Source organism: Cydia fagiglandana, chromosome 22 (assembly GCF_963556715.1).
Source record: "Cydia fagiglandana chromosome 22, ilCydFagi1.1, whole genome shotgun sequence".
Taxonomy (NCBI): Eukaryota; Metazoa; Arthropoda; class Insecta; order Lepidoptera; family Tortricidae; genus Cydia; species Cydia fagiglandana.
Genome location: NC_085953.1, coordinates 10,980,099 through 11,101,994, shown reverse-complemented (window position 1 = coordinate 11,101,994; position 121,896 = coordinate 10,980,099). Strand labels below are relative to the sequence as shown.

Sequence of the window (121,896 nt, the reverse complement as noted above, 5' to 3'; positions counted from 1 at the left end):
AATTATCAACAATCCGCCACAGTAAAAGCTTTTTTCAACGAATTTTCGAGTCATCCCGTACTAGTGGCCCTGTGAGCTGCAGACCTCCCGAATCCCCATGGCATTCATCTGTCATCATGCTCAAAAATATTAAAGATAGATGTAAGTATTAAAAAGCCGCAAAAGTAGAGCCTAATCTCCTTTTTCATAAAACTTTACAAAGCTCAATTAAATTTATGTTTTACTTATCCCTTTCTTACAAATATGTACCTAAGTCAAAAAGACAGATTAAGACGAAACAGGAGGTGAGCGCGAATTCAATTTTGAGATTTCGACCTAATTGAGGCTTATAGCTCCAGATCCAACCCTAATACTGACCACGATACACAGATATGAGGGACCGACCAAAGAGAGAGAGAGGCTTATAGCAGTTATAGCGGGTTTATGAATAAGTGACTCCAAAAGAAGATATGACATGATCACCCCCCTGACCAAGTTATTTATACGACTTGTACATACCTAATTTTAAATGGTTAGGTATGAATTTTTTTTTTTCTTTCTAATAATAATTTGCCCCATTAAACTAATGATGAAATCTACAGTCAGATTTCGTCATCTTTATCCACTAAATATTAAAGTTAGAAAAATCGACTTCACCTATTATTATATACCTACCTCTCTCAAATGTCCCGTATTAAGGTTGACTCACGCTAAACCGGGCCGGAGCTTCCGGCACTTCGTTTTCTATGGAGCACCACGTGATCACCGACCAGCCATTATATATAGAAAATGACATGTCGGACGCCTCGGCCCGGGCACGAGCCGGTCTAGAGTGAATCATCCTTTACATACACTGGCAGTGATACCGCGCTTATAAAGTTTCTATCTGTAGTACTAGGTCCAATCTGGTACAGTACCAGAGTCCCCTTACGCAACAAGGAAAAACTAAAAAAAAAGAATAAGAAAAATTACTTAAATACGTACCTTTTACATCTTGTGGCTGAAGCCTGAGACGAATCTAATAAATCCCCACACATTCAAACCAATCAAACCGTTCAGGCTCCACACCGCAGATCTAACACAAGAGCCCCAAGGTCCCCGCCCACGCCCTCATCAGCCCCTAACCGCGGCCTTGGACCCCCAAACATCCGGGTATATATGCGCGCGCGCCGCTCGGCCGCCACTCGCGCGCCGTCCGCGCCGCACGCTGCGCGCCAACCATCGCGATGCGTGTGTACGTGCTTGTGTGTGTTCTCAGTGCGTTGAACCTGTCAGACGCGTTCTGCGCGAACTGCGCGAGCGACGTCGACCTGACAGATGTGCGGTTGGAGTTTGTGAAGAGACAGATCTTGAAGAAGTTGCGGTTGAGTAAGAAGCCGTCGGTGGCTGTGCCGGTTAACAGTCTGCCGATGCCGGTGGCGCAGGGGCAGACCCTCAGTCAGGGCACGGATAAGCCGCCCGAGTTTGATGATTACTATGGAAGGACGGAGCAGAAGATCATCTTTCCTGTTGAAGGTAAGCTTTATCGAATAATCGCCTTGCACCATCTCACTAACCCGGGGTTAACCGGTTAAACCATTAACCCAGTGTCAAATTGTACTGGTAACTGTGGTAATTCCAGGTTTAACTGGTTAATCCCGGGTTAGTAAATGGTGCAAGTGGCCGTAAAGAGCGGGAAAATTTGGGAATCTTACACAGACCGACCTAGTCCCAAATTTGCAAAGCTTGCGCTATATCTAGACACGCGGCAGCGTGTCAAGCCAAGTTCAAGCAAAGGAACTGGCTAGCCAGCGCCAAGTGTAATATTACACGAACCACTTGGTGCCACTTTTGACCCTTCTATAACTCAAAACATCTTTAACGTAAACACATAAAACTACGTGTGTTTAATTATATCCATAAGGACATCTAGAAGCCCAAATTTCATGAAGCTAGCTCAAACGGTTATAAAGATATGAAGGTCAAAAAGTCGTAAATTTTAAGACTGACTGACATACCTCTATAGTACCTAAACCTAACCTACTTCCAGATGACCTAGAAGGATGAAATTTGGAATCCAGCTCAGTTATTGTGTGAAAGCGTAGGAAAAAATCTAAAAATTAAAAAAAGTTATAAAATAGGGGGGGTCCCCATACAAAAAAACCATTTTTTATTGTGACTGACATATAAGTACCTAAACCTAACCTACTTCCAGATGACCTAGAAGGATGAAATTTGGAATCCAGCTCAGTTATTGTGTGAAAGCGTAGGAAAAAATCTAAAAATTAAAAAAAGTTATAAAATAGGGGGGGTCCCCATACAAAAAAAACCATTTTTTATTGTGACTGACATATAAGTACCTAAACCTAACCTACTTCCAGATGACCTAGAAGGATGAAATTTGGAATCCAGCTCGGTTATTGTGTGTAAGCGTAGGAAAAAATCTAAAAACAAAAAAAAGTTAATAAATAGGGGGGGTTCCCATACAAATTTCTTTTTTATTGTGACTGACATATAGTACCTAAACCTAACCTACTTCCAGATGACCTAGAAGGATGAAATTTGGAATCCAGCTCGGTAATTGTGTGTAAGCGTAGGAAAAAATCTAAAAATAAAAAAAGTTAAAAAATAGGGGGGGTCCCCATACAAAAAACCTGTAATACGCGCTAAACAACCGGCCCACGGTGTGTCGTTGGCGGCGCGTGGCACCACATAATTAATACAAAGAACAGAAGTAAAAAACATGCAGCGGAAACACAAGAAAAAACATTAAATCTCAATACCTGCCTAGTTTTCTTTACAAAAAGTATTGATATCCCATCAAAAACATAAATGTAAAAAAGGAGAGCCAAGTTCAATACAAAAATTATGCTTGGCTGTGGGGTTCGCCACAAAAAGAATGGAGATTTAAATGAGTGCCAAGTTCTATGCAAAATCCAAATATGTATTTATAGGAACAAAATAACATTATAAACAAGTATTAAACTCTATTTCTTTGCTTTATTGGATACCTATAACAATTGCTGTTATTTAAAAAAAATGTGAGATCTTAAAGTAGGTTAGATTTGGCTTGGCCAGTTTTTATCAGAATTACAAAATATATATGTTGAATAACTTTATAAAATGATTGATGTAATGAAAACTGGCCAAGTCAAATCTAACCTACTTTAAGATCTCACATTTTTTTTAAATAACAGCAATTGTTATAGGTATCCAATAAAGCAAAGAAATAGAGATTAATACTTGTTTATAATGTTATTTTGTTCCTATAAATACATATTTGGATTTTGCATAGAACTTGGCACTCATTTAAATCTCCATTCTTTTTGCGGCGAACCCCACAGCCAAGCATAATTTTTGTATTGAACTTGGCTCTCCTTTTTTACATTTATGTTTTTGATGGTCACTATCACTAGGTACACATTATAAAACAAAGTCCCCCGCCGCGGGCCGCGTCTGTCTGTAAGTACGCGATAAACTCAAAAACTACTGGACGGATTTTCTTGCGGTTTTCACCTCATACATTTCAAAAAAATACACGTGAGGTTATGTTATAGGATGTAAGTTTTTCTGGTTAGCTAACAGAAGTATGGATCTCATGGTCTGAAATAAACAAATTGTATTTTATTTTATTTTTATTTATTATATGGGGGAGGGGGTAGCCAAAAACCTCACCAAATTTCGGGGGATAATATAGGGCGAGGGGGGGGGGGGGGTCAAAAAGTAGCCGAAAACACCTTGCGTGATTTGTGCACAACCCCTAATTTAAAAATTAGGTTATTGAAAAAATATGTTATTAAAATGTTATATTTCTATAAACTAAGCTTTATGCTATAAACTGAAATAAATTACATATACCAACTAGAGTAGTAAAATAGAAAAATGAATAGTTACGCTCTTTTGCTGATACTTTTTTCAATATGAGCCAGCTTATGATGTAATTCACCATATTAATAACATCACACGAGGATTTCGGACCGCCCCCCCCTTATTGCCAACCTTGATCACATTTGGCAAACCCCTCCCCCCTAGTGTGACGTCACATTTTTTCAACGAAATCGGCAAATCGAATTAAATAGGTTGTACCTATTATTAATAATTTATCAAAATATTTTTGACAAAAAGAAATACCTAATTAATTAATTTAGTAATTTTATAACCCAAAACTGATTAGGAAAGAAAATTAAACAAACAGCGAATTAAATGATTTAAATAAGTTAAAGTGACGTCACACAATTTGTGACCCGCCCCTCCCCCGTGTGACAACATGTTACATTTTCTTTCCAATATATAAGGTAAACGTACTAGTGCTCGACATGCTAATGCCCAATAGATGACTTGCTGTCACCTCTATTGACAATGACTTAAGTTTTAAGATGACATATACTGGGACCGCGTCGAGCACCAGTACGTTTGCCGCCGACGCTCAAAAGATGCTAGTCTGGGGTGGCCCTATAGCCATCACAGCAATCATATTAATTCGTTAAGGTCATATTGAAAGGTTCATCGTGCGTTACTCTTATACCTGGTCTCTACTTAATACCTAGAAAATAGATAAAGGTGAAAGCAAATAAAATACGGGTTAAAAACCTTTCAAACAAACAGGTACGAAGGTCGCTTTTTCCTTAAGAGTACTTCGTATTTATATTCGTCTCGTTAAGATAATTTCCAATCAAAGCTCAATATGTGGCCATAAGGACGTCTTGATAGGTTATTCGTATGAAGATACAAGCAAATCTCGACCTTATGGCAAGTGACGGCCGTGGCGTTGCGCACATAAATACACACATAGTCTTCTGTATTGTCATGTCATGGTAAATAACAACACTTTATAAGATCAAAGACGCATTTATGTTGAGGTTTAAATTATTGATTTTAGCTTAAGGTGATGGAGTAGGGTCAGAATGCAGTTTTTAAAATTGTCGTAGCGCTTTTTAGATCACAATACGGTTTTACGGATCACAAAATTTAATTAGCTATATTTAGGGACTTCAGCGATTCAAATCCAGAGTTTTTCACTTTCGCTTTATAGAAAAAAATCACGAACATAGGACTAAAACGCACTTTATAAATTTGTAACAATTTATGGATAAAAGCTAACAACACGAAAATAGCTTCTGAAAATGCGAAATTGTATTCTCAAAGGAACTCGGCGATTACTTTTTTTATTATCATCCACAAACAATTAAAATTTTAAAACATAGTATCTGCAGTTCCGTTGCGTTAACATCACCAAGGAGGAGCGGGGTCAAAAATAGACCAAATATGATCACATGATTTATGGATGACAGGAAGGAACCCAAAGGAACTCGGCGATTACTTTTTTATTATCTTTAATTTTTTTATCATCCACAAACAATTAAAATTTAAAAAGGGGGGTCAAAAATAGACCAAATATGATCACATGATTTATGGATGACCTTAGGGGTCATTGCGTTTGTCTTTCAATTTTAATACGAAAAATTTTCACAGACAACAAGCTCAAATTACACCAATTTACAAATCGTTTCAGTTTAATTTTTTTTTTAGCCCTGTACTTTTTAATGCATCATAATTTTAATAAATAACAGAAGCTTTCGTTATTTGAATACTTCATTGCAAAATTTTATTTAATTCCGTACTATTAAGAAAACAAGAAACAAACAATAAAGCATGACTCACGTTAGACCGGGCCGTGTCCGGGCCGGAGCTTCCGGAGCTTACTTTTCTATGACATGACAGGCTATCACGTGATGCTTTCCATAGGAATCGATGCTCCGGAAGCTCCGGCCCGGACACGGCCCGGTCTAACGTGAGTCATCCTTAATACTGTCAACTCTCAATATCAAACCTATAGCTAAAGGGTTGATTAATAATATCAACACTTTAATATAGTGATTTGCAAAAAAAAAATTACATAATTAAGCACCTCTAATTAGTGTAAAGTTAATTGATTCCATTCCATTGTGTTACGACAGTTAAGTAATTTCTATTTAAGTTAGATGCACGTGAAAGTGTGTTAACGTATGCTATAGACTTATATTATATGTGTACGACTTAAGTACAATAAATCAGTGTTGGTCGAACGTTAATTGCAATTGACCAATGACCATTAACCAGTACAAATTGAACCGTAAACGCTAACGAACGGTTACAGTTGCGGTTCAATTTGCACTGGTTAATGGTCAAGAATGGTCAATTGCATTAACGTTTCGGCCAACACTGCAATAAATACAATACAATTTTCGTAACATAAATGAATCAATTAAGTTAAGACTAATCACAGCTTCTTAACTGCGCTTAATTACGAACAACTTTTTTTCAATTCACTCATATAATGTATATGTAGATATGTAGAGTCTGTTCGGAAAGAGCCTAATACATTCCAAACAGACTCGCCTGTAAAATGCGTGGTAAAATGATTCTAGTTTTCTCCAAATATTTAAATTTAAAATAATGTTTAAAATGAATATTGTGATACACATTACACATATGCCGATTTAAGGCCGAGCCACACTGGCTTGCGTGTGCGTGACGTGCGCGTGTGCGTGCGCTAAAATGTTGGAGCCGCACACGCACACGTCACGCAAGCGGTGTGCCATCTCTCATAAGGATCTGTATACTACAACGCCGCACGCGCGCGTGCACGTCACGCACACGCAGCCGGTGTGCACAGGCCATTAAAGTTAACCTTCACTACCAGGTGATTTTTGTGACGTCACTTATTTAAATGTGACGGTGTTGAATATATCCGTTACTTTTGGTACTTTGTACGTTTCATATCATTATCAATAGGTATCCACAGATTACACCTAAGTAGATAATACGTCCCGTCATGTGGTACATGTCATATGCGGATATGTCCAGCCGGACATGTGTATTATTTTACATAATAGGTGTTGTAGGTACCTATAGATAACGGTTCAGTGGATAGTATTATCTGATAAGGGTTACTCATTTTCTTCATGGCTACAATTACATACGTAAAGATGGGTTTAAACTGTAACCCCCCCTGGTAGGGTTACCAGATGACAGGAATTTTCCTGACATGTCAGGAATTTTGACCTTTTGTCAGGAATGGGGACGGAACACGAATGTCAGGAATTTTTTTAATTAATAGATTTTTTTATATAGCACATACCTTTTTATTTACTTAAATTAATCCAAAAACATTGTAAAAAAATAATAAATGAACTAATCCAGCAGTCGGCAACCTTTTAGCAGCCAAGGGCCACATAGTAGTTAACGGAGGTGATGCGGGCCGTACTTTGTTAATATTTATGACATTATGAGACATTGTCGTTTGTCACTATTACATACAAAATAGCCAAGGCTGCACTCGGGCCGCAAGTGACAGTTTCACGAGCCGCATGCGGCCCGCGGGCCGCAGGTTGCCGACCGCTGAACTAATCAATAACTTCGAAATTATTAATTAACAAATGTTTACTCAAGCATACATAGGTACATAGATGTTTTATAAATCGAAAATTGACGCGACCATCGGCGCAATCGGGTAGCTAAATTCTAAATTCTAAATCTGTATCTGGTAACCCTACACCCTACCCCCGGGCAAAAAGAATAGATAGTATAGAGGGGTCCTGTCATTGTCAATTTTGTAGTCACGGTACATTTACTGCCATCTATCGACACACGATTAAAACTTAAAATAAAATTGAAAATAATCAAAATATGTTTACGGATAAATGATTCTTAATTTTTATTGTTCCCTACTGACCCATGTTCTTTCACTGATATGTGTTAAAATTGTCAAATACCAAACGGTGTCGTTAACGCCATCTCGCCGAGAATAGTAAAAAGGTAATGGCGCCATCTATTCGAGAACGACTTTTCCTTGGCCGTCCGAGGCACGTTTTTTTCTTAGACTTTATTTATCTTATACGGAGTTATATATATCTCTGCCCCGGGCCACTTGCACCATCCCATTATCCCGGGTAACCGGTTAAACCGTTAACCCAGTCTCTAATTGTACTGGTAACCATGGTTACTCCAGGTTTAACCGTTTAAAACCGGGTTAGTGGAATGGTGCAAGTGGGTCTTATTCATAAAACTTTACGGACTTGATTTAGTTAAATTATATTTTATCTCTTTCTTACAAATTCATAACTTTCATAAGTCAAAATGACAGATAAAGACAAACGATTCATAGCTAATTCAGGCCAGAACTAGGGTTGCCAAACGTACTATATTATATAGTATTGTACTATATTTTGGCTCTCTGTACTATATACTTTTGGAAAAATATTTAGGGGGCTATTCATAAATTACGTCATTTCAATTTAGGATGACGGTAGCATGAAGTAGGAGGAAATGAGGTCATTTGAAGCATGATTTTTGGATGATTATAGGGGAGGGGGGGTCAAAAATCGTCAAAAATCGATGACGCAATTTATGGACAGCCCCTAGTACGCTAAAATACTATATTTCCGATTAAACGTATTATTACACTCATGTTTAGTATTTTATCTAAAAGTACTATATTTTTTGAATTGTTCATTTCTGATGATGTTCTGGAAAATACTATATTCCACCAAAAAAAGTTGGCAACCCTACCAGAAACGCGAATATATATACTTACGTCATAACGCTCCTTGAGAAACATACCTAGTGTCACTATACAAAATTAAGAACATTCGAATAGTGACGTTGTTCCATTTTTGAAAATTTGAATTTTCAGGCACACATCATTTTGTATAGTGACACTATTTTAGGCCCACTTGCACCATTCCACTAACCTGGGGTTAACCGGATAAACCTGGAGTTGCAATGGTTACCGGTACAATTTGACACTGGGTTGACGGTTTAACCGCTTAACCCCGGGTTAGTGAGATGGTGCAAGTGGGCCTCAAGGAGCGATTAAGTTAGCTTCAATAGTAGCGGATGAGTAGCGTTTTACTCATATGTTACGTATGTACGTACATTCTAGTTTTAATAAAGACAAGTAAACTAACTCAAATACTGAATTTTAATTACATCCCAGTGAACTAAAACTTTGCACCCAAATATATCTCTAATCTTTTTACAGTTGGTATATACTCGTATATACTATAGTGCAATAATTAGAAAATTACGTAACTATGTAGAAAATTTAAAAAGGTTATATGTACCTACTGTAAAACGTTGTACGATACACGTGCGAATAGGTAATTCGCAACTCGTATCTATTTAAAACACTCCCTTCGTCGTGTTTTAATTTATCGCCACTCGTTTCCAATTTCCTATTTTTCGCACTTGTATCGTAATTCCGGCGAAGTCAACAACGACACATATTCTCAATATTAAACTTGGGTCTCATTGCACATTTATGTTTTTGATGAGATAACTATATCTAGACCTTAATTTAAATCATCGTGAGAAAATTAATATTTACTCAGATAAAATTAATTATGTTTACATAATGTGGCGCCTATTCCTTAATCACTTTAGTGACTCAAAACACACAATCACAAACTTTAATTATTATCGCCGAGTAAAAATGATCCCAATTATTATAATAGATCATGTTCTATACTCGTGTTTAATGATCTTTGCACTATACGAGTTCGGGTCATTCAAATATAGTCCATAACAGTTTGAGTGAAGGTCCCATAACTCGCACGTAGTAAGCTTGGCTTTCTCACGGAAGATGGTGGAGGTTACATGATAAAACGATTATGTGAAAGAAAATAAACTCGTTATCAGCTGCAGTGGAGATTATTCAACTCTGCGCATGTGGGAATCTGTTTTATACACGCAGAAACACAATTGCCAGAGTTAGACCATGACATAGGAATGGGAAAAAACTCATTTATTGTAAAATAAGTGTTATAAAATGAATACAAAACTAAAATTAACTACAACTAAAAACTAAAGCTAAAAATTAAAAATACCTATCAAAATTTTGCGCTCTTGGTAAGGTGCTCATCACGCAGGCAGCGTTCCCGCGCTGGATTGCTAATATTGATATGGCCAATCTTTGCGCGAGAAAGCTGCCCGCGCGAGGGTCACCTGTGGCCTGCCTTAGGCGTTTGCTGAGCTCCTTGTGGAGCCCCCGAGCCCAGGGGGGACCCCACGGACCTAGTGTCTTGACGCCGAAGGCTACAAATTCGTAGTGACATGACATATGTCTGGAATGATTTTGGTAGCAGGACGCAGTGCAAGTGTCATTTATACGTCATAATTTCATAGAAGTTTGACGTTTAAAATAACACTAGCACTGCGTGTGCTATCAAAATCGTTACAGACTTGTTTTTGTGTAACTCTAGCAATCTTCAGGCCTTTCTCTAGTAACTTCATCGATTTTAAACCTGATTAAAAAAGTTTCGCTCAGTAGAAAAAAAATCACGAAAAACGTGCAATTAAAAATGAAAAACACTCGCTTAGCTTTAGTTTGGATTTGTCGTTTCATAAGTTATATTACCTCATAGGTAAGTACACATGATGTAATCATTTTCATCTTGTTGTACTTTGTATTTGTCTTTGTCTTTTCATAAGTTAAATTGCCTATACTTATACATATGATGTAATCTTTTTCATCTTGTCGCAAGCCAAGTATTGAACCTTGGACCTTGCAAATCCATTTCTCCAATATTTACATTTATTATTATGCTTCGATGGCGATATTTTCTATTTTTATATTGCTCAAAGAGATTTGAAGTGGACTTTGGATCGGTTTTTTTAACAGTTTTGCAGTTTTGTTAGATCATATATAAATTAGTACCTAGTAACTATTAAACTCAGCTGATTTGTGATTTCACGTTCGTGTCAGTCAGTACCTATTTAATTTAAGGTTACTTTAAACTTAACCGCCTTCTACAAAGGGAGAGATTATGGGATAGAAAGGGAGAGGGTGAGAGGGGGGGGATTTTGTAATACATACATATTTAGAGTCAGACCAAGAAAAGTCTGCAGTGATTTTGATAGCCCACGCAGTGCAAGTGTTATTTATACGTCATAATTTCATAGAAATTTGACATTTAAGATGATACTTGCACTATATCGCTGCAGACTTTTCTTGGTGTGACTCTAACGAAGTCAAAGCTGAAAAATGCAACACAACACACTTCAGTGGTCTATCGTCTTTCAGGATTGACAATTTGGCCATGACATCGCTTGCCATAATATCGTAGCTATGGAGGGTAGAGGTAATCGTAGCCAAGAAGCCAATCTTTGTGTCGCACTAATATTTATGGATGAAGAGTTAGTTCATGAGAAATATTACCTTTTCTTTCACTACGGCGCAAACGATTGGCATCTCGGCTAGGCCTTCTTCTGACACGGCTAGAAAACGCCTTTAAAATAGCATGAAATAATCTTAAATACCTAGTTTGTTTCGACGTAGATCTTAGGCAATACTGTTTATTTTATGACAAACCTAGTACCTATTACTTATATTATTTTATATTTCTGTGTTTATCTGCACATGGTAGCAATTAAGAGTAATTACGTTTGTATAATTATATAATATATCAATAGTATAAGCACTATATTGGTATTTAAACACCTAATAAACTCATTAGAAAACAACGTAATAAAATCATAGGCTCATACAAAAAGAGGGAGGACCAAGAACCGAAAACATAACAAAAACTAAAGAAAAATATAGGTAAATTAAAGAGTAAAAATTATTGAAGGTTAATGTATACCTAGGGTTTGCAATCCGGATCCGAAATGTATGAAATTATCCGGATCTGGATCCGGATCCGCGGATCTTCCCATACATTTCGGATCCGTCGTGCAAACCCTATGTATACCTAATGTAGGTTGGTACCTAAGGTACCTACATAAAATTGTATAAAATATTTTTATAATGTTAATATTCAGAGAGGAAAACAGTCAAGCTCAGGGGCACGATCGTTATCTAGAGTTAGACCAAGAAAAGTCTGCAGTGATTTTGATAGGATAGCCCACACAGAGTAAGTGTTATTTAAAAAGTTAAACTTCTATGAAATTATGACTTATGATCAAAATCGCTGCAGACGTTTCTTGGTCTAACTCTAATTTTCTTAGACTTCACAATTTTACATAATAAATCATACTCTCAATCAATCTTTAATATTAGTAAGTATACAGGGTGTTTGGTACATCGTTTGCCAAATTAAAACGGCAGATAGCTTGAGTCATTTGCTCTTCTCATGCCTAGAAAAACAAAATTGGCCATGGTTTTTTTTACTACTATGCAAGTAAACATTTTAAATTTGCGAAAAACTGTCATAGACGTGAAAAAAAAATTTTGCACAGTTAAAAATTACTAGGCCTGAGAAGATAGCAAATGACCCAACCTATCTGCCGTTTAAATTTGACAAACGATGTACCAAACACCCTGTATATCAACTATGTTGTGAATTTATTGTTTAAATAACATAACGTAAAATAAGATAAGGAACCACGTAAAAAGAGATTTTCACATAATCATATATAGGTCATCTCCGGAGGTGCCAGTCATAATTATGACGGGCTTAATATCAATATTATGTTTCGCGTAGGTAGGTAGTTTACACGTTTGTAAACATTATGTTTCATTTATGTAAACTATCGGCTTCCGTGTCATGCGTAAGATCATGTTATCTTACGATTTGGGAAAAAAAGTGCCCAAATGTAATTTTCCGGGGTACTGGGGGCCTCGGCCCGGACCCGTACCGTTCTAGCATGAGACATCCTTAATATATATGTTACTGTAAAAGCCCGAAGTACGGCAAAACCTAGTTTTTACCGGTAAATCCTAGTTTTTACCCGACTACGGCAACGCAAAAGGAGGGTTATGATTTTGACCGGTATGTATGTATGTGGGTATGTATGTATGTATGTATGTATGTATGTATGTTCATCTGTTCCCTCATAACTTCTAAAGTACTTATTATAATTTAACAAACGATGTGTCATTCGAATCGTATTAATCGTCCGCTGGTTATAGGCTATATGGCATCACAAAAAAATGAACATTGCGCCCTCTAGAGGTCATAAAGTCACGAACCAAAAAACTAAAATTAAGTAATGATGATGTGTTATACATCATTGGAAAGAGCTCAATTAGCACATTTCAAATATATAAATATTGTTAGCTTTTGCACCCGGCTTTGCTTGCATGCGCCAGATAAAACATTAATTTATCGGTTAGGTGATTCGAACTATGAATCTACAAACGCTCTGGATACTATCCGCGTGTTACTCGACTACGGCGATACAAGAAGGTTTTTGCAAAAGAAATTTGTTTGGCCGCTATACATGGTGTTTTTTTTAATGTCCTGCAACGTTTTATAACGTGAACAGGTATAGAAGTCCTGATCAGCCAAAATGTATGAAACAGTCAATTTTTTTACAAGATACGTACGTGTTCCGAAGCCGGGCGCCTTCGGCGCCCTCATACTAATAGTGTCGGGCGTAGCCCGACGTACGCGTTCCAAAGCCGGGCGCCCAAGGCGCCCTCATACTAAAAGCCTCGGGCGTAGCCCGACGTACGCGATCCAAAGCCGGGCGCCTTCGGCGCCCTCATACTAAAAGAGTCGGGCGTAGCCCGACATACGCGTTCCAAAACCGGGCGCCTTGGGCGCCCTCATACTAAATGTGTCGGACGTAGCCCGACGTACGCGTTCCAAAGCCGGGTGCCTTCGGCGCCCTCATACCAAAAGAGTCGGGCGTAGCCCGACATACGCGTTCCAAAGCCGGGCGCCGAAGGCGCCCTCATACTAAAAGACTCGGGCGGAGCCCGACGTACGCGTTCGGACGCCTTCGGCGCCCTCATACTAAAAGTGTCGGGCGTAGCCCAACTTACGCGTTCGAAAGCCGGGCGCCTTCGGCGCCCTCATACTAAAAGAGTCGAGCGGAGCCCGACGTACGCGTTCGAAAGCCGGGCGCCTTCGGCGCCCTCATACTAAAAGAGTCGGGCGTATCCCGACATATGCGTTCCAAAGCCGGGCGCCCAAGGCGCCCTCATACTAAAAGCCTCGGGCGTAGCCCGATGTACGCGTTCCAAAGCCGGGCGCCTTCGGCGCCCTCATACTAAAAGAGTCGGGCGTAGCCCGACATACGCGTTCCAAAACCGGGCGCCTTGGGCGCCCTCATACTAAATGTGTCGGACGTAGCCCGACGTACGCGTTCCAAAGCCGGGCGCCTTTGGCGCCCTCATACTAAAAGAGTCGGGCGTAGCCCGACGTACGCGTTCCAAAGCCGGGCGCCTTCGGCGCCCTCATAGGTACTGAAAGAGTCGAGCGTAACCCGACGTACGCGTTCCAAAGACGGCCGCCATCGGCGCCCTCATAGGCACTAAAGGAGTCGGGCGTAGCCCGATATAGGCGGCGCTCTGCGTACATTTCTGTACTGAGGACGCCCGCGCAAAAGTAATATAAAGTGACTTCAAAAAGTTAGTAACGAAATCATGACCCCAAAATTAATTAAATAAAAAATAAGTTGAAAAACTAAAACCCGACTACTGCAAATCGCGCTCTAAAAAGTATGAAACAAGATAGAATTCTTATCTACAATTATCAAGCAGGAAATATTATAAATGTTACCATTTTTTTTATATAAAAATACAACGTAATATAATTTACTGATTTTTTTTATATATTTACAGCGATTCAGAGGATAGCCGTGGTCGTATGCCACATTACTTTTAAGTTTATAATCGTGGCATACGACCACGGTGATCCTCTGAATCTCTGTAAATATATAAAAAAAATCAGTAAATTATATTACGTTGTATTTTTATATAAAAAAAATGGTAACATTTATAATATTTCCTGCTTGATAATTGTAGATAAGAATTCTATCTTGTTTCATACTTTTTAGAGCGCGATTTGCAGTAGTCGGGTTTTAGTTTTTCAACTTATTTTTTTTAGTTTTACCGATGCCGATCGGTAAAAGCCCGAAATGTTAAATCTTACTAGTTTACTTCGGGCTTTTACCAACACCGATATGTTAAATCCTAGGTCTTACCACGGCGACCGGTAAAGTTTGAATCATGCACTGATGCCTGTAATGTAATAACTGAAATCGGATTGACAATTACATTATGTAAGTTATTGTGTCATACCGTAGGTCTCTTTATCATGGTACTACCGTCGTGTGCCTGTTATCTACACCATGTAAGTTTAAAGCAGAGCAAGCGACCCATGTCGCTGATAAGATCGTTATCACGCAGTAGATATTCCGAAGTCGGTACAGATGCCACGAGTTGGCATGTGACATTTCCGTTAGCGGCGTGAACTCGATCGCATTCCCTCTCTATCGCACCAATAAATCAGTGCGAGTGAGATGGACCGCTTAAATTAACACACCCTTCGTATAGAAGCCCGCGTTCGCGATGGTTTCCAGCAGCGGGTGACACATGCGCACCATAGACGAGCTGAAGTTGACGTATTGCCGTGATCATAGCTGGAACACTTTCCGCTCGTAACGGGTCTTCTTGCGAACATATTCCACCACATCGTTGGCCCTGGCGGAAACATACAAGCGTACAAAAAGCGCCGTAATTGGCGTGGCAGCTTTGAGACCAGAAGCAATATTCGGCTCCGCAGAGCAACACTGGCTCTTGCGAGGCGCCTTTCGCTGCCTGAGGGCCTACCGCGAACCACGTTCTACGTGTTGCCTCCTGTCACACTTACATATGAATTTACAAAGAGGCATCATGTCGTGTTTCGCGGTAGACCCTCTGCTCTCCCGAAACGCCAGTGTGAATCCTTTCTCGGCGCCTGTGGGCTTCTCTTCTGATGTATTATCTACACGTGCCGGCTCCAGACACGCACCGCAGGGCTGCCCGATAAGGTAATTAGCGGGGTCACGATGCCGGTCAGTTTTTTATTACCGCGCCCCAATTCTGTAGATACGCTAGTTCCGCTCCGTATATTATGAGACGCGTTTCTTCATTACACACCCCTACTAATATTATAAATGTGTAACTCTGTATGTCTATCTGTCATCTCTCTCTCTGTGCTCACTCCCTCATGACTGAGGATCGTGGTCACCGGTGGATGTGGATGCTTCACACCTGGTTTTTATAATCTGCCTCCAACGGTGCCTGTTCGTGTTTATCGCGTCTCTGACAACCGAGGAAAAGATGGTTGAGGCTGGGGTTTTAATCGATCACTCTACCTAGTTGGAGACCATCCCCGTTTTCGTTTGCCCTCCGTGTTTCCAACAATTCTGTCGTCTCTACAGAACGCTTAAACGGGCGAACCGATTTGGATGACATTTGGTATGGAGATATTTTTAGTTTGAGGTCCAGTATAGTAGCACTTGCCACTTACAACCCCTTTGGTGTTGCGGTTGTCCATTGGCGACGGCAATTGCTTACTATCAGGCAACTCGTCTGCTTGTTTGCCTCCTACACCTATTAAAGAAATGCGCTCTCCATTTCACCGATGTCCCTTCCACTTTTTCAATCTAGAAAATTATTTTATTTACAACGATATGGCTTTTACGCGGCATAATTATAGTAACAAGAATTAAGGCCCCTAAATATACACCTCCGATAAAGATAGGTATTATCCCTCGTTGATATCGGGGCGTGGCTGGGTGTGTGGCCCCCACATACTGGAGGGTGTGTGATAGATTATACGGAGTATATATAGTACTATACACGCCTATGTACCCCCTCCAAGCTTAATGTCCTCCGGTAGACTAGAGGTAGGTACCTCTACCCAACGAAATAACTATAAATATGATTTATATGTCACTATTAGGGTTCCGTACCTCAAAAAGAAAAAACGGAACCCTTATAGGATCACTCGTGCGTCTGTCTGTATGTCTGTCTGTCCGTCTGTCACAGCCGATTTTCTCCGGAACTACTGGACCAATTAAGTTGAAATTTGGTACACATATGTAAGTTTGTGACCCAAATACGGACATGTAACGTAAACAAATGAATTTTAAACATGGGGGCCACTTTTGGGGGGTAAATGAGAAAATCAAAAAATAAAAAATTTCAAACTATATCATGTTACATATCAAATGAAAGAGCTATAAACTATATCATCTTACATATCAATTGTAAGGATTACAAATATATATTTTTTATTATTTTAGAATGAACAGTTTAGAAGTTATTCAAGAAGATAGGCAAAAAATGACCACCCCCCCCCCCTTTATCTCCGAAACTACTAGGTTTAAAATTAAAAAAGAAATACATAAAATAGGTGACAGACTAAAACACATATAGATATATGTCATATAGACATAGAATAGGTGATAGGTGACCTATAGATGACAGGAAAACCTATTAGAAATGTACAGTCAAGCGTGAGTCGGATTTAATTACAGTTTTTGATCCGACCCCTACGGATTTTTTAAAGAGATTTCACTCACGTTTCACACAAAAAATACATTGTTAAAAATTGTGTAATATACGGAACCCTTGGAACGCGAGTCCGACTCGCACTTGGCCGGGTTTTTTTATAAAACAAATCCTCGCCGCGTAGCTCTTTGTATGTTTGTTCGCGATAAACTCTAAAACTACTGAACGGATTTTCACGCGGTTTTCACCTATCAATAGAGTGATTCTTGAGAAAGCTTTTGGTGTATAATTTGTTAACCCGTGCGCAGCCGGGGCGGGTATCTAGTTATAAATAATGTTTACCTGTATATGAGAAACAGACAGACGGAGACAGTCCCTCAGGTCTAAAACTCTTTGTTTGGATTCATCATGAAATAGAAATAGAAATAGTAATCGTTTATTTGCAAACCATGGTACATAGGTGGTGCAATAAAAATAGAATCACATGGCACCCTATAAAGGGTATAGCAAGTATTCTTATAGCTAGATAGGACTACTTTGTATAGTAACATAATGTTATTATTTTTTGTTTTTACACATACGCACAGCACGTGCATATAGGCGCCGGCGCCAACGAAAAATAGGTACATTTATAATGATATGGCTTACAATGTAGCGTGGCTTGTTTTTAGTCATAAGATAAATTATTTGCAGTATGAATGTGTAAAATAATGACGTTAATTCGGACTTAATACGTTTTGTTTACAAGTAGGCACATAATTATAATTTTATGCAGTTATCTATAGGTCCAATCGAACAAACTGCTTTGTGACCCACCTTAGAACGTTTTCATAATTTTACTTTCGATATCAATGTAATGCCGTAGTCAATTTGAAAAGGTTTCACAGTGGGTCAGGAATCAAGTTTTTTCATAGTACATTCAACCATAAGTACAGTCGACGTTAAAGATATGTTTACACTTTTGCACCTTACTCCTTTGTAATAAGGCGAAAAATGTAAATATATTTGAATTCGACTTTACAACGACAAGCATATGAATAAAAAACCGGGCAAGTGCGAGTCGGACTCGCGCACGAAGGGTTCCGTATCATAAAGTAAAAAAAAACGGAAAAAAATGCAAAAAGAAAACGGTCACCCATCCAATTACTGACCACGCCCGACGTTGCTTAACTTTGGTCAAAAATCACGTTTGTTGTATGGGAACCCCATTTAATTCTTTATTTTTTTTTTTTTAGTATTTGTTGTTATAGCGGCAACAGAAATACATCATCTGTGAAAATTTCAACTGTCTAGCTATCACGTTTCGTGAGATACAGCCTGGTGACAGACGGACGGACGGACGGACGGACAGCGAAGTCTTAGTAATAGGGTCCCGTTTTACCCTTTGGGTACGGAACCCTAAAAACCGTAAGGTGTCATTGTAATCAATTAACATACAAATTGGATTACCAGCTTCAAAAATAGAAGCCTAGAATGAGTCAATATTAGCGTAGAGGTCGCTGACCCTACTACGAGGCGTAGAGGCGTAGCAGTGAAGAAAACTAGCGCAATTACCCTATCTATACTACGTGACCCATTTATTATAATAATGAGTGTGTTACCCGTGAGTTGCAAAAGCGCTAGACGCTGCGCGCAATATTCGAATAAAGCTAGAAAAAGCGCGAGAATTTCCTAGACTGGGCAATGAGACTCGACTACGTGACCAAAACATAAAACAACACCCCCCCCCCCCCCAACCCAGTGACCACGCGTGGTACCTATTTTGAATACCCCCCCCCCCCCCCCCCCCCCCAAACCGTAGGTAACTTCCCTAAAGCTCTGGTTACCTAGGATAGCGGAGCCGTCATATAGCGGCCATTTCCATACAAAATACTAGACCGTCCATATTCAGCCGTATTATTTTGTATGGAGATGGCCGCTATATGACGGCACCGCTATCCTAGTAAATCAGAGCATAGTCAATTAGGCCATTTTGGACATTTTTGAAGGGCTCTAGCGCCTTAAAAAACATAAATATCAAAAAAAGCTAAACGGTCCGACACAGATATTGACAATGTTAATATGTGTTGAAAAAATCATTGCTCTAGCTTCAAAACCCACAGAGGAAACAGTCGAGTACGTTTATATGGAGAAATGACCACTCCTGTTGGCTCTTAAGCAGAAATTCGAAGCAAAAATGTTGGTAGCCCCAATACATGAGGTAAAGATAACACTTTACGTGACAGATATACTTACAAACGCCTCCATACAGTGGAGTAACTACGTATTAAATATTATACACCTTATCAAACAATTAATTTTTAACGAGCTTCTGTTACTTATAATTTATAATATATCAACAATGCGTATAATGAACCTTACGGCGTAGAACTTACGGACTAATCAGCTTTTTGTTTTTATAACATGAGAGGTGACAGTGTTTAATATATGTCTTGATAAAGTAAAGGAATGCAGATGAACTTCGGACCAAAATAATATAAAAATGGTTTATTGTGGTCATGAGATGGGTGCGTGATTTCCTAAATAAATATTTAGATTTTACAGTTTTATGTGTGGGAAGTAAGTATGATAACAGGTTTAAATGTTCAGATTATTGCGTGTTAGAGTTAGAGGTAAATATGTAGATAAGTATTATATACAGAGTCTGTGCGGAAAGAGAAGAGTTGTGGAATATATTGGTTCCCATACCATATTACGACATACTCACGACTGTGCAGACTCTAGTTTCTACCGTTTACATGTATTTAAAGCTCAATAGAGTGATCTAAAAGTTTGTAAAGATCTAAGTCTTGGATTATAGTGGTGTACTAGAGTTAGACCAAAAAAAGTCTGCAACAAGTGTTATTTTAATACGTCATAATTTCATAGAAGTTTGACGTTTATAATGACAATTGCACTGCGTGGGCTATCACAACCGCTGCAGACTTTTCTTGGTCCCGCATAAAACTCGGTGCCTTACGTGTTCGATTTTCCTATTTTCTGAAGTTTCAAGTCAAAAGTTAATAAATAAGGGCCACTTGCTCCATTCCCTAGTGGTTACCAGTACAATTTGACACTGGGTTAACGGTTTAACCTATTTACCCCGGCAGACGTAGCTCACTCCGCGATTTCGCCGCTTTGCTACAGGTAGCTAAAAGTACATCCGTTCCACATCAATTTTGGTGGCTAGCCATAAGCCGCGCGTGGCGCTGTCGCCACCTAGCGGCCATATTCTGTCCTGATCGTAACAGACGCGTTTTGTTAGGGAGTGAGTCTTCTGTCTGGACCTAGTACTATAATTTATTCTGTGACCCCGGTTTAGTGGGATGATGCAAGGGGCGCTAATAAGTTTAATAACCAATAGCTTTATTAGACCAGCCCCAATTCATACGATCCCTTTTGACACAGGCAGTGGCGGATTTGCAGTGTTTGCCGCCCTAGGCCCCAGGCCCTGTAGCCGCCCCTTTCAAGGCACCCATAATATTGACTACATTTTGAGTAATTTATTGTTACCATTTTTTGTCACAATTTGCCGCCCCTAAATATCTTGCCGCCCTAGGCCCGGGCCTACTGTGCCTTAGGGCAAATCCGCCACTGGACACAGGAAGCATCACGACCCCAGCCTTCGGAGATAAACATTTGTTTACAGTTACGGCCACGCGTTAGATATAACAATCTATTGAATGTCCCATTCATGTATATAGTTCCTACCTACAGCTCTATCTATCAGCCGTAGAATCTACATTCTACGGCTGTTGTTACGGTAGTACAGTCACCAGCAATAATATGTTACACAACGAAGGCGGCAATTATATCTGACACGATCTTATTGTAGTTGTAGGAACCTCAGAGGTTCCAACCTGCACTGGCAGTTTCTTTGCCATAGAATGATATACCATACTTAATGTCGACACGTCAGTTTTGACGGTTAGAAAAATTCACTTATGTTTTAAGTATGTTCAATACGAATTATTTACGTTTATCTTATTAATTATATCCCAGAAGTTGTAAAGTTGTTAATTTGAATACAGTTTATGAACCATACACAGTGGTTTGATTGTGAACCCACATAGTCATAAGAGTGTGTCACATATTTTTGCGGCCTTCGATGAGTAACATATTATTGCAGGTGACTGTACTATTAGTTATTCTGTGCTGTTGTCATCTGAGGGCCTTCCCGAACCACGTTCAACGTGTTGCCTCTTTGTCGCACTTGTAAATTCGTACGTGTGACATGGCAACACGTCAAACGTGGTTCGCGTCATTGTCAAACTTAGTAAGATGTATTCGGGTAATACCGAATGTCGGATAATTCCGAAATTCAGATGAAAATCGCCCTTAATTCCATCATAATAAAAGTCTCTTTTCGGAATTATCCGACAGTTTTCGACATTCGGAATTACCCGAGTAAACCTTACGGGTCATTAGTGTAGGTCGTCGATAGTGTGGGGTATCGTTGGGTAGGTCTTTCAAAATGAATACGGGTCTTTTTAACCCATTTTTTGATATAGTTAATATTTTCGGAAAGATGCGCTCCTATATAAAAAAAAATGTGTCCCCCCTCCCGCTAACTCGTATGTAAGCCACTGCCATCCATATTAGGTAGGTAATAACAATTCTAGGCAAAAATAATGATTTAAGTAAGTAAGTACAGGCCGAAAGATGTAGGTACCTAATGGGAATATTGGTCACAATCTGAAAAGCCGTGGTGGCTTAGTTGCTAAGTCAGCTAAAACTAATTAGAAATAATTTTAGCAAAAATTTGACTTAGGATTTAATCATTTTATGCCATTTGGGGTTGAGACCTTTGGCCCATGGGGTCTTATAATGCTCTACAACTTTATAAAGACTAATAGCTATCGAAAAAACTAATCGACTTCACTGGTGATGGTGACCGAAAAGCTGGCAGCTTTCTCGCAATACAGCCGGGAAATGCTGCCAGCCTCCTCGGCACCATGCCAAAGGTCCCCATTTCTTAGATATATTTTAATTTTAATTAGTATTAGTTTTTAGTTTTATTTTATAGATAAGTTAAATACTTTTTTGTACCTACCTGTAACAGAAAATATACCACCACCTGGATACTTTTTAAGTGAATTAGGCCCACTTGCACCATCCCACTACCCTGGAGTTAACCGGTTAAACCGTTAACCCAGTGTCAAATTGTACTGGTAACCATGGTAACTTCAGGTTTAACCGGTTAACCCCGGGTTAGTGGAATGGTGCAAGTGGGCCTTATTAAACTGTTCTCAACTCACTGTATTATCAAGACTTAGGTACTTATATATGTGTGTAGAATGGGACTTTGCCCAGCGATACCCGCAATGTCAGATGGCCAGATGCCCGGAATGTTATCAGTTTTGTGTTAATTGGCCTGAAGACTTGCGCACACCTGACGAAAACCTGGCCTAGTGACGACCGGTCTGGCCTAGGCCCACTTGCGCCATCCCACTAACACGGAGTTAAGCGGTTAAACTGTTAAACCAGTGTCAAATTGTAACTCCAGGTAACTCCAGATTTAACCGGATAACCCCGGGTTAGTGGAATGGTGCAAGTGGGTATAGTGGGTAGTGCATGACCCTGCCTGTTAAGCCGATGGTCCTGGGTTCGAATCCCGGTAAGGGCATTTATTTGTGTGATAACACAGATATTTGTTCCTGAGTCATGGTTGTTTTTCTATGTAGTTATATAGTATAGTAGCCTAAAAAAATAAATTCTTTGATTGGTTTGATTGATTGATATACCGGGTGTGGCCTGTAATATGAGCAAAAAATTTATCTGTAAGCTGTACTCCTCATACTGACCAACATTTGTTCAGCAATTTTTAAAAATAACTTGTGGTTTGATTTTTAATACACTTTAAAGTTTATTCTAAGACGCAATGATGTTTAAGGCGTGACAAGCAACGTCAATCACAATGATATGGCGTGGCGAATTGGCGATGGCGTCCATTGAAGGTAATATTTATTTTGTATGAAAAATAGGGACCCTAAATAGGTACTTCATAATTTTTAAAAGTTGTTGAACAAAAGTGTTATCGTTTGAGGAGTTCAATCTATGTTTTAATTATTTGCTTGTGTTACAGGCCATACCCGGTACATATATCGTTATCTGAGTACCCACAACACAAAAGCCTTCTTGAGCTTACCGTAGGGCTTAGTAAATTTGTGTTTTAGGTGCGTGTGTGTGTGTGATTTTATTTTTATGTTTTTGACATGTAAGTACGTTTAGATTATACCGTATTAAACGCTCTGAATCTGAATCTGTAAATATGTCCCATAATATTTATAAAATGTATTTATTTATTTATAAGCCGTGTATAATTGGTAAATGTTTTAATGATGTGCGATAATTTGAGCGATAAGTAGTTTTGAAATGCGCAGAATACCGTAAAAGCAAAAGCAATACCGATCATGTAATGTGTAACGTGTATCATGTATACAACGTATTCGTTATCGGCGGCCTCAGGGGTGATTCCTTGGTCCAATTAACTTAGGGTCAGCTATATCTGTCCATTATATGTCGTTATGTAGCGGCTGACGAGTCATAGAGGTAAAACGCGTAGTAACTATGATTGTAATATCATTTAGAAATTTTTATATTAAGACTAACTGCCCGATTCTTACTAAGATACCTACATCATTTAATAGATCTAGAAACGATATGGTTTAGATATGTCGGTGTCAAAAGTGACGTTATTGAAGAAACACCACGCTGCGCTCCAAAACTCGCCAACGTCATAATACAGTAAAATTATACATATTGCGTTTGTGTCAAATCCGGTAGTTCTGATTTTTTGCAGACTTATTTATGAATTTTATGATGTTGGTCCAATGAATAATCCAAGTTGGTGACCTCATGCGCCGAACGCAACTTTGTCAAAAATCGAAAAACCTGCGAAAATTTTGGTTTATGTTTAGTTTTGGGCGATTCTAACCCTAAAGGACTAGTTTTTGATAGTACCTTCCTAAGACGTTTTTAAAGAAGACTAAATTTGCTACAATACGAGATTAGAACTGTCTCTGTAGATTGAATAGTTTCCGAGATAAAGGCTTTCAAAAATTTTATTTAACATCATAAATAAGTCTGCAAAAAATCAGAACTACCGGATTTGACGCAGAAGAGCCATGTTACAAAATTCTACAATTTCACTGGATTATCAGCAACGTTGGCGAAAAAACCGCTAGCCTCAAATGGGACTGGGCCGGCCACGTTTATCGCATGTATCCGGATAGGTGGGCTAATATAGCCACCAAGTGGATGCCGACGAAGAAGCGTGGGCGGGGCAGGCCCAGGCGGAGTTGGCGGGATGACTTTGACGCCTTCCTTAACTACTGGCCGGAGGAAGCGCTAAATCGGGAGTCATGAGAAGAGGCCTTTGCCCAGCAGTGGGACACACAAATGGGCTAAGAAAAAAAAACCTAGGTAAATCTCTGGCTAAGTTTTAGTTTGAGCTCTAGATAATTTGTAATTTTGAAAAGGTGATTTGAATCACACTGAAGATTAGCATCTGCGAATATATAGCTTATCCTTATTGACTCTTTTTCTACACGATTACCTAATACAATGTCCACTATTTCGCACTTATCACACGTAAATATTATGCTCATTTACTGTTATTCTTAAAATTAGGTAAGACAATTGCGCGTAAAAATATGTTTTTGCCTTGCAATAATCAGGATATACAATTATAAATAAGTGTTATTATAATTATCATGAAAAATAAACAAACCGTATGAAAATATAAACATTTACGATTATTTGATGTTGTAATTGTCCTTGTATTTTGAACTGACCTTAGAGTACACAGGAAAACACTAGTAGTGAGTAGGTAGTAGTATAATAGATTACTTAAATATTATCAAAATTAAAAAAAAACAAGACCGAAGTGATCCCATAAGTGTTCCGTGAACAAAGTTTTGTACAGAAGTCGGAACACTAAAAAAAGACTCATAAGGTGTCGTTGCTTATTAGGTCCCAAAATTGAACGCAAAGCGAATAAAACGTCACAGTCATTATAAAATAGATTGTGACGGATATACTGGACAAATACCTATAATATCGTAATACATCTGTAATATAGGTAGGTAGGTAAAATAAAAAATGAGACTCATACATGACTCCACAGTCAAAAGGCGCAAAATTCAAATTTTCTATGGGACAATCACCCTTCGCGCCTACATTCATAATCATAATACTTTATTGCGACCATGGTAATATAGATGTTACACAATATTATAAACAGTTTCACAAGGGTATATTAAATACATTAAAAACGGGTCACTCACCGTGAACGCAAGCTCCTGATGACACTACTCGGTACGGAGTGAAACATGTCGAGCGTTTTTCGACTTAAAATACGTGAGTGACCCGTTTTTAATATATTTAATATGTGTCTCACGGAAGTTTTGTTATTAAAGTTTCACATAGGCCCTGTTAGAGCAAAGCAAGGATGTATGTACTTACATTTTTTAAAGCCGCTCTTTTTCTACTGACTGAAATGGCTTGACAGAGTATATTTGTGTTTCAGGGGAGTGCCTGACTTCGGGCCGGTACCCGTTCACGTGTCTGCAGTTCGAGCTGCCTCCGGACCTCGAGCCCGAGGAGGTCACAGTCGTCGAGCTCTGGTTTTTTAAGGTAAAGGATTTTTTTTTATAATATAAGATAAAGTCTGTGGCCATGAGTAAGCCATTCATGATAAAAAAAAAGCTAGACCAAGAAAACTACAACGATTTTGATAGCACACGCAGTGCAAGTGTTATTATAAATGTCAAACTTCTATGAAATTATGACGTTTAAATAACACTTGCACTGCGTATGCTATTAAAATCGCTCCAGACTTTTCTTGCTCTAACTTTAACTTCCAAAATGAAGTGAACTTATTCCACTCGTGCAAATCTGACATCCACATCAAATCAACAGTTGATTAGTATCGCATGTTCATTGACAGTTACGATCGCACGTTGCAAAATGCGTACCAAAAGTACGTTTCTATGAAAATACCAGTTTTACGTGTATCACCTCAAATAGGCAATTTACGTGTTTACCGTACTTAAGCGTCTTACAAATAAGGGTTATTTATGCAAATAAAAAATAAGTTCAAAAACTAAAACCCGACTACTGCAAATCGCGCTCTAAAAAGTATGAAACAAGATAGAATTCTTATCTAAAATTATCAAGCAGGAAATATAAATGTTTCCATTACTTTTAAGTTGATAATCGTGGCATACGACCACGGCGATCCTCTGAATCTCTGTAAATATATAAAAATCAGTAAATTATAATACGTTGTATTTTTATATAAAAAAATGGTAACATTTATATTTCCTGCTTGATAATTTTAGATAAGAATTCTATCTTGTTTCATACTTTTTAGAGCGCGATTTGCAGTAGTCGGGTTTTAGTTTTTGAACTTATTTTTTATTTAATTAATTTCGGGGTCATGATTTCGTTACTAACTTTTTGAAGTCACTTTATATTACTTTTGCGAGGGCGTCCTCAGTACAGAAATGCACGGAGAGCGCCGCCTATATCGGGCTACGCCCTTTAGTGCCTATGAGGGCGCCGAAGGCGCCCGGTTTTGGAAAGCGTACGTCGGGCTACGCCCGACTCTTTTAGTATGACGGCGCCGAAGGCGCCCGGATTTGGAACGCGTACGTCGGGCTTCGCCCGACTCTTTTAGTATGAGGGCGCCTTCGGCGCCCGGCTTTGGAACGCGTACGTCGGGTTACGCTCGACACTTTTAGTATGAGGGCGCCGAAGGCGCCCGGCTTTGGAACGCGTACGTCGGGCTACGCCCGACTCTTTTATTATGAGGGCGCCGAAGGCGCCCGGCTTTGGAACGCGTATGTCGGGCTACGCCCGACTCTTTTAGTATGAGGGCGCCGACGGCGCTCGGCTTTGGAACGCGTACGTCGGGCTACGCCCGACACTTTTAGTATGAAGGCGCCGAAGGCGCCCGGCTTTGCAACGCGTACGTCGGGCTCCGCCCGACTCTTTTAGTATGAGGGCGCCGAAGGCGCCCGGCTTTGGAACGCGTACGTCGGGCTACGCCCGACACGTTTAGTATGAGGGCGCCGAAGGAGCCCGGCTTCGGAACGCGTACATATCTTGTAAAAAAATTGACCGTTTCATACTCGTACATTTTGGCTGATCAGGACTTCTATACCTATTCACGTTATAAAATGTTGCAGGACATTAAAAAAACACCATGTATAGTAGCCAAACAAAATTTCTTCTGCAAAAACCTTCTTGTATCGCCGTAGTCGCGTAACACGCGGATAGAATCCAGAGCGCTTGTAGATTCATAGTTCGAATCACCTAACCGATAAATTAATGTTTTATCTGGCGCATGCAAGCAAAGCCGGGTACAAAAGCTAACAATATTTATATATTTGAAATGTGCTAATTGAGCTCTTTCCAATGATGTATAACACATCATCATTACTTAATTTTAGTTTTTTGGTTCGTGACTTTATGACCTCTAGAGGGCGCATTGTTCATTTTTTTGTGACGCCATATAGCCTATAACCAGCGGACGATTAAGACGATTCGAATGACACATCGTTTGTTAAAATATAATAAGTACTTTAGAAGTTATGAGGGAACAGATGAACATACATACATACATACATACATACCCACATACATACCGGTCAAAATCATAACCCTCCTTTTGCGTTGCCGTAGTCGGGTAAAAATCGACTTTTCATTAGTAGGGATCTGACGTAATCGTAACGTTTTGAGTCAAGGCCATTAATCAAATGACATATTAACAATGTAAAAATTATTTCCATTATTTTTTGATCCAACAGACACACAGACGACTGTCAGTTAACAAAAAATATTTTACTTAAAGTAAAGGTAAGAATGGAGGTACGAGGTGTTGGCAACTTCATATATGTTATATTTCGAAAATTAAAGTCCGTGCTTTTAAATACTCGACAAACAAAAAGTCGTCCATTAAGAAAAATCTGTCCCAACATTTTTTTCAGTACAACGCCCCACCTCTAGTGTGGATAGAGTTCACTGACAGGTGGCGATTGTACGCAATTCCACAAGTCGCGATTTATCCACATCAACTGGATATCCACGTGATACGTCAAATGTGTCTTCTCGAATATGCCCCCTGGTTGATGATAGTAGGTACCATACTGAAATTTCGAAAAAATATTAGCTTTATTCGGAGGTGGTAACTAAAAGTTTACTTTGTTTAATGGTGTAAAATAAAGTCATTAGATAACCACTCGAAAAAGTCCCCTCATCTCATCTAATAAGTATGTACCATAGTTCGGTACACGGCGGGAAGAAGTTGATATCTCGAGAAATTTTGTTGAAGAAATTTGAACTTAAAATAAAACTGCATAAGGTTCAAATTTCAACCATTTTTTCCCGAGAGTTATCAACTTCTTCCCGCCGTGTACGGAGTTATTTTTTATAGAGACTATAAGCATTAGCTCTACCGCAATTGTTCCTGTAGGTAAATCCACTCTTTTCTGACTTAGTAATTGTTTCTTTTTACCCGACTACGGCAACGCAAAAGGAGGGTTATGATTTTGACCGGTATGTATGTGGGTATGTATGTATGTATGTATGTATGTATGTATGTTCATCTGTTCCCTCATAACTTCTAAAGTACTTATTACATATATTTTAACAAACGATGTGTCATTCGAATCGTCTTAATCGTCCGCTGGTTATAGGCTATATGGCGTCACAAAAAAATGAACAATGCGCCCTCTAGAGGTCATAAAGTCACGAACCAAAAAACTAAAATTAAGTAATGATGATGTGTTATACATCATTGGAAAGAGCTCAATTAGCACATTTCAAATATATAAATATTGTTAGCTTTTGCACCCGGCTTTGCTTGCATGAGCCAGGTAAAACATTAATTTATCGGTTAGGTGATTCGAACTATGAATCTACATGCGCTCTGGATTCTATCCGCGCGTTACGCGACTAAGGCGATACAAGAAGGTTTTTGCAAAAGAAATTTGTTTGGCCGCTATACATGGTGTTTTTTTAATGTCCTGCAACATTTTATAACGTGAATAGGTATAGAAGTCCTGATCAGCCAAAATGTACGAGTATGAAGCGGTCAATTTTTAGAAGAGTCGGGCGTAGCCCGGTGTACGTGTTCCAAATCCGGGCGCCTTCGGCGCCGTCATACTAAAAGAGTCGGGCGTCGCCCGACGTACGCGTTCCAAAGCCGGGCGCCTTCGGCGCCCTCATACTAAAAGAGTCGGGCGGAGCCCGACGTACGCGTTGCAAAGCCGGGCGCCTTCGGCGCCCTCATACTAAAAGTGTCGGGTGTAGCCCGACGTACGCGTTCCAAAGCCGGGCGCCTTCGGCGCCCTCATACTAAAAGAGTCGGGCGGAGCCCGACGTACGCGTTCCAAAGCCGGGCGCCTTCAGCGCCCTCATACTAAAAGTATCGGGCGTAGCCCGACATACGCGTTCCAAAGCCGGGCGCCTTCGGCGCCCTCATAATAAAAGGACGCAGTAATATAAAGTGACTTCAAAAAGTTAGTAACGAAATCATAACCCCAAAATTAATTAAATAAAAAATAAGTTCAAAAACTAAAACCCGACTACTGCAAATCGCGCTCTAAAAAGTATGAAACAAGATAGAATTCTTATCTAAAATTATCAAGCAGGAAATATTACGTATGCCACGATTATAAACTTAAAAGTAATGTGGCATACGACCACGGCTATCCTCTGAATCTCTGTAAATATATAAAAATCTGTAAATTATATTACGTTGTATTTTTATATAAAAAAATGGTAACATTTATAATATTTCCTGCTTGATAATTTTAGATAAGAATTCTATCTTGTTTCATACTTTTTAGAGCGCGATTTGCAGTAGTCGGGTTTTAGTTTTTGAACTTATATGTATAATTATCATACTCTTAATGTTTTCTTCCATTCCCGTGTGCATAAAAGAGGACAAATTAAGTCCTAAGTACTACTACATACTGCTGTGGCGCAACTACCCGAAGTGGATCTTGGCCTCCGACACCAAAGACCGCCATGCTACTCTGTCCAAAGCCGTTTCAGTCCAGTCGACGGCGCCGAGTTCGCTAAGGTCTTTTTACACTTCGTCTCTCCAGTGGTATCTAGGACGTCCAGACGGCCTTCGGCCACTTGGTACTCCAGAGTACGCCCTCCAGACTGCGCGATATTTCCCCATACGGACTACGTGCCCGAGCCATCGGAGTCTCGCGGCTTTCAATTCGTCAATTCAATGAAGAAATTAAACCATACATATTTAAAGTTATATTTGTTTTTGACATACGTCAAATCATGGGATTAGTTGTCAAGCGGACCCCAGGCTCCCATGAGCCGTGGCAAAATGCCGGGATAACGCCAGGAAGAAGAGGAGAGAGATTTGTTTTTGACATAAATTCTCTTTCTTTTCAGGAGCCCGATCCACTAGACGAATACAACCAAACATTTGTGATCTCCGAAGCGGCCCACTGGGACAGCCAGCAGCAGTTCAAGAAGACCAGACCCATCGCCATTAAAGAGACTGACACAGGGGAGGGGTGGGTGAGAGTGGAGCTGGCGTGGGCGGTCAGGGTGTGGTTGGAAGAACGGGAGAGGCTACACACACTTCATGTGGCTTGCAGGACTTGTCAGGTGAGCAAGTTGACTTAGGCCATACTACTTATGTCATATGTACTTAGCCAAGCTAGCGACGTGTAAGGCCTGAGTGGACGCTCGGAGCGGAGCGTTCGGCGGGGCGTGCAGCGTGGCGTCGGGCTCACGAGTGATGTCAGCAGCGTGCACTAAGGCCGCTCCTATACGTTTGCATTTGTTGAACATGCACGCCGCACGCCCCGCCCCGCTGCACGCCCAACTCGAGCGTCCACTCAGGCCTTACATCTAGAGCGCAGACACTTCAATCATAGAGGAAGGTGTCTTTTAGACCAACTTCGAACAATTATAATTCTCGTTCAAAATTCAAAATCTCGAACACATTTTGCTTGCCTTAGAAAACCTGCCTTGTCGCGTCATCACTTGTTTTTTCTCGAAATCCGCTCATTTCGCAACAGTGCAGCACTAGCACTTACACACTGTGCCTTAAACTGTTTTTTGACAAATTTTCACAGATAATAAAATATGACATTGATACATCTAGGCGGTTTGTTTACAAAGGGCCTACCGGGAAACGCGAAAATCTAAACTCGGCTATCTGCCTCTTTATCGCTCGAATATGCAAGAGTGATAGAGAGGTTAGATAGCAAAATTTCGAGTCTCTCTTAGATTGTGACTGATTGTGGTAGGCGCCCCCTACGCACAGTTTCGCGTAATATTCCCTATTTGGATTACACGGTATAAATCGGTGTACGCTGCCTCAACACTGGACAGAATAGCAACTTCAACTAAAATTCCACGTTGTCCACAGCTGCGCCGCTCGCCCCTCTCTTTCCACGAGAAGCGGCGTCCCTTCCTCGTGCTGTACACGAAATATGCCGGGAAAAGAAGAAGAAACCGCGCGCTGGAGTGTGGCTCTGGCACCACAGACTGCTGCAGAGAACCGCTCTATGTCGACTTTAAAACAATAGGTAAGTTGTGAATGAGAGAGAGAGAGATAAGTTGTAGACCACCACGACTTCGAGCGCCGCCGATACCGTAGATTCTGGCACCAGGAAAAAGTGGAGAGGAGATTTATCCTTACGTTGTCGACATTTTAGGTAGGTACTATTTATTTCCACGATAACTCGTCATTCTTTGGAATGGAAATCGCTCTATTATAGATATATTCCCTGACAAATACGATCCAAGGTATAAGTAGGCTGTTACTAATCGAGTGAATAAAACCATATACTAATTGAAATTTCAAACCAGTGTCTTCTTCTTCTTCCGGCCTTGTCCCATTTCTAACTGGGGTTGGCTCTCCTAATCCTCCTTCTCCAGAGATATCTTTTCTGGGTCGTCGCTGGATCTAAATTGTTATTGGACAGATCCTTAATAACTGAGTTTCATGTAGTAAGGGGTCTGGTCTGATTTGGTCACGATATGAGGCTTAACGCACTTTTTTTCACTTTCTCATCTGGTCTTCTCATGGCATAGCCGTTGAAATTTTAAACCTGTGTGAAACTTCCATTTTCACCTTATATTTAATCAAAACTGAAGCATGACAACTGTCATCATCATTGTTCTTAAGAGCCTAGCTCTTGTCGGTGGAGTATTCGCCATTCCGTTCTCTTCTCTGCTACTGTTTTGAGCTCCTGATACGTCACTATTACGTTAATTTTCTCTTTGGCCTGGTCAATATATGCACGTCTCGGTCTTCCTCTGCCTCTCTGTTCTTCTATTCTGCCTTCAATTATAGACTTTATGTAAGTATCGTGACGTATCAGGTGCCCCAACATGTTTCCCCTTCTGTTTTCAATTGTTTTTAGCAGAGATCTCTTCTCACCTACCAAATTTAATACTTCCGTATTTGTTTTCCTCTCTTTCCAGCTTATTCCTTCCATTCTTCTCCATGTCCACATTTCAAAAGCGCTCAATCTGTCTCTATCACGCTGGGTTAATGTCCACGTCTCGCTTGCATATAACGCTATACTCCAGACGTAGGTCTTGATAAATCGCTTTCTGATGTTTCGGGATATCTTTGCTTTAAGCAGGTGTTTCTTGGCGTTGAAAGCTTTTTTAGCCATGACAACTGTAACTATAAATAAATAGGTTGTAATATTAAATATGTTATTGATTGCAGGTTGGGCGGACTGGATTATCAAGCCAGCTGGCTACCACGCGTATTTCTGCAAGGGCAATTGCGCGCCCATCTCCGCTGTCACACAGACGGGCAGCTACCACAATAATATTATTAGAGTAAGTTACAACTATCCTAAACGCCACTTGCGCCATCTCACTAACCCGGGGTTAACCGGTTAAACCGTTAACCCAGCGTCAAATTGTAATGGTAACCATGTTAACACCAGGTTTAATCGTTTAACCCCGGGTTAGTGGGTGAAAGTGGCCCTAAGTAAGCCACAAGAATCCACAGCTAAACATAGGCATACTCCATCGGTTATACCAACTATTACAATGAACTATTTGATAGAATTCTGATAAATTGGCGTCGTCACAGATACAGTTATACCAAGAAAGGTGCTGAGCGATTTTGATAGCCCACGCAGTGCAAGTGTTAATAAAACGTCATAATTTCATAGAAGTTTGACGTTTAAAATAACACTTGCACTGCGTGGGCTATCAAAAACGGGTCAGACTTTTCAAAAAGGTTTGGGTTTGGTTTTGGTTGTCGATGAAGTGGGAGGAATGCCTACAATATTTACGAAATATTTTACACATAATCTAATTCGAATACCTACTTTAAAAGACAGAGACGGGAAAAACGAGATGTTCAATTTTAGTCTTCCAATTCTCACAATAGATGTTGCTGTTCGTGGTGAAAAGGTTAAAACCTGAAACTAACAATACCTTTATTTCCAGAAATATTTCTACACGGTGGGCAAGCCGGAGTTCAAGCCATGCTGCGCTCCGACCACCTTCAGCTCTCTTCAGCTCCTATACATGGACTCGAATAACACGGTGACGCAGAAAACGCTGCCCAATATGGTGGTCGAAACTTGTGGGTGCATGTGATGTCTTGTTCTGATATCGACTTTCTCAAAGTTAATTGATATAAGTATAAATGAGGAAAGCAAAATTAGACGCATTTGGCTGAATTCTGTCTGATTGAAAGTCCTATCTAAAAAATCACCAACTTTTCTAAAGTGTCATTCTATGTAACTTGCTAACTATGTAAACAAAGTCACTAGTAAATTCATCATTTTTGACAAGCTCAATATGGCGGTTTGTTTACATAGTTAGCAAGTTTCATAGAATGACACTTTAGAGAATAATTCCTTTTAAGTTATCCTACATCTATAACCTATAGAATGTTTTATTTATTAATGTGTGTCCTATGCTTCATTCAGAAAATTTGCCTAGTAGGAACTATTTAACTGAACAGATTTGTTATTAAATAAATAACTGGTAAAAATTACTGTTCGATAGGCCAGTTGAATATGATTGTAATTGTAATGTTATTTGTATTTTTTCTTCGCTCAATTCGTAGTTGTAAGATAAACAGATATATACTTTTGAAGAGTCTCTCTTTTAGAAAATTTTCTCAAATGCAAGCGACAAGTAGGAAATAAAATAGGAAACGTGGCTTGCACTTTAGAAAGAGTTCTGATAATAAATATTAAGTGCGTTAATATATACGAATGAAGATGAACGCTTGAATTATGTGAGGCCTGTGTGAAAACTACTTAAGCGTAATGTGATAAGTATGACATATGACTATGAATGCAGATTATAGTGAATGTGTGATGTATGTGTACTGTGGCAGGATCCACTTGGGTGAATTACCATGTATGTGGTACCAAGACTAAAACAATTGTAGAATTTTATTGCGAGTGTTAGTGTTTAAGTTTTTATAGATATGTTTGTTATGATTATGCATGTGTCAATAAATGGCCATTCTTTGACGAGGCAGTTAAGAAACTTCATACTAAAAATATTTTGGGCATACCCATTAATTAATGGGTACTTATGCCCAAAATATTTTGCCTATTTCTTCTCAAATAACGATAAGCTAAAATCACTTTAATTTAATTTGGATGTATAGTCGGGCCTCGCTAAGTTTTCATGCCAAGTGCTACGTCAAGTATGGAACTTATAAGGATATGTATGCGTACTTACTGCCAAGTTTATGCAAAGTTCGCGCGGTCAGAGTAGTTCGGCATGTTTTCTTTTCTTTGAAACCTACGTAGCATAAATATTAAATATACGTTCTTTTTTGTGATTTTGATAGTTATTTAGGTCCAGTGCATTTATATATTTTAATATATCGTTTTGCACGATTTCATAGCTGCGTGTTTGTGAAAAATTTTAATATGCTTTTTGGAAAATGTAGCAAAGTTAATTAAAAATATAAATATATAGATACGGATATTTTATTTTACACATCAAAAAAGATGTCAGGCTACATTTCCAAAATAACATATTAAAATGTATGACTAAAAATAAAAGTTATATTGTAACTGTAAGTATGATAAATTATCAAATACTGTTACTTAAGTGTTTAAATTTATTGTAAATATTGTTCCTATAGTTTTAGTATATTTTGTTGGTGGTAAAAACCAAGCAAAGTATCGGAAAAAACCGATCGAACAGTTTTCATTTTTAAATATTTTGTAAGTTCTCCATTACTGTTACTTCATGGCATATATTTTTTGTTTTCTTTTAGGTAAAGATAAAATAAATCAAAAATGCTTTAGACAGTCGTACATTTGAAACATTATGTAAATATTGATTTAGTATAAAGACACTGTTCTGATTAATTTCACACACAAAATGTACTTAAGTAGATTTGAACGTTGTAGAATCATGTTTTTGATACGGTGTCTAAGTATTATAGAAATAAGATACATTTCAAAATTAAGAGTAAAAAATAGAAGTATATTTATTGGTTTTATTTATTTAAAATAATCCAGGTCATATTTTTTAATTACACTTTATAGTTTATGTCGTGTCGGTGACTAGGCCTGTTGCGAACTTTGTAGGTACGAGGGCTGCTACTTATGTATCCGGAAACACAAAAAATAACAAATATCTATAGTTATAAATGGTTTCATTGCCTTTGTATTTGTCCACCAAGATGAATGATGCACTTTTGCAAATGTAGAAACGACTTTTCATAGCACTTTTTCCATTCTGATCTTGGTATACAAGACGTGCATTTTGTAGGCAAGAACGGCTCTTTCGCGAGTTTTTCTTTTTTTTTTAACCAAATGTTCATGTAATATCTTACAAATGCTCGTCATACTATTGCCATGAGATGCCTCTATCTTGCGATATATACTATAACCATCTTGCATTATAAGTAGTGTCCGACCGAAGGTTCGGTTTCGGTTTCGGTTTCGGCCAGTTTCGGCCAAAAAATCATGTTTCGGCTGTTGTTTCGGTTTCGGCCAAAAAACGGCCGAACCTTTCGGCCGGGCCGAAACTTACGAAATGGTACTTCGGAATAAGACCAAAAGTTTTGTCGTCACGTCATAATTTCATAGAAGTTTTGACGTTTAAAATAACACTTGCACTGCGTGTGTTATCAAAATTGTTGCAGAATTATCTTGGTCTAACTCTAGTAATTTTCTTAAAAAACTGCTTAAGTAACATCAATTTCAAGGATATTGGGTATTGACAGCCCCATAATATGTGTATAAAAGGGGTTTTATGACATTTTTTCAACGATTTTAACAAGTCTACAAAAGTTTCGGTTTCGGTTTCGGTTTCGGCCGAAACTAGAGCCAAAGCCGAACATTCGGTTTCGGTTTCGGTTTCGGCAAAAAAACGTGTTTCGGTCGGACACTAATTATAAGCTCGTTCACAGCATCTATATTTTGTGGGATAACAGCCGATTTTGAGCGTTTTTTTTTATTCGTCCTACCATAAATACCGTAATATACTACGACCACAATTTATTCACTAAAACATTGACCTTCGATGGAACTTACTCCCCAAAAGTCGAAAAAAGTCGATCCATGCACTATTTTTGAGTTTATCCACTCCGAACATCGTAAAAAAAACATCTGCACGAAAATTTTCACAAGAAAATCCGTTGATGGTGCAACAAAGATTTTTTTTAAATAATGCTACAATGTAAAACCAATTGATAAACATGTGAAACAAACTGTATTTTGCTTCCAAAGAGTTCCATTTTTATATGTTATAAATATATTTTTAATATAGTTCCAGTAAGTGGCCCATTCCGGATACATAAGTAGCAGCCCTCGTATAACACAAAGTTGACGGAATGTCAGAGTACCTATGGAGAAATACCTATATAATGGTTTTTAAAATAAAACAACATTAATAACATCACAAAATATCGTCTATTCAAAAAGCAACAGATCACACTGACGCAGTGCCCCGCGGGCGATATAATTGTATATAAGCAAGCGTATTTAGAAGACAATCACACTTCCAAGAAATATTATTTAAAAAATATAAAAATACGAGGGGCATTTCATAAAATTGTCACGGACGTGACGCGTATGGTAGCTACCTTAATAACCGGCAGAAATCTGTATTATACACAGTTGAATTTAAAGCTAAGTTATCAAACATTATCGTGACAAATATCGGCTTCTTAGCTTTATCAAAAGTGTTGAAAAATTGCGTCACGTATCTGACACTTATCTGAAATACCCCAGGAATTTGCTCCAAATTTCGTTTCGATACGTTCATTTTACATAAAAAATAGACTACTATAAAAAGGGGCGCTATGTGCATATTTATGTCTGATATCGCAATAAATCCACGTGATAAAATAACTGTCACTTTTTAACACTGGGGGATAGAAAGTGACGAACAGTGTTTTATCTAGAGATGCAACGGATAGTTGATTGGCCGGATACCGGCCGAGGCCGAGGTTCAGGCCGAATATTCGGTATCAGGCCGCCGAATATTCGGCCGGAGGAACTATACCTACAATTCGGTTTTTCAGGTGCGCATTGTGCAGGTTTTAACCTGTTTCGTAGTCATCTTTCGCGCGGACTGATTTATAGGTCCGAAATGAGTGCGCGTGCACGTGAGTAGAATTTTTAAATTATAAACGAATACGATTATGACCGCGACTGTTTCTTAAAACGAATTTGTTTACTCCAAAATTAAGCAAAGTTGCTATCCGGTATCCGGCCGGATATTAGGGCACTATCCTGTATCCGGCCGGATAGTAAAATAAGGGCAGAAAGGCCGGATACCGGCTAGTAACCGAATATCCGGTGCATCTCTAGTTTTATCACGCTGTCACGTAGACATGAACGACCATCATATCCGTACAGGTATATCGGCATAGTCATTTTTACGTAAATATCCGTGTTAGCTTGAAATCTTATTTTTCTAAAAATGTTTATTACAAATATATCACATTATTTTCGAATGTCTATTCCATTATTTACCAAACATGACCGTCTTTATAATGGACGGATATATGTCTAATTTTATTAGGTAATCATATTTTGTGCAAAATTATAGTTTAACCTTTTAACCGAAACACGACTTCAGGGAACTTGACTAAAATGATTAAACATTATTTTTTGATGTTCCAACATGCTTTTAGACGCCCTTTTTTCTTTAAATCAAATCACAATCAGGAGCAATTATTTTAATAAAAAAGTATTAAGCGGCCGTTATCAAAAATATATCTGCGTTAAAAAAATAGAGTTGTGACAATTAGCTGCAACCGCGGATATATCAATAGAGTGGGGCCGAGAGATGGCACTAAAAATACGATTTATCTCAGCTTCAATCTAACGTCTAGTTTCACTAAACTTAAACACATTTAAATGCTGCGAATATTTTTTTGGAATGATTTTAAATCACAAGCCTTGTTTTTTGACAATATTACAGTATGCTTCAATTGTCATAAGATTAAAAAAAGTTAAGGTACCTGCACCAAAGAAGGCCCATCGATATTTTTATTTTTTATTTTTCTTATGTTTAATATGAACTTGCAGTTTTGTCTATGGTACTAGCGAACATGGACGCAAAATATATAAGTATAAAATTTTCAAAGTTTAAGAACCGGGCCATCTTTGTCGCAGGGTACCTTATGTATTAGTGCCTAACCTATGAAACTGAGGCACACTATACAAATAGTATATAACGGATAATTTCACAAATACACATAGAATAAATATTTACATCCAACTTAACTTATTGTACGTACCTATAAAGCTGTCTAACAAAATTAAACGTCTTTTATATACCTATCTAAAATTTATAAATAAATATTAATAAATAAATTAAACTGTATACTCGTATACGTCAATTCCAAAAAGCACCATTTAACATTCAACACATTCAAAATATCAAAAAAAAACAACTAAAATTATTCGTCATAAACTAATATAAAAATTAACTGCTGGACGTTATAGGGTGACTACTATAGTAATTGGCCACTCTTTACAATAAGGTTTCTATTGGCTTTTTTTTTCTGATTTGTTAGGAGTGGCCAATTACTATAGCGATCACCCTACTTATTGAAGAAAAAATAAGCGGTGTATATTTTTTTAACCTTTTGACCGCCAAAGACGTCAAAGACGCGCACGGCCACAGCCCAATATCAACCTTCGTGCATTCCAGCAAGGTTCATAATGACGCGGCGCGCACGATACGCGCGGCGGTGAAAAGGTTAAACTTTCGTTTTTTTGTTATTTACTGAACATAGGTTTGTTTGTCTTATAAGAATACATTTTCAAAGTTTTCGTAATGTGTAAATTGACTAGATCATTATTTTACGTGTAACATATTGTACAAATCATTTTTCTGACTATAAGACTTGCTTCTACTAGCGAAACATTACATACTATATATTTAATTACACAAACGAGTATACCGCGATATAATTTCATTGTTTTTGACGTGATAAAGTTTTATATATTGATGAACACCGCACTGAGAGAAAAGTACAACAAAGACACACTTAGAATTACAAAAATAAACTTAATCCGGGGACAAGGAGAGTTAACTAATAGGAACAAATTGACATTTGCAATTTCTATTAGTTTTTGCAATTTCTATTATCTTTATTTTTCTTATGTTTATCTGTTTGTTGAAATTATATTTGGGATTACTGAGCTGTTTGTAGAAATAAATAAACTTTACAGAAATAGTGAAACGTCCATAATTATTACTAAAACTTCATTTTTTTTCCCCCAGTACAGAACTGTTTTTTAATTCCTGGTGATGATTTTTCTCTCAGTGCGGTATGCACGAAAAAGTGTGACGTTGTGGACATATCTCCATGGTACTCGTAACGTCGTGGACGGATCTCCAAAGTAACGTTACGGCCACGTTTTCTTATGACGCAAAATTATCGTCCGTAAACCGACTTTACAGACAACCATAATTTTAACCTTAAATTCCGACGTTTCAGCTGAGTTGCACCAGCTGAGGTCACGGAAAGACTCCCGTTTGAGTAATTAAATATGTGTACAAAACGCGAGACTTTAAAATGTTATATTACACACTATAGTACGATTATGTCGATTATATAACTGTCCATGCAGTAATAAAGCGTTACATTATGCCTAAATCTTATAATACTGAAGGTAGTTCGCAGTTTCAGCCATAGTTTGCACTTACACTGCATTTCAATACAGGGTGAAATTTTAACTACCAACCAAACTCTGCGTACCTAGTGACTTTATAGGTAATACTGAACAACTTTATGTTGGGACCAATACCGAAATGGCGAAAAATTAAATTTAAAATATGGCCGTTTCATATATTCCGAGCCGGAATTATAGAAGCCGGAATTTCCGGCAAGTGCCGCTAATTTCTATGGGACGGTAAATAAAAATCTCGCGATTTCGGCTTTGATCCCATAACAAAAGTTGTTCAATGTGACATGTTGGTTAAAATTTTTGGTACATGGTTAAAATTTTACCCCGTATAATTATAAAAAAATATGTAAAAATATGACAAAAACATTATAATGAATGGTGTCAGAATCAATATTGTTGGTGCCGGGGATTTTTAACATTTTGGCGGCATTAATAAAAATGGCAATAGTTTTATTAAAAAAGTACTGAATATGACAACTAAAACGTTAAACTTTTGGAATAAAAAACGGTGCGTGTGTCCCGACGCACGACTAGAGTTTACTCCTTACGAACAATTATACCGGGTGTGGCCTGTAACATGAGCAAATAATTAAAACAGATTGTACTCCTCAAACGGTGACACTTTTGTTCAATAACTTTTAAAACCTATGAAGTATTTAGACTCCCTATTTTTCATACAAAATAAATATTATCTTCAATGGACGCCATTTCCACGCCATATCATTGTGATTGACGTTGCTGGTCACGCCTGAAACATAACAGAATTCGCAATACATTGCGTCTTAGAATAAACTTTAAAAATCAAACCACAAGTTATTTTTAAAAGTAGCTGAACAAATTGTTAATAGAATCAGGCGTGAACAAATTGTTGATCAGTATGAGGAGTATAGCCTACAGTTTAATTTTTTGCTCATATTACAGGCCACACCCGGTATAATAACATTATAAAATTTAAGATCAAAACTCCTTAAATTGACAGTTGTTATTTGTTGACATTGAATAAATAGTGTTTCCATGAAGCCTTTGCTAAGGGTTGCGCAAAATAAGTTGCGCACGAAACATAACGTACAGCTTGGGAAAAAAGAGTAGAAATTAAAAAGTAGCAACAATGTAGTGACGTCCCTTTCAAACCAATATATATAAGAAAACGGGATGACACTACAGTGTTGTCACTTTTTAATTTCTCTTTATTGCCAAGCTGGAGCGTTTGAATTTTCTCCCCATACATTTTCATACCCCGGACTTGTGTATGAAAAAGTATCGATACCTACTTAAGGAGTAAACTCCAATAAACTCAAAAAACATTTTGCGAGTTTTGTAAATATATATCAAAACTTCGAACAATGCACAATGAAATCAGAATAAGCCACATAATTGTTATAATTATAAATAAATATTACCAGCTATTTACAGACATTTATTAAATTTATTTATCCTACTTAAGTTAAAATATTGAACAACTCAGTTGTCATATCTAACTTAACATTTCATAAAAATTTGATAATCATAGATCATCAATCTTTGTATAACTTTATGAGATGTTTTTTTTCGGCTGGGGCGTTTGTTTTTTTTTTTAATGTAAAGTTTCCCAAAGCAACCATGTCGTTAAAAAGCAACTACATATCGTGATAGTATTAAGGTTCACATTTTTTTAACAGTTTATTCGAAGAACAATCGTCCACGCCGGTAGCAAAAACTGCAGTTAAATTTTCTTGGAGCCGAAAAAATCATCTCATATAATTCATACTATAAACCGTGGAATAACATTAGCAGGATTTCGGACCGGACCGATTTCGGACCACGTACCGTGCCACCAAACTTTAGTCCAAAAGCTCCTATGGTCCAAAATTCATCTAATATAATTCATACTGTGAACTATGGCATGACATTAGCATAATTTCGTACAAATTCCATTTTCGAACGACTCGCTACGGTCGTGGTTCAATTTTGGAATCTTTCTCATGTATTTAACAACTTTTCCACTTGTAAAACAAATATTATGTATTTCATAAATCTTCGTATAACATCAAGATTTAAACCCATACCTCGTTCACTTAGTGTCTTGTGTGAGCTTGGCGGTCTCGCTGTCGCTGGGGGGTGCGGGCTCGGAACCGGCGCGGATCATGGCGGGCGGCGGGGGGGAGGGCGGCGCGGGGCGGGTCGCGAGGGTCAGGACTCCGGAGTTCACGTCTTCGATGGCTTTACGGAGCTGAAGAAATACATTTAATTAAGTACATATTGACACAAAACTAAAACATTTGAGTCATTATCAAGGAACGGCCATAGCGCTCCTCAAAAGATGTCGATGCACTGTTTAAGTAACAATATTGATAACATAAACGTAACTCGAAAGACTCACGCGACGCGCAAGTTCTGATATCATCGGTTTAAACGGTCGGTGAACTATTTTGTACGAAAGTGATTAGAGTTAGACCAAGAAAAGTCTACAACGATTTTGATAGCATAAGCAGTGCAAGTGTTATTTTTACGTCAATAACACTTGTGTGCTATCAAAATCATTGCAGACTTATCTTGATCTAACTCTTGTCATTTTCGTACAAAATAGTTCACAGGACACATTTTGGACTTTATAGGTAATCGCTAAAATGAGGAAAGAAGGGAACAGGAACGAACCATCTAAAGTTTAAAAACTTACCTCTTGTAGCGAGACGACACCTATAAGCCTGCCAATGGCCGTGACGTAAGCTCTGCTCACTCCCAGCGTGGAGAACAGTGAATGAACCTGTTGAAATTTTCAATAAATTAATTTATTAACCCTAATCATATTATAAATCTGAAAGTATCAAACATTTAAATACTCCAAGCATCCAAAAATACAAAGTTATCATTGGATATTTGGAGGTTTACACGTACGAATATTTTCATCTCCTAAAGTTCACTTTTCATTTTAAGTAAATAATTTCAATTGATTTTTCCATAAAATATCATGTATACGAAATAAATCAAGTTTACGAAATTATTAACTTAATACATTCATTTTACTTTGCTCATAGTCGAAATGGAAAGTAGTGTTTTCAACTCGGGCGAAAGGACCCATTTCACCCTGGAATCCAAACCAAACCTACCCCCAAACCCCTATTTACCCCTATTTGGGTCTGGATACCTAACGCCAAAATATCCTGGCTGCAATGGATCACTTTCAACCCAACGCCTGCGTTAATCGTCTGCTCTTGTTACTCAATCACTTAAAAACTGGTCAAGTGCGAGTTCGGACTCGCGTTTCAAGGGTCCCGTACATCACACAATTTTCAACTTTTTTATTTGTAAGTATATGAAACGTGACGTGAGTGAAACGTCTTGAATAACCCGAATGGCTCAATCAAAAAAACCAGATATAACATGAAGTTTTCTGGCGTGGTGGCTTATATCTCTGCTACTATGCAAAGTAAAAAGATAAAGATGAAAAGATAAAAAATAGTTTATTCAAGTAGGCATATTACAATGCGCTTATGAACATCAAATAAACCTTTACCGGCTCCAACCGTAAACCTCTGCCCCGAGAAGATTTAAAGTAGCTTAGACAGGAAGATTAAATGCCGAACAGTAGTACAAAGTACAAGTGTCCAAATGCGAAGACTGAAGACCGAGCTCCGCCTAGGAGCTATAGCTCAGAGCGCCCGACGGGTCGAAGAGAGATAATACCTACAGGATGGCCAAAAAATAAGTACATTCCCGTAGCCGGGGCGGTTTTAGGATTATACTGAGCTTTACAACTTTTACTATGGGACCAACCCCGAAATAGTGAAAAAAAAAGTGTATCCTCCCATAGAAAACAGACCAGCCAAAATGTATGAAACAGCCAAATTTTTCCTCGCGATTTCGGAGTTGCACGTTGGCAACGGGAATACACTTAGTTAATTGTTTGGCCACCGTGTATAGTGCTTTTTTTAAAACACGTAACAATAGTAGCCTAATCAATCAGTACTACAAGTACCAATGCGGCTGTGTGCCAGATACAGCCTATAGTCGCATTTCTTGTCGTCATTCCAACTCACGCTTGAAGCTAAAAGCACGCTTCTTCGGGACGCTTCGGGCTTTCGGTCTTATGCGGATATCGGCCTAGGGCCTTCGCAATAGCTGTCTACATCACGTTTCACTTAAACCATTGCGGCTGTGTCCCTAAAAAACCTAAACCGTATTTTTGTTCTTAAATCCGACTTACGCTTGACTGTAGATTTCTAATAGGTTTTCCTGTCATCTTTAGGTAAAGGACTATTTTGTGTATTTTTTTCCGAATTTTAGACCCTGTAGTTTCGAAGATAGAGGGGGGGGGAATGGTCATTTTTTGTCTATTTTCTTGAATAACTTCTAAACTTTTTATCATAAATTTATTAAAAAAATATATTTGAGATTCTCACAATGAGCTCTTTCGTTTGATATGTAACACGATATAGTTTGCAAAACTAGGTTTTTAAATTTTATCTTTAACCCCCTAAAAGTAGTCTTTATGTTTAAAATTCATTTGTTGACGTTACATATCCGTCTTTGGGTCACAGACTTACATATGTGTACCAAATTTCAACCTAATTGGTCCAGTAGTTTCGGAGCAAATTGGCTGTGACAGACGGACGGACAGACAGACGCACGAGTGATCCTATAAGGGTTCCGTTTTTTCCTTTTGAGGTACGGAACCCTAAAAATGGCTAAACGTACCTAGTTGACTGAAATTAGTATGCCGTGGTATAAAAAAACCGGAGCTGAACTCGCCCACCGAGGGTTCCGTACTTTTTAGTATTTGTTGTTATAGCGGCAACAGAAACACAACATGTGTGAAAATTTCAACTGTCTAGCTATCACGGTTCATGAGATACAGCCTGGTGACAGACAGACAGACAGTGGAGTTTTAGTAATAGGGGCCTGTTTTTACCCTTTGGGTACGGAACCCTAATAACGTACCTTAAGTAATGAGGTCCTCTCGACCAGCTGGAAGGGCGCGGGGTCGATATGGCAGGTGTACAGACTGGTTTCGTCCTCATAGTCCGTTTCGTCCAGTTGCTGTAAGGAGTTTAAGTACTTATATCAATACAGTACAGTCACCTGCAATAATAATTATGTTACTCAAGCTGCGGATGCGGATGTTAAGATTAGGTACTTAAAACACGCCAAATATTACATTTTATGTAGTAATTTTTATTAAAAAAAGAAATGAAAAGTTTAGTATTTGAGCAAGAATATAGGTGCGTTATATTTAATAAATAGTAACTTGGCCGATTTTTCTGGATCTAAAAGATTTCGTTATAGGTAATGACGAAATTACCTAGCGCTTACCTACGCCACGCCGCTGCTATGACGTTCCTGTGCCGACTTATTCGACATCCGCAGCTGCATTAAACTCAGTATCGATTTTATGCGGATGCGGATTTTGAAAATAATGCGGAAGTTCCGATGCGGATGCGAATATTCGCAACATCCCTGATTGAGTTGCCCCAATATTTAAGACCAGCCACTCACCATATCTCTCTTACGGGCGATTTGCAGCATGCGGTCGAAATCGATTTCTTTTCCCATCTCGAGTTGTTCCCACGCCTTCTGATCTTCAGGGGACATGTCGCAAACTCGTTCGCGGGGCTAAAAGACATCATGATTATTCAGACAAATATTTATATAGGAAACGAAATGCATTAAGTAAATTATGTCTCACAACAGTTTAAATTCGAGCATTAAGTAAAAGTGGGTTCTACCACTTTTTCATCCGAGTTATAAGAAGAGATTTTGTGTTTTTGTATCTATATTTTTTTTAATATTATTATTATAGTTTTTTTTATGTAATTCGACATTAAGAGACATATACATCTCTAAGTAATTGTAATAAGTTAGTTTGAATTGGTAGTTGCAGTTAGTTGTATTTTATAAAATTGTTGATTGTATGTAAATTCAATGTTGACGTGTAAAAGTGCCCTTGTGGCCTATTTGCTGATTAAATGTTGAAGTTTTGAAGTTTTTATTGAAATTTCAAAGTCTATTCGAGTTTGAGATGTGATCTAGATGGAAACTGATGATGGTGGAACTGATGATAACGTACCAGCTGCACTTTCTTGTTGATGCTGGGGCTCCTGGCCAGCCCTGGAGACAGCTGGCCACTTTCTAAGCCACCTTCTACGTCTTGCAGCAACGTAGACCGTTTGAAGATAGCTTCGAACGCAGCACGGATTCTATGGGGTACATATTAAATTATAAGCGAGAAGTGTACCGCAATGAAGTAAAATGGGACCAGGATATTACAATAAAACCGGAAAAGTGCGAGTCGGACTCGCCCACCGAGGGTTCCGTACTTTTTAGTATTTGTTGATATAGCGGCAACAGAAATACATCTGTGAAAATTTCAACTGTCTAGCTATCACGGCTCGTGAGATACAGCCTGGTGACAGACGGACGGACAGCGGAGTCTTAGTAATAGGGTCCCGTTTTACCCTTTGGGTACGGAACCCTAAAAAGTAAAACCCTTTTATTGAAAATACAAATAATCCAAATTAAATACAATATCAATCCACATCGCAGGCTTCATCATAGTAGCTACACCCAAAAATAGTTTCGAAACATGCTTACACAAAAAATAACAATAAAAAAAACAAAAAAAATGTTATACGATTTCGATGAAATTTGCTATAATTATGCTGGTTTTCGGGGGCCAAAAATCGATTTAGCTTGGTCTTACTTCTGGGAAAACGCGCATTATTGAGTTTTTATATGTTTTCGGAGCAAAGCTCGGTCTCCCAGATATTGGATCTAATACCAGTCCGGACACTCCTGACTTTGGTCGAACTTGGCTCCGTTCGGCTCAGCATTGCTCCGAGCAATTATTAGGGTTGGCACCACTTGACTTCCTTTTGCGTGCACGACCACATATAAGATAATCACTTGAATTTCGACAACCCTAAATTGCCGAAAGGGATAGTGCCATATATTATAGAAAGGGATATCATGATTCGACCCTGAACCGCTGTCAAACTTCGGGTTTGTAGGAAGTGTCCTTACTGTACGGTAGTACTATTATAGTATGAATAATCTCAAGTGATTTTTTCGGGGTCGGACCCTAATCTGTTAAACAAAAGGTATTGTTTCCTTTATGCAGTGGTTAGAATGCTTACTGCTAATAGCCCCGTCGTAAGTAACGGGAACAAACCCATTTAAAAAACAAATTTACCATTCTAATTATATGGTTCAAATTCTTGAATCAGCCCATTCGGAGATAACACGTTTTTGTTATCTCAAAAAGCAAGACCACCCTAATTGTTCTGTGAACAAGCTGTCATATGAATTTAAACCTTAATTCTATCACGATAGTTGCTTTTTAAACGACATGGTTGCTTTGTCACGAGCTGTAGACCGCTCTTAAAAGAAACAAAGGCTTTTGTTTAACGGATTAGCACCCGAACTCGAAAAAATCATCTGAGATAATTCATACTATAATTCTTCTGTGCTAATACGTACCGGGTTTCGGCGCCAGTGACGGTGGTGTATACGGACGGAGTAGTTGGCGTGAGCGGCTGCGGCGACCCGAGCCCTCGGGTTAATGTGAATGAGTTCGTTTTCTTCAGGATAGACTTCGGTCGGAATAGTTGACCAGGCGCTGAAATGAAATGAAAGTTTAGATACAATTTGAGGCATTTGATCAAATACATTTGAATTAACACTATACTCTATACCTTTAGGTATTTAAATAAAAGTAAACAAAATCTAGAAAACATTACACGATCAAATAATGTAGGTTAAAGTCAAAGGTCGTTCAGTGACTGATCCAGGCGGTTTTGTAATTGGTCGGTTAACCAATAAATGTTATAACTATCCGAAAATGTACAAATCGTTTGTTTACTTTTATTTAAATACCTAAGGATACAGACACAGAGTAAGTTTGCGCTGAGTTTGCACCGACATGACAAGACAATATATGACCAACAATGTTGGCTCAATTGAAGCCGTTTGTGAGTTATTTGTTTTTCAAGAGCGAAACATACATTTTTACCATATACCAATGCAAGCAAAGTAAAACTTTAACATTATTAAATATTTACAATTTTAGATCATCACTCCTGTCAGCTAATATGAGGAAAAGGAAACCACTCAATAATTTCGTAAAATTAGTCGTAGTAATCATTTTATTGTACACAACACAGGTTTTCAAAAATAAATTACAGTAATGGAAGTACAAAGGCGAACTTATCCCTATAAGGGATCTCTTCCAGCTAACCATTCCAGCAGCTAAAATTAATTTCCACTCTAGCATCCTGGCCAAATGTCCTACCTCTAGTACCTCTTCAGTTGGATGAAATTTAAATCCTATTTAATTGGAAGATTGGAACAGAGTAGCTTTTGCTGTTTTTTTTTTTTTAAATTTTCCAACAACGCAAAATCAACTCTATTTCCTACACTATAGGTAAAAGTTTCAATGGCAATTTTTTCATTTTTCATTTGTATGGTTGGGCCTTAGGAAGCTAGAGGATAATAAGCAACTTGCTTTCTACTATTAGAAGTATTTGAAGAAATTAAATTATTTTTCAGAAAATATTTTAATTTGTTTTTCTCAAGTAGAAACACTACTATGTATATACTAAGAAAAAGTGACCAAGGCCTCCGGTGCCCCAGGCTGGAATCGAACCAGCGTCCTCTGCTATCGCGGCAGGTGCCTAAGCCACTCGGCCACCGGTCCACAGCGGCATAGGTCGAATTTGGTCACTTTTTCTTAGTATATGACATTTATTTCAGTTTATAACTTGCTTTCTGTTTTTAAAATAAAAAAAGGAAATCCTCTTTAGTCTATGGTGAATATTTACCAGGTATAAGTCCCTCCTGATCCTTGGTGGTGAGCGAGGAGCCCCGCGTCATGCCGGGCGGCCGGAGCCCCAGCATGTCGGGCGCCGGCGTCACCTGACCAACAAATACAAGGTAAAACAAGGAAAATTAAAAAAAAAACAGGCCAAGTTCGAGTCGGACTCGCGCACGAAGGGTTCCGTACCATTGCGCAAAAAAATCACGTTTGTTGTATGGGAGCCCCAGTGAAATATTTATTTTATTTTGTTTTTAGTATTTGTTGTTATAGCGGCAACAGAAATACATCATCTGTGAACATTTTAACTGTCACGGATCATGAATTATATAGCCTGGTGACAGACAGACGGACGGACAGACGGACAGCGGAGTCTTAGTAATAGGGTCCCGTTTTTACCCTTAAGGTGCGGAACCCTAAAAAATTAGCAAATATGTCTGACATTTTGACACGTGAGCACGTGTAATTTAAATCACAATAGTTTATTATGTTAGTAAATGTATATTTGTCATTAGTTACTATTTATTCTCATTTATTTCTTACACACATGTTATAGTATGAATTTTAGGAAATGATTTTTGGCTCCGACCCTAATCTGTTAAACAAAAAATATTGTTTCTTTTATGCAGTGAGTATTTCTGCTACTGCTAAATCGCCGTCAAAAGTAAACGGGAGCAAGCCGTTTAAAAATCAATCATACCATCTTATTTATATGGTACAAATTCATGGAACAGCCCATTCAGAGATAACAAGTATTGTCATCTCCAAAAAAATAACCACCCGATTTGCCACCCTTGTTCGAATAAGCTGTTACATAAATTTGAACCTTAATACTATCACTATAGATGCTTTTTAACGACATGGTCGCTTTTGCCTTTTGTTTAACAGATAACAGATTAGGGCCCGAACCGAAAAATCATCTCATAAAATTCATTTATTTATGTTAAATATTGTACGCTGGTCTGGACTTACCTCGAATCGAGACGGTCGTCTCGCCCGTCGTTCCGTCTCTCTCCTTCTCAGCTCGGCCTCGCGATGCCACAACGCTGCTACCTGCAGCCGTCTCTCTCTACCGACTTGCTGCTCTATGACCTTGACTAGCTCCCAGCGGTGGATGGAACCGAGCAGAACCATGGACGCTGGGCTGTCCACTAGTGGGAAGCTTTTTATTGCCTGTAAATAAAAAACAGTACAATAGTATATTACATACCAGTACAAAAAAAAATCACATATAACTGACGGCCGAGGCGAGGTCGAGGTCGACAAACATGTGATCTGAGGCTTTCGTATTTACTGGCCTATTCCATTATTGGCGTTTTAGTATGAACTGTAGTCTATATATTATATATAAATGTCTATTTATACTATTGTTTTAGGTTTACCTGTAAAAATATTGTAAGTGTGGAAAATAAATAAATAAAATAAAAATTCCATTATTTATTATTCCTATTTTATTATTTGGTATTTATTTCTGTTCAACGGAGCCGGAAAGCGGCAACTTCGTTTAGCGCAGCGGGCCGAAATATGACGTTTTCCAGCAGGAGAATAGAAAATATCTAATATTATGTATTCTACGCACACTACATATTATTATATATTTATAATTAAAATTGTTCTTCATGAAGCATCTTTTTGTACTTTCAATGATTCTACGAGCAAAAGTCATATACATATTATTAGGTATACCTACCTACATAAGATAATGCATGTATCACAATATTTAGTGACGTCACATACGTTTCTCTTACTGACTGCATAATAGTAACGTAACACTTTAAACTCACGTGTTTTGTACACATGTCTAATTATACAAACGGGTCTACCGCCATATAATTTCATTGATTTTACTTATAATTCCGACGTTTCAGCTGAGTTGCACCAGCTGTGGTCACGGAAAGACTTTCCGTCGGGATTAAAGGTAAAAACAATGAAATTATATCGCGGTAGACCCGTTTGTGTAATTAAATATGTGCATAGTAACGGTTCACAAAGAAAATGATTTAATTTGATAGTGAAATAGTCTTAACGGTCAAAAAACAACAGGGTCAATTTTAATAGCAGAGTTTATTGACCTTGCCAAGGCGATGATAACACAAAATTCATTGACCTCACAATGTTCGTGACCTCAACATTCATTTGTATAACTTAATTCTGTTTTTAAACGATCCGTGTTTTTGGCCCACGGCTACGATTGTGTAAAAAAAGTTCCAATTTTTTTATTTATATCAAAAAACGATGAATAAAAAGTAACTACTACAAAATTTTTGATTTTCAGAAATATGAATAACAAATATTGCCATAAAAACATAAAAAATTGTACCTATTCACATTTTTAACATTTACCTTATTTTCTTTCAATAAATCTTTCAGTTGCTGGAATGTCATCCTATTCCAAATGTACTTGACATCTCGCACCATGAAATCTTCCACGCAAATGTCATACATTCCTGTCAGGAGAAACAAAAAAAAATGTAAAAATAACAAAACAAAAAAAACTTAACAAAACAAATTATTTGACAGAACTAAAATACTTAAAAGTAAACCACAAAATTAAATGTAAAAATAATACAATAACAAATAAAAAAATAAATATAAATAAACAAAAATAAAAATGCAAAAAGTAACCGACGAGGATGGGATTCGAACCCACGCGTGCAGAGCACATTGGATTAGCAGTCCAACGCCTTAACCTCTCGGCCACCTCGTCATGCGGGGCCCGGGCGAAATAACGTGTTACAACCTACAGGCGTTTTTTTTAAAGAAATAAGCAGATGTTCTCATATTACTGTTAAGTTGTGTACTCTTGTTTCGTAATAATAATTTTCTAGTAAAACGTGACTAATTTTGATGAGTTAATAAATGCTGTTAAAAATGATACGTTTTGTCATTTTAGTAGGCATTAAGTCTGCGAATTGTATATAGTTTTTTTTTGTGGAATAAATAAATAAAAACTTACTACTTACTACAATCTAAAAACAACGCGAAAATATTGAATTAATTATACAGGGATTGTCGTTTTATCCGCGTATTAATTACTTTTGAGTTGTATGGTCGGAATTTCCAACACAAAAGGTAGACAATACTATTGTGAAGGTACAATACAATAGCAGGTAGCTATTATTTGACTGTCACATACACTGCTAGAACGGCCGCCATTATTGGGAGGATGTAGGCCTGTGCATTTATGTAGAGGGACATGTATTTACTGCTAGCTGAAGACAGTAGGTCGGGGAGATAAGGCAGTTTCTTGATCAGGATGATGCTGTCGAAACATGACGGCTGCAATAGCGCAGCGACGGCGTATGCTGCTAGAACGGCCGCCATTATTGGAAGGATGTGGTCCTGCGCATTTATGTACATGTACTTACTGCTAGCTGAAGACAGTAGGTCGGGGAGATAAGGCAGTTTCTTGATCAGGATGATGCTGTCGAAACATGACGGCTGCAAGAGCGCGGCGATGGCATTGGCTGCTAGAACGGCCGCCATTATTGGAAGGATGTAGGCCTGTGCATCTATGGCCCGAGTTACACTTGTAAGTTTTACTTACGTAAGTAGGGACAAAGCTATTTGTTAGAATGAGATAACGATATTCATCTCTCATTCTGTAGTATAGCCGTGTCCCTACTTACGTAAGTAAAACTTACAAGTGTAACTCAGGCCTATGTACATGTACTTACTGCTAGCTGAAGACAGTAGGTCGGGGAGATAAGGCAGTTTTTTGATCAGAATAATGCTGTCGAAGCATGATGGTTGCAGTAGCGCTGCGACGGCGTTTGCTGCTAGTACTGCCGCCATTATTGGGAGGATGTGGGTCACCTGCGCAATTATTTCTATTTAGTTTAATTATTGAAAAGAAAAATAATCAGTAACAATTTTTAGCAATTAAATTGTAGGCGGGCGTGGCTCACTTCGCGATTTCGCGAGGTAGCTAAAAGTACATCCGTTCCACACCAATTTTGGTGGCTAGCCATAAGCCACGCGTGGCGCTGTCTAGCGGCCATATCTGCCCTGATCGTAACAGACGCGCTTTGTTAGAGAGCGAGTCTTCTGTACCTAGTACTATTATTTATTCTGTGTTGTACGTGAGAAGACTCTGGGCTCGATTCGGATTTTAAAATAGATATCTAATAGATATCTTTAGACATCACCAAGATACGATAACGATATGTTTAAGATCTAACTTGTCAAATTTGACATTTGCGCGATTCTGGAGATACTCTTGAACGATTTCCACAGGATATGACTTAGAGATCCAATTCACATCTAATAGATATCTTACACTATCTAACGTAAAAGTGACATTGGTTGCCCGAATTGCGCTGCAAAAGAGAACTAGTTGATATCTAAACTATACCGTATCTAGAATGGATCTAGTACGGGTCGTCTCTTGTGAATATCTTGAAGTTCGAATACAGCAGTCTCATGAAGTAACCTTCAAGTATAAAAGGGCATAATGAATATATCGGTTCCCATCTTTGGCAGCTCTTGGTAGAGTGACCCCACTATACAACCACCCACCTGTCCTGTCATCTCGCTGACGATGACAATGGTCGACACTGTGTGCGTGACGGCGCCTGTGAACGCCGCTGCCCCGACCACCGCGTACCCGCCTGCCAAACAATTTTATTATAAATATTCTGGAAAATAATTGCTTTAGGAAAACTAAATAAACTAAAACACGATTAAGGCCCACTTGCACCATTCTACTAACCCGGGGTTAACCGGTTAAACCTGGAGTTAGGATGGTTACCGGTACAATTTGACACTAGGTTAACTGTACATAACCCGTGAGGCCACGGCAAGAGGACAGAAATAATGCACGAGTTCGCCCGTAAGGCGACCGAATGAGGCCCCCATTTTGAACGTGGCCTAGTGAAAACCCATTTTTGAACCATAATGATATCCGAGTATCAGGTAAGATTCTGCTAGCAGAATTTTCAGTATATGTCCCCCGTAGGCCACCCCAAGGGTACAAGAAGTAACGCATCAGTTCTTTAGTCAGGTGACGTAAGTCACATAAGGCCCTACTTTTGAACCACAATGATACATGGCAGAATCTTCTGTATATGTCCCCCGTAGGCCACGCCAAGGGGACAGAAGTAGTGCATCAGTTCTCCTGTTAGGCGGCCGAGTGAGGCCCCCATTTTGAACCATAACGATACCTGGTAGAATCTTCTGTATATGTCCCCCGTAGGCCACTCCAAGGGGACAGAAGTAGTGCATCATTTCTCCTGTTAGGCGGCCGAGTGAGGCCCCCATTTTGAACCATAACGATACCTGGTAGAATGTTCTGTATATGTCCCCCGTAGGCCACTCCAAGGGGACAGAAGTAGTGTATCAGTTCTCCTGTTAGGCGGCCGAGTGAGGCCCCTATTTTGAACCATAACGATACCTGGTAGAATCTTCTGTATATGTCCCCCGTAGGCCACTCCAAGGGGACAGAAGTAGTGCATCAGCTCTCCCGTTAGGCGACCGAGTGAGGCCCCCATTTTGAACGCCGGCACGAAGATGCCGGCCGGCACGGGCAGCGTACAGGAAACCATGCTTAGGAAGTACTGGAAATAAAATAAAACTTCATCTATTGGACTGCTGTTAATAGATCATAATAAAAAGAGCTGGTTATATCGGTCAATTGTTGACACTACTTCAAGCACAGTAATAAGCATTGTCTAGACTAGAGAAAAACATCGGATTTTTTGGACAGAGATAATTCTGTACACAAGGTGTAACAAAAATAGTGGGAGTACGTTTCAGGACATATTCGGTACCGTGTTCGGATTAGGATCAAGACCGAAGTGCCACATAAGCCTTCAGTAAGAAGTGCATATACTTGGGAAAATTCGACATATGCCGCTGTGGTCCGGTGGCCGAGTGGCTTAGGCACCTGCCGCGATAGCAGAGGACGCTGGTTCGATTCCAGCCTGGGGCACTGGAGGCCTTGCTTTTTCTTAGTATATGACATTTATTTCAGTTTATAATTTATATAGTAGTGTTTCTACTTGATAAAAACAAATTAAAATATTTTCTGAAATATAATTTAATTTGTTCAAATACTTCTAGTAGTATAAGACCGAAGTGATCCCATAAGTGTTCCGCGAACAACGTTTTGTACGGAACACTAAAAATAGAAGAGAAATTTCTGTCGCGTAAATAATAATATATTTTTCAATGGGGCAGATCGTCCAAGTCGGCCAACCCTCCATACAAAGGCCAAAAATTAATATTAGACGTCAATAAATTTTTTCTTCAATTTTTCCTAAACTGAACACGATACTGAATATGCCCTTAAACGGATCTCCAGCGTTTTTATTTATTTTGTGTTAATAGCTCTATTTTCCTCATATTTAGGGCCCCCCACATCTAGCGTCTTTCGAGCGTCGGCGACTACAACTCTATGGCCGCTGCTCGACGCAACGTCGACACAACTGCGCAGCGACGTCATTTTCCATAACGCTGACCAGACGCCGACGCTCGAAAGACGCTAGATGTCGGGGGCTTAGCGTCACACCAACTTACAAATAAAATAAAATGAAAAAGACAAGTGTCACATTGGTAAATTGGTATAAAAAATTTGCTTATTTGTATAATGAATTTTGATTTTAACAGCCAAAAATTCTTCGAGTATCCTTTAGTAAAGATATTCGAAGAATTAACACATTCAGTCTTGAACCCGGTACATATATTTTTCTAATTAACACCCAATACTTTAAACAACTGAGCCATTGAATAATTCACAAGATGGTTTAATAAATTGATTGCATGATGAGGTATTTTCGTTTATTATGTTTACACAACTGAATACATAATTATTTGTTCACTCTCAAGTTTTATTTAAACGAATTATTTATTTTACTCAAATATGAGCGGAAATATAATGGGAGCCTGGGATCTGCTTGGCAATCATAGTTCGTTTTTTGTAGCATTAGAAATAAGGTAAACAATCTTCATGTGTCTTTTAATTGAAAAACACATTTTAAAAATAAGTCACGGCAAATACTTATGTAACAATTATGAATCTGATACGATCAATTATATTTTTCTGCTTTCATAAGAAATAGTTTTTGATTTTTAAAAAGCGTTTTTCAATTAAAAGACATGTCAAGATCGCTTACCTTCTTGCAAGTTCTTTCTAATGCTTAAAAAACGAACTATAGTCCTAATTGTATGTACAGTCGACGTCAAAGATATGTTTACACTTTTGCACCTTATTCCGTTGCAATAAGATGCAAAAGTGTAAACATATCTTTGACGTCGACTGTACATACATAATAGGGAGTATTACTGCAATGTTGTGCCGCCAGAGTACAGCACTAATTTGTTTAGTAAACCATAGAGTAACTTATACATCCTAGGCCTTAAACAGTTTTTTGACAAGTTTTCACTATGGTCTAACGCAGCGGTCGGCATAAAAGGTTGCCGACCGCTGCCAAGGGCCACATAAAAGTTAAGGAAGATGACGCGGGCCGCACTTTGGTAATATGTATTTGTGACTTTAGCAAACATTGTCGTTCTTCAGTATTACATACAAAATAGCCGGGCAGGTTTGCGGGCCGCAAGCGAGAGGTTGGCGGGCCGCTGGTTGCCGACCGCTGGTCTAACGCAAAACGCGAAAATCGAAATTTCCTTATCTGCCTCTCTATAGATCGAATAAGCAAGATGAGATGTGAGAACCATGTGATTGACCTAGTGACGCATGATGTGTCATTGATGTCAATGAGGTTTGTTCACTGTATGTGCTAGTGGTGCCACCTACGCAGAGCTTTGCCTAATATTCCCTATTCCCGAAAAACTCATTAGTACGAGCCGGGAGTTAAACCTACCTTACCGTTTTACTGATCATGAACATGGATTTTTTTTGGATGACGTAATAAAATAAACCTTATGTTTAAAATATATTATTAACTTTTCACACAGCTGTTTTATTGGGTGTACCCTTGTTTTGCCGACAATCTTTTCATCGAATATTATTTCATCGACAACGATTCATCGAAACGTTAGTACTAGTAATATTGTTTGGCGTTATTTTGTTTCATATACTATTTACTTCAATTTTTATTACTGCGTAGAAATACTATTCAACGAATATTACTTAATCGCTAATTCGTTTCAAATTATTTTAATTGGCACAACTACTAAACATTGCAATTCATTTGTTCGACGTATTACTTTAATACATTTTTATATGTCGTACTATACATTTATACATTTTTTTGTTGTATTGTAAGAATTTTAGATTTAGGTTAGGTTAGAACTGCGACCCCACGCAGAAACGAACGGCTTTCAAAGTAGGTTTAGGTTAGGTTAGAACTGCGACCCCACACAGAATCGAACGGTTTTTAAAGTAGGTTTAGGTTAGGTTAGAATTGCGACCCCACACATAAACGAACGGCTTTCAAAGTAGGTTTAGGTTAGGTTAGAACTGCGACCCCACACAGAACCGAACGGTTTTTAAAGTAGGTTTAGGTTAGGTTAGAATTGCGACCCCACACATAAACGAACGGCTTTCAAAGTAGGTTTAGGTTAGGTTAGAACTGCGACCCCACACAGAATCGAACGGTTTTCAAAGTAGGTTTAGGTTAGGTTCGAACTGCGACCCTACACAGAAATGAACGGCTTAAATTATTGTTACCAACCTATTTATAATTTGCCCAAAATGAAAATGGCAGCCTTGTAAAATTATAATTATCTTCAAAATTAGAATGCAAACTTAAAATTACCGCTTTCTCAAAATTATGTCTGTCCAGATAAACAATTTTATATCTTAAACTACCCACATAACATAGCTATAATCGCGCAGAGTGAGCCGACTGACATGACTGCGTTTCGATAACGAAATATTACAAATTGAAGTCATTTTACGCGTAATAAATTGTATTAAATACAATACAAAATGAAATAAGAAAACCCGTAAAGAAATACCACGATATAAACAATATACAAAATAACTCAAGTACCAATTAAAAGTCCCCGATTTAAATTTACTAGTATCGATTCTTCGACGCAATAACTTGTCGATGAAATGAAAATACTTGAAACGTTGTCTTCGAAATAACATTCGATGAAATGTCTGTCGGCAATTCAAGGGTAAACCGTTTTATTGTCTAAAGAAGGCATAATTAGCCGTATGTTGACGTGACGAGGTGGCCGAGTGGTTAAGGCGTTGGACTGCTAATCCAATGTGCTCTGCACGCGTGGGTTCGAATCCCATCCTCGTCGTAACTTTTTAAAGGTTTTGAATTGAAAAACAATATCCAAAACCGAAGTGATCCCATAAATGCTCCGTGAACAATGTTTTGTATGGAACATTTAAACTTTGAGTTGTTTGTCAAATGACCTACGATGAATTTAGTTTTTTTTTATACCACGTCGGTAGCAAACAAGCATACGGCCCAGTGATGGTAATACCGACCGCTGCTATAGTAAGTAAGTAAGTAAGTAATCATTTATTGTCAGATTGTGCAATGTCAGTATGTGTATACTAATCTGCTAAGCCAAAGAGCGCTATCTCAAAAGGAAATTCATTGCTAACTTATACTTTAGTTTCTATTACGGAGAATTCAATTTTTTTTTGTTTTTGAGATAACCATTTGTTTTTGAGATAGCGCTATTCGGTTTAGGAGGGCAGTATAGACTATTGCCCAAACCAAATGTTTGTGTTATAAATGTTATAATGTATAAAATAAATAATACTTACAATAGACAGGAAGTAGATCCAGAGACAGCCGTAGAGGTTGACCTCAGGGGTTTCCCAGTGGGCCACCATCGAGGCCTGCTCCGCTGTCAGGTTGTCCGACCAGGTGAAGTTGGCGAATAAAAATAATACTTACAATAGACAGGAAGTAGATCCAGAGACAGCCGTAGAGGTTGACCTCAGGGGTTTCCCAGTGGGCCACCATTGAGGCCTGCTCCGCTGTCAGGTTGTCCGACCAGGTGAAGTTGGCGAATAATAAATAATACTTACAATAGACAGGAAGTAGATCCAGAGACAGCCGTAGAGGTTGACCTCAGGGGTTTCCCAGTGGGCCACCATCGAGGCCTGCTCCGCTGTCAGGTTGTCCGACCAGGTGAAGTTGGCGAACAGGGATAGCACCTGGAAAATAATTACTTGTTCAAAATATAGAATAGGTGATAGTTATCATTTAAAATCATAGTGGGATTTATACATGTTTTTACACCTATTTGTTCCAAAAGATCTATTGCGTCTTGGACTTGAAATTCTTGAAAACCATAAAAAAAATTTTGGAAGAAATGTGGCATTTTTGGCTGAGATAAGTTATTCTAGGTCTCCTTTCTTCTCTTGGCTTTTCAATCCTGCCTTTATGTTTAGGAAAAAGTTATCATGCCGTATAAGTATAAGGAAATTAAAAAACTGGCACAAGAAGGAAATGATTGGCGATTACTCCATCGACAAGAGCAAAGCTCTTAAGTTATGATGATGATGATGATGATGTGGCATTTTTGATACAAGCATTTTGACACTATTCCGTTTTGTGATCGTCTGTATCTTTAGGTATTTAAATAAAGGTAAACAAACAATTTGTACATTTTCGGGTAGTTTTAACGTTTATTGGTTAACCAACCAAATCATAGAGAAATATAGTAAGACAAGAGTGCCCACTCCATAGATCAGTTTTGGCATCAAAAATATTAGTATTTTCATAGTCGACATCTAGCATCGAGTAGCGGAATTATCAGTACTTTAAGTAGTAGTAGTACTGTCAAGTGACAATAGATGTAGCACCGACCGGAAAGTCTTATGTTGTTGAGATTAGAGTTTCCGGTCGACCGAATACAAAACCACCTGGATCAGTAACAACACATGCATTGCAACTAGATCTTTCTGTTTAGCCCATGGTTGACTGGTAGAGAATGCCTTCTGGTATCAAGTCCGCCATTTGTACTCTTCATTTATTGTGCAATTAAGTTTAAATAAATAAATAAATAATCAGTAAGTAACCTACATTATTTGATCATGTAAGTTTTCATCTACCCTCTGGCTTAAAGAGCCATTTGAGTATTGACTTTGTTTACTTTTATTTAAATATGTAAAATATAGAAATTTTGGTAAATGTGTATAACTAAAGCGAAACAGGGAAATCGGTGTATGAAATCACAGATTAGTCACTTCGGGATTTTAACGGATATTGTTAATATTCTCACCTGTTCCTGGTTTCCCAAATCAGCCGCCATGTACTTGCCGATACCGGGCGGGAATAGAATCGACATCACGGCCAAAGTCATGAAGCCCGGGTAGATAAAGCGGCTGGAAGAAATAGATCATCAGTAAAAACACTTCTTTTATTAGTAAAAGTTTTCACATTACCTTCGAAAAAGGGCTTTTGTTACCAGCTAGGAGGGATCAAAGTGGCTCTTTTCCTCCCTGCTAGGATCCCTCCTAGTCGAAGTGCCAATTTTCTGTTCTAGGATACCTGCTTTTTAGGGTTCCGTACCCAAAGGGTAAAACGGGACCCTATTACTAAGACTTCGCTGTCCGTCCGTCCGTCCGTCCGTCTGTCACCAGGCTGTATCTCACGAACCGTGATAGCTAGACAGTTGAAATTTTCACAGATGATGTATTTTTGTTGCCGCTATAACAACAAATACTAAAAACAGAATAAAATAAAGATTTAAATGGGGCTCCCATACAACAAACGTGATTTTTGACCAAAGTTAAGCAACGTCGGGAGTGGTCAGTACTTGGATGGGTGACCGTTTTTTTTTTGCTTTTTTTGTTTTTTGTTTTTTTTGCATCATGGTACGGAACCCTTCGTGCGCGAGTCCGACTCGCACTTGCCCGGTTTTTTTGACACACAATCTACTATTTTTGGTCTACTATTTTGGGCATTTGCTTTTCTCCGCAGGATGCTTAATTCAATAATAAATCAAATATGAAAAAAAAAACCGGACAAGTGCGAGTCGGACAGTGGAGTCTTAGTAATAAGGTCCCGTTTTTACCCTTTGGGTACGGAATCCTAAAAATAGCCATATATTTTATAATATTTCCGTCTTACTTTCTTCGGAGAGTGTAAAGATTAGCATAAACAATAATTTTATCCTTCTTTCCTCATGAGAATCAATATGTAACCTGGTAGACCGTAAAGACATAAATCCTACCCATCTTTATTATCCATTTCCATGGACATTCCATATTTAAGTTTTTTGTTAAGCCTTTACAAGGCAGAGGGAATATATTTCCCACCTGATTTTGAACTCTATTTCAAGGTGATAGCGTTAAATTTTCCATAAATCCTGACACCCTTATGCTTTTTATCTCTAGCCGCCCAGCCATCAAAACTTGCCAATACAAATGCAATTTTGATTTGTCAAAGTAAAGATTTAAATTATAATGGAACTGGAGACCTTTTTATAGGGAATATATTTCCCACCTGATTTTGAAGTTTATTTAAAAGGGATAGGTTTCAATTTCCAATACAGCCTTATGCCTTATAAAGGGGTTAAGAACTCACTTCTTCTGTAGGAAGCTGCTGATAGGTTTTTTCCTCATGAACAGTACATATTGTCGATGTAGCCACACCCACAGCGCTGCCAACAGTCCACACACGATTCTGCAATAAAACTTTGTATTTTAGACAAATGAGCTAAAGTTGGTTGCCTCATGAGGTAGGCCAAAAATAGATGGTGGGATCACTAAAGCAACGAAATTGCTACGATACGATCTGGTTTGAAAAATATTTATTATTATAAATACAGAATTATGAATCCCTGCCGATTCATTCCGCCATCGCCCTAGGGGCTACTCATAAATTAAGTACGTCATTCAAATTAGGGGGGGGGGGGGGGGGAAGGGGGGTCCGGACATCGGATAATGGTAGCATGACGTAGGAGGAAACGGGGTCATTCGAAGCATTAGCAAGCAGATTTTTGGATGATTTTAGGGATGGGGGGGTCAAAAATCGTCAAAAACGATGACGTAATTTATGGACAGCCCCCTACGCGACAACATAGGCGTATCTTAGAAGCCGGCAGCGTACTTACAACCCCTGGTGTTGCGGGTATCTATGGGCGACGGTAATCGCTTACCATTAGGGTTCCCCTAGATATGTCGACGCGGAATCGGCAAAATACGATAGGAAAAAGCTTTATGTCCGCGCAATAAGAGCGAAAAAGTCGTCGTTTGGCTCGGCTCGCGACGGCCGACGACGCCGGACGCGTACGCGACAAAAAGCTTTTTCCTATCGGCTTTTGCCGAATGCGCGTCGATATATTTGGGGAGACCCTTAGGCGATTCGTCGGCTCGTTTGGCTTCTATATCATTAAATAATCCGATTTTAAGTGTTTTAGCTAGGCAGACCTCACCCCAAAAGGACGAACACGGCGAACTCCTGAGGGTCGAAGGGGAAATCCTGGGGCAAGTTGGTGGGGAACAGGGGCTTGACCGTCGGCAAGGCTCCAGACCACACGATACATGTGGAACACTCACCCCAGTAGGACGAACACGGCGAACTCCTGAGGGTCGAAGGGGAAGTCCTGGGGTAAGTTGGTGGGGAACAGGGGCTTGACCGTCGGCAAGGCTCCAGACCACACGATACACGTGGAACACTCACCCCAGCAGGACGAACACGGCGAACTCCTGAGGGTCGAAGGGGAAGTCCCGGGGCAAGTTGGTGGGGAACAGGGGTTTGACCGTCGGCAAGGCTCCAGACCACACGATACATGTGAAACACTCACCCCAGTAGGACGAACACGGCGAACTCCTGAGGGTCGAAGGGGAAGTCCTGGGGCAAGTTGGTGGGGAACAGCGGTTTGACCGTCGGCAAGGCTCCAGACCAGACGATACATGTGGAACACTCACCCCAGCAGGACGAACACGGCGAACTCCTGAGGGTCGAAGGGGAAGTCCTGGGGTAAGTTGGTGGGGAACAGGGGCTTGACCGTCGGCAAGGCTCCAGACCACACGATACACGTGGAACACTCACCCCAGCAGGACGAACACGGCGAACTCCTGAGGGTCGAAGGGGAAGTCCTGGGGCAAGTTGGTGGGGAACAGGGGTTTGACCGTCGGCAAGGCTCCAGACCACACGATACATGTGGAACACTCACCCCAGCAGGACGAACACGGCGAACTCCTGAGGGTCGAAGGGGAAGTCCTGAGGCAAGTTGGTGGGGAACAGGGGTTTGACCGTCGGCAAGGCTCCAGACCAGACGATACATGTGGAACACTCACCCCAGTAGGACGAACACGGCGAACTCCTGAGGGTCGAAGGGGAAGTCCTGGGGTAAGTTGGTGGGGAACAGGGGCTTGACCGTCGGCAAGGCTCCAGACCACACGATACACGTGGAACACTCACCCCAGCAGGACGAACACGGCGAACTCCTGAGGGTCGAAGGGGAAGTCCTGGGGCAAGTTGGTGGGGAACAGGGGTTTGACCGTCAGCAAGGCTCCAGACCACACGATACATGTGGAACACTCACCCCAGCAGGACGAACACGGCGAACTCCTGAGGGTCGAAGGGGAAGTCCTGAGGCAAGTTGGTGGGGAACAGGGGTTTGACCGTCGGCAAGGCTCCAGACCAGACGATACATGTGGAACACTCACCCCAGTAGGACGAACACGGCGAACTCCTGAGGGTCGAAGGGGAAGTTCTGGGGTAAGTTGGTGGGGAACAGGGGCTTGACCGTCGGCAAGGCTCCAGACCACACGATACACGTGGAACACTCACCCCAGCAGGACGAACACGGCGAACTCCTGAGGGTCGAAGGGGAAGTCCTGGGGCAAGTTGGTGGGGAACAGGGGTTTGACCGTCGGCAAGGCTCCAGACCACACGATACATGTGGAACACTCACCCGAGCAGGACGAACACTGCGAACTCCTGAGGGTCGAAGGGGAAGTCCTGGGGCAAGTTGGTGGGGAACAGGGGCTTGACCGTCGGCAAGGCTCCCGACCACACGATACATGTGGAACACTCACCCTAAGAGGACGAACACGGCGAACTCCTGAGGGTCGAAAGGGAAGTCCTGGGGCAAGTTGGTGGGGAACAGTGGTTTGACCGTCGGCAAGGCTCCAGACCACACGGAGAGGAGACGGAACATCTGGAAAAGTATACTTATTTATTAAAAATAATAATATTTACCAGAAGGAAAAAAAGTGACATTCCATTTCCAACTGCAGCTGCAATACTGTTCATTTTCTATGGAAATTGACAATGACAGCGACGCGTTTCCATAGTAATATGAACAGTATTGCAGCTGCAGTTGGAAATGGAATGTCACTCTAACGGTAAGAGCATGCGACTTTCAATCCGAAGCAGCCAAAATCAAAATTTTGGCTGTTTCATACATTTTGGCTGGCCTACTTTCTATGGGAGGGTAAATTTATTTACGCGATTTCGGGTTTGGTCCATCGTAAAAGTTGCTCCCTGGCAACGGGAATGCACTTATTTTTTGGCCCCCGTGTATAGCGCAAGCTGTAGCGGCATGGGTCTCACGCTTATGTCACAGAAAAGTAAAATATTATTTTATTATCCTTCAATTCAAACTGTGCCGAACCCTCAAAAAAGGGTGAGCAAAGACAGTTTTACCTTAGTCTGCGCTCTACGTTTGACCACCTTATTGCTATAGGTACTACAGCTTTCACTAGGTTTACGTAAGAACGACCGGCCTAGCGGGTTGTGACCCTGCCTGTGAAGCCGATGGTCCTGGGTTCGAAATCTTCGAATCCCGGTAAGGGCATTTATTTGTGTGATGAGCACAGATATATGTTCCTGAGTCATGGACGTGTGTGGATGCCTTCTTAAACTTAGGACCGTGGGAATTAGTCAATTTGTGTAAGAATGTCCCTATTATATTTATTTATTAATTATTTATACTGAAAAGTAAACTTACAATGGCACTGCAGCACGCGGCAAAGAATCCGCGCCAGTAGTTGCGCACAGCAAAATACGTGGTCGTTACTTCGATCGAAAATAGGACGCCTGAAAGAGAAATAAACATATGAGAAATAGCCCGGATTTCCATAGAATAGCTTTCATACAAAGATGTTTACCAAATAACACGCGAGATGGCGCTGTACCGGGAGCGGCAATTTCTACATCGCGCTAACGACATTTTTATTGGGATTGTATACAAGGGTTTGGGATTATTTTTTAACCGACTTCCAAATCTCAATGAAGGACGTTATAATAGGCTTTATTTGTGACTGGTTGTTTATTTTCGTAGTCAATCCTTCATAAGTAAAGAGCGCCCTTTTTGATAAAGCTAGGTGTACATACACTGAGTCTTACTTATCAAACACACACTCAGAGTAATTCCGAGAGGTCACAAAAATATAGAGATAGGAATGAGTAACGACGTTAAAGATGTCAATCAATCAGATACACACGGGCATAAGTGCGAGCAAGATGGCGAATCACGCGATACGATCCCGCCAAGTTTTCCCGACACCCTCCGAATTCTTCCGAACCGCTCCGAAACATATTCGCATCGTCTCACTCGCTCGTCGCGCTCGGCCGGCTCATTCGAATCAAGGAACACTGAGATACATGGGTTACTGAGCAAGTTAAGAGCGCTAGCGCCACTGCAAAATAATCGTTTATTATTTAAATTTAACCAAAGATATTTAAAAAAGGGAGCCGCTACGTACTGTATGTTAGATTTAATTACTTTTTGAATACGTCAGACTAAGTTTTATGTTGCTGGATTCGTCAATCTATGCGTCCAAAGTTAAAACTGCCGTTTTTGTTTTGAGTTCCACGTTGATAGGTAAATCATGAGTGAGTTGAAGAGTTAAATCAAAAGGTTCATTTAAATCATTCACTCGCGCAACGTTCATTTAAATCATTCACCTCCAACGGGAGCAGCGAAGCAGGAAGCCACGCCCACTGCGCAGGCGGCGGCCAACATTTCTGTGGTGCGGGACTCGTTGGTGTAGATCCCTTGGAAGGTCGTCACTAGTTTGGAGAGCAGCTGGGCTACCATTGAGGCGATGTGGACTGATGGACCCTGGAGAAAACCGCTAATTAGCAGTATTTGGGAGGTAGAGACTAATGTCAGGCCCCTTCAACCTTATTTAAAGGCAACAGGGATGACTTTTCTACAAAAAGACTTAGGGGCCAATACATCAAAAGGGAATTTTAAATGCCAATAAGTAGTTCACCTTTTTTTACCGGAGTGCGAATTCATTTACGCACGGTATGTGGGACTCGCCGCTCCTTTCCCTTCTCCTGGCGAGAGTGGGGGGAGAATTTGGCCCTACCCGCCTAATCCCCACGTTTCACCCTCTTTGGCGTTCATGAGGGCGCACGGGGATCGATAATATTCCACCACGGCGCCCTCCTATCCCTGCACCCCCGGCGGTCTAGCATAAGTTGCGTTCTCGCGCGCGAGTCCATACTTGAAGTCGCGCTTGATGTATGGAGTCGCGCGCGAGAACGCAACTCACGCTAGACCGCTTGGTTAGCATTATAAAACTGTTACGGCAGTGAAAGCGAGAGTAAGAACAGAAAAAGAGATTAAATCTACGTGTCCATCATTATAGAAAAACGGGGTGGATGACACTTGGTTCGGATGTGGAAACTTGAAGAATGGCCCAAGATCGGTGCTGGTGGCTTAGCCAAGGAGACAATCGCTTGCGTTTCGCCATCGAATTGCTTTGTCTCTGACGACCGGTCTGGCCTAGTGGGTAGTGACCCTGCCTGCGAAGCCGATGGTCCTGGGTTCGAATGGGTAAGGGCATTTATTTGTGTGATGAACACTAATATTTGTTCCTGAGTCATGGGTGTTTTCTATGTATATAAGTATGTATTTATCTATATAAGTATGTATATCGTCGCCTAGCACCGATAGTACAAGCTTTGCTTAGTTTGGGGCTAGGTTGATCTGTGTAAGATGCGACAATATTTACTTATTTATTTATTTGTGTTTCTTTATCACTCTTCCATATTAGTATGATAGTGACAGTTGCGTTTCGTTCGCTACGTAGCGTTAGCGATTGGCATGTTGTCTACGAGGCCTGCCGGCCTAGCCAAGGTCACAATCGCTATCGCTTCGACAACGAAAACCATTATGTCTCTCTATCACACTTCCACATTAGTGCGACAGTGACAGTTGCGTTTCGTTCGCTACGCAGCGTTAGCGATTGGCATGTTGTCTACGAGGCCTGATCTTCCTGTAGTGCGACGGCGGTGGTGATAATGAACCATTTACTTCTCTGATTAATTAATTACCTCTTTTCCTAGAGGCAATCCGGAGCCAAGCGTGGCAGTGAGACCAATGACTTTGGATATGAGCGCTCGGTACGTTAAGTATTCTTTTAGCTGGACTCCTCGGAGTATCGTTTTCATTTCAGGTATACCAGACCCTGCAATAAATTATTGTATTAAATTAAGTTTAAGGGACTTTAAAAAACAAGTTCATTATTTCTGGTAGATCGTATTCTTTACGGTTTCTATTTTAAAAGGGAAGTACCTATAGCTACTGCATGATCCATTTCGAGAAAACGTTTTCCACTAACTAAATCTTAACATATCACTTTGATTTTGATATATGTCGATCGCTTTAGCATAATACATATATTGTAGGTTTATAGGTTTCGCTTTTCAGAAAAACGAAAAAAAAAATTTTTTTGTGCTGCAAATTTGGAAAAAGGAATACCTATAAACCTAGTTTTCATTGTGTCAATGACATACTAAAAATCATGGAGAATTGAAAATATTTAGAAGCGGAGAAACGTTTTCTCTTTTTGTATGGACGATCACGTGCTATACTTCTCTCTTAAGTAAATAATGTTACATAATGTTACCTATGCTTTGTGCCGCGACTATGTGCACGAATCCAGCCGCGAAGAGGATGAGACAGACAGGCAGAGATACCCAGGCGACGTATTGGCTGAATGTGGACGTCGCCAGGTCGTTGTACATCCACATGCGAGCTAAAAAAATGTATCAATGATTATTAGTATCCCATAATTATCTTATGTGATCTAGAATAGCGGTAAAATATTCATAAAATATCTGTGTAAGTACCTATGACTGTGGCGCCGCCCTGACGGTTGTCATATTGAAACGTAAAGGGGCCCACAGATTACCAGTTCGTCGGGCGATATCAGCCTGTCAGTTGTTCGGAACCGTAAAATCCCAAAAGGTTCCGAACAACTGACAGGCAGATATCGCCCGGCGTATTGGTAATCTGTGGGCCCCTATTGAACCGTAAAGGGGACCATACACGTTCTATTGCCAATTTGCCACGAAATAATGCGTACAATGGCATTGCATATTTCATGCAATTCTATTTTATTGCTTCTAGGCAATTTAGAATCAAGTATCGTGCGGTTAGCAAATAATGTAGTTCGATTTGCAACAAATACATGTATATGTTTAAATATAACTTGGTATATTGTGTTCAGGTTCACAATTACTTATAATTGACTTATACTTATACCTGGTGTCCTATGGACAGCAAAGATAGCATGTAACTAAAGGAAAACGCGATCAACATTAGTATAATGTTTTGTCTTGTTTACTTTTACTTTGAAAATTCCGGAAAACTACTTTTACTTTGAAAAGTCCGGAAAAGTACTTTTACTTTGAAAAGTCCGGAAAAGTACTTTTACTTTGAAAAGTCCGGAAAAGTACTTTTACTTTGAAAAGTCCGGAAAAGTACTTTTACTTTGAAAAGTCCGGAAAAGTACTTTTACTTTGACCAGAGAGCTGGCAGCTTTCTCTCGCAACGCATTAGTATTGCCATTCAGCGAGGGAATGCTGCCAGCATCTTTGGCACAATGCCGCGGGGGCCTTTTTTAGATTTATTTTAATTTAGATTAGCTTAGTTTTTAATTTTTAATTTTTAGGTAGTTTTTAATTTTAGGTAGTTTTTAATTTTAGTTTTTAATCTTTTTGTTGTTGCCCCCCTTTGAAAAGTCCGGAAAAGTAATGTGTTATCTTATAACGCTCTTCTGTGGAGAATTAATTAATTATTAATTATCATACTTAAGGAGATTCACTCGCGGAAATAGCATGCATTGGATTGGCCATAGTCATATCATATTCATAGTCATATCCTGAGGAAACCAATAACGTAATAATAATAATATCGTGCAGCAATAGGCTTGTATAGCCATAGGCGGAAATGCATTGGCCGTCTCAACCGCTCTTGACACAGCGTTGCAACAATCATCCGTCAGGGATGCAGTGGCCATTGATGTTGATGATGAGGAAACCTGACACCACCCTGACACCCACTTACACAAAGTGGCCCTAACCTGAAAAACACCTGGCGCCGTTCCGTGGAGCAAGACTTAGCTGACATTTACAAACGGGTCTATCGCAAATTTATTTAGGTAATCACTTTTTTCTACTCGGGTACTTTTATCTGTCATTTACATAGTCACGAACGAACATATAAGGGCATACATTATTAATACTCCTTAAAAGTCTATAGTCTATTGCCCAAAAAAGCACTTGTGTCGTTTTAGAGACATTACGATACGGTAAGCTAGTGCAGGGTAGCAGGTGCCACATACCGGTACATTGCTACCAACGTGACAAACGATTGAATGAATACGGTTTTTATTAAAAAAGTAACAAATTTGTACTGAGTTCATTGCTACCAACATAATAAAAAATACTTTTATACCCTACAGCACCACGACCCTGGTGCGGTGCGGTAGTGTGTAACGGCTTTAAAAAAAACATAACCATAGACATTATTCGTTTGTTTCTCGTTTCCCGGTAATTTCTTGTTCTTTGAGTACTTTGCGTTACTATTTGTTTTGCGTTCATAAAAAGTGTTGAAAATGGACAAAGAGGACTACATTGTTTCTACACCTGAAGAAATATCCGCTGCAGCACAAGCAGCGACCGAAAATGTGTTGCCTAAGTATTAAATCTCAGCACCTATACGACAAATCTTATGGGAAGTGCATGGCGTGGAGATTGGAGCACAAAACTTCGTCATTCTCTGAAAACGTCTTTGGTGTATGTTCAAAGACTAATTGGAAGCACCGGATCAGATCTATCTTTTAAGCAAGGTTGGTATATGTTATAAAATTTTTTGATACTCACTCATTTTTAGGGTACACAGTACAACGAGCTATATTTATGTACATTTTATATTTTTGCATTGAAACTGAATATTATTTAAATCTCCTTTTTCTTGTTACAGGTTGCAGTATTATTTGGTATTATGGGTGCTTGTCGCAGACAAGAGCTACATACATATAGTAATACCTACTATCCAAAATTTACATTGACATTTTCATAAATAAAATTTTGTTTATAATTTTTTGTATTTTATTTAATATTGCTTAGTCATAGAAAAAGCATTGTATGCAACGTTGTATAAGTAGTCAAAAAATGCTCATGGCGTATTTATTAACAATGTTCGCCTTCGGCTCAAATTGTTACCCACGCCACTCACATTTTTTGACCCCTCTTATAAAACTGTTGCATAAAATACTATTATTTATCGATCTTTCGACACAGGTATCACTGGTCGTGGTCGCGGCTAAATGTTAGTTGATATGCGTTCAAAACGCGAAAGTTTTAAATGATGTAAGAGGCAAGAGTTAGCTGTATTGTGGATAAGGTGAGTAGACGTAACCCCCACTGCCCAGGACCGAAGTCAGAGGAATAATTATAATTCAATCTCTGTAAGGGCTGATTTAGACGATGCAAGAAGTCGCATGCGAGTTTCATACCATTGCGGGTTTTGAACGGTCGGTTAAATTGGACGTAACCAACAGTCCGCAATGTAACTAAAATCGCATGCGAGTTCGCGCGCCGTCTAAATCAGCCCTAATAGGGTAACACGATGATAAGAAAGTGTCTTGGCGTGCTTACCATTATTGCAGATGGCGATTCCTCTGTCCATGGCGAAGTTGAGAACGGCCATAATGATACCTAAGGCTGCTAAGAACACCCAGTCTTCGCCTAACCGGGCGAACGTGTGCCGCCATATGTAACCTGAAATAAAAACACATTTATTTAATTTTATTTATATTCTGACTCAAGCGGTGGTGGCTGAGTGGATATGACGTCCGACTTTCAATTCGGAGGACGCGGGTTCAAATCCTCGTACCAATGAATTTTTCGGAACTTATTTACGAAATATCATTTGATATTTACCACTAGCTTTTCGGTGAAGGAAAACATCGTGAGGAAACCTGCTTACACATCTGCAAAGAAATTCAAAGGTGTCTGTGAAGTCCCAAATCCACATTGGGCTAGCGTGGGGACTATAGCTCAAGCCCTCTCGCGCATGAGAGAAGGCCTGTGACTAGCAGTGAGACGTATATAGGCTGAAATTATTATATATTATATTCTGTATACAAACATTTGGAAAACTTTGCCTCAGGAGGTATCCGTTTTAGTGAGCGAACTCAATAACTCAATGACGAGCTTCCTGCGGCAAGCATGACGGGGTTGCAGCATGGCGTTACCGTCCAAGGGATTTGGGCATGATCTGAGGCCGCTGAGTATACGTTTTCACCGAACTGCAACCCCGCTACATATGCAAGTTTGCATATGTAGATGTCTACTAGATATGTTATCATAAAGCACTTGGGAGTTAGGGGACCATTGAGCAGTCGGGAGGCTCGGGCACCCCCTTGTAAATCAGGACTTATTATAAGCAGAAAGGCTCATTTTGTCGTTGGGACTCTCGTTTGTAATTTTATTGACTACCCTCAACGCCAAAGAAAATTATCGATGTGATCTCACCTAGCACCTTGACGAACTTCCCATTCGGCCGGCCTTTCCCCGTCGCCTCTAACTCCTTCTGCCGCAGTTTGTCGTCTTTCCGCCGGCGCTTGCGCAGGCGTCGCAGCCGGCGGGCCTCTTCGCGCGCCGCTTCGCTTAGGTCGCGTTGGTAGCGGCCATACATCTGGAAAATATACAACTGTGAGCTACTCTTACAATATGCATGATATATATATTTTTTAATTAGCTTATGTGTGTGTACTGCTGGGCAAAGGCCTCCCCTCTCCCCTTCCAATCCTCCCTGTGCTGAGCAAGATGCCGCCAATCCCGCTGGAATGCATCTAAGTTGTCCCGCCATCTCTTGCCTTTGCCACGGCTACCCTGGGGATGCCAACCAGTGGCTATTTTGGCCCATCTGTCATCATGCATCCAACAGACATATCCAGCCCAGTCCCACTTTAGCAATATGCATCATGGATAAACTAGATTGAACCTTATCAGTAAGACAGGAAATATAAAGAGACGAAAAAATAAGTCCAAAAGAAAACATCAAAACAGACGGCTGTGTCTCACTTAGGTACCTAGGTACATAAGTTACCATATTGACATACCTAATTACCTATTGCTTTTGTCACGGTGGCATTTTTGTTAATGGTTCCTGGTTCACGTCCTATCGCTGTTTTAATATACATGTAATACAATGAACCTAACAGTCCTAATATATATTAATGAGGTTTAATAAAGCTGCCCCGAAAATTTATAGTCATTATAAGAGTTTATGATCTCAGCACACACTATAAATAGCCTGATGACAGAAGCTTATTATATTAGCAATCAGTTTAATCAGGTCAAAATACGGACGCTATTTTATGAATCAAATATGAGATTTAGTCAGCAATTCAGCATAAAAGTGCGATTCGTGTTTTAGATACTTGAATTAACTACTTTTGATGCAGCTGCCATTTACCTAAATATACTATAAAATGTATTATTGTTTTGATCACAATCTACATTAAAATAAAACGTTATAATCCACTTTCATGATTTAGTTTCAATATTTTTATTTACCTATTTACATCAAAACTTGATTCCTAAATTAGATGTCGTTATTTTGTCCTTATAAATCAGAAAAAGGGGGTTAAAATGTCAATTATAAACTTTCTTAATATAACGAGCACATACCACAACTCGACTCCCCCTTTCAACTATTTCAGCCTGGTCCATCGTTTTTGCAAGGTCTCAACCCTAAGAAGCAAGACAAATTTGCTTCTTCTAGCTTCTTACGATTAAAGCTAAGGTTCTGGTCTTGAATTCTGTTGAAGCCTATTTCAGTTTTCAAATCGATTGATAGAAAGTTTGCATTCCTTTCGGTTCAGGGTTTTCTTGTTTTATCACTTTCATTATTGTATACTTTCTTGTTGTTCAGTAATTATTTGTCTTCATCTCCTCATTATTATGGATCATTCAACCGTCATAATTACTTTGGTAATTCCAAGCTGCAGATATTTTTGAGCAGAACATTTTTTTTGTTTTAATGTTTTAAAGACATTTTCGTTGCCGTCGCACTATTTTCGTTCTCTAAGAGTGACATTCCATTTCCAACTGCAGCTGCAATACTGTTCATTTTACTATGGAAATTGACAATGACGCCGACGCGTTTCCATAGTAAAATGAACAGTATTGCAGCTGCAGTTGGAAATGGAATGTCACTTTAACTTAGCAAGACGCCGTAGTAAGAACGTACAGTCAAGTTTAAAAATATGTGTGTAGACAACTTACTCAAAAATATGCCCCATAGTTCCAAATTAGCTGACATAAGAGCTATGGGACATATTTTTGAGACGATCAGCACCCATATTTATACATTTGACTGTACATGTTTTTTTTGTACGAAAATCACTTGTAACACCCATGAGAAATTGAGAATAGGTACCTAAAAACTAGGTTTCTGATAATCTAACTGCTACTACGTAAAGAGTAAGAAAGTCTAATTGCTACTGAAGATGAAACTTAATCTTCCCTAGCCTTGAATCTGCTGTTTGCTATAGTTATCGGATTATCTCCGTAAACATAGATAATTGGAAAATGCCTAAGCAATTATTTATAGCAACCAAACATCGCTGTGTCAACAACTTCAAGAAGGCAACGGAGGAACAAGTGACTTAGTCTCATTTTAGGATTTTTAGGCAAGGCCGGATTTCCGCCTTGGCCCACATGGCACGGGCCTAGGTGCCCTGACAGCTTAGCAATGATTTTGAGACGGAGAAGGGCTCCCTAAATTCCAAGTGCCTTAGGGGCCGTAGGTCTCTAAATCAGGGCCTAATTTTAGGATACTTTTTGATTTTTAAAAGCTGTGACTTGATCTGTTAAACGGGCTCCACATACACTGCGCGAGCAATTGGATGCACCTTTAGAAGCCGGTACCCCTGAGGTATGGCCACGCTTTGGGCGGACAAAATAATGTCAGACTCGTCACAGACAAACGCCACATTGCGGGCATGCATTGCACTGGATCTAGGACAGAGCGGCTGGGAGAGCACTGGTGAAGAGTGCCCAAACTCGTCACGTCCCTCAACCATGAGGGTACGACAAGGAAGAAGAGACCCCTGAGGTGTCCTGGTTTTTAAGGCGAGGGCGGCGGCCAAGCCTTTGGGTCTTCCTACTTACTTTGCGCGGGTTAGATTCTTCCATTATTCCAGCTTTAAAAAATAGTTGAGCAAATCCGGTGCGTTTTTTTTTTCAACCGAGGCATTAGGTATAATAATTACAATAGCAACCTTGGACCAAGGTGTAGATTTGTATGTATTTTTATAACTCCTTCACAGTTTCATATAACTTTAGTATGGCGCATGATATGACCTGCTATAGTGCTAGTTTCACTGAAGCACGGATTCAGAAAGCCTACCGCGAACCACGTTTGACGTAATGCCTCCCTGCCACACTTACGTACGAATTTACAAGTGTGACAGAGAGGCAAACACGTCGTGGTTCGCGGTAGGCCCTCAGAAAGCGACTTTCCTTTAGCTATATAGTGCAGTGTTTATAGTGTAGTTTGTAGTGTAGCATGCCTATATAGTGGTGAATTATGTTGAACTACCAAATCAATGTCCACCATCTACAATGTACCATAATTCTAGCAAATAAATACTATGACTATGACTATCATGTGACATCACGCGTGATATAACTGAAGTTCGAACCACATTAATAGTTTTTTTCTGAAATTTATTAGAATATTGTTGATAGAGTTAGACCAAGATATCTATGTAACGATTTTAATAGCATAGACTGTGCAAATGTTATTCATAAGTCATAATTTTGTCGCTTAAAGTAACCCTTGCACAGTCCGGGCTATCAAAATCGCTGCAGACTTATCTTGGTCTTCTAGGTACAAACACTGTCAGCGAATGTTTAAAATGGTAGAAAACGCTAATTGTTTAAAAATACTCACCATAAAACAGGCAATATATTTAAGCGTCATCCTCAAAGTAGTCCTCAAATACCGAAACACAAATTCACTAACACTTCTCTACTAAAAAATATTACACGTACTAAAATCACAACACATGAAATTTCCCTCTTCAGACGCAAAAATCAAAACTGAAGTATCGTATCACCAACATGTTCTAAGAATAGCATTTTAATAACTTCTTTACTGGCGTTAATCTATATATAAATATCCATGGACATATATATTACTTCGTAAGGACGCGGCTAACGAGCACTAAAAAGGGGGCCGCTACATGGGTGTGATATTTGCATTTATCACACCCCGGCGCTCAGTCGTGTGGCGAATTGCGCAGTAGAAAGTTGTCACGCAGCATAACACAAAAATGCCTTATTGCGTTGTAAAAGGGTGCAAAAACCATTATAGGAAGTATAAGAAAAAAAATGGGATCTCATATCATCGGTAAGTAATTTCCGATTAGGTTTATTTATTGCTTAAAACCAATTTTAAACGATAATTTTATTTCATTCTCACGAGCAACTGATGTTCGCTCGTACGTCATAGCGCTAATGCATTAACCTTGTAAGGACGTCATTTCTCTTTGGAAGTTATTATGAAGTAGAAATGCATACTGCGTGATTTGTATAGGTAAATTTACTTAAATATGATTAGTTGATTACCTACCGGATATAATTACCGAAATTAAAGTACCTATTGTCTGTCTTACAGAGTTTGTTCCCGTTTCTTTTACATAATTATTAAAAACATTCAAAATAACAAGATCAAGTATTTGTTATTGTTTTATTCGTTGACTTAGGTACCTAGTATATTAATTCTTGTCAGGTATAAGTTTTTAATTAACTGTAGGTAAAACTCAAAAAAAAATTAACAGGTGAGCGCTAGAAACAAAGCGCGCATTTTCAAACACCGATTAATTCACATCGCTGTATTTAATACTTTCCATTACCTACTTATATTTTTGCATCATATTTGTGGACAGGTGGCACGCTCTCGTTTCGGAGGCCAAGATTCTCTTTGGATCACTGAGCCAAAATAGTTAGTTTGTATTGCTGTTTCCTTCTTTTTTACTCTACCTGTTTTGCAAGCAAGAAACTAACAGAAATAGTTGTTCGCCGCATTTTACTCGCGAAAGCTCGGGAGGTACTTATCGAACTGTATTGCTGTAGCTAGTAGCTCGGCCAACTTGTCGACCTTGACAGAGCCGGCTCACACAGGGCGGCACACCGCACGGCGCGAATGTTTAAAATATTGCATTGCCGCCTGAGACGATAATGACATCACGAAATAACGTAGAAGAACGGAAACTTATAAGGATAAGTTCGCCCATTTTAATACAATAAATATGTTAACTAAAGCATTTATTACGAGAATCATAAGTAATACATAGGCAAAGGGTTAGGTTAAGACATATGTAGGTAGGGTAGAAAAGGGGTTTCAGTCGATGTGTGGAAGGGCGGCACCGTCGTCGAACCCAAGCCACCTGGCGGGGGACTTAAACCGGTGGCGTGTGCCTCGGATGCACATGCTGGTGGCACGTATAACGGCGTTACTGATCCTGCATCTCAGCCAGCCCAGTATGGTACTTAGAGAACGGTTCCAACGTTGAGATATGGTTTCTGCCATAATATGTTTTATAACGGAGGACATTTGGGGTGCATAGACGCTGTCAACAGATGTTACAAGTGGTGTGAAAGTTGCATGTCGCATTTCACAGGCCGTGGAATATTTTCTCTGTTTTTCGTCTTCAGCTGATTTTAGTACAGATGTCACGGGTCGTGAGAGGTAAGAAGGAGCGTCAGTGTCGACGACACGGATATCAAACAACGCCAACAAATACAACAAATAATTTTGATTAACCATAAACTTAATCGACGCTCTTCTGATATAAGCCGCGAATAAACTTAACAAGCCTTGTACGCCCGTACAAAGTTATCGCGAGAGTCGAGCTCACGTAGTTGTACGCAGTGTGTAAGAGATGGCGATTTTTTGCTGACATGAAGATCGCAACGGGCAATTCGTATGCATGCGCTCATCCATAGTTTATATCTATGTAAATATCACACTAAACTAAAGGAAATTCCTGTAAATACATAAATTCCTGTAAAAATACGTTGGGAAGATATCCACACATTCGCAGTACCTTCAGGTCTGAGATACAATATATTCCATGAGAGGAATGTAGCATGTCTGCCAATTAGCGAAACGGCCGATCCAATCAAAATGCTGATGCATAAAAAGTATCCGCTTCAAACTACATGGAACAACAAACAATGAGAAACAATTGGACGTAAATAGGACTTTCTACTTGTTTAGTAAGTCTAGTAGACCCACAACTTTGAAACTTAGCTAATCGACACTCTAATGGCTCTACTGAAAAGTAGACCCATAACTTTGAAACATAGCAACATGGTACTGTAGGGCTATACTGAAAAGTAGACCCACAACTTGGAAACAAAGCAAATCGGCACTGTAGGCCTCTATTGAAAAGTAGAACCACAACTTTGAAACATAGCAACATTGCACTGTAGGGTTCAACTGAAAAGTAGACCCACAACTTGGAAAATAGCACATCGGCACTATAGGGCTCTACTGAAAAGTAGACTCACAACTTTGAAACATAGCAACATGGCACTGTAGGGCTCTACTGAAGAGTAGACGCACAACTTTGAAACATAGCAAATCGGCACTGTATTAGGCCTCTACTGAAAATTCGCGCTATGGTTATAGCAATAAGCTGAATTTGGGCTGGGGGTCTATTTAATCTTATCTCTGCGACATATATTATACTTTTCACAAATTTCATTTACTTAGTAAGTGTAGGTATGTACTTGAATTTCGTTCATTGGTTACTGCATGTGTGTAAGGCGCTGGTGGCCTAGCGGTAAGAGCGTGGGACTTTCAATCCGGAGGGCGCGGGTTCAAACCCCGGCTCGTACCAATGAGTTTTTCGGAACTTATGTACGAAATATCAATTGATATTTAGTTGCTTTTCGGTGAAGCAAAACATCGTGAGGAAACCGGACTAATCCCGTTAAAGCCTAGTTTCCCCTCTGAGTTGGAAGGTCAGATGACAGTCGCTTTCGTAAAAATTAGTGCTTACCTACGTCAATTCCTGGGATTACATGACGAAAGCAGAGCCCAGGCTTCCCATAAGCCATGTCAAAATTGCCGGGATAACGCGAGGAAGAAGATAAGAGGTTAGTGTAGAACATTTTCATATCCGTACGAAAAAACCAGTTAAACCAGAATTAATATTCAGTGCCTTCAATATGTATTCGTGTCTCCTACATTATAACCTCCATTCGATAATTAGCAACTACATAATTGGACAATAACAACGTTCGTTAAACATCTCTGGCTTTGTGTAGTAAAAGTATTGAAATACTAGATCAAAGGGAGCATTGTATGTTGACGTGTATCAATGTCAAGGTGTTCGGTAAGGTGCTAAATAAGTTGGTTAGTGTTATTGAATGTTAGTACTAACAGGCCAATTCGAACGTACACTGACATAGGTTTACAGAACTTTATTTCTCATAAAGAATTACATTATAATGATATTTGAATCATATTATTAAAAAGTATTTATTTTCCAATTATTGGTAATGAAAAACAACATAGCATAAACTTGCAATAAAAAGTAACCTAAACTTAAAACTACCCACAAAACTAAAACTTAAAATCTATGTCTAAAGAGGGTCCCTGGGGCGTATTGCCAAGCATACTGGCAGCATTTCCTTGCTGATTCTCAACGCTTATTCGTTGAGCGAGGAATCTGCCAGCCCTGTTGTTCCCTGTGACCTCAACAAGCCGTTTGGCTAATACCGCAAAAAAAAAAATTAGTTATCGTGCGTCTCCTCCGCGCAAATACTTGTACGGACAAGTACGACCGAAATGCACGATAACATAATGAAATCAGATGTCATTTTGATATCAGTGTAAGGCAGCCATTCTCAAAGTGTGTTCCGCGGAACCCTAGGGTTCCGCAAACCCTCTGTTGGGGCTCCGCAAAAATACTTGTAATAATTAGAAAAAACCAGCACTTGTATTAGTATATCTGGTTCACAGTGACGAACGAAATTTTTTAATTTGGGGTTCCGTCAAATATTTCGCTTTCCAAAAGGGTTCCGTCACCAAAAAAGTTTGAGAACCGCTGGTGTAAGGTAATTGAAGTACCGTTTTGAATGTTTATGATTTTTTTCAGGGCTGTAGAATGAAGTACATTGACATAGAATAGCGGAGCTATAGGCATAGCAGTGGCGGCGCGTCCATATAAGTCGATTCCCACCGGCTTGCCTGTTTTTGGACGTTTGAGCAGAGTTGTAAAGCAAATAAATAAAATAAAAAAGCCTTTAATTCCACACAATATGAACAAATAACTTAAAAAATAACAATATAGCTAACATACCTAATTAAAATTATTGATATTAAAATGAAAAACTTAATTACTATGATTGGTGGACCTCTTCGCGAGTAAAGGCCTCCCCCAGCCTCCGCCATTCTGAGCGGTCCTGCGCTACCTCTTGCCATTTGTGCGGTATGGTGTCGGTGACGTCATCGATCCATCTTGTGGTTGGTCTGCCAGGTTTTCTTTTTCCTTGTGGCCCTTTCCAAAGTGTCACACGTTTGGTCCATTTTTGGTCGCTCATTCTCGCTATATGGCCTGGCCATTGCCATTTCATTTTCAGACAGTGTTCTAATGCGTCGATGACTCTCGTTCTCTCTCTTATTTTTGTGTTCCTCACTCTGTCTAGTCTTTTTAAGTTTAGTATGCTTCTTTCTTGGGCTCTTTGGCAAGTTTGAATCTTGTGTCTTATGTCTTTGGTGTAAGCCCAAGTCTGACAGCCGTAGATCAAGCATGGCAGTAAACTAGTGTCTAGAACTTTTTTCTTTAGACTTATTGGAAGATTGCTTTTTAGGACCTCTTTTAGGCTCCAAAATTTGCTCCATGTTTTTGTTATTTTGTAAAGCAAATATGTAAGCCAAATTACCTCCGGCTTGCCTATGGATATGTTTGACGCGCCGCCACTGAGGCATAGTATACCTACCTAGGTACCTATACCTACTAAAATTCAACCATCCAACCCATATATTTCAATATTTGCATACTATAAAGCGCTGTCTTCGGTCAACCAAGGATTACCGCTATCGCCATGGACAGGTTATCTCAAATAAAGCGATATTTAACCGTTTACACAGATGATCTCCTAATCTCTGAGCCTTGGACGTCACGCGCTCGCGTGCGTCACAAAAACGCGAGGAACTATTGCGAGATACACTCAATAGGTATGAAAATGGGTAGCTTTGTGTAGAAATGACCCATTTGCATGTTTTAATAAGGAGCATGGAACTCCTGCGGCGAAATTCGTTGCTTGTTGAAATCGGTAAGGCATATACGTATTGTTTAGTTTAGAAATGCAACTCTGGCCTCAAACTACTTTTGAAAGATTAAATTTGGTTAACCTACCCTTAACCTACCCAAACAAATGCCAGTGAAGTAAGTTAAAACTTTAACCCTCGTACCAGAAGGTTAGGTTAAGATTGCAACTCTCAACTACACCGAATAACTGACATTAATGTAGGCTAGATTCAAACATTTCAATCTGAGATATTTTTTAGAATTACCTAAACGAACTACGACCAAAAATGACTTTATCCCACAGGTTAACAAAAACTATTTATGCGGGGATTAAATGACTCTTCTCTTTCTGTACAGACCCTATCAGGCTTTAAGGCCCTTTACTTTATACCTATATCAACAATGAGGGGAACCTTAATTGCTGTGTATAACATTTGTGATGTTTCTTATACCTATCTGATTTAAAAGACCTACGTTAAATCAATCAAATCTCTACCATTGTCTACTCTACATTCCAGGCATTACTTTGACACTCGCTATCAGGTATATCGGAGCGGCCAAGGCGCTCACAAATATTTGAACACGCCTTTATTGTCAGGGCGTTACAGTGCGTGTTCAGATACTGTGAAACCTTGGCCGCTCCGATATATCTGATAGCGAGTGTCTACTCCACACAAAACTTCCTCATTCCGGTTAGTTCTCCCACGACCAGTCTAGACCGGAGTCTAGTTCTAATTAGCCTATATTAAGCCCTAGGGAATGCACCGCTAAGAATAGCCCCGCCCACGGTTCAGGCCACCTCATTCACAAGACAGCAGAACAATAATCGACTCGGCTATAACTTGGTACTTCAGAGCCGTTGGTTACGAGTGTAAACCTGCTAAATCCATTTTTGAAACTTTAGTATCTATAAAAGTAGGTTCCAAATTCTATATTTTCAAAAATAGATTTAGCAGCTTTACTCTCTTAACCTAATAGGATAACTTCATTGGTTTATTGAAATGAGACTGGCAATAAGGCCTTTTCCTGACAAAGCAATTCACCATCCAACGTGTGGGACGTGGGTACCAGCATTAACAGGCAGTATCGATACAGCATCTGACAAAATATCAAACGGGAGGCGATGACTAAATTTCTTTTATTTTTTTACGTTTCGGCGGCTGCAATTCAACCCACCAACGCAGCGGCAGCTGATGTCCATGAGGGTTCATCATACATCCGTTAACTACTATACGAGTTATCGCCCGGGAGGCGATTGGTAATGGAAATCTGCTCCTGGCTCGCGGTCTATATGGGGGGTCACATCTATACTAGTTTATTCGAGGTGATATGGTTGATGAATGTTGAATAAGAGCATGTCTTTAGCTCTTTAATGAGTCTGATTGCATCACGCAACTGAGGTTACTACTTGCTTTGGATTTCTTTGCATATTCAGACTTGTTCGAGAAAAATTTGATAAAGAAGAGAAAGGAAAAGCGGTTGTTAAAGAGATAAAGAAAATGGAGGAGGAAAAGTTATTGACGCTTTTATTTATTATTTAAAAATACTGTATACAAAATTATAAGGGGTCATCCATTAATTACATCACAGAAAAAAACGATTTTTAGACCTCTCCCCTCCCCCTTCCATACTTTTTCATATGAAAGAGATCGGTAGTTATTACGTACTGTCACATCTGGCATGAATTTATTTATTTATTTTACAGTGAAAAATGTTATTGAATAAATAACATTTTTCACTGTAAAAATTGCATTGAATATTGTCATGTTTCTAGGGAGTCAGAAAAGATATTTGGTTCACGTCTCCAATTTAATAGTATACAGGGTGAATCGGAAAGTAACAAGCAACTAAACCGATCTGAAAACTATATCAGCGGATAATTCTTAACGACCTTGGCGTAGATCCATGTGGGAAGTATTTACATAATATTTACATATTACATAATGTATGTAATAATGCGTGGTCACGACGACGTTTATATTAAGGCAAGTGCACACTTGATGCGTATACACGTTAAATCTTCTACTCGTATATACAATTATACATAAGGCGCGCTTCGGGATATGAATTAGAAATTAACTAGATACGATATAGTAAAGATATGTGACGTCCCACGGGTAAATATACCTTATGGCGGTTGGCGCTTACGCTGTTATTTACGCCGCTCCAATATTATTGCGGCGCTATGCGACGTAAGCGCCGGCCGCCGGCCGTAAGGTACCTTTTTTCGTGGAACGTCACATCTTCACTATTTCATATCTAGTTAAGTCTCTAATTCATTTCCCGAATCGTGGCGCCAGCCGCCATAAGGTACCTTTTACAGTGGAACGTCACATACGTCACATAAAAAAATCTAGTGAGTCTCTAATTCATTTCCCGAATCGAGCCGCTACTCTCCCCGGTTTCGACCACGGCGACTGTTTCAACTCCGCTGCTGAAGACGTTCGTATGCCCGATTAGTGCGAGCGAGATGTATAGAAAGTAATCTACGTAGACGTTAGCGTATACGAGTATAAACATAAACATAAAACATAATTTATTCAAAAAACACGTATTTCATGGTTACATTCATATAAAACAAAGACTTAAAAATAGTGATAGTTTACATGTGCCTGAACTAGGATTCCCTGTGTTTCAGGCGTGAAGTATGGCAAACATTGTTCAAACTAATTAATTTTCACTTACAAAAAACACATTATAATTTATCAACTTAATACAATAATACATTTATCGTAATAATTATCCTATTTGTACTGTTGTAAATTCAGTCATATTGCTTATGAATCTTATAATGTGACGTTCTACGGGAAAAGGTACCTTATGAGGGTTTCTAGTTTCGGAGATATGAAATGTTTTGTAAAGAGGTGAAAAAATACTCAATTTTTTTTTATTGTGTGATCTGAAACCTTAATGCGTAACGCGTGTTTACCTGTTTTTATTTTTGTTATAAGTTAGTTATAAGCCTAGTAATGTCGTTTCAAAGTTTAGTGAAAAGGTACCTTATGGAAAAAATATTGAAAATTCCCAAAAAAACTAGTCAATACGGGAAAAGAAGTTTGGTAGAGAATTGTATTAGCATTCTGCAAAACTAATTTGATAATTTCAGTTCTGGTTGGGGCGCCTAGCAAATATTATAACCGTACATCGACCGACATCACAAATCCAAGTAGCCTGCTATTATACCAAAGTTACTCTCGTCAAGTCTTTCTTAACTACAATAATCTTCATTTGGTTTGGTCGCATGCAGTAAATCAGCCATTGGTTTGCTGAAAAATGCCAATACCCGACGCATTACCTTATGGAATATCTGAGGTCATTGAACCTCAATGCCGCTTATCTTCAATGGCAACCAAAATATATTATTGATAAGAAATAGACGATTTATACCATCTTTACCCCAAAATATTATTAGTTTATCCTGACTGTTCCATCATCATCATGCCTCATCATGTAACTTAACCACAAGGTACCTTTTCATTACATACAAATTATTGGTCTGTTTTAAGATTATTATGACGAAGAACTAATTAAATTTGTGGCAGTTTAATGTAAATTAATATTTTCTATTCATAAAAGATAAACTGTAATGTGATTGATGTTTTGTAGTGATGTATTATTAGATTTATTTCCATAAGGTACCTTTTCGTAAATGTATGGAGCAAATACTGTTATTGTTATGTAAGTTTAAAGTGGCATAAGGGGTTAAATATTGTATTTAGTTGGGGTTTTAGGATTTATTTCATTTGAATGACAGAATTTCTTTCATATGTGCTCAGAAAAATTGATTGTGTGTCACATTAAAAGTAAAAATATTCAATTTTGCGATTTTATATGAAAAAGTCAGAAAATACATTTTAACCTCTAAATCGGTATTGTTTTTTGCTTAAACTGTCTGTCAGTGTCGTTTTCTAATAGATAAAATTTAAATCTTAAGAGCTCATTGCAATCAATCGTGAAAATGAAATAAAACTTTATTTTCAAGAGATTGGTTAGTATACACATTAATCAGTCGATATCAAAAGTTTCTATTTGCATTACAGAACAAGTCGCAATATTTTTTTAATCTCAGATATATAAGGTATTATTATTTGTAGTCAACTATGTAACTTACTTCAGGAACATAGTTTTTTAGGCGGCTAAACTTAAAACTTCTCTATCGTAAAGTTGCTCATTTCACAACATTATTTTCAAAAAATCATATCTCTGTAACTACGCAACCTAGGAGGTTGATCTTTTGTGTTATCGATAGCTTATTTATTGTAGATTACGGGGGTATGCATAACTCCATACCCGCCATAAGGTACCTTTGACCGTGGGACGTCACATAATTATTTTACAACTATTACTAGATTCTCTGTGTCTTCGTACGTCATATTTTGAAGGGCTTTTCGGAGCATTCCTTACAGTTTTTGTAGCTGAGTGTATAACAAATCTAAATTTGCGTTGAGCCTGTTGTATAGAAACAAAGTATGACAGTGTTAAGACTGTCAGTGACTCATTTTACGGGTACTGTAGATCAGAAGTTATATGCTTTATGATAGTACCAATGCACAACAACGCACCGAACGTAAATAAGCGAAATAACAACTTATGTGCATCCATAAAGACATAATAGTAGCGATTATACTGAGTTATATACTCACTTATAATAGACGACCATCATTCTACATCTCACTAATGTGCGAGCATTCTACTTTGTCAACATCACGATTGAATCTGAACTTTAAACATGTTTACATAGAGTTGACATTACTATGCACTTCCTCGTTTTAAATGATGATTTATTTTGCCTAATGTGCGAATTTTCATTTTGCATATCTATTACTTTGCTCACACTGTATATTGTTAAAATTTGAACCGGAAACTTGTTTGTAATAGAGTAGATATTATTATAAATACTTACTTGCCTTTAGAACCTTATTGACAGAAATTGCTGCCGTTAGCAAACATTCAAAAAGCTAAATATGTCTGATTTCAAAATAAATATGTCGATAGCCGGTACGACTATAAGTCTATAACGTATGCTTGTTTACTAAAATTAGGAATTTCTTTGAAAACATGCATATTTTTAAAGAGTTGCCATTATATGATAATAAAGAGAACACTAAGGCAAAATAATATTTTGGTATTATAAATAATAAGGATCTTAGTTCCGATTACTTTCAAGTTGCAACAATTACATAATAGATGGAGTCTTCGCTCCGCAAATGTCCATCTTCATCAAACATCTCGGTGAAGCCATTGCTGACCGTTGGGACAGATCCCTTAGTGTAGTAATGGGCCGGCTAAGATCCAAAATTATAATTTCAATAATACGAGCCACCAGTATGTGTATCCGTGGGACACGGCACAAATTCAAACCCATCCAACATTTCTTCGGTCTCAATGACGGTGCAGCCCTACCTAACCCGTCTACCTCCACTCTGCACTAGCGCCATGTTTTTGTTGTTGCTTATTCTGTTTAGTTATATAATTTTAATACATTTTGATCATTAAATGCCGTTGAAATCATTACATAATAGCTGCAACGTTCTCAGCTCTTGCGAAAAGCATTTTTTTTTCGTCTTAATGACCGTTCCGTACCCAAAGGAAAACACGGGACCCTATTACTAAGACTCCACTGTCCGTCTGTCTGTTTGTCACCAGGCTGTATCACATGCACCGTGACAGCTAGAGAGTTGGAATTTTCACAGATGATGTATTCCTGTTGCCGCTATAACAACAAATACTAATAAAAAATAAGTTCAAAAACTAAAACCCGACTACTGCAAATCGCGCTCTAAAAAGTATGAAACAAGATAGAATTCTTATCTAAAAATTATCGAACAGGGAATATTATAAAAGTTACCATTTTTTCAATAAAAAAATACAACGTAATATAATTTACTATTTTTTTATATATTCACAGAGATTCAGAGGATCGCCGTGGTCGTATGCCACGATTATAAACTTTAAGGTAAAGTGGCATACGACCACGGCTATCCTCTGAATCTCTGTAAATACATATATAAAAAAAAATAGTAAATTATATTACGTTGTATTTTTTTATTAAAAAAATGGTAACTTTTGTAATATTCCCTGTTCGATAATTTTTAGATAAGAATTCTATCTTGTTTCATACTTTTTAGAGCGCGATTTGCAGTAGTCGGGTTTTAGTTTTTGAACTTATTTTTTATTTAATTAATTTTGGGGTCATGATTTCGTTACTAACTATTTGAAGTCACTTGATATTACTTTTGCGAGGGCGTCCGCAGTACAGAAATGCAAGCAGAGAGCCGCATATATCGGGCTACGCCCGACTCTTTTAGTATGAGGGCGCCGAAGGCGCCCTGCTTTGGAACGAGTACAGTGAGCCTAGTATGTCGAGCTGCGCCCGACATTTTTAGTATGAGGGCGCCTTCGGCGCCCGGCTTTGGAACGCGTACGTCGGGCTACGCCCGACTCTTTTAGTATGAGGGCGCCGAAGGCGCCCGGCTTTGGAACGCGTACAGCGAGCCTCGTACGTCGGGCTGCGCCCGACTCTTTTAGTATGAGGGCGCCTTCGGCGCCCGGCTTTGGAACGCGTACGTCGGGCTACACCAGACTCTTTTAGTGTGAGGGCGCCGAAGGCGCCCGGCTTTGGAACGCGTACAGCGAGCCTCGTACGTCGGGCTGCGCCCGACTCTTTTAGTTTGAGGGCGCCGAAGGCGCCCGACTTTGGAACGCGTACAGCGAGCCTCGTACGTCGGGCTGTGCCCGACTCTTTTAGTATGAGGGCGCCTTCTGCGCCGGGCTTTGGAACGCGTACAGCGAGCCTCGTACCTCTTTTAGTATGAGGGCGCCTTCGGCGCCCGGCTTTGGAACGCGTACGTCGGGCTACGCCGGCTCTTTTAGTGTGAGGGCGCCGAAGGCACCTGGCTTTGGAACGCGTACAGCGAGCCTCGTACGTCGGGCTGTGCCCGACTCTTTTAGTATGAGGGCGCCTTCGGCGCCCGGCTTTGGAACGCGTACGTCGGGCTACGCCCGACTCTTTTAGTATGAGGGCGCCGAAGGCGCCCGGCTTTGGAACGCGTACGTCGGGCTGCGCCCGACTCTTTTAGTATGAGGGCGCCGAAGACGCCCGGCCTTGGAACGCGTACAGCGAGCCTCGTACGTCGGGCTGCGCCCGACTCTTTTAGTATGAGGGCGCCTTCGGCGCCCGGCTTTGGAACGCGTACGTCGGGCTACACCAGACTCTTTTAGTGTGAGGGCGCCGAAGGCGCCCGGCTTTGGAACGCGTAGAGCGAGCCTCGTACGTCGGGATGCGCCCGACTCTTTTAGTTTGAGGGCGCCGAAGGCGCCCGACTTTGGAACGCGTACAGCGAGCCTCGTACCTCTTTTAGTATGAGGGCGCCTTCGGGCGTATGAGGGCGGCTTTGGAACGCGTACGTCGGGCTACGCCGGCTCTTTTAGTGTGAGGGCGCCGAAGGCACCTGGCTTTGGAACGCGTACAGCGAGCCTCGTACGTCGGGCTGCGCCCGACTCTTTTAGTATGAGGGCGCCTTCTGCGCCCGGCTTTGGAACGCGTACAGCGAGCCTCGTACCTCTTTTAGTATGAGGGCGCCTTCGGCGCCCGGCTTTGGAACGCGTACGTCGGGCTGCGCCCGACTCTTTTAGTATGAGGGCGCCTTCGGCGCCCGGCTTTGGAACGCGTACGTCGGGCTACGCCCGACTCTTTTAGTATGAGGGCGCCGAAGGCGCCCGGCTTTGGAACGCGTACGTCGGGCTACGCCCGACTCTTTTAGTATGAGGGCGCCGAAGGCGCCCGGCTTTGGAACGCGTACGTCGGGCTGCGCCCGACTCTTTTAGTATGAGGGCGCCGAAGACGCCCGGCCTTGGAACGCGTACAGCGAGCCTCGTACGTCGGGCTGCGCCCAACTCTTTTAGTATGAGGGCGCCGAAGGCGCCCGGCTTTGGAACGCGTACGTCGGGCTGCGCCCGACTCTTTTAGTATGAGGGCGCCGAAGACGCCCGGCCTTGGAACGTGTACAGCGAGCCTCGTACGTCGGGCTGCGCCCGACTCTTTTAGTATGAGGGCGCCGCTTTGCCGCGTACAGCGAACCTCGTACGTACAGCGTGCCTCATACGTCTCTTATAGGGAATGTAGGGCTGTTTCCTACATTTTGGCTGATCTGGACTTCTATTACTAGGCCAAGCAATAAGAAGTTATAGAGGGAAATGCTAGGAACACAATTTTTGACTACGTAACTTTGTTTGGACTAGTTAGGAGGTGAACATATCAAAAGTCCCCGGCCGTAGCCCCGGTGCTGGGGGGTAGAGGGGGGAAAGAAGGTCTCATTTTTCGGTTTTTCACTTATATCTTGGAAATTTTGCGTCTTAGCGACATGACTACTAAGACAAACCAAAAGCTGATAAAATTTGTTACAAGTTTTATTCGGTCAAGTTTTTCGATATCTTGAATAGTTTTTGAGATATCCGCTCTTGAAAGTTTATTTAGGGCTTTCAATTTTATCTTGATATCTACATTAGTGACGCTGCTAGACCGTGTTTGGTATCATTTTCGTATAAATCGGGGGTGCTGAATTCAGTTTTGGTATCACATTGACACCATTCCTAAGAAAAAACATATAAACTTTGAACAAATACCTTTTTTTTTAAATTCCTCTTCACGCTTAAACCGCTCAACCGATTTAATTGAAATTTGGTATACAGATATTTCGAGTCCCAAGACAGGACATAAGATACTTTTTATCTCAATAATCATCCTTTAAAGTTGTGAAATGGAGTATGGGGGGAATTCAACGTCGTCGACGAAACTGAATTCCTGAGGTTAATACTGCTCAAGGTAAGGTTTGAAGTCATGTTTGGTATCACTTTCATCTAAATCACAGATGTATTCCGTCCTAAATTTCATCTAAACCGGTTCAGCGGTTATTGACTCCCCATACAAACTTCCACCCCACTTTTCACACCCTCAAAAGATGCTTTTGGTTATAAAAACTATCCTATGTCGTGTGTCGAGATTTAAACTATTTCTATACCAAATTTCAACGAAATTGGTTCAGCGGTTTAAGCGTGAAGAGGGATTTAAAAAAATATTTATTTTTAAATTTTGGTTTTACTTCGGAATGGTGTCAATGTGATACCATAACTGAATTCAGCACCCCCGATTTATACGAAAATGATACCAAACATGGCCTAACAGCTTCACTGACGTAGATATCAAGATAAAATTAAAATCCCTAAATAAACTTTCAAGAGCGGGTATCTCAAAAACTATTCATGATATCGAAAAACTTGACAGGATAAAACTTGTAACTAATTTTATCAGCTTTCGGATTGTCTTAGTAGTCATGTCGCTAAGACGCAAAGTTTCCAAGATATCAATGAAAAACCGAAAAATTCGACCTTCTTACCCCCCTCTCCCCCCAGCAGCGGGGCTACAGCCGGGGACTTTTGATATGTTCACCTCCTAACTAGTCCAATCAAAGTTACGGAGTCAAAAATTGTGTTCCTAGCATTTCCCTCTACAACGTTTTTTGAGCATTCATTTCTTGACCTATACCTATTCACTTTATAAAATATTGCAGATCATTAAAAAACACCATGTGTATAGTGGCCAAACAAATTCCTTTTGCAAAAACCTTCTTGTATCGCCTTAATCGGGTAATACGCGGATAGAATTCAGAGCGCTTATAGATTCGTAGTTCGAATTACCTACCCGATAAATTAATGTTTTATCGGGTTCATGTAAGCAAAGCCGGGTGCAAAAGCTAACAATATGTATATATTTGAAATGTGCTAATTGAGCTCTTTCAAATGATATACAACACGCCATCATTACTTATTTTTATTTTTTTGGTTTGTGCCTTTATGACCTATAGAGGGCGCCGTGTTCCTTTTTTTGTGACGTCATATAGCCTATAACCAGCGGACGCTTAAGACGATTCGAATGACATATCGTTTGTCAAATTATAATGCGTACTTTAGGAGTTATGAGGGAACAGATGAACATACATACATACATACATACATACATACCCACATACATACCGGTCAAAATCATAACCCTCCTTTTGCGTTGCCGTAGTCGGGTAATTACCTACCCGATAAATTAATGTTTTATCGGGTTCATGTAAGCAAAGCCGGGTGCAAAAGCTAACAATATGTATATATTTGAAATGTGCTAATTGAGCTCTTTCAAATGATATACAATACGCCATCATTACTTATTTTTATTTTTTTGGTTCGTGCCTTTATGACCTCTAGAGGGCGCCGTGTTCCTTTTTTTGTGACGTCATATAGCCTATAACCAGCGGACGCTTAAGACGATTCGAATGACATATCGTTTGTCAAATTATAATGCGTACTTTAGGAGTTATGAGGGAACAGATGAACATACATACATACATACATACATACATACCCACATACATACCGGTCAAAATCATAACCCTCCTTTTGCGTTGCCGTAGTCGGGTAAAAAGTACGGAACCCTCGGTGGGCGAGTCCGACTCGCACTTGTCCGGTTTTTTTAACGTGTCGTCCTCGTATCGTGGATCGTGGACTCTAACAGCAACAATCTTGTCGCAATGGTGACAGGAAAATATGTCGTTCCCAACAATTTTATTGCACACCGCATATCTAATGGCTGCAATTATCGATGTGAGACGTTCAATCGTTGCATCGATTAATCTATAATCGTTTCCGCGCGTGTATACGATTAGTTCGATGAATTAAATACAATTAGATATAATAATATCTTACCTAGTTAATAATGAATTAATTAGAGTAATATGAAACTAGATATATCTTATAAGAGTAGTAACTCTACCATCATTATTTTGTCCGGCGATTTTGTTAAATATCCTTTCATATGTAATAGACAGCGGGCCAGGAACAAATTTCCATGGGCAATATCATCCTCATGTTCGTAAAGTGGTTAAACGGGATGTGTGATGAACCCTTGTGGACGTCAGCTGCCGCTCCGTTACGTGTTGAGAAACGGCAGCTCTAAAAAATAATTACTCGGATGTAAGTTTTTTCGGCCTACATGATGTAAAGTAACAAGCAAAAATTTTAATTATTGTAAAAGTATGTATGTATGTAATTCCTATTCTAAGCGCTTGAATATGATATTGGCAGCGGCCTTTTCTGCATAGGCCATAATCGAATCCAATGCCACAAGTACAATCACGAGGATCCACGTGTTTTGAATTCATATGCGCCTGAGTGGATCTAGCGCGTGCTCTGTTGCACTTATCCAGGATTAGTGCAATTTAAGCGCACTTATTTGTTTTGAAGATAAATAGGTAATCTGGTACCAAAGTTATTTGTCAAAAATGTCATTTGATTTGATACGAGGTTTTTTGGTGGGCTCTACCTCTACTACCTACGGTTAAAAAAAAAGAAAAATACGCTCGTGTACAAAAATTCCGGCAGACGGAATAACCGTTCATTAAAATAATAGTACTATTGTATGGCAATAACAATCTTCATCAGGATGCAACAAGCATTGTAGTCTAGACCTTACAGGAACTAATTTCATTTTGTCCAGACTGTAACAACCAACATCATTGTCTCGTAACACGATGACACTATTACCTGAAGTCTAGATATCATGTCGTGCAATAAATTACATAATTGCAATTCCGGAAACAGTAGAAAAAAACCGGGCAAGTGCGAGTCGGACTCGCGCACGAAGGGTTCCGTACCATAATGCAAAAAAAAACAAAAAAAAGCAAAATAGAAAACGGTCACCCATCCAAGTACTGACCCCTCCCGACGTTGCTTAACTTTGGTCAAAAATCACGTTTGTTGTATGGGAGCCCCATTTAAATCTTTATTTTATTCTGTTTTTAGTATTTGTTGTTATAGCGGCAACAGAAATACATCATCTGTGAAAATTTCAACTGTCTAGCTATCACGGTTCGTGAGATACAGCCTGGTGACAGACGGACGGACGGACGGACGGACAGCGAAGTCTTAGTAATAGGGTCCCGTTTTACCCTTTGGGTACGGAACCCTAAAAATAGTACATTACATACCTAGTAGGAGGTGAATTCGTGAATGCTCCAGATCGCAGGTGTTTGTGGCCCGAACCGAAGGTGAGTTGCGATCTGGGGCTTTACGAATTACCGCCCGTGGTTTGTCTAAAGTTTTACGTCTTGCATTGGCCAGGAAGTGACATTTTCTCCTCGCGTATAGCAGGTAGAAAATCCCACTTACGGGTGACGTAAACATATAAAACCGATTTATAACACCCAAGTGATCCTATACTTTAAGTGCTCAACAAAGATATCATTATTTGATAATTTCTGCCGCTCACCGTCGGCAGGTTGTTCATCCTCGGAGGGCGCCGTGGTGGAATGTCATCGATCCCAGCGCGCTCTCACGAACGACAAAGAGGGTGAAACGCCGATGTGGGTTTAGGGTACCTAGGGCCAAAGTCTCCCCCTCTCTCGCCAGGAGAGGGGAAAGGAGCGGCGAGTCCCACACGCCGTGCGTAAACGCAATCCCACTCTGTCAAAAAAAAGGGTGAACCCAACCCTAGAACTAGAATCTGTATGGTCGCGCATTGTGCGGTTTAAGAGGAATTTCTTCCTGCGGACGTTCCGGCTGTGAAATAAGCCCTCTGCCGAGGTTTCTTAATTATTTTTTAATTATTTTATACTATTGTGATATTTTGGCGTTTTCAATTTATTTCTATGTGCATTGTTTTGGTTTATTGATTACTAATTTTAATTGTAATTTTAGTTTTTATTCTGATGTTCGGTTCGATTGGTCAGTTGTATATGCAATGTCATCGTCACTTACTCTTGTAAAGTTAACACGTGAGATCATCTCACACGTCTTGTAACGCCACATTCTATTTACAGACAAGTATCCTTATAATTGATCTTCATTAATATATGACGTTATGAATACTATATTGTTAAGAACAGGACTTACATACATATACATATGTATACGGGTTCATTAAAAGTTTAGTAAGTCTTTATTAAGATTACTTAAAATTGTATGAAGTTTCGTAACCAGTTACGATCGAATACTTTTTCGGTCTTATACCTACGAAACCGGTTGTGATTAAAAACTATTTTCTTCTTATTCTTCTTACGTACCCAGTTACGTTGGAACCCTTTTTGTTTTTGTACGAAAACTTTCGAAATTTCATAAAACCAGAGGGCTTTCTTATTTCGTACAAGACCGAAAAAGTTTTAGATTGCAACTGGTTACGAAGCTACGGTTGCGTACGCGGCCGAAGGAAAATTTTCTTGCATCATATTTGCAGTGACTTATTTGTCAAGTGTATTTCAATAAAAAGGCATAATGTAGGTATAATGTCAGTGTATGTACGGTTGACATAGATATCTAGGGACTGGCTTTATTACGGGCAATAATAATGAGGCATGACAGGGGCCAGTACAGCGGTGTGAAACCGCTACAATGCGATTGGTTGATGAGTTCGCATCACCCGCGCGATTGGTTGACGAGTTCGCATTACGCGCGCTATTGGTCGCAACTAGTTGCGTTAGACTGCACGATTGGCTGGATTCGTGAATCACACCGCTGAACTAGTACCATTTTTAGTGCCATTAGCCCGTCCTTAAATATTATACGTCAATGCTAAGACCTTGATTTACCGCTCGCCGCCCCGCCGCTCGCGTGCGTCCAGACCGCGGCCTCACCACTTAATCCGTAACATATCGCATACCTCATTACCCCCGTTCCTTACATTCATACCGTGTCCATTACAGCTAAATGGGAAATTTGTCCAATCACCGGCATCCTCAGCCCACGCCCAACCTGGCCAATTGTGGGCATTAGCAGGTGTCGAGTTGCATGGATTGTTTGGACGGTGTTTGCACACTTAGTGTTTGGTGTTCGATTACAGGTATATGCCGTTAATGGGATGTAAATGATTTTAAAAAGGATATACCATTTAGACTTGTGTGGACGATATTTTAATTTGGTCACTTTGTGAACACTACATACCGTACGGTCAGCCAAGAAAGTGGTCTACCACTTTTCGACTCTATCAATCAGATGATAGAGTCGAAAAGTGGCCACTTTCTTGGCTGACTGTACATGCCTACTTAAAAGGAATTATTCTTGCGTAGTGTCAACGTCAATATGATTAATATATTTCTTACAATTATTTCTTCTTCTTCTTTATATTTAAGAGCTGTGCTCTCTATAGGACATTTTTACACAAATTGACTAAGCTCTACGGTAAGCTCAAGAAAGCTTGTTTTATGACTTTTATGGGACTTATGGGTAGGTACTCAACAATATTAATATATAAATACTTAAATACATGGAAAACAACCATGACTCAGGAACAAATATCTGTATCATCATACAAATAAATGCCCTTACCAGGATTGTCATTCGATTCGTCATTTATTGTAATCCGTCAAACGGTGTTACATAACCCTCCACCTAACATAACTTCGGCAGTCGAGTACCTAATGACAAGAAAATTACAGTGGCAATGAATCAAGTACCTAATCCTTATAAGCAGAAACCTTCAGCAGATCGGGATGAGGTCAAAAAAACTGGTTGAAATTCAAGGTCCGCGTCGCGTGCTTCCTACAGGATAGACCCACGCACCTTCCGACAAAATCAGGTAATCATGCAATGTCATCTAGAGTTTGCACATCATTATTATACTCTGTCAAGCTATTTCCGTCAGTAGAGAAGCGGCAAATTTAAAAAATGTAGGCGCGGAGCGTTATCTTCCCATACAGAATTTGAATTTCGCGCCTTTTTCTACTGACAAACTTGTTTGAACGGCTATAATTTTGCGGTTGGGATATTTTTCGTTACTTGGCAAGGACGCTGGTATTAGCCGAGCAATAAGATTGTGCGACTTTCAATCAAATCTCGGCTCATATCAATGAATTTTTCGGAACTAAAAAGCATTTAAAAGAAAATTAAGAAAAAAAAATTTCTTTACTTCATTGTCGGCTGGCTGTGCTAAAAATAACATTCCTATAGAGATTTTATCTTCATGACTGATGCGATTTTTATCTGAGTGAGTACCGGAAGTTATCTTAAGTCTGTGCGGAAAATATGTCTGTGTACTTCATGTCGTGTGTAAAATCGTAGCGCTTTTTTAGATCACAATACGGATGCCAAAAATATAATTAGCAATCTTAAGGCTTTTCTCTACTAATTTTATCAATTCGAAACCTGATTTATTGACTTCCGATCGATAGAAAATAATTACGAACATAGGCCAATTAAATTTTTTTATTAACAATTTTTGCAAAAAAGTTCAAAGCTTATAATATGAACATTGCTTCTAAAAGTGCGCAATTTTTTAATCGATTTCCTTTTTTTGGTTAAAACTTACGAAAAAAACATTAAAAACATGACGTCCGTGGACACGCGCAGCCATCTCGCTCACGCTTACGCTCAGTGAGAGTGATAGAACCTGAACCCACAGGGGGTTACCTTAATTCCAATGCCGCTCTTATGGAGTACATAATACGTGTGATTTATGTATGTATGTAAGTAATTACGTCCCATGTCGTGTCCTCTGTCCACGACTGGTCATTGTTAAGGTGTGAACTATTGTTCTTTTACATAATTGCTTAAGGATCTAGTTACAGTTATTACATTACCACCTTGAAGGATACAATATCCATCATTACGTAAAAGCAACATGAGACGAAGTTTTTTTTGTAATTACTTCCCTCTAGCTCAGATTTAGTATTATATAGGATGGCTCAAAAATGATCAAAAATGATGCAGTAAGTATCAAAATTTTACAAAAATACCAAAAACTCAAGCGCTGAAAAACTATTTTATTTAGTTCGCGTTCGGCAGACGGAAAGCAGTAAAAGTTTAAATAAATACATAAATAACTAGAGTTAGAACAAGATAAGTATGCAAAGATTTTGATAGTACACGCAATGAAAGTGTTATTTGAAATGTCTAACTTCTATAAAATTATGACGTATAACACTTACACTGCATATGCTATAAAAATCGTTGCATACTTTTCTTGGTCTACTATTAATAAATGAATGAATGAATGAACGTTTATTCACAAGAACATATGGTACAGTACAGTGGATGTTATAAATTTACAATGTTGACCCTTAATATGTTCTGCCATAAGGTATGAGCAAAGCAATCGGTACTATAATAAATGCAGATGTATAAATTGTATAATACTGTTTCATCGAGCAAGCGTAATTCATCGATAAGCAATATCGACTTTAGCCGCATCCTTGTTGACAGCTCTGTTTATTACCCCATCGGAACGTTCGTTTGGCCTCTACAATAATATGAAATGCCGTGAAAAATACACCCCTAGTCACCACTAAAGACCTCGCCCCGCTCGTCCGATAAGCACAAGCATTATTGTGTAAGTGTGACGGGCGTGTGCTAATGCACACTTGAGCTATTGCGAAGACGGAAGGGCAATTGCAATTGTGTCATTACTGACATTGTCATTAGCGAAAACGCATGAACTTGACACGCCATCGGCGCACGCGCCGTCTGCCGAGCGTCTGACGTGACCGCTTTAATCGGATACACTAAAGGTCTCCTAGAAAATAGTTTTAGTTGTTAAAGTCAGCTACTATTCTATTGTAAAATCAACGCACTTCTCAACCGACTGCCTAAGGGCCCTAAGGGGTCATCCATTAATTACGTCACACGAATTTCTAGCTTTTTCGACCCCTCCCCCCCTCCTTGTCACACTTGGTCACATTTGGCAAACCCCTCCCCCCCTAGTGTGACGTCACATTTTTTCTACGAAATCGCCAAATGGAATTATGTAAGTACCTAAGTATTATTAATATTTTATCAAAATATATTTGACGATATAAATATTAGTATTGTAACCCGAAAACTGCTTAGGAAAGAAAATTAAACGAATAAAAACGATTATCGTTTTAAAAACTTGTTATTTAAATGTACAGCGAATAAAATAATTTAAATAAATTTCCGGTTACTGATGAAGTTAAAGTGACGTCACAAAGTTTGTGTCTCCCCCCTCCCCCATGTCACAATATGTCACATTTTCTTGACCCCCTCCCTCCCCCTAAACGTGTGATGTAATTAATGGATGACCCCTAAGGTACTGGCAGAGCAATAAGTAGTGGCCCCATGAACCCCCATATGGCTACACTATCAAACTTTTTATGTTGCTGGTTCGTCCATCTATCAACTCAACAAAAAACCAGGCAAGTGCGAGTCGGACTCGCGCACGAAGGGTTCCGTACCATAATGCAAAAAAAAAAAACAAAAAAAAGCAAAAAAAAAACGGTCACCCATCCAAGTACTGACCCCTCCCGACGTTGCTTAACTTTGGTCAAAAATCACGTAATGTTGTATGGGAGCCCCATTTAAATCTTGATTTTATTCTGTTTTTAGTATTTGTTGTTATAGCGGCAACAGAAATACATCATCTGTGAAAATTTCAACTGTCTAGCTATCACGGTTCGTGAGATACAGCCTGGTGACAGACGGACGGACGGACGGACAGCGAAGTCTTAGTAATAGGGTCCCGTTTTACCCTTTGGGTACGGAACCCTAAAAAGGCCGTTTTAACTTTGGACGCATAGATTGACGAATCCAGCAACACAAAAACTAGTTTTATGTATTCAAAAGGTACCGTACCTACTTAAATACAAAATACAGTACGTAGCGGCCCCCTTTTTAGGGTTCCGTACTCAAAGGGTAAAACGGGACCCTATTACTAAGACTTCGCTGTCCGTCCGTCCGTCCGTCCGTCTGTCACCAGGCTGTATCTCACGAACCGTGATAGCTAGACTGCTGAAATTTTCACAGATGATGTATTTCTGTTGCCGCTATAACAACAAATACTAAAAACAGAATAGAATAAAGATTTAAATGGGGCTCCCATACAACAAACGTGATTTTTGACCAAAGTTAAGCAACGTCGGGAGTGGTCAGTACTTGGATGGGTGACCGTTTTTTTGTTTTGTTTTACATTATGGTACGGAACCCTTCGTGCGCGAGTCCGACTCGCACTTGCCCGGTTTTTTAAATATCTTTCATTAAATTCAAATAATCACGAATATTTAGCAGTGGCGCTAGTCACGCTAGTATGCACGTTGATGGGCTCATAAAGTTTATTAAAATTCTAGTTGCATTCTGCACTTATTAAGTAATAGTAAACATTGTTGCACTGAGATAATTAACTATAATGTCCAATCATAATCATATGACACCAATATAAATGTAAATTAGAATAAAACAAATATTATTATGTAAATAGCTGTTATCAGTCACATGACTGGTCGCGGTTGACGTAGCGATAATTTGTTTGTATGTATGTAAATTTGTATGTAAATAAAGTTTAATGTGAGTCACAAGACTTGCGAGGTTAATCGGGGTTAGATTAGGACCGGTTTACTTTTTATTGATTTATTGACACATTATGTTTATGTTCATTTGCATGGAAATAGGGTTATATTTCTGTAGACAACTTATTTAATTATCCAATTTTTGACGTGATAACGTACGTCTTATAAATCGATGATCACCGGTAGCATGCACGAAAAAGTGTCACGTTGCGCGTTGTGGACAAATCTCCATGGTAACGTTACGGCCACGTTTTCGACGTTATCACGCAAAATTATCGTCCGTAAACCGACTTTATAGACAACCATTTTTTTTTACATTTATTTAGTTGGCAGTCGGTGTGCAGGGGGGCTACCGCGAAAACCGAAATTCGCAAATTGCGGGATCTTTCTCTTTTACTCCAATGAAGGCGTAATAGTTAAGTGTGACACAGAAAAATGCCCGCAATTTGCGAACTTCGACTTTCGCGGTTATAGCCCATGTTCCCATACAAAGTTCAACTATGATTCAACAAGGCGTTTTGTTTACAAAGAGTCTACCGCGAAGCGTGAAAATCGTAATTTCGTTATCTGCCTCTCTATCGCTCGAATATGCAAGTGATAGAGAGGCAGATAACGAAATTACGATCTTTGTGTTTCGCGGTAGGCCATCTATTTGTGCTAGCAGCGCCCTCTACGCAAAGTTTTGAGTAATATTCCCTATTGTAGGCGTGGCTCACTCCGCAATTTCGTCGGTTTGCAACAGGTAGCTACAAGTACATCCGTTCCACACCAATTTTGGTGGCTAGCCATAAGCCGCGCGTGGCGCTGTCGCCACCTAGCGGCCATATCTGTCCTGATCGTAACAGACGCGTTTTGTTAGAGAGTGAGTCTTCTATACCTAGTACTATTATTTATTCTGTGCTATGGCTCTAATATGCAAGTGATAGACAGGCAGATAACGAAATTACGATCTTTGTTTTTCGCGGTAGGCCCTCTACTTGTGCTAGTAGCGCCCTCTACGCAAATTTTTGAGTAATATTCCCTATTGTAGGCGTAACGCGTAAAGCGTAAGACTCACTCCGCAATTTCGTCGGTTTGCAACAGGTACATCCGTTCCACACCAATTTTGGTGGCTAGCCATAAGCCGCGCGTGGCGCTGTCGCCATCTAGCGGCCATATCTGTCCTGATCGTAACAGACGCGTTTTGTTATAGTGAGTCTTCTGTACCTAGTACTACTACTTATTCTGTGCTATTGTTAAAGAGTTTAAAACACCTAACTTCTCACCTATTTGGCCAATTACCTCCGTTCGCGGCTCACGAGGGCCGCTAATCAAATTACAGGGACACATGATCAAGAACACTAATTGTTACAAACTACCCTCTAATTGGCAATGATTCGACGAATTCAGGTAAACGACCACGTCATTCGTATCGAGTTTGGTATGTTTAGCGTGTGTTTGTTACAAGCGGTTTGCGAACTTTCGCCTCAGTTAGACCAAAGACATATGTAACTTCGTATAAGATGAATAAAGTCTAAGAAAAAAACGTCCCTCGGAAATCAAGAAAAAGTCATTCTCGGATAGATGGCACACACACCTTTAGCCTATTCTCGGCTAGATGGCGTGACGACACCGTTTCATATTTAACAATTTTAACACATATCAGTGAATGAACATGGGTCAAAATGATATAAAAATAATAAAATAATTTATCCATACATATTCATTTTTTTTATAATTTTATACGTGTTTATTTTGAGTTATAGTCGTGTGTCGATAGATGGCAGTAAATTTACAGTGACTACAACATTTACTATGACAGGACCCCTTTATACTATCTATTATTTTTGGTTAGACCAAGCTAAGGCCCTCAGCACACAAAGCGTAAGCGTAAGAGACGCGTAACCGTATTGTAAAAAAACTCTACGACCTACGAGACGCGTACAGTTCTTGGCACATCTTAGGGCCACCCCACATCTGGCGTCTTTCGAGCGTCGGCGTCTACAATTCTATGGCCGCTGCTCGACGCAACGTCGACGCAACTGCGCAGCGACGTCATTTTCCATAGCGCTGAGTGGCGCTGACCAGACGCCGACGCTCGAGGGACGCTAGATGTGGGGTGGCCCTTATATCCAAAGATAGGTTATACTTATACACGCTCCAAAATTGAAGCACTCACCTTGTGACAAATTGTACAAGTTGCCTTTAGTTTCGCCCAGGCAAGCGAGAAATATGCACATGCTAACGATCTCCCGGAACCGAAAGAGAAAGAGACAATTAAGCTTATGTTTAACAACGAGTATGAAATAGATGAAAGGAATGCGAAAATTAATCAAACATAACGGATTTCTTCGTAGGTGTGGAATATGGAAGTGTTTTTTGTTATCCTTGTGTATGAGTATAACCTATCTATGGTTATATCATTGTGATCCACCCAGTGACGCTGTTGCAGATAGGTATTTTTGTTTGTTTATTTTGTAATGATACTAAGTTATCTAAATGCTATTTAACTACGTTTGTTGTTGGAAATAACCCTTGGTTTGCTTGTAACCTTTATCGGGACACAAGTAGGTATACTCAGAAGGTCTAACTAAATCTATACTAATGTTATAAATGCGAAAGTAAACTCTGAGGCTTATTCCCTATGTAACTAGTTATAAATTTGAGCTGCATTTGTTTTTGATCTTATCTGTCAGTTGGTAACAGTGACATATTCTGGTTGAAGAAATTTCACTGTTGACAGGTAACAGATCATATACTGCGACATGAAATAGTAGAAATTAAATAAACTGGAACTAAAAAAAATTCATTCTAAATTGTTGCATTTTACGTCAAAAAAGTGACAGTAACGTAGGAAGTGGCGCCCCCAATAATTATCTACAATTTCTTGTCGGACTATATCTAAAATATCCGGTTCTCAAAAGACACCTTTCCAAAATACCAAGCTCTTAGTTTTCGAACTTCGGCTGTGACATACTAACATTACTGACGGACATGACGAAAGTGACGAAACTATCCATATAGTTGTTGTTGTGTGTTAACCCTTGTTCTTTTTCGCAATTTTGGCTACGGAACCCTTGGAATGTACCTAACTTTTAACAGCGTTTCTGTGTTTATTGCTTTATAGTAATATAGTATGATCTCCGTTAATATCATGCGACAAAAATTAATGTATGTAATTGATTAGATTGCAAGTTTGAACAATCAAGTGTAAAAATATGGGTACATACAACTTACTCAAAAATATATTTCTTAATTCGCCAACATAAGAGCTATGGGACATATTTTTGAGTTAAATGTGTGTACCCATATTTTCACACTTGACTGCATACCTATAGGTATCGAATTCTAAAACTTAAGTTAAGGGGTTATCGTAACGCTGTCTCTCGCAGATATTTCAGGCTATCTATTGAGTCCAGGTTGGGACCTAAAGGCTGTGTTACACAGGCGCGTTTTGGGGGCGGCGCGTGAGAGGGGCGCGCTGCTTTTACATATAAAACGCTTACGCCGCGCTCACGCCCCGGAAAACGCGCCTGTGTGATCGGAACCTTAACTAGTTCTATATGTAGGTATATCTGTTAGAAAATAAGTAGTTTGTACGCACCTACTACTTCTACCTAATCGTTATCTGTCTCGTGAGCATTTTGGGATCAACTGTAAGGCCGAAAGAGTTATAAATAGTCACGTATATTCTCACTTGTGTTAAACATATTTGCATAATTTCTGCGGCATTGAGATTGCTGCCATCGAGAAAAAATAATACCTAGTGAATTATTAACATTTTCAAATAGTCCATTCAATTTTTAAGTTTTTAACTTTTAGGTTTTTTTTTAAAGATTGTGCCTTTAATTGTCCAGGGTGGCTTAAAAATATGTAGAGTTAGATCCGGAAAAGTCAGCAGCGATTTTGATAGCCCACGCAGTGCAAGGGTAATTTTAAACGACAAACATCTATGAAATTATAACGTATAAATAACACTTGCAATGCGTGGGCTATCATAATCGCTGCAGAATTTTCTTGGTCTAACTCTAGACACAAAACTTTTAGGAATAATTTTCTTCCTCACATATATTTTATAAAATATGATTAACAATTATCTTGTTTCTCTCTTGTCGGTGGACTATCTTCCAGCTTTTCCTATCTTGCGCCAGCTCCAACGCAAACCTTCAAGCTTAAAATTTTCGACAATATGCACTTAAAACAAAATGTCCACGTATATTTAGGTTAACCTGTATAGTAGTCATTTCCAAAAATATATAAGTCACCTTAATTTACATATTAAAATCGTAATAATACAAAAATTGTTTTTTTGGCATTACCCGTTTATTGTTGTATGTTATTAGCCTCTTGCCCTGCTACCCAAAAGCTGTAAGTGATAGCTTTTATCGATAAGATCGCCTGTTATTACCATTTTTATTTATTATTATTCAGAGCCCACTGTGTCCCACTGCTGGGCAAAGGCCTCCCCCCTCTTTCTCCACTCGTCTCTATTTAGTGCAATATCTGGCCAGCCTCTCAAGAAGGAGTCCAAGTTATCCCGCCATCGCCGACGAGGCCTGCCGGCTTCCCGGTTAGACTCGTGGGGCTCCCACTCTGTGGTTATCTTGGCCCACAAGTCGTCCGTGTTGTTACCAAAATAATAAAAATAATAAATAAAGCGTTTATTCACAAGCTTACTTACATTTAGATACAATACATTCTTCTGCCAAACCACAGAGCGGTTTGTTGGCAGACGAGGCTCCAAGTTGGAACAAGTTTTACGAGTAAGCTTGTATTTCATTTTCTATGTATATTTTGAACTTGACGGCGCACAATAAAGAACATTTTCTTACTTACTCCCTTTTTCATAAACGAGTAGAAGTTTCTTGTATAAAAAAACCGGGCAAGTGCGAGTCGGACTCGCGCACGAAGGGTTCCGTACCATAATGAAAAAAAAAAACAAAAAAAAAGCAAAAAAAAACGGTCACCCATCCAAGTCCAACCACTCCCGACGTTGCTTAACTTTGGTCAAAAATCACGTTTGTTGTATGGGAGCCCCAATTAAATCTTTATTTTATTCTGTTTTTAGTATTTGTTGTTATAGCGGCAACAGAAATACATCATCTGTGAAAATTTCAACTGTCTAGCTATCACGGTTCGTGAGATACAGCCTGGTGACAGACAGACGGACAGACGGACGGACGGACGGACGGACAGCGAAGTCTTAGTAATAGGGTCCCGCTTTACCCTTTGGGTACGGAACCCTAAAAAATCATTTTTGATGCTAGCTTTTATCTCTGACTGTTATTTTCTTTCAACTGGCAACAAAAAATTATCGAAACAATTCTAACAACCCCAAACATAATTAGGTTGCGTTATTTTATCATAGAGTTCCTATTATGGCCACCTCCTGTGTCCATCATCATATCAGATCGATGGTACAGTCACCATCAGATATATCGGAGCGGCCAAGGTGTTCACAATATCTGAACACGCACTCTAACGCCCTGACAATAGAGGCGGGTTCTGATATTTGCGAGCGCTTTAGCCGCTCCGATATATCTGATGGCGACTGTGTGATATTGCATTATCACCTAACTTACAGATGTAAATTTAATGTATAATTTAGCTGACAAGATTTAATCGCAACATTGCAAGTTAAATTGAAAGCTTGTAAAAAGCAGCAATACCCATTAATTTCACAAGAACACGATACATTTCTAAATTTTATTCAATAATACATATTTGTTTTAGAAAACCTCTGGAATTAAATTAAAGTTAGGTTTATATTTAATGACAAAACCAGGTACTTAATAGAATCCTCTTAGATAGATAGATAAATCATTTATTTGAATTCCTAGAAACCAAACGAGATTCTTTAGTTTTTGTTTGTGATGACTGATGACTTAATAATTCCCTAACATTCACTCCACAATGCAAAAAGTTCATATAAAAACCGGGCAAGTGCGAGTCGGACTCGCGCACGAAGGGTTCCGTACCATAATGAAAAAAAAAACGAAAAAAAAAATGCAAAAAAAAACGGTCACCCATCCAAGTACTGACCACGCCCGACGTTGCTTAACTTTGGTCAAAAATCACGTTTGTTGTATGGGAGCCCCATTTAAATCTTTATTTTATTCTGTTTTTAGTATTTGTTGTTATAGCGGCAACAGAAATACATCATCTGTGAAAATTTCAACTGTCTAGCTATCACGGTTCGTGAGATACAGCCTGGTGACAGACGGACGGACGGACGGACGGACAGCGAAGTCTTAATAATAGGGTCCCGTTTTACCTTTTGGGTACGGAACCCTAAAAAACAACCCCTAATAAGATATTATGATATTAAAGACAAAAAGATCCCACTGGGAAATAAGATTTATTTAATATTTTCTGAAATTGTATCTTTTATTGATCTACTTACCAAAGTCCCTAAGTAGCTGTGTCCGATCTCATCTTCTGAAGTGTCTTCCGACACCAGGGTCTGCTTTTTAAACCTCATGGCTACACTACACAACACTCACTTTAAAAAAAAAATGAGAAAAGTATAGCAAATTTTTAATTTAGTCGTTAATTTAAAACTAAAATTTATCACATTTTTACAATCATATTCGTAAGTTTTTATTTTATTGTTGAATATCTAAGTCGGTGGTTAGTACCCGCCGGCCGGACCAGGTAAACTGCACTAATATCTGCTCTTGCGCATGAAGCTGAAACTAAGGCTGCGTACACGCGGTCAAACAGCTTATAAACTCAACTGTGATATGGATATATTACTCGTATACACAATTTTAAAATCTACGCTACTGGATATTAGTGTTATAATCGCGTGTGAAACTAAATTTAGTTAGGACGCCTTAGAGAATAAAGAACCCACTAAGTCTGGTCTTAAAATGTCTTACGTGTGTGTCTTATAAGTTATGTTACTTGTGTTGTTGAAACTTATGATGTTTTTGAAGTAAACTGTAGGCATATTAGCAGTCGTTATCTTGGTTAAATATTTCGTACGCGAGCCAAAAGGATCGTAAGTCTACAAGCAATTTCTATATAATCTTATACAAAGTCTACTAAACAGACTTTGTTTGTTAGACTTTTCTTGCTTGTGCATTTCTATGTTATTAAGGTACCTATAGATATTATGAAATGTAAGGGTACTACATATATTAATTAATTATCTAACATCTAAACAATGTATATACACACACAGACAGATATATCCCAAACTAAACCTAGAACTTAATATTTTTCAAATGTCGTAGAGCTTCACTGATTAAAAGTCCGCCGGACGGTATCGGCCTGTCAGTTAGAACTAAATTTTGACAGTTCCGAACAACTGACAAGCCGATACCGTCCGGCGGACTGTTAATCAGTGGGCCCCTTGAGAAAGGGTTTTTGAAAATTCAACCTCAAAGGGCGCGAAGATGGGGTTATACGTTTAGGCGACTTTTACGCGCAGACCGTGCGAAGACGGGACGGCTCGCTACCATCTACAATTTTTTTTTTGCAATATGCGGTCTGTTGTTGTTTCAAATGAAATGAGCATTTATCATTTATAAAAAAGAAATATTACCTATTATTGTGACAGTGTAGAATATACAGTGTGGAAAGATAAGTCGGGCCCTGGAGGGAAACTACCTTAAAGCCTTAAGCTGGCTCATTTTACTTAAAGGAGACATTCCTTTATTAAAAAAAAAAATAACAAAACTGCATTCAAAGATTTTCTAAAACTCTCTTGCCTCGCCCGAGACTTGAACCGACAAAAAAAATAAACTATTCGCAATTTTATTCTACTAGTCGATACAGTTAATGTTAATGATAACATTTCTCCACGAAACATTAGGTCTTACACTCGTCTGGCGTACAAAATATCCATAAAATCTAATATTTAGTACTCAAGATTTTTTTAGACAAGCCAAATTGAAGAAAAAAAGAAAAGTACTTTGAATGCAGTTTTGTTTCTTCTTAAAAATAAAGGAATGTCTCCTTTAAGTAAAATGAGCCAGCTTAAGGATTTAAGGTAGTTTCCCTCCAGGGCCGACTTATCTTTCCACACTGTATATTATTGAATAGTCTTAATAGCCTTTATCTAACATTTATAGCCGTAAGAACGTATAGTTATATGTTATGTGTTATTGTTTGCTATGTCATAAACATATTTGGTGCGATTTTATTAGCAATTGTCCGCGAAAAATCCCCTGTTACGTACCTATGATGAGAATGAATTTAAACTGTCAATGTAATTCATTCAGTATAATATAAACTAGATACGTAGGTGATTTGTGAGACAAATAAGTCAAATTACTTATTAATTCTAATTGAGAGTTTCTTTTATTTTTTGCCATTTTTATATAAGTATTGTTACCTTTTTTGCCACTTTTGTGTTATTTCTACTCAGAATCACGAGCTCTTTCGATCCTAATAGGATAAAAAAATGTCCCAAGTTTTTTCCTATTGTGTTACCATTTCCCCATATACTTTGTATGGCGGTAACAAATAGGAAAGTTTTAAAAATGTATGGAAAGTTTAGGACACTTTTTTCTCTTATAAGGATGAAAAGGGCTCGCGATCCTGACTAGAAATAACACAAAAGTGGCAAAGAACGTCACAATACATATATAAAAATGGCAGAAAATAAAAGAAACGCTCAATGGGGTTGGCCGGTCAAAGTATTAAGCAGATGGCGCCATCATATCTTGCTCCGTCAATCCCTATAATTGTGTCAAATTTTTGTTTTTTAAGCCAGCTATTTAAGCCAAATCTCATAGAAAAAGGGGCAAGCTATGATGGCGCCATCTATGCAAACCTTTGACAGTTGCCAACCCCATTGACACAATTTTCATCCACACACCAGGGACGTATTTGAGTCTAGGTGCCATGTGGTGGCAGTGTACACGATTCGCATTTCATTAGATAATATTATAAAGTGCGCTCACCCTCAATAACTTCTTAATAAATTCACCGCTAAGCTGCGCTCGTAGCACGACGTCGTAGCCACATGGGTTTCCTGCTACGTAGCGAAAATGCTTCGTAGAGACAAAACGATAACGTGTCGTAGCGTTGAATGGGTTAACACGAATTCCGACAATCCAACGTTTTAAATTTGTCATATTTCAAATTCATCTTACCAATTCATTGGCTTACAGTAGGATATTACATGTTTTAAATGCTTAATTATAACCTGAAAAATATGGCATGTACTAAAGGAGGTATCCAGTGCCTAGGGGGCTGTCCATAAATTACGTCATCGATTTTTGACGAGTTTTCGAACGAAAATCATGCTTCAAATGACCCCATTTCCTCCTACTTCATGCTACCGTCATCCGATGTCCAGACCCCCCCTCCCTAATTTGAAATGACGTAATTTATGAATAGCCCCTAGGCAGTTTAATAGCGTCAGCCGCGAATGCTGAAGACACCGGTTCGAATCCGGCCTCAGACATTATGCCTTGAAATTGCCATTATGGTGAAATTTTCAGAAAGTACATAAGTACATGTATTTTTCACTTTACATTTTAATAACTTCTTTAGTAATGATTCTGTTTAATATACGAAATATTTAAAAAAATACTTGATGTGTCTCATAACTCAATGAATATTATGAAAAACCTATATAAATATGGCTTGGTAACGAATTTTCAGTTGAGTTTCATTAATTATCATCATTACCACCATCATAATGAAATCATGGGCTCTATTTTCTGATGATGGCCGTTGCTGGTAACGAGTAGATGACTAGGGAAGGGGGAACTAACTAATTAGAAATATCGAGTAATCGTGATGAAAGAAATGTCGATATAGGAAAATAAGGGTATATTTGTACTTTTTAACGCTTATCGTTCGGAAAAAAGTATTAGTAAAGTTACTTACACTATGTTTAAAAAGAGCGACACAAGAAAGGCTTTCATTAAGACAGCTCGAATAAATAATGGAATGATTTAATTAAAAGATTTGTTTTTAATGTTCTTCGAAATAAAAGTTTTTGGCAAATATTTAATTTTTGGTGCAAGCTTTTATCGCTGACTGTACTTTTCTTAAGACAGACAACTAATACTCATCGAGACAATTCTAAAAAGCCCTAACACAATTAGGTTGCGTTGTTTCATCACAGAGTTCCTATGGCCACCTCCTGTCTCCATCATCAAATCAGCTCGATGGTACCATAATATTGCATTGTCATCCGATTTATACATGCATGCAAAATTTCAGCTCAATCGGAAACCGGGAAGTGGATCAAATTTAACTTGCAAGATTTGATTACAGACAGACAGACACACAACGGTCAGGTGAAACTAAATAAAAGCTTGTAAAAACAAGTAACTTATATTTTTAATCTCTCTAGTAACTAAATATTAGTATTTTTAAATTATTATAAGTAACAATAATGAAAGAAATTTCAGGCGGACAAAGGTGGTCTTATCGCTTTAAATTTGTTGACACGAGTTTTAGTTGTAGTAGTAGTAGTAATCACTTTATTGTACACAACACAGGACACAGCAACACAGGAGTTTTTATCGCGGACTGTATTTTTCTTTCAACAGGCAACTAATACTGACGGTTCGTACAGTCGCCATCAGATATATCGGAGCGGCCAAGGCGCTCACAAATATCTGAACACGCCTCTATTGTCAAGGCGTCAGGGTGCATGTTCAGATATTGTGAGCACCTTGGCCGCTCCGATATATCTGATGGCGACTGTACATGGTCCGGTTATCGATAAAGTTCCCATCACATTTATCGACATCTCGCACTAATAAGTCGATAATTGCGCGCGCAAATCTCGACTCACGAGTTATCACGGGATTTTTCGCAAACCATTCGCTAAACGACGGTCAATGCCTTATCGTAATGAGTATGATTTATCTTCTTTTTCAGTTTCGCATAGGTTCACAGGGGTGTCAGCGAAACATTATCTTAAGGGGCCCACTGATTAACAGTCCCCCGGACGGTATCGGTCTGTCAGTTGTTCGCAAGTGTCAAGATTTTGTTCTAACTGACAGGCCGGTACCGTACGACGGACTGTTAATCGATGGGCCCCTTTATGAATATTACAAATATCATTTTATTTGACATTTTAAGAAATTCCTGTATCTGGCCGGATAGAAAGTCACTATCCGGTATCCGGCCGGATATTAATATATCGGCCGGATACCGGATAGTCAGCGAATATCCGGTGTATCTCTAGTTTCGACATAAAAATCATGTTTCTGCCGAAGGTTCCGTTACGGCCGGCTGAGACTAGAGCAAAACCGAACCTTGGGTTTCGGTGTCGGCTAAAAACCCCCAAGGTCAGTCACCATAAATAATAGGTACCTAAAACAACAAACGGCTAATTGCACCCCCAACATTAAATTTCGGGTCATGATTAAAAACAAAAAACCTGTTATATAATAATTCAACATGTGTTTACCTTCGTATAATTTGAAGGACTTAAAAACGAGTTATATCAATTTGTTTTCCGAAGTTCATCCCAATGACAGATCCTTGTGAATGTGGCATTTTGAAAGAAAAGGTACCACATTGTCGATAAGGATGATTTCTAATAACGTCCTTAAGGGATTTACGCTTTATGACATCCGACAAAAAAGTGGCCTTTTGTTTGAAAACGTCGCTAAATTATCTTTGAACGACTTAACACGCAGAACTTTTTACTGCAATGCAGATTTTCAAGGGTACACAAAATTGCGGTTTTTTTCTGTTTTTATGGTCATTTTGATCAATTACGGTGCGAATTTGATAATAAACATATTTAAGTACTTTTTGAGTGTTTCGCGAAAAAACTTCATCATAAAAAACTGATACCTAACTATAACTAGGTACCTAAGTGTTTTTATGATTTCGAGTTTTTGTGACAGAAAAATGATACTATTATGCTGCCGTGCCATAACAACCGTAGAAAAAAACTATTTTTGTTTAAAAAAAATAGTTAATACAAGCTTTTCGAAGCGACTGAAATTACTAACTGGGGTCTAGCCAAGGTGACAATCGACTATGTTATACGCTAAATCGGTTTCGTTATTTCGTAATGTCTACTCTTCACTTTCTAACCACATGATGATAAAAATGAAGTAGCCAGACTATCATCAATTTTGACGTAGGCATCATTATCTACTAAGATAAGGTGACGTGTCAAACAGCTGAGAAGAGAACACAGTGGGAGTAGGTATGACAGTATCTTGAGTTCATACAATTAACATTCATTTTATTATCCCTGCCGCTTCTTTCCGCCGCCGTCATTACCATTTTCACCCCTTGGGTGGTTGGCAGTCCTAAACTGTGCGTTTCTCCAGAAACTTCTTGCGTCGTACAGTTATAACTGTGGATTTTGGATGTGAAATGAACTATCGCCAATGCATGAGTCAAGGTACTGAATATAATGCTTGTGTGTCAGTCCATATGGAGCAGGTTACGCGCGGAAGCGTGCGACCGTGAGTCCACTGGGACTGTATCCATTGTTACACGTCGAATGACGTGTTAGGTGCAGGTATACTTAAGTCAAGGTACTGAATATATAATGCTTGTGTCCATATGAAGCAGGTTACGCGCTAAAGCGTGCGGCCGTGAGTCCACTGGGACTGTGTCCATAGTTACACGTCGAATGACGTGTTAGCTGCAGGTATACCTAAGTCAAGGTACTGAATATAATGCTTGTGCCCATATGGAGCAGGTTACGCGCGGAAGCGTGCGACCGTGAGTCCGCGGGGACTGTGTCCATTGTTACACGTCAAATGTCGTGTCAGGTGCAGGTATACCTAAGTCAAGGTACTGAATATAATGCATGTGTATCAGTTCATATGGAGCAGGTTACGCGCGGAAGCGTGCGGCCGTGAGTCCGCGGGGACTGTGTCCATAGTTACACGTCAAATGTCGTGTCAGGTGCAGGTATACCTGTCACCGTAAAATTGTAAAAAGCGTTAGTTTATAATCTAACTAGCGAGATTGTAAACTGTCGAAAGATTGTGTACCGTAACTTAGTGATTACAATTTTACGGATTGTTTTTCGGTAGATTATAATCTATCGACAAGAAACCGTAAAATTGTGAACCGACACACGAGGAAACGCACCTCGCATGCTGATTGGTCCGTCTTACAGTACGCCGTTCTGTGTCCATAGAGTTAAGAATCAAACACGGGTGTCTGTCATATTAATAAAATACGCTTCAAATATTGTGATATCAAGTACCTATGTATTTGTTATTAGTTAAGAAGAGTATCAATCATTCTGATATTATATGAAAACATAGTAACATAATAATAAAATCAGAAACGTCACTTTCTCGTGAAACAAAATAAAATATACAATAATAATAAGAGAATCGGTCAGGGTCTCCGGCGTGTCTTCGTTGGTCGGAGTGGACCTCAAGGGGACCCGCAGGAGTCTCAGCTCTGGCTTGCCTTCATTGGCCGTCCAGAGAGGAGTCGCTAGAGCTATATGCTCCAGGGGTGGAAGTGAAAGATGCATAAGACGCGAGTTGGCACAGTGGCTGGTAACAGCCACTGGGTAGAAAGCTGCGCACACCTCTCGACACCCCTGAGCCGCTCACACCGATGTTGCGCCTGGCCGTCTTTACGATGGCGCATCAGGTGCCCATCTAACGAGTGGCGAGTCACTGCCTGCCTCGATAACTTGTGCAAGCAATGTTATGGCAGGTGTCCGGACTTCTTTGCAATAGCCCAGTCTTTTTTTTCACCCAAACTTAAACCATAGACCAGTACTCTGTCCATATTCTCTACAATAGCTTACAATGCCTGCTGAAACCGGTTCACGGGTATCTATTGATGTGGTGAATGGGTTCCAGAAGGCGTTCTATATGACATCAAATCTCTCCAAACGGCCTCTACGTGTTGGATCTATATCCCCACGTACGCCTTATAAATGACCAGGCTCGAAAGACCCGGGTGTTTTAAAACGGAGTTACAAATAATAATTCACCCGATATACGTCCCACTGCTGGGCACGGGCCTCCTCTTATGCGCGAGAGGGCTTGGGCTATCATCCCCACGCTAGCCCAATGCGGATTGGGGACTTCACATACACCTACAATTTCCTCACGATGTTTTCCTTCACCGAAAAGCTAGTGGTAAATAGTTATCAAATGATAATTCGTACATAAGTTACGAAAAACTCATTGGTATGGGCCATGCAGGATTTAAACCGTCCGTCCGTCCATCCGTCCATCCGTCCGTCCGTCTGTCACCAGGCTGTATCTCACGAACCGTGATAGCTAGACAGTTGAAATTTTCACAGATGATGTATTTCTGTTGCCGCTATAACAACAAATACTAAAAACAGAATAAAATAAAGATTTAAATGGGGCTCCCATACAACAAACGTGATTTTTGACCAAAGTTAAGCAACGTCGTCGGGAGACTGGTCAGTACTTGGATGGGTGACCGTTTTTTTTTTTGCTTTTTTTTGTTTTTTTTTTTTTGCATTATGATACGGAACCCTTCGTGCGCGAATCCGACTCGCACTTGCCCGGTTTTTTATCATTTGAAGTGCATTTCTTTGGTTAATCACAGATGAATTTTACTTCACCATTCAGCAACAATGTCATGTAGGTAACTAATTTTAAAGTTTTTAGTAATTTCTAACACGAAATCAATTTACATCAGTAATCAAAACACTGTTTGTTTGCATTCGACAACAGATCTATGTATTTATCGACATTAAAATATGGCGGCGCGCGGCTCACAACGTTCAACCAATCAGCGCTTGAGGCGCGTTCCTTCGTACGCCAGTTCACAATATGACGGTTTCACTTCGATAGATTATAATCTAACGAAAAATAAAGCGTTAAATTGTAAGCAGTATGTTAAGGTACACAATATTTCGTCAGTTTACAATCTCGCTAGTTAGATTATAAACTAACGGTTTTTACAATTTAACGGTGACATACCTAAGTCAAGGTACTGAATATAATGCTTGTGTATCAGTTAATATGGAGCAGGTTACGCGCGGAAGCGTGCGGCCGTTAGTCCGCGGGGACTGTGTCCATAGTTACACGTCAAATGTCGTGTCAGGTGCAGGTATACCTAAGTCAAGGTACTGAATATAATGCTTGTGTATCAGTTCATATGGAGCAGGTTACGCGCGGAAGCGTGCGGCCGTGAGTCCGCGGGGACTGTGTCCATAGTTACACGTCAAATGTCGTGTCAGGTGCAGGTATACCTAAGTCAAGGTACTGAATATAATGCTTGTGTATCAGTTCATATGGAGCAGTTTACGCGCGGAAGCGTGCGGCCGTGAGTCCGCGGGGACTGTGTCCATAGTTACACGTCAAATGTCGTGTCAGGTGCAGGTATACCTATGTCAAGGTACTGAATATAATGCTTGTGTATCAGTTCATATGGAGCAGGTTACGCGCGGAAGCGTGCGGCCGTGAGTCCGCGGGGACTGTGTCCATAGTTACACGTCAAATGTCGTGTCAGGTGCAGGTATACCTAAGTATAGGTACTGAATATAATGCTTGTGTATCAGTTCATATGGAGCAGTTTACGCGCGGAAGCGAGCGACCGTGAGTCCACTGGGACTGTGTCCATAGTTACACGTCAAATGTCGTGTCAGGTGCAGGTATACCTAAGTATAGGTACTGAATATAATGCTTGTGTATCAGTTCATATGGAGCAGTTTACGCGCGGAAGCGAGCGACCGTGAGTCCACTGGGACTGTGTCCATTGTAACACGACAATAAAATTGTCGTACCTTAGTCTCTGAAGGATTTCAATTTCCTTATGCATTCTTTAAGACGTCGGGTTTAAGTACCTACCTACATGAATTATATTATAGCACTAGTCTACACCCGCGACTCCGTCCGCGTATAAGTCGTAAATTCCTCCAACCCCATTTTCCACCCCCTTAGAGAAGAGTTTCCAAAATATGTTTCTTCTTAAAGCTCTACAATATTTGAAAAATAAATAACACTATTATGTTTCAGATTTCAACGGCACATAAAAAAATTTGTTTAAATTTGAACTTTAATAGCTGTCAATAGAGTTGAATATCATAATATCCGCCATATATCGCATTGTATGCGGTAAAGGGTTGGACTTTAGGCTGTGCAATTGTCTTTCAGGGTCGTCTATAGAGTTTGCGCAACGGATCCGAAATATATGGGAAGATCCACGGATCCGGATCCAGATCCGGATAATTTCATACACTTTGGATCCGGATTGCAAACCCTAGTCGTCTATATATTAATACGAATGAAGATAGCGACTAGAAACTGGAATTAAAGAAGACAATCCAACCAGTTTGAAATTGCCTCTTCTTTTGGTACTATATTGGTACTGCGCTGTCTTCCCCTGGTCACAGATCATTAAACCCCGGTATATAATTACCTTGTTACAGTTGCCGACCCCATTAGGTGGATTCAGAGTAACGTTCATGAGCAAGTGCCAGAAATCGTGCCATATCTTATAATAAATTGGTCACAGCACAGCGCAGTCTTCCCCTAACAGATAATTGTTATTTGCCTATACATACATACATACATCACTGGCCCAGTGACCCAAAGAGGATCTTGGCCTCTGACACAAGAGAGCGCCATTCTGCCCTATTTTGCGCCACTTCACGCCAGTTGGGTATTCCGAATTGCGAGTTGGGAATTTGCCTATAGCTATGTTAATAATTACTATGTACCTATCTTAAAGTTCGATTCGATTGTGACTTGATGTGCATTCGAGAATGTTAAGCTCAAGAGCTGACATACTGCCCAGCTCTTGAGCTTAACATTCTCGAATGCACATCAAGTCACAATTGACTTTATGACCGAGCTTGGGCAAAAATGTTGTCCTCTACAGATCGCAAATCTCAACTGATTCTCATAAAATTTTGTGAGCAGGTTCAATGAACTAGAAATTTTTGTCGATTCACTTTCTGTATTTTTTCAAAATGGAGCAGTCATACATTTATTCAGTTTTAAGGCATCACAGAGCCACTGGTTTTGTTTTACACGTTAGCAAATAACACTCTTAGTAAATGTCTCAGAAATCGTGCCGTACCGTACGGTACAATGAGCACTGTACCGTCCTCCCCTCGACAATTTCCCATTATGCAGGCTCCTTCGCTCGCGATAGTAATGCAGCAAAAGTCACACGTGACTTAAGTAGCACTCTTACTAAATGTCTCAGAAATCGTGCCGTACCGTATGATACAATGAGCACAGTATCGTCTTCCCCTCGACAATTGCCCATTATGCCGGCTTCTTCCCTCGCGATAGTAATGCAGCAAAATTCACACGTGACTTAAGTAACACTCTTAGTAAATGTCTCAGAAATCGTGCCGTACCGTATGATACAATGAGCACAGTATCGTCTTCCCCTCGACAATTGCCCATTATGCCGGCTTCTTCCCTCGCGATAGTAATGCAGCAAAATTCACACGTGACTTAAGTAACACTCTTAGTAAATGTCTCAGAAATCGTGCCGTACCGTATGATACAATGAGCACAGTATAGTCTTCCCCTCGACAATTGCCCATTATGCCGGCTCCTTCGCTCGTGATAGTAATGCAGCAAAAGTCACACGTGACTTAAGTAACACTCTTAGGAAATGTCTCAGAAATCGTGCCGTACCGTATGATACAATGAGCACAGTATAGTCTTCCCCTCGACAATTGCCCATTATGCCGGCTCCTTCGCTCGTGATAGTAATGCAGCAAAAGTCACACGTGACTTAAGTAGCACTCTTACTAAATGTCTCAGAAATCGTGCCGTACCGTACGGTACAATGAGCACAGTATCGTCTTCCCCTCGACAATTGCCCATTATGCCGGCTTCTTCCCTCGCGATAGTAATGCAGCAAAATTCACACGTGACTTAAGTAACACTCTTAGTAAATGTCTCAGAAATCGTGCCGTACCGTATGATACAATGAGCACAGTATAGTCTTCCCCTCGACAATTGCCCATTATGCCGGCTCCTTCGCTCGTGATAGTAATGCAGCAAAAGTCACACGTGACTTAAGTAACACTCTTAGGAAATGTCTCAGAAATCGTGCCGTACCGTACGGTACAATGAGCACTGTACCGTCCTCCCCTCGACAATTTCCCATTATGCAGGCTCCTTCGCTCGCGATAGTAATGCAGCAAAAGTCACACGTGACTTAAGTAGCACTCTTACTAAATGTCTCAGAAATCGTGCCGTACCGTATGATACAATGAGCACAGTATCGTCTTCCCCTCGACAATTGCCCATTATGCCGGCTTCTTCCCTCGCGATAGTAATGCAGCAAAATTCACACGTGACTTAAGTAACACTCTTAGTAAATGTCTCAGAAATCGTGCCGTACCGTATGATACAATGAGCACAGTATAGTCTTCCCCTCGACAATTGCCCATTATGCCGGCTCCTTCGCTCGCGATAGTAATGCAGCAAAAGTCACACGTGACTTAAGTAACACTCTTAGGAAATGTCTCAGAAATCGTGCCGTACCGTACGGTACAATGGGCACTGTATCGTCTTCCCCTCGACAATTGCCCATTATGCCGGCTTCTTCGCTCGCGATAGTAATGCAGCAAAAGTCACACGTGACTTAAGTAGGGTGATTGCTATAGTTATTGGCCACTACGTAGTAATTGGCCACTACATAGTAATTGGCCACTCCTAACAAATCAGAAAGAAACAAGCCAATTGAAGCGTTATTGTTAAGAGTGGCCAAAAAGGCTGAAAAAGATCGGGAACCCTTGCACTACATAACACTTGCACTCAAAATCGCTGCAGACTTTTCTTGATCTAACTCTAAACGTATTTTTGTGTAGTTGTGAGCCAGTGCAAAAATATCTAACTGCTTTCGTCTAAATACTGTATTTTTCAAACTGCGTGGAAGGGTACGTTGATAGATGCAATTCAATAAAATTTTGCGACATTTGTCATTTTTAGATTCAATTAGTCAGCGTACAATTCCAGTTTGAAAAATACTATAGTATATTTTAAGCATTAATTCGTCCCAATCACATAGTCCAACCACGCTCGAATATAATTACAGAATCACTTGATCAGATATGTATATCCTCGAGGAAAACGCAAGTTACCGATGGAGGAAAACCGCACGAGTGCTAGTTTCTAAAACCAGTAACCGTTGCTATCACGACATTTACCTATAAGATAAATGCTTGCTCAATTATAATATAAAGGTAAAGTATATATTTCGAAAGAGAATATTTAACCCTTTTCCAGGCATAGTAAGATTTATCGACCACATTAGACGTGTCAAATTATCAATATAACTTCGTTCTTAGCGCTCCGATTTAAGGTTCAAACTAGATTGGACACACCTATTTCACCCTAGACCTGGACTATTTTAATGTGTATCTACTCGTGTAGGTGTACCTACTATCCCGATATCCCCGTCAAAAAAAACACATAGGGTAATTCGCCAGTAACTATCCACTGTTAATAATTAGTGGCCACCCTAAATTAAAAATTAACTCTATTCACCAGTCACCTATAAACAGAATTCATTTTAGTATATGGTTTCAATAACTGGCCAGCCTTCAATAACTAGCCGCCTTATACTAAAATGAATTCTGTTTATAGGTGAATAGAATTCATTTTTAGTTTAGGGTGGCCAATTACTAACAGTGGCCAGTTACTGGCGAATTACCCTACTACGTCTAAATTAAAATTTGCTATTTCTCTTTACCTACTGTTTTAATTAACACTTATGCACTTTTTTGAAATCAAAAATAAAATAAAAGCGCGAGCGCTCTTCAACACTGATAGATCACTATAGATCACTAATATCAGTTCTTGATCACAATGGTGTAAGGAACTAATTATGCTTGCCACACTTAACAACACATAATTAGTCTCTAGAGATGAGGACAATAAAAAAGTTATAAAATGACGCAAAGCACTAGATCAAGACAAGACAGATGGACTTAGCCAAGTTCGAAGAAAAAACCTAAATACACTTGTCAGAGCTGCACCATCCCACAATTGCCATTGACCCGGGGTTAAGCGGTTAAACCGTTAATTGTGCTGCTACCATGGTAACTCCAGGTTTAACCGTGTGTGCGTGTGTCGATTAGGATTAGGCTGCTCATCAAAATGGTAAAAACAGAAGTTTGACACATTTGTTGGCCCGTCCTTATTTAGGTACTTCGTACGTGTATATTATAGACCAAAAACCGGGCAAGTGCGAGTCGGACTCGCGCACGAAGGGTTCCGTACCGTAAACCAAAAAAAAAGGAAAAAAATGCAAAAAGAAAACGGTTTGCTGTATGGGAGCCCCACTTAAATCTTTATTTTATTCTGTTTTTAGTATTTGTTGTTATAGCGGCAACAGAAATACATCATCTGTGAAAATTTCAACTGTCTAGCTATCACGGTTCGTGAGGTACAGCCTGGTGACAGACAGACGGACGGACGGACGGACGGACAGCGAAGTCTTAGTAATAGGGTCCCGTTTTACCCTTTGGGTACGGAACCCTAAAAACTACAAGATTAAAAACTTGGGATTCATGTGTATAGGTAAACTTCGCTGGTTCGGTCACGTACTCAGAATGGGAGAGGAACGGGCTGTCAAGAGGGCGTTCTTGGGACGACCGACTGGTAGCCGGTGGGTCGGCCCAGGTATCGCTGGGAAGACATTGTGACGGCGGATCTGCTTCAGCTTCGCGTCAGTAACTGGCAGGAAGTTGCGCAGGATCGGAACAGGTGGCACGCTCTCGTTTCGGAGGCCAAGCTTATTTTAATCTTGGGATTCATGAGTTGAGTATAGGAAAATTTCGATGGTACGTACGGTCACCTACTCAGAATGGGAGAGGATCGGGCTGTCAAGGCGTTCTTGGGACGACCGACTGGTAGCCGTCCGGTGGGTCGGCCCAGGTATCGCTGGGAAGACAGTGTGACGGTGGTTCTGCTTCAGCTTCGCGTCAGTACGAGTAACTGGCAGGAAGTTGTGCAGGATCGGAACAGGTGGCACGCTCTCGTTTCGGAGGCCAAGATTTTCTTTGGATCGCTAAGCCAAAATAGTTAGTTTAAGTTAGGTAAACTTGGGATACATGTCACACATGGGATACGTAGGACACAGTCTGATTGTTACCTCTAGCCTATAGAGGAAAGTTATTGGGAGACACATTTACGTTACTACAGGTGCCAAAAATGTGTCATATCCGCAACTCACATGATTCAGCAGTTGAGATGGCAATCCTGCATTATCCAGCCCATTATCTAATCTGGACCAAACTAGTCACAGTAGGTATAGTACATCCCGTTCCTAAATCGAATCGAATCGTTATCTTATTTGGATGCGACTCAAAAAATATACACATTTCGCGTGGAATTTTTTTCACTCGATTTCGTATACGATTTGCAAATAACTAATACTGTAATACATTGGGTCTACCCAAGATGACAATCGTATCTACATCGACTATAGTTCTTTTTTTTTAGCATTAGAAAGAACTTGAAAGAAGGTAAGCGATTTTGACATGTCGTTTAATTGAACTTTTTAAAAATCAATAACTTTACTTATGAAAGCAGAAGACTATAAAAGATCGTATTAGATTCATAATTGTTACATATCTACCGTAACTTATTTTTAAATGTGTTTTTCAAAAAAAAGATTGTTTACCTTATTTTTAATGCTAAAAAAAACGAACTATAAGGCCAAACGAAAAGTAAATAAATACAGAACCCCTAGAGTAAATTTCATTCGATAGCGTGGTGGTGACGGACGTACGCGTTGGCGTTAAATCGCATTTTGTATGGGATTTCGAACAGTGCGCCAAGCGGGATGTTTTGGAAACTCAAGATCCTATACAAAATGACACTTAGGGTCTCCCCTAATATATCGACGCGCATTCGGCAAAAGCCGATAGGAAAAAGCTTTATGTCCGCGCAATAAGAGCGAAAAAGTCGTCGTTTGGCTCGGCTCGCGACGGCCGACGACGCCGGACGCGTCGACCGGTTTTTCGCTCTTATTGCGCGGACATAAAGCTTTTTCCTATCGGCTTTTGCCGAATGCGCGTCGATATATTTGGGGAGACCCTTAAACGCAAACGCGTACGTCACGACACGTCAATGAAATACAGACATACATTTTTTCTATTTTTTTTCTCCGCAACCATTATTGTATTATTATAGTTGGTCAAGCAAATCTTGTCAGTAGAAAAAACGGCAAATTTAAAAAATGTAGGCGCCCATAGAAAATTTGAAATTCACGCCTTTTTCTACTGATAAGATTTGCTTGACCAAGTATATCTCCGATTTAGAACAGTTGTAATAAGTTTGCTATTATCGATTTTTCGTTGTCTGTCTGACTTTAAATACGATTTTGATTCTCAGGACCCATTTGCAAAATACTAAATTAAATCTTGGAATAGAATCCAAAACAAATCTAGACGAAGTGTTTTTTGTGCGAAAGTTGTCTGTGTTATTTAACGGTGAACGCAATTAAGACAGGTTTCTTTTTTACTGAACTACAGTTAGAAAGTAATTTTAACTAAATAAGTACCTACTTCTATTTATAATAAAATTGTTGTCGTGCTGATACAGAGAACGTAAAATCTTGTTAAAATATTATGGCTCCTCTACACGATGGGCCAACGCCGGCCACTCCAAGGGACGCATTTATGCGTTAGAGGGCAAGTGATATTGCTATCTCATTCTACCGCATGGCTGCGTCCCTTGGAGTGGCCGGCGTTTGCCCATCATGTAGAGGAGCTATTACGGTTCATAAAATACAGCCTGATAAATATATTTATATATATATTTTTTTGTTTATTAGACTAGTTTGGTGTCCCACTGCTGGGCAAAGGCCTCCCCCCCTTTCCTCCACTCAATCCTATCGTTTGTACGTTCCCGCCAATCCGGATTAAATGCGTCCAATGGCCTATTTTATAAAGCTACAAGTTACAATTTACAAGCGGAAGTCACGTTCTAACACATAGGGTTAGAAAGAGACTTCCGCTTGTAAATTGTAACTTGTAGCTTTATAAAATGGGCCACAAGTCGTCCCACCATCTCCGTATATATACACACATAGGTATTATTCTGCACGTATACTAGTATTCATCATCATCATCATCATCATCTCAGCCATAAGACGTC

The 121,896-nt window shown here is 39.6% G+C and overlaps 2 protein-coding genes and 2 non-coding genes across 4 annotated transcripts; 2 read left to right on the top strand and 2 right to left on the bottom strand.

Moving 5' to 3' along the window:
• The first annotated feature begins 1,192 nt into the window (after positions 1-1,192).
• On the top strand, positions 1,193-33,784 carry LOC134675437 (inhibin beta B chain). The gene is made up of 6 exons (XM_063533704.1): positions 1,193-1,494; positions 25,674-25,780; positions 30,572-30,790; positions 31,560-31,719; positions 32,874-32,989; positions 33,611-33,784. Exons 1-6 carry the CDS (start codon positions 1,206-1,208, stop codon positions 33,761-33,763), a joined length of 1,044 nt encoding a protein of 347 aa, XP_063389774.1. The 5' UTR covers positions 1,193-1,205; the 3' UTR covers positions 33,764-33,784.
• Positions 33,785-37,040: 3,256 nt separating this feature from the next.
• On the bottom strand, positions 37,041-105,588 carry LOC134675465 (chloride channel protein 2). Its single transcript, XM_063533735.1, has 23 exons — positions 105,267-105,588; positions 71,755-71,917; positions 70,876-70,998; positions 67,839-67,967; positions 67,264-67,397; positions 65,884-66,040; positions 64,925-65,013; positions 64,011-64,132; positions 61,549-61,647; positions 60,242-60,344; positions 59,043-59,171; positions 54,474-54,636; positions 53,600-53,691; positions 52,759-52,897; positions 51,425-51,528; positions 50,054-50,254; positions 49,089-49,182; positions 47,749-47,887; positions 46,340-46,469; positions 45,769-45,885; positions 45,214-45,312; positions 42,953-43,039; positions 37,041-42,505 (listed from the first exon to the last, which is right to left on the bottom strand). The coding sequence occupies exons 1-23, from the start codon at positions 105,342-105,344 to the stop codon at positions 42,347-42,349; spliced, it is 2,850 nt and encodes a 949-aa protein (XP_063389805.1). The 5' UTR covers positions 105,345-105,588; the 3' UTR covers positions 37,041-42,346.
• Trnas-gcu (transfer RNA serine (anticodon GCU)) lies at positions 51,707-51,788 on the bottom strand. The gene has a single exon. It is a non-coding gene; the product is annotated as a tRNA-Ser (tRNA).
• Trnas-gcu (transfer RNA serine (anticodon GCU)) lies at positions 58,216-58,297 on the top strand. The gene has a single exon. It is a non-coding gene; the product is annotated as a tRNA-Ser (tRNA).
• Positions 105,589-121,896: the final 16,308 nt, after the last annotated feature.

What these genes read in the sequence shown, in the direction of transcription:
- LOC134675437 (XM_063533704.1), top strand. Translation starts at nt 1,206, where the DNA reads ATGCGTGTGTACGTGCTTGTGTGTGTTCTCAGTGCGTTGAACCTGTCA. An exon ending in GATCATCTTTCCTGTTGAAG is followed by an intron (nt 1,495 to 25,673) that starts GTAAGCTTTATC and finishes TTTGTGTTTCAG; the next exon opens with GGGAGTGCCTGACTTCGGGC. An exon ending in ACCACAATAATATTATTAGA is followed by an intron (nt 32,990 to 33,610) that starts GTAAGTTACAAC and finishes CTTTATTTCCAG; the next exon opens with AAATATTTCTACACGGTGGG.
- LOC134675465 (XM_063533735.1), bottom strand. Translation starts at nt 105,344, where the DNA reads ATGAGGTTTAAAAAGCAGACCCTGGTGTCGGAAGACACTTCAGAAGAT. An exon ending in CCGCGTGCTGCAGTGCCATT is followed by an intron (nt 64,133 to 64,924) that starts GTAAGTTTACTT and finishes ATACTTTTCCAG; the next exon opens with ATGTTCCGTCTCCTCTCCGT. An exon ending in TATACAGAAGATTCTACCAG is followed by an intron (nt 53,692 to 54,473) that starts GTATCGTTATGG and finishes ATTGTTTGGCAG; the next exon opens with GCGGGTACGCGGTGGTCGGG.